Source organism: Amblyomma maculatum, chromosome 11 (genome assembly GCF_055883805.1).
Source record: "Amblyomma maculatum isolate TAMU_Amacu chromosome 11, ASM5588380v1, whole genome shotgun sequence".
Classification (NCBI taxonomy): domain Eukaryota; kingdom Metazoa; phylum Arthropoda; class Arachnida; order Ixodida; family Ixodidae; genus Amblyomma; species Amblyomma maculatum.
In genome coordinates, this window is record NC_139354.1 from 110,664,883 (window position 1) to 110,809,061 (window position 144,179).

The window sequence follows — 144,179 nt, forward strand, 5'->3', positions numbered from 1 at the left end:
GCTGGAAGATATATATAGTGGTTGCACAGTAACCATAGTTCTGCATAAAGAAAGTAACAAAATTCCCATAAAGAAGGTGTTTAGCAAGGAGACACAATCTCCCCAGTACTATTCACAGCTTGCTTAGAGGAGGTATTCAGAGACTTGGAATAGGAGCAGTTAGGGATAAGGGTAGATGGAGAATACCTCAGTAATCTGCGATTTGCTGATGACATTGCCTTGCTAAGCAATTCGGAGGATGAACTGCAAATAATGATTGATGACCTAGACAGGAAAAGTAGAAAGGTAGTCCTGAAAATCAATATGCAGAAGACTAAGGTAATGTTCAACAGCCTCGGGACGAAGCAGCAGTTTACATTAGGTAGCGAAGTACTGGAAGTAGTAGGCGATTATGTCTACTTAGGACAGGTAGTAACCGCAGATCCGGACCATGAAAAGGAAATAACAAGGAGAATAAGATTGGGATGGGGCGCATTGGCAAGCATTCGCACATTATGACTAGCAGCTTACCGGTATCGCTCAAGAGGAAAGTATACAACAGTTGCATCTTACCTGTAATCACCTATGGGGCTGAAACGCAGAGACTAACCAAGAGAGTTCTACTTCAGTTGAGGACAACCCAGAGGGCTATGGAACGAAAAATGGTAGGGGTAACATTAAGCGATAAAAAGAGTGCAGAGTCGGTAAGAGAAATAACTCAAGTTACCGACATTATAGTGGAAATTAAGAAGAAGAAATGAGCATGGGCAGGACATGTAGTGCGAAGAGAGGATAACCGATGGTCGCTTTGGGTAACAAACTGGATTCCAAGAGAAGGAAAGCGTAGCAGGGGGCGGCAGAAAGTTAGGTGGGTGGATGAGGTTAAGAAGTTCGCGGGGGTCAAGTGGATGGAGCTAGCACAGAACCGGGTTAAGTGGAGAAATATGGGAGAGGCCTTCGCCCTGCAGTGGGTATAGTCAGGCTGATGATGATGATGATAACTTAAATCACAATACATTGCTTTTCTAAAAGATGTTCGATAAATTCATTTGGCTCGCTTGGCAGTTCAAGCGGCAGCGATTTTATTTTGTCAAAGTCATCTTCATTGGCGGCATTCGGCCCAGAGCTTTCTATACTGTTATCCAGATGATAGTAAAATGAGCCGAATATAACCAGCACTCGTGTGTAGCCTTTAGAGATATGAAGAAAGCATCTGACTATTTACAAATATCAGCAATCATATGTGCACTGCGTAATTATTTGTTAGAAGTGCAGGACATGAACGTACTGGAAGTGAGAATAGAGGCGTTGCAGCAACCATGTTGTCCGTGAAAATCAGTGCAATCGATGAGAAATAGCTTGAGCCAGGAAGAGACAAAATCACTACCACTTTTTAATGTTAGCTTGCAGGGTGCCTTGGGACACCTGAATTGGGGGAAAATAAAAATTGCAGCCACTGAAACACCTTTGTAACATGTGATTCGCTGATGAAAGTGATTTGCTTAGAAATACCCAGTATACGTAACTGATTGCATTTACTTAGATGTTGCTAAAGGATTTGATAAAGTTAACTATATTTTACTCTTACATAAGCTTAGCATGTATAATAGTGGCCTGAACGTACTTAATTAGATTTGTTCCTTCCTTACTTCACGTTTTCTTAAGTAGCTAATATTGGTACCAATTCGCCGTCAACACCGATAAACTCCGGAGTACCTCAAGGGTCAGTGCTTTTTCCATTACTATTTCTCATTGATATCAATATTCTCTCAAGTCAAGTCTCTTCTCAAATTTGTTTACTTGGAAGTTGTTGCATCATTTTTGGTAAACTAACCAACGCATCCCTTAAAGGTGACCTAAATTCCGCATCTGATTGGTGCAACACATCGAGCAAGCAACTAAACATAAACAAATGCAAGGCTCTGAGAATTTCTCGTGCTAACACAAAGTGTCCTAAATATTATCCCAACCCTCCTTTAGAACCCGTCACATCATGCCGCTATCTTGGTGTCACCATAACAAGTAATATGTCCCTGAAAAAAACACATTGAAAACTTGTATACGTAACCTAACCTTACATTAGGATATCTAAGAAAAAAAAACTCTTGCCCACCATCATCCTCAAAGCTACTTTTATAAAAACATTTGTCCGTTCGCAGTTGGGACATGTGTCATCAGTTTGGGATCCTTACCAAACCACACTAGTCGATAAACTAGCAGCTGTGCAAAATCCTTCAGCTTTATTTTCAACAACTACCACAGAATAGCCAGTGCAACTCAAATGAAAACAGCTTTAAACTTATGACTACTATTAAAGGGAAAATATCTCGCTTATGATTACTTCATAAAACTGACTATAATGACCTTGTCCTTTGCGTTACCTGGATCGAGCTAGCTCTGTTTATTTCCTCTCGCTGCGATCACACGCATCAAGTCAGCATGCCACACTGTAAAACATCCAACACGACTACACTCATTCTTTATTTAGATAGCTCGATGACTGCAATAACCTACCTTCAACCTGCACGTCCACAAAAGACAGATTTCAAAAACGCGAAAATTATCGTATTACTTTAGTGTCTATCATTATTCTTATTTTTGTTTCTGCAGTGTCTGATTTTTTTCTTCGCTTGATTTCGCTATTGTAGCCTATTGCGCCTCATTGCTTGCGTTTATTAGTTGTGGGATGTTTCAGTTTATTTGATTTGTTCTTTGCAGCCTAAATGATATTTTTCTTAGTGTTCTCATTGTTAATCTTACTGTTAAAGGGCAACTCCGGGGATTTTTCGAGGTCAACCAATTTGAATAAAATTTTTACACCATGTTTGGCTCTCTCCTATGAACTTTCACACCAAGTTTTACAGCTGCGCGGTTTGTAGACTTTATGCAAATCAATTTTATTGTTACGGGCATGCCTGATCAAATCGTGACCTCAAGAGGAGCGATTTCAATGGGCAACACTGTGCTTGCCTCTTTGCGACGTCACACTCAGTACCCGCTCGCTCGCAGCCCGCCGTAGCGGTAGTTTTTGCGCGTATGTTGACTGTTGACAGCGGCGAGTGGTGATCAGTGCATTTTGTGAGCGATTTCTTTATTATTCCCGCGATGGGCGGGGGTGGGTGCTTCTGTTGTGCTGTGGGATGCGCAAACACTTCAAAGAAAAGGCTGGAGGTCTCTTTTCACGCCTTCCCGTCCGAGCCGAAGTTGTGGGCGCAATGGATTCATTCTGTTCGGCGTGCCAACTGGTCTCCAAATCCAAGGAGCTTGATCTGCTCGGCGCATTTCACTCCTGAATGTTTCAAAGACAGTGAGCATCTGAAGGAAATGTTCGGGCTGGTGAGGCCAGGCTACAGGAGGCGCCTGAAGGCTGATGCCGTGCCTACTGTGTTTGCCTACAATGCGTCTGCTAAACCTCCCATGTACCGAGGAGCTGCATTAAAAAGGAAACGCAAAGAGGTAAGTCGTCATATTAATTTCAGTTCTGACCTAATTGGGGGCGCAAAGAAGAGGTTTCTTCTTTTAAACACGCAAATTTGTACCGAATGCAAGGCGATCGCTGCTCAGGCGGCAAAACCGACGTAGCACGAGCTACGGTTTTGGCGCCTGAGCAGCGCGCAAAACAAATTACCATTTTGCCTCCGGTCTGCAGATGCGCGCCAAGTATTTCAGTCCTCTCAACTTTAGAGAGTTGAGCTATCGACAACTGTTGTGAAGCGCTCTTCCTGTGTCGTCCTTTATTTGGCCCCCGTATTTTATCGCGCTTTCCGTTGCAATTGATCGCTACCAACTCGCCCAAATCGCTCCCCTTCTACAACACATTTCTTATACAATGGGCTGTATTCCACGTTTTAACAGTTTCTGTATTAAAAAAAATGCGCTCATTCTGTGTCAACCTTTCTTCAGTCCCCGTCGCGCTGTTCGTTGCAATGAATCGCTACCAACTCGCTCAGATCGCTCCACTTCAACTATGAACTTGACAACCTAGGACTTAAAGCTTTTACGAGGCGCTCATATCCGCTTTCGCTGTCTATTTTTGTTTTGACAGTTTTGTGAAAGCGGATATAAGACCTTCGATGTGCACATGCCAAATATGGTATTTTTTGCGTCACGCGAGCAAGTTACATGACTTCTACGTACAGGTGTATACTTATATATACTTACACGCTCTCGTCATGCAATAAAATACGATTTGGCAGCGGTACACTTACTGACTCGAGCGACGGGAGATCTAAAATCACTCTTTCTGGTTGTCTGAAACTTCTGAAATTTAAGTCAAGCCGTTTCCCGAGAGAAAGGCAGTTATAGAAGACTGTGCACCTCCCCTACACCTTGCTTCTTATCACATTGATGGCGTCCTTGTGATAGTGCTGCTCACTACATTAATAGGTGTTTGTTGTGCTATTTTAATGCACTCGCAATTAATAGTAGCCCCATTGTGAACAAAAGCCAGTACCCGGCAAAGATTGTGTACACACAAAAAAAGTCAACATAAACTGACTTAAAATAAAGTTGCATTAAAGTAAGACTAAATTGAAAATGACTAAGAATGACTCAGCAAAATGAAATTGTTTGAGTGACTTGTTGAGACTGAGAGATGTAATATGTTGTCATAACATAATGATAATTAAGTGCCCCCAGAATTTTTCATTCTAAATATTTTTCTCGTATATTTAACAGCTTGTCAAGAATGCCTGCGGTGAGTGGGAGCTTGTGGAGGGCACCGATGAACCTACATGCCCTGTTGGTGAAAGCAGCACAGAGGAAGAGCCAGCAAAGACCACAAATGGAAACTGTCCTGATGATGAAGCTGTCACCTCTGAAGCACAGGCAGTGCAGAACACAGAGCAGTATGTGTGCTCTACTGATTCGGCCATCGCAGACGAAGAGCGAGCAGAGAATTTGGACCTAATCGGCCAACAACATTCAACGTTCTACAGTAGTGAGCCAGGCACTTCTGGGGCATCTGTGCCACGTACAAAAAATTATTCAGTGCAAACATCTGTCCAGAAATATTCAAAGACAGTGCAGGCATTGGTCCAAATGACATCTATTGTTGAGCACATGTTTACTTAGTAATAAACCACTGTATGACTGTACTATTCTAATTTACAGGCACGCAAGTTCATTTAGGCTCAACAGAGGACAGTGCCACCCAGACAGATACATTCCATGTGCAAGGACACTTAGAACAGCCTGATCCCAGATGCTCGAGTCCAGCACCTGGTGTTAGTGCTCCCCCCTTTGATGAATACAGGTATGCAAGATTTCAAAAATTTTGATTTGGATGATAAGGATTCAGTTCATGATTGCACTTTTAGTCTGTGCTCTTTTTGAGACTTGCTTTTCTGAAATATATTTTGGTCAAACTTGCCTAGGCATTGCATCTACGAATGACAGTACTGCTTTCTTGAAATCTTTGCAGTCGAAAAAGTTCATCTTAATCAATGATTCTAGTATAGTTAGACCCAGTTGCTGTTTCATCAGCTGGAATGATTTTAAGAAATCGACAAAGCCTTCCTTTGTAGTTGCATGACAGTGCATGGGTGGATGCTTTTGCGGCTGAAGCATACACCAGCTAAGATTTCACTCAGTACCATGAATTAACATTACTACTTTTATGATGATCACACTGGCCACACCTTGAAATCTGTTTGCCATTTTGTTTGGCTACGTCTGTAAAGTCAGACGTCTTGGTGCACACTGGTCCTGGCTTTTAATCTAGGCATCACGAAGTTACCAACAAGAAATTTGAAGAAAAGTTTAACTTTTTCTTATCCTCATGACTTTACTGACGGAAATGGGATAATGCGTAGTTGTCTTCATAATGCGTTATTCTTTCAGCAAAAATTGCCTCTGGACAGACAACGCAGATTCCAGTGATTCAGACAGTGGTGATGATGATGATGATCTGTAAGTAACATTTATTGTGTAGAGTCATTCTTGAAAATCTTCCAAGTTCATTGCTGTGTACTGGTGTCACGAAATCGGCGCCCATTTTCATCAAGCCGGCACGGCGCGAGGCCCGCGCGGCGTCGCGTGGAAAGCATGTAGAGAAAGCCCCCTTCCCCGCGCGGGAGAGCGCGTAGCTTTGTACGCGTTGCCGTCACCCTCTTTCCCATTGCCCGGGGAGGACGGTGATTCATTGGACTGGAATCAGCCAGAAAATTCTAGCATCCTCTATGGGACCTAGCCAATGACGACGCGCGGCTCGACGGGAGGAGAAGAGGGAGCTATAACCAGCGAAGCTATGTGTGTGTGCGCACTAGCTTTGGCGCGTGTTAACAAACAGACGCGGCGCGCCCTATTTAAAGCGACCGCGCCGCTTGTTGAGGCAGTCAGTTAGTCAGCCAGTCAGTCAGTTCGTGCGTGTTTTGCGACGTGTTCGGCTGGACTCCCGGGGATCACCCGCTGCTGGCAAGCCCACGGACTTTCAAGGGAGCGGCGCTCGTCTCGTATGGCGGCCACATCGTGACTCTTGAGGCGTCGGACTACAACAATGCCCGGTGAACAATTTGGTGTTTGTTTATGTACTCTCTCGAGTTTCATCTGTTGTAAAGCCTCTATGTTATTGGATACCTGTGTAATTGCATGCTTAGCGTTTGTATTCTGTGAACCTCTCGTCTGTTGTATTTCAAGTGATCTTGTGTATTCCTTTGTATCGTCTCTTGCTGTGCATAAATTGTGTTTTGTTTGTTACTTCTGACTCCGATCCTTTCTCTGGTTTGAACCGGCGACCGCTGGGCACCAAACGACCACCCCCTTCTGTCACCACAAGGTAGTTGAATTCCGGCTGAGCTTGCCACGCAGGTCGAGGGCATCTCCTTTGCGACCGGAACAGCTACCCCCACTCACTCAAAGGGTGTCTGGGAGTGTGCGCACCGTTAAGGGCGCATCGTTAATAATACCCCCTAATTATTAACGGGTGACAATTATTCTGGCGTCCGCGACAGGACATTTGGTGCATTCAAGCTCAGAGGACGGAGAACGAGTTAGAAGAGCTTACGAAGAGCTCGTAAACTGTGTAGCAGCAGAGCGATAGCGAGAGGTTGTGCCGCACGGAAGCGTTTAGGCGAAGTTCGCTAAGCAGTGTTTAGGCTACACCCAAACGGTTTGCGCTTCAGATATGAATCTGAAAGAGTTGATTGAGGCTGGCACCCAGCTGGGGTTGTCCGGTGCCGAACTGCGCAAATGGGTTAGCCAGAGAGAAAAAGAAGAAAGAGAGAGAAGAGGAGGAACGAGAGAGGGCTCGAAAGGAGCGGGAAGAGGAATTTCAGCGAGAAAAGGAATTACTGACTATGAAACTTCAGCTCCAAAACTTCGGAAACAGCAACGGTTTAACTGGAGTGCCTAGCTCCAGTGAAGGACATAGCAGCTTGCGGATAGACGCAAGTAAATTGATTCCGAAATACGACGAGAGAAGAGACGATCTGGACGCGTTCCTCTTGCGTTTCGAAAGGATCGCCATAAGTGCAAATTGGACAGACAGTGAATGTGCTACCATCTTGAGCACTTGGCTTAGCGGCGAAGCATTAAGTGTGTTTGGAAGACTTCCTCCTGAGGATGCAGGCAGCTATAACAAAGTGAAAGCTGCATTACTTAAAAGGTTTAGATTTACGACGGATGGGTTTCGTGAGAAGTTCAGGACTGGAAAACCTATGGACGGTGAAACAGCAACACAGTATGTTGCGCGACTGAGTCATTATTTCGACCGCTGGACTGAACTCTCAAAAATTAAACTTGAGTATGGCGCACTTCGCGAACTCCTAATTAAGGAACAATTTCTGGGTAGCTGTCACCCTGGTTTGTCGCTTTATTTAAAAGAAAGAAAGGCACATACATTGCATGAAATGATGGAGCTCGCAGACCAGTATTTGGAAGCCCAGGGAGGCGAGAATTTGAGCAAAATTGTAAATTTGAAAACCCCTCGAAAGCCCGAATTCCGACAGACACAACCTATTGTAAAGTCACCCCCGAGGTGCTATCTCTGCGGACAACTAGGCCACATCGCACCTAACTGCCGTAAACTCGTAACCAACAATCCATCCTCGTGTTGGAAATGCGGACAGAAGGGCCACAAAGCAATGTCGTGTCCCGACGTTGACAAGGCAGCTCCGCAGGCGGCATGCGCGAGGACTCCGTCAGAGTCGGAATATCGCCTGGAGGAAGAAGATGCCGATGGCTTTGTTGAGCTGAAGAACGGCAGGAAAGTCCGCGTGGTGCACGGCCTAGAGGAGGAGGAAGCAGAGAAAGTGGTTAATCGGAAGGACAAGAAAATCCGGGTGGTGAACGCCGTAGTACATGCACAACCTGGATCTGCGGTGAATCGGATGCCGGTTTCGAGGGGAAAGATAGGAAGAAAGTCAGTGTCTGTGCTACGAGATACAGGTAGTAGTGCCGTAATCGTGAAACGAAGCTTGATTCATGAGAGTGATCTGACTGGCGAGAAATGCCCTGTGAGGCTAATTGACGGCTCAATTCAATTACTCCCTGAGGCAAAATTGGAAGTGCAGACGCAATACTATTCTGGAAAACTGACAGCCCTGTGCATGGAACGCCCTATATACGATTTAGTGTTGGGAAATATCAAAGGCGCGACATTTCCCGAGGATCCTAATCAAAGTCCCGCGCCTGTGCGCTGCAAGGAATCTAAACGGAAAAAGGCAAGGCGAGGAAAGCAAGGCCATGAGAAGCCGGAAGAAAAGCCTCGAGACATGAAGAAACAAAAGGAAGCCTCTCGGGAGGAAACCGAAAAGAAAGAGACGGCTCAGAAAATTAAGTCAGCAATGCCTAGGCCGTCGTTGATGCAGGCAGCCCAAGCGTTCGTCCTACTTATGGGGGCGTTACTTGGGATATGTCACCGTCAGCGGAAGGAATACCGGTGCCTAGGAAAGAACACTATTACTGTGATTCTTTTTGTTGGTCTGTGCGCGTTGGCACAGGTTCCCGTGTATCCGTCGGCGCTACTGATTGTAGGGGCAATTATCGGCACACATTGGCTGTGTGATTTGCAAGTGGATAAGTCCTGCCTCAGGGAATTTTCAGTAGCCCGATCGGAGAACATAGAAGCGTCTCAAATGCGAGAGCCTAGACCGAAGGCAGAATTCCAGGCGGACAGAAGCGTGTCACGCACTGATCGCGGGTTAGAATTACGCTCGGAAATTTAGGTTTGTGCGCTTCGCATTTGAAGAGCTGTGTGTTGTTGATTCCTATGTGTATCTGACGACCGTGTGGTGCTATGTTTGTGAACATCATGGCATTGATGTATGAATTTTGTAATGTGTTATTGCAGTTTGTGAAATTTGCGCAATGTGTGTGATGTGGACCTTTGCCCCGTATATTTGTGAGCGCATGCATGTGCGCGCGATGTTCGTGGTTGTTGTGAATATTGTGGGACAATATTCTTTAAGGGAGGGGCAGTGTCACGAAATCGGCGCCCATTTTCATCAAGCCGGCACGGCGCGAGGCCCGCGCGGCGTCGCGTGGAAAGCATGTAGAGAAAGCCCCCTTCCCCGCGCGGGAGAGCGCGTAGCTTTGTACGCGTTGCCGTCACCCTCTTTCCCATTGCCCAGGGAGGACGGTGATTCATCGGACTGGAATCAGCCAGAAAATTCTAGCATCCTCTATGGGACCTAGCCAATGACGACGCGCGGCTCGACGGGAGGAGAAGAGGGAGCTATAACCAGCGAAGCTATGTGTGTGTGCGCACTAGCTTTGGCGCGTGTTAACAAACAGACGCGGCGCGCCCTATTTAAAGCGACCGCGCCGCTTGTTGAGGCAGTCAGTTAGTCAGCCAGTCAGTCAGTTCGTGCGTGTTTTGCGACGTATTCGGCTGGACTCCCGGGGATCACCCGCTGCTGGCAAGCCCACGGACTTTCAAGGGAGCGGCGCTCGTCTCGTATGGCGGCCACATCGTGACTCTTGAGGCGTCGGACTGCAACAGTGCCCGGTGAACAATTTGGTGTTTGTTTATGTACTCTCTCGAGTTTCATCTGTTGTAAAGCCTCTATGTTATTGGATACCTGTGTAATTGCATGCTTAGCGTTTGTATTCTGTGAACCTCTCGTCTGTTGTATTTCAAGTGATCTTGTGTATTCCTTTGTATCGTCTCTTGCTGTGCATAAATTGTGTTTTGTTTGTTACTTCTGACTCCGATCCTTTCTCTGGTTTGAACCGGCGACCGCTGGGCACCAAACGACCACCCCCTTCTGTCACCACAAGGTAGTTGAATTCCGGCTGAGCTTGCCACGCAGGTCGAGGGCATCTCCTTTGCGACCGGAACAGCTACCCCCACTCACTCAAAGGGTGTCTGGGAGTGTGCGCACCGTTAAGGGCGCATCGTTAATAATACCCCCTAATTATTAACGGGTGACAATTATTCTGGCGTCCGCGACAGAACATTTGGTGCATTCAAGCTCAGAGGACGGAGAACGAGTTAGAAGAGCTTACGAAGAGCTCGTAAACTGTGTAGCAGCAGAGCGATAGCGAGAGGTTGTGCCGCACGGAAGCGTTTAGGCGAAGTTCGCTAAGCAGTGTTTAGGCTACACCCAAACGGTTTGCGCTTCAGATATGAATCTGAAAGAGTTGATTGAGGCTGGCACCCAGCTGGGGTTGTCCGGTGCCGAACTGCGCAAATGGGTTAGCCAGAGAGAAAAAGAAGAAAGAGAGAGAGAAGAGGAGGAACGAGAGAGGGCTCGAAAGGAGCGGGAAGAGGAATTTCAGCGAGAAAAGGAATTACTGACTATGAAACTTCAGCTCCAAAACTCCGGAAACAGCAACGGTTTAACTGGAGTGCCTAGCTCCAGTGAAGGACATACCAGCTTGCGGATAGACGCAAGTAAATTGATTCCGAAATACGAAGAGAGAAGAGACGATCTGGACGCGTTCCTCTTGCGTTTCGAAAGGATCGCCATAAGTGCAAATTGGACAGACAGTGAATGTGCTACCATCTTGAGCACTTGGCTTAGCGGCGAAGCATTAAGTGTGTTTGGAAGACTTCCTCCTGAGGATGCAGGCAGCTATAACAAAGTGAAAGCTGCATTACTTAAAAGGTTTAGATTTACGACGGATTGGTTTCGTGAGAAGTTCAGGACTGGAAAACCTATGGACGGTGAAACAGCAACACAGTATGTTGCGCGACTGAGTCATTATTTCGACCGCTGGACTGAACTCTCAAAAATTAAACTTGAGTATGGCGCACTTCGCGAACTCCTAATTAAGGAACAATTTCTGGGTAGCTGTCACCCTGGTTTGTCGCTTTATTTAAAAGAAAGGCACATACATTGCATGAAATGATGGAGCTCGCAGACCAGTATTTGGAAGCCCAGGGAGGCGAGAATTTGAGCAAAATTGTAAATTTGGAAACCCCTCGAAAGCCCGAATTCCGACAGACACAACCTATTGTAAAGTCACCCCCGAGGTGCTATCTCTGCGGACAACTAGGCCACATCGCACCTAACTGCCGTAAACTCGTAACCAACAATCCATCCTCGTGTTGGAAATGCGGACAGAAGGGCCACAAAGCAATGTCGTGTCCCGACGTTGACAAGGCAGCTCCGCAGGCGGCATGCGCGAGGACTCCGTCAGAGTCGGAATATCGCCTGGAGGAAGAAGATGCCGATGGCTTTGTTGAGCTGAAGAACGGCAGGAAAGTCCGCGTGGTGCACGGCCTAGAGGAGGAGGAAGCAGAGAAAGTGGTTAATCGGAAGGACAAGAAAATCCGGGTGGTGAACGCCGTAGTACATGCACAACCTGGATCTGCGGTGAATCGGATGCCGGTTTCGAGGGGAAAGATAGGAAGAAAGTCAGTGTCTGTGCTACGAGATACAGGTAGTAGTGCCGTAATCGTGAAACGAAGCTTGATTCATGAGAGTGATCTGACTGGCGAGAAATGCCCTGTGAGGCTAATTGACGGCTCAATTCAATTACTCCTTGAGGCAAAATTGGAAGTGCAGACGCAATACTATTCTGGAAAACTGACAGCCCTGTGCATGGAACGCCCTATATACGATTTAGTGTTGGGAAATATCAAAGGCGCGACATTTCCCGAGGATCCTAATCAAAGTCCCGCGCCTGTGCGCTGCAAGGAATCTAAACGGAAAAAGGCAAGGCGAGGAAAGCAAGGCCATGAGAAGCCGGAAGAAAAGCCTCGAGACATGAAGAAACAAAAGGAAGCCTCTCGGGAGGAAACCGAAAAGAAAGAGACGGCTCAGAAAATTAAGTCAGCAATGCCTAGGCCGTCGTTGATGCAGGCAGCCCAAGCGTTCGTCCTACTTATGGGGGCGTTACTTGGGATATGTCACCGTCAGCGGAAGGAATACCGGTGCCTAGGAAAGAACACTATTACTGTGATTCTTTTTGTTGGTCTGTGCGCGTTGGCACAGGTTCCCGTGTATCCGTCGGCGCTACTGATTGTAGGGGCAATTATCGGCACACATTGGCTGTGTGATTTGCAAGTGGATAAGTCCTGCCTCAGGGAATTTTCAGTAGCCCGATCGGAGAACATAGAAGCGTCTCAAATGCGAGAGCCTAGACCGAAGGCAGAATTCCAGGCGGACAGAAGCGTGTCACGCACTGATCGCGGGTTAGAATTACGCTCGGAAATTTAGGTTTGTGCGCTTCGCATTTGAAGAGCTGTGTGTTGTTGATTCCTATGTGTATCTGACGACCGTGTGGTGCTATGTTTGTGAACATCATGGCATTGATGTATGAATTTTGTAATGTGTTATTGCAGTTTGTGAAATTTGCGCAATGTGTGTGATGTGGACCTTTGCCCCGTATATTTGTGAGCGCATGCATGTGCGCGCGATGTTCGTGGTTGTTGTGAATATTGTGGGACAATATTCTTTAAGGGAGGGGCAGTGTCACGAAATCGGCGCCCATTTTCATCAAGCCGGCACGGCGCGAGGCCCGCGCGGCGTCGCGTGGAAAGCATGTAGAGAAAGCCCCCTTCCCCGCGCGGGAGAGCGCGTAGCTTTGTACGCGTTGCCGTCACCCTCTTTCCCATTGCCCAGGGAGGACGGTGATTCATCGGACTGGAATCAGCCAGAAAATTCTAGCATCCTCTATGGGACCTAGCCAATGACGACGCGCGGCTCGACGGGAGGAGAAGAGGGAGCTATAACCAGCGAAGCTATGTGTGTGTGCGCACTAGCTTTGGCGCGTGTTAACAAACAGACGCGGCGCGCCCTATTTAAAGCGACCGCGCCGCTTGTTGAGGCAGTCAGTTAGTCAGCCAGTCAGTCAGTTCGTGCGTGTTTTGCGACGTATTCGGCTGGACTCCCGGGGATCACCCGCTGCTGGCAAGCCCACGGACTTTCAAGGGAGCGGCGCTCGTCTCGTATGGCGGCCACATCGTGACTCTTGAGGCGTCGGACTGCAACAGTGCCCGGTGAACAATTTGGTGTTTGTTTATGTACTCTCTCGAGTTTCATCTGTTGTAAAGCCTCTATGTTATTGGATACCTGTGTAATTGCATGCTTAGCGTTTGTATTCTGTGAACCTCTCGTCTGTTGTATTTCAAGTGATCTTGTGTATTCCTTTGTATCGTCTCTTGCTGTGCATAAATTGTGTTTTGTTTGTTACTTCTGACTCCGATCCTTTCTCTGGTTTGAACCGGCGACCGCTGGGCACCAAACGACCACCCCCTTCTGTCACCACAAGGTAGTTGAATTCCGGCTGAGCTTGCCACGCAGGTCGAGGGCATCTCCTTTGCGACCGGAACAGCTACCCCCACTCACTCAAAGGGTGTCTGGGAGTGTGCGCACCGTTAAGGGCGCATCGTTAATAATACCCCCTAATTATTAACGGGTGACAATTATTCTGGCGTCCGCGACAGAACATTTGGTGCATTCAAGCTCAGAGGACGGAGAACGAGTTAGAAGAGCTTACGAAGAGCTCGTAAACTGTGTAGCAGCAGAGCGATAGCGAGAGGTTGTGCCGCACGGAAGCGTTTAGGCGAAGTTCGCTAAGCAGTGTTTAGGCTACACCCAAACGGTTTGCGCTTCAGATATGAATCTGAAAGAGTTGATTGAGGCTGGCACCCAGCTGGGGTTGTCCGGTGCCGAACTGCGCAAATGGGTTAGCCAGAGAGAAAAAGAAGAAAGAGAGAGAGAAGAGGAGGAACGAGAGAGGGCTCGAAAGGAGCGGGAAGAGGAATTTCAGCGAGAAAAGGAATTACTGACTATGAAACTTCAGCTCCAAAACTCCGGAAACAGCAACGGTTTAACTGGAGTGCCTAGCTCCAGTGAAGGACATACCAGCTTGCGGATAGACGCAAGTAAATTGATTCCGAAATACGAAGAGAGAAGAGACGATCTGGACGCGTTCCTCTTGCGTTTCGAAAGGATCGCCATAAGTGCAAATTGGACAGACAGTGAATGTGCTACCATCTTGAGCACTTGGCTTAGCGGCGAAGCATTAAGTGTGTTTGGAAGACTTCCTCCTGAGGATGCAGGCAGCTATAACAAAGTGAAAGCTGCATTACTTAAAAGGTTTAGATTTACGACGGATTGGTTTCGTGAGAAGTTCAGGACTGGAAAACCTATGGACGGTGAAACAGCAACACAGTATGTTGCGCGACTGAGTCATTATTTCGACCGCTGGACTGAACTCTCAAAAATTAAACTTGAGTATGGCGCACTTCGCGAACTCCTAATTAAGGAACAATTTCTGGGTAGCTGTCACCCTGGTTTGTCGCTTTATTTAAAAGAAAGAAAGGCACATACATTGCATGAAATGATGGAGCTCGCAGACCAGTATTTGGAAGCCCAGGGAGGCGAGAATTTGAGCAAAATTGTAAATTTGGAAACCCCTCGAAAGCCCGAATTCCGACAGACACAACCTATTGTAAAGTCACCCCCGAGGTGCTATCTCTGCGGACAACTAGGCCACATCGCACCTAACTGCCGTAAACTCGTAACCAACAATCCATCCTCGTGTTGGAAATGCGGACAGAAGGGCCACAAAGCAATGTCGTGTCCCGACGTTGACAAGGCAGCTCCGCAGGCGGCATGCGCGAGGACTCCGTCAGAGTCGGAATATCGCCTGGAGGAAGAAGATGCCGATGGCTTTGTTGAGCTGAAGAACGGCAGGAAAGTCCGCGTGGTGCACGGCCTAGAGGAGGAGGAAGCAGAGAAAGTGGTTAATCGGAAGGACAAGAAAATCCGGGTGGTGAACGCCGTAGTACATGCACAACCTGGATCTGCGGTGAATCGGATGCCGGTTTCGAGGGGAAAGATAGGAAGAAAGTCAGTGTCTGTGCTACGAGATACAGGTAGTAGTGCCGTAATCGTGAAACGAAGCTTGATTCATGAGAGTGATCTGACTGGCGAGAAATGCCCTGTGAGGCTAATTGACGGCTCAATTCAATTACTCCTTGAGGCAAAATTGGAAGTGCAGACGCAATACTATTCTGGAAAACTGACAGCCCTGTGCATGGAACGCCCTATATACGATTTAGTGTTGGGAAATATCAAAGGCGCGACATTTCCCGAGGATCCTAATCAAAGTCCCGCGCCTGTGCGCTGCAAGGAATCTAAACGGAAAAAGGCAAGGCGAGGAAAGCAAGGCCATGAGAAGCCGGAAGAAAAGCCTCGAGACATGAAGAAACAAAAGGAAGCCTCTCGGGAGGAAACCGAAAAGAAAGAGACGGCTCAGAAAATTAGGTCAGCAATGCCTAGGCCGTCGTTGATGCAGGCAGCCCAAGCGTTCGTCCTACTTATGGGGGCGTTACTTGGGATATGTCACCGTCAGCGGAAGGAATACCGGTGCCTAGGAAAGAACACTATTACTGTGATTCTTTTTGTTGGTCTGTGCGCGTTGGCACAGGTTCCCGTGTATCCGTCGGCGCTACTGATTGTAGGGGCAATTATCGGCACACATTGGCTGTGTGATTTGCAAGTGGATAAGTCCTGCCTCAGGGAATTTTCAGTAGCCCGATCGGAGAACATAGAAGCGTCTCAAATGCGAGAGCCTAGACCGAAGGCAGAATTCCAGGCGGACAGAAGCGTGTCACGCACTGATCGCGGGTTAGAATTACGCTCGGAAATTTAGGTTTGTGCGCTTCGCATTTGAAGAGCTGTGTGTTGTTGATTCCTATGTGTATCTGACGACCGTGTGGTGCTATGTTTGTGAACATCATGGCATTGATGTATGAATTTTGTAATGTGTTATTGCAGTTTGTGAAATTTGCGCAATGTGTGTGATGTGGACCTTTGCCCCGTATATTTGTGAGCGCATGCATGTGCGCGCGATGTTCGTGGTTGTTGTGAATATTGTGGGACAATATTCTTTAAGGGAGGGGCAGTGTCACGAAATCGGCGCCCATTTTCATCAAGCCGGCACGGCGCGAGGCCCGCGCGGCGTCGCGTGGAAAGCATGTAGAGAAAGCCCCCTTCCCCGCGCGGGAGAGCGCGTAGCTTTGTACGCGTTGCCGTCACCCTCTTTCCCATTGCCCGGGGAGGACGGTGATTCATCGGACTGGAATCAGCCAGAAAATTCTAGCATCCTCTATGGGACCTAGCCAATGACGACGCGCGGCTCGACGGGAGGAGAAGAGGGAGCTATAACCAGCGAAGCTATGTGTGTGTGCGCACTAGCTTTGGCGCGTGTTAACAAACAGACGCGGCGCGCCCTATTTAAAGCGACCGCGCCGCTTGTTGAGGCAGTCAGTTAGTCAGCCAGTCAGTCAGTTCGTGCGTGTTTTGCGACGTATTCGGCTGGACTCCCGGGGATCACCCGCTGCTGGCAAGCCCACGGACTTTCAAGGGAGCGGCGCTCGTCTCGTATGGCGGCCACATCGTGACTCTTGAGGCGTCGGACTGCAACAGTGCCCGGTGAACAATTTGGTGTTTGTTTATGTACTCTTTCGAGTTTCATCTGTTGTAAAGCCTCTATGTTATTGGATACCCGTGTAATTGCATGCTTAGCGTTTGTATTCTGTGAACCTCTCGTCTGTTGTATTTCAAGTGATCTTGTGTATTCCTTTGTATCGTCTCTTGCTGTGCATAAATTGTGTTTTGTTTGTTACTTCTGACTCCGATCCTTTCTCTGGTTTGAACCGGCGACCGCTGGGCACCAAACGACCACCCCCTTCTGTCACCACAAGGTAGTTGAATTCCGGCTGAGCTTGCCACGCAGGTCGAGGGCATCTCCTTTGCGACCGGAACAGCTACCCCCACTCACTCAAAGGGTGTCTGGGAGTGTGCGCACCGTTAAGGGCGCATCGTTAATAATACCCCCTAATTATTAACGGGTGACAACTGGTTACCTTCCTGCTATCAAAGGACAGCTTATTTGCAGTGCTGTGCAGGAGAACAGGAGGAACAGTACACAATAAGTGATGTGAAGTTTGTTCACACCACTTAGTTACACCAACTGGCACAAAATGTCACCTCAGATTGCATGTTTATCTGCATATGTATCATGATATGTTGCACGTTTCCAAAGGAATAGAATGTAGCAGAACTGAGCATTGAGGAAGGTCATAAAAATGTACTTTCGGTCTTATGGATGCAAATTCTCTTGTGTGCTGTTAGGAACATTGAGATTATATACATATCTTTCAATTATGCTGACATGTGCTTAGGTCTGAAGAAGGCATATAACAGCAGCAAGGCTAGTGTATCGCTCTGATGTTTTTTTTTTTTTTGCACAGCATTACAACCAATGTGCTGCAATACTACAGCGCAATACAAGTAAAGGTGCATTTTAAAATTGTAGGTGTGCCTCTGAGCTTTGCAGTTTTTGTTATAACTGGATATGCTACTATATAATGCCTGCTTGTAAATAAGCATAAGCAATTAACAGGTGCAATTTGTTTTGTTATTGTGTCCCTGAAACTTTTTTCTGTTGCACAGAAAAATTAGCTTTTTAATTATATATATGTTAGTAAATAGTGCATATAGGGTCATTTATGAAGCCTGGTCTTTGTGTTCATGATACTCTACATGCAGTTGCTCTGATGCAACTTCAAGATTTACGTTGTTTTATGCATCACCAAGGTTTACTCTAAAACAAGCATTTCCATGTTGTTGAGAGCAAACTGTGGACACATCGTACATTTGTGAACAGGACAGTGAATCAGAGTAAGTAGTTGATATATTTGTGAGGCATCCATGAGCAGGGATGTATTGGCTTAACCTAAACAGTGTCCTTACCACGCAGTGTGCATTCGATATTGTGCAGGTTACATCCACTGGATTCTCGTCAAGAGGGAGGCACGGATGACGAAAAATACATTGTGTTTCACACAAATCTGATGGACTTGCTAAGCTTTTGCCAGGTCTGTGGGGCCAAGGGCTATGATGTCAAGATTGTGGCATCTGGGACTATGATTGCTGCTACCATAACCTGTCCCATAGCTCCTGCTCACACGAAGAGATGGTATAGCCAGCCAGCAATTGGCGACAAGCCGGTGGGGAATATCCCTGCTTTTTTGGGAGGAATTTGATTTGATGTAAGCAGCATGTGAAACTGTGAGTGACCACATGTTCACAGCCTGTCATACTTTGGGCAATCGGAAACTGGAGTTCACCACATGTTGGGAAATTTCGCTTTTTCATGATCCGAGTTTGCTTGGTTGCAGTCTCTGGCTGTTTTACAAGCTTTCTCTATGTGGACGGATTTTGATGAAGAGCTGTTTTGATGAACGCTACTGGCTCACTTAGTGCAATGTAAGAAACTGTATGCATATTTATCAAAGTAGTGTCGTTATGTTTTGAATGCTTTGGTGGTGGGAAGGATTGCCCCTAGTGGTTCTGTGAGCAGTAGTAGAGCAGTGCATATTTTCGGAAAGGAACTCTGAAGTGAAAGGTGATAGTGATGACTGAGTGGTCAGAGCTGGCTAGAATGAAGACTATTCAGTATAGAGGAGGACGGAAGATAGGTGGAGCATGCAAAATGAACCTTGATACAATTTTCAGAATAAACTTCACCGAAAGACAATATGTAACTGAACAGAAAGATGACTGAAGAGTCTCAAAAAGCAAAAATGAAATGGTATAAGGGCAGAATGTTCATCTTATGGGGTGCAAAGTAGTAAGCAGGCACTATCACCTGCGTAATTCTACGCGATTCAGCAAGACCGCTGGCAACCAAAGAATAGGGAGGCTCCAGGGCGCAATAGCCCGTAAATGCTGGAATGTAACTATGAAGGATGAAACATTGACAACAAATATGACCACAAAAGATGCTTAAGCAGTAATTCAGTGTTGCACTTTTCTCAACCAGTGACACCTGTGAAGACCAGCGATAAGAACAGTGGAAGCAACATTTGCACTACAATGTAAAAGTGGCCGCCATTTTTGATGAGAAATACGAAAGGATACAGCTGGCATACTTTGCTGCACTAGAAGTGCAAGACTAAACATGCAGAGTATACCACAAGTGCTCATTCATGTGTCTCCTGTACTGTAGTTAATGCTTTGCAGTTACTTTTTACTCATTAGGTTTGATGCAATATAAGAACATTTTGTTAAAGGCCAAGAAAAATGCCTAGCAGATCAGTCCCAAAGCGCACCTAGGATGTGGATGAAGACGCCCTCTTTGAAAGCGGTTCCACACCTACCACACAAATAACATGTATGCTATATACGTAACTTCCCTCGACCATAAGAAGGCAACTTCATTGGAAGAGACATACCAACAGTTACCAACAACAAGGAAAGCATGGGGGTTTTGAGGCTGGGGGCTCGGATCCCACCAGCGGCATATATCGTCTTCATTTATTCAACTTTCTAATCATATATCTTCATGATTACATTATCATTTGAATCTACAATATTCCCTATGCCTTCCTATGTACCATTGGTTGTTGGCACCCTTGAATCTACCTCATAACAAGTCTTTCGTCTTACATTGTTCGTTCATGGAAGGTATGAACAGAAATGAAACCTGAAACTTTCTGGCATCATAACTAATGTGCAATTATCAACAGTTCGCACTTAAATATGCTTCGTGCTTATGCAAGGATCAGCACTACGGCATATTTTATGAATAAAATGAGTCTGGCTTTCTGGTAGGTTGGTGTTTCTTGGCCAGGAAAAAAATTTTCCAGCTTTGCACTTTCTTACCTGAAAAGTAGGTGTGCTTTGTGATGTGTTCCTTGTTTATCTGGTTTTATTACTAAGCGTCTGATTTTTCATTCTAATTTACCCATTGTGTGATTGTGCTATGCAGTATTGCTACTCCTTGTACTGTGATTTGAACCAGATCTAAGCTGTAGACTGGGCTTAAATTCAGATTGTACACAGATAAATGCACAAAATCAAAAAAATAAACTGTGAAGCCATGTCAAGTGTGGACCTGACAAGCTTGCAGATACGTACTAAACGCGGTGCCTGGCCTCGCTGTCCCTTTTACTCTCGCGTGACCACCTAGAATTACACTTATAACATATTTGAAATTTGTGAGTTAATCGTAAGACACTGGTAAGATCGTAAGATCAACGCCCGGGCGGCGAAATGGATAGTTATCCATTTCGCCGCCCGGGCGTTGATTTTAGGACAGTGTCCCCAAGTATGATCGTAATAAAAGAGTGTACAACGCTTTAACAACGTAACAAGTGGGCTTATAAATGGACGGTAAAAAAAGAGTCTCCCATGATACAATCACAGAATGCCTCAGCGGGTTCTTCTTAGCGTGCATGTGTAAGCGAGATAAGAAGTGCGAATTGCGGAGGGCGCAATCCTCGCAATCCTCGCACTGCTCGTATTTCTTTTTTCCCCTTTTAGCGTGAATAGTTTGCTCCTAGAAGGTCGCATGCTAAAAAACAATTTCGAGCAGCTCGCCATACAAGCGAGGTAACCAAAAATTGCATTTCCTTTCGTGTAATGAGCTGGCACATCGCGGACGCATTGGAAGGCAGGTGAAGCACACAGAACGAACCTTGAGAGAATTTTCAGAATATTCACCCAAAGACAAGGTATAACTTAACAGAAAGATGACTGAAGAGTCTTAAAAAAAGATGAAATAGGCAGAATGTTCATCCCACGGAGTGCAAACTTGGTGCAAAGTAGTAAGCGGGCACTATCACCTGCGTATTCACTATTCAATAAGCACCTGCACGAGCACCTGCAAACAGTCGAGCTATGTTAATAGTACTTGAAAAATGCGAACAAGCCGCTCAATAGCGTGAACACTCACCTTTCTGAATCGGCGCTTTAGCAACTTGTCCGTTTCATCCGTTCATCGATAGCGGTGGCCGCCGGCCGACTCCAGTGGCGGCCCAGTTAAAAAAAAATCAATGGGTTCAATTGGGAAGACCAGTCAGATTGAATTGGTTCTGCCAATCCCAAATGGTTTGTCCAATGGGTACTGTCCAACCCAACAGGTTTCTTCACTCCCAATTGGGAACTCAAGTTGGTTTCTTCACTCCCAATTGTGACACCCAGTTGGTTTCGCGACTCCCAATTGCGAATGAAGAAACCAATTGGGCGTCCCAATTGGGACTGAAGAAACCAACGGGGCATCCCAATTGGGATTGAATAAACCCATTGAGCTAATAGGAAACCCAATGGGTTACTTCAGTCCCAATTGGAATTCTTTCGCTCCCAATTGGGACGCCCATTTGAAACGAATTGGGCTTCCAACTGGGCTTCCCACTGGTTTTAATTGGTCCTAAGCAAACATTCCCAATTGGGAAAGTCAAGTCAGTGATATGATTGACTGAGATGTGCACAGATATACATACCTCTATAAAGAGACAACAGTGAAAAATTTAAATCCTTATAAAAAGTATATGCTGCCTAATCTTATTAATTGATTATATCATGTTCACTGTAAGTGCAGGCATAATTAAATAAGTTAACTCTGAATAACAAAGATGTGTCACTGGTCCCAGCAGCATTGTTCAAAGAATGGAGTATATAAGCCTTCAACCTGGTAATATATAGATTGAATCTGTGTTAGTTCCGTGTGTGTAATTCTTGCTTGTCTCTCATTCTTTATGTAAAAAGTTTAATTTTATTCCACTTGTATAAAAGTCGGCTCCCCTATAACTTCTGGACAAAACCTTGAAATTGCATCTTTATTCTTTTCTTTTTGAACTATGTGAGTTCAAACCATTTGGGCTCAATGGGTATGCCATTTGAGTTCAATTGGTGAGCCATTTTGTCTGGGTAACCAATTATTCCCAATTGGGAGCACCAACTCATCTCAAATGATCAGGCCCAATGGGTGGCGAAAACACAATTGGTTTTTGACCAATTCATTTCAATTGGGAAAGTCCCAATTGGACCCATTGAATTTTTTTGACTGGGGGCAGGCAGGCAGTGCGCTAGCAGCGAATCATTCTCGCTACAGTCGTACAAGAGAGCCCCTAACAGTTCTAATAAGGATTCACTGCTGTCTATGTCAATTATTTCGCGTGCATCGAGTCACCTAGCTCATAGACTCGCTTCAATCGCATACTAATGGCATGGTCAGCACAGGCGAGGCTGGCGAGGCACCGGAGATACTGAGTGTGACGTCACCAAAACGTCATGACGGCATGCGAGCTTTGCAGGAGTTTCAGTTTCGGTTTCGCTGCTTTGTTTTATTGCCGTTTAAAAATTATTTCACTATTTCAACCAATGACTTAGTGTAACGAAGAGAGGGGTTCCCTACTAATACAATGCAATCATTATCTCAAAATATGTGAAAACCCCCCTGAGTTGCCCTTTAATGTTTGGCCGTCCCCCTGAAATCTATATGTGCAAATATCCTGAGGGTAAATTAAATAAAAAATAAACGCAGGACACCAATCGCGATCATGGCTAAAACACTGGAGAACTACCGTGACACACACTGGAGAACGATATATCAAACTGCTAATATGTGAAATAGCCGGAAAAAAGTGACAGTTTACAATATGAAGCAAGGCACTAATTCAGGCTATGAGTACCTTCACGGTAGGCACGTAGTGACAGCCAATCCAACTAGTAGAAACAAATGTGGCGCAGTGCATTTTGAAGGTACCTTTACGGCAGGAATACAGTTCACTGGTCGGTCGGTCGGTCGGTCGGTTTGAACGCCCCAAAGCGACTCATGCTGTGAAAGACACTTTAGTTGACGGTTCCGCAAATTTCCACCACATGAGGACCTTCACCGTACAGCCCACAGGGGCCTTGCTTTGGCCTTCATTGAAAAGTGGCCCCAGTGACAAGGAATCATTGCACCATCCATGGGGACAGCCATTGAGTGCCCTAATCGCTGCACAACCGCGCTAGGGAACTAGTATCCCTCAAAGAATAACAGCTGAATCTTACCTATAGAGGTCAAACGCGGATGATCACGAAAATTGATCAAGTTAAAATTTTAGCCCCGCTTTGGTGCAGTGGTTAAGATGCCCTACTCTGGTGGAGTTTCAGGGTTCGTTCTCGACCGCCGGCGGCTGCGTTTCGATGTAGGCACAACGGAGCTGTGGGCTGTAAGATCTGAGCACACGCTAAAGGTCAGGCAGAGGAAGCAGCTATCGCACTGGCCATCGCGGATCCCTGTACCAAAACTATTCTAAGCGACTCAAAAAGCGCTGTTCACAATTTCGCCAAAAGATTTTTAAGCGCGCTCGCGACGCGAATTTTGCGCAACCGATCTCTTAAACACAACATCAATCTTGTATGAGCTCCGGCTCACGCGGGTAACCTCAGAAATGAAGGGGTCGACCGTCTAGCCCGAGGCTTAACCAACCGGGACGACGGGAGATCTATCGGTAATGGACGCGCCCGTCGAGGCGCCGCACAGATACGCGGAGATAAACTTTTTTCGCGAGCTAAGATGCACGTATCCCGCTCATCACATCATCTGGGTCGGGCGCAAGCCTCGGCACTCAGATGTCTACAAACAAAGGCCATTCTTAGCCCCTACCGTTTATCTTTAATTAAGAATGGTGTATAGAACCCTGCATGCCGGCACTGCGGTGAAGGGTTGAAGCCACTCAAGATCAAAGACTATGGGAATGCGCCAGTAATCCCTCTACAAAAACACTCTTGTCAGCTCCCTGAGCGGAGGAATGGGACAAGCTGTTGGCCAGCCCACGGAAAACTACGCAACTGGCTCGAGTCACGCGAGCTCAAGAGAACGCCCCCGACTGGATGAGGCCACGCTGGACTCGCCTCAGCCCGAAATAATTATTTGCATTTTGTGGCAGTAAAAGTTGTTACCACCACCATCAGGGGGTCGAATTACTCCGTAGCCCGCCACTACGGCACCTCTTTCTCCCCCTCCGCTTTCACCCCCACCTTAATCTCTTCCTTTAAGGCGCTGTACAGGTGTCCACAAAACAGTTGTGGCGGACACTGCGCATTTCCTCAGGTGCTAAATAATTATTTATAATTTATTTAACATTTAAGGCAACGTAGCGAACTACGCAAAAATAACAGGATGAGGGAACTGTAAGTTGAAGGAAAGAGCATAGTCGATTAGGGAATCAATGCTGGTGATCAAGTTCCAGGAGATGTAAAGGAGATTATAAAAATGTGGAAGGCGTTTAATGTGCAGGAGGATAACCGATGGCCAGTAACTCTGACTGGCTGCCAGAAGGCGTGTTACAAGGGTCAACAGAAAGTCAGGCGAGGGATGAAATTAGAAAGTTTGAAGGGATTATATGGCCGCGGATGACACAGGCTTGCTTGAAGTTTCGATATATGGGAACATTTTTTGCACTAATATGTGTGTAGTAATGCTTTTGATAATGGTGTAATTACTCATACATTATGATTTGGTTTGGTATGTAGGGTTTAACGTCCCAAAGCGACTTAGGCTATGAGAAACGCCGTAGTGGAGAACTCCGGAAATTTTGACCGGCTAGGGTTCTTAACGTGGACTGACATCGCACTGCACACGACGCCACTCCATTTCGCCTCTACAGAAACTGAGCCTGCAGGAAGCAGCACATTTTTTGGCCCCAATTCTAATTGCGGGATGCATTTACCCATTCTTGGTTCATTTGGTATGGTGCATTTTAAACATTTTGGATGAAGGTGACGGAGGACTTCATTGGCATATGAATGCATGGTTGCTAAGCAATAAATAAATTATATTAGAAGAAAAAAATCTATATTATGTGCGGTTTCAAAAAGATGTGTTACATATCGTTTGCAATGAGTAGTTCCAGTTGCGAAAATAAGTAAAGTAGTTGGCCTTTCTTGGCCTCAGTATGCCAACATTTATCGTGCTTATCAAGCATATTTATTGCAATACTAGGAAGACAACTCATGCATCATTGTCAAGCGATCTTTTTTGATGAAAGCGCCAATCCAAGGTGTGAACAGATAACGTCGCTGAAAAATTATTGCAGAGCCTAATTTCAATACGCGCTTGTTGCGTCTATTACAGCCAATGAAGTATCATCGGAACAACCATCAAGCTCACGAGGAAGTTTACAAGGGAAACTTGAAGCTCGAGTTGACGGAGTAATCAAGCAGGTGGATGCCGTGATAGAAGAAGTACACCCTAACCAAGCGGAGGTTATTGAGCTACGGAGAACAGCGAACGCACTGGAGGTGGAGCTCAAGCGCAGCTTTATAGAAGAGAACATTCGTAATCAGGGTTATATCCCGGATGGCTATCAATGACCAAATCTGCCACTTCTAAAAAACACAGTGACGTCCTGGATGTGAAGAAAATGAGCTGTACTTAAGAAGTCGGGCTTCCTTTGCGCCCTTAAGCCCATGCGACGCCGCGACGCTTGAGTATTTGTGTATTCAACACAAATTTTACATAATTGTCGGAGGAACCTTCAACAGGCAGGGCTAGCTCGAACAGCTTTAGGCAAATAAAAACAATTGGACACTGGAACAGAACGGAAGGAATTTCTTTTTCGGAAAAAACTTTCCAAAAGAAACAAAAAATACATTTTTGTGAAGCCGAACATAGGTGAAATTTAATTTAAGCACAACCTTTGAATAGCGCACGGACTTCTCCATGATGAACGGCGCACGACTTTCGGTTATCTTGTATAGCTCTTTTGCCTCCATACCTTAGTATTGCTTTTATTCGATTGTTGGTCTGCATGCCAGCCGCTTATCAGAAGTGGTTACGTTGAGTTAAATCCAGGCCCAGGCTTGACCACTGATGAAAAGCTTGAACAGATATTGCAAACTCTAAAGGAAAACACGAAGGCGCGAAGCGAAATTAAGCTCGGTCCCAGAGCATTTGAAAAGGAGGCAAGAGAAAACTGTGCTGGCAATAAAGGTTGGTTGGTTGGCTTGTGGGGTTTAACGTCCCAAAGCAACTCAGGCTATGAGAGACGCCGTAGTGGAGGACTCCGGTAATTTCGACCACCTGGGGTTCTTTAACGTGCACTGGCATCGCACAGCACACGGGCGCCTTGCTTTTCGCCTCCATCGAAAAGCGGCCGACGAGGCCGGGATTCGATCCCGCGTCCTTGGGAACAGCAGTCGAGCGCCGTAACCACTGCGCCACCCCGGCGGGGTACTGGCAATGAAGGTTTTGAAGACCGATTAGAACAGCTTCAGTCAACTTTTTCTGTGTTCGATGACACCCAACGAACAGTGACTGCCTTGAAAGAAAAAACAGTTAATGAGCCATACCAAAAGGTTGAGGGTATGGAAGACTACCAACGCCGCAATAACTTGTCATCTACGGCCTGCCCGAAGAAGATATCGAAATATACGAAGATTTGGCAAAAGCAGTGCAGGACGTGTGTTTTCGGCGATCGGTGTCTTTCCCAGTAGTACTGAGCGTATGCTTTGCTTTGTGAAAAAACAAGTGAAGGTATTACCAATCATAATTTGGCTCTATGATTTAAAGGAAAAGCAGTCTGTCATGAGCAAGTTCTCCAAGTTTAAAGGCTCGGGTGTTTCGATTAGCAATGATTCTTGAAAGCGCATAATAACACTTCAGAAAATGCCTTTTTAGTAGTGCTTCAAGGGAGAAACTGAATAGAAAGAGAGTGCGAATTATTTATGGCAAATTTTACGTTGGTGATAAGAACGTGGTGGAGGATATATGTAGTGGCTGCACCAGCAACCATAGTTCTGCATAAAGAAAGTAACAAAATTCTATGAGGTTTTCGTAACTTCTTGCAACAACACCGGCTTCTGTGTTGACGAGTCATATCTGGCTTAGCTCCTAATAAGGGATAAACGCCGCCTACGGAGAAATTAATATGCTTTAGGAAACGTCCTCCTTCATTTTCATATCCTCTGTCCTGCGTCCCTCTTTTGTCCTTGTCTGTCTCGCGCTAAGGTTCCCTGTAAATTATGACCTACCAACAGACCCAGAAATCCCCTTTGGTCAAGTGCATTTTCATAAACTCTTACAAGAACTGCTCTAAGGCAAACGTTTTTATATAATGTGTTTTTGAAATGAAATCATTTTTTATCATTGTGTAATAGCAATTATGCTTCGCTGATCTGCCTCAAAACCGCGACCGTCTGACAAAAACGTTTCACGGAATCAAGTAACGTTTTGTTTTAAACATATCATGTCCACCTAAATATATTACTGATTAGCCACAAGACTGCATATTAAATTCTAGATTTGTCATTCAGGCTACTCTGTGAATGCACGGCGCGATCATGAGTGTTCGGGGTTTTGATGCAAATAATTAAGCAGGAAGATGAACAGTCTCGAAGCCGTCCAAATACGGTGCGCCACTGTATTGCGTCCAAGCGAAGATTTATATATATGTAGTTCCTGACTGTTTAGTTGGCTACAAAACATATTACTCACGCAATGTAGATTGCGTAGATTGTAGATAAATGTAGATTGATATATAGGAAAGCAAGGGCCCAGGATATGTCTCATGTCTGTGTGGACATCTTAAGTGCGCCGTAATTTTTGACCACTTTCTTATGGCAGGTCTACATTTACTCCTACAGGTCGCGTGCTTCGTAGCCTAGATTAGCACGAGCAGGACTGTCTGATAGTGCTCGTGTTCACTATTTCTTGCACAGTATTAGCCTCAAGGTTGGTGTATAAACCAAAGCAAAGAAACAAAAATGAGGAGGATGATTAGGATAGGATAGGATAGGAAATACGTTAGCTTCTCTAGGAGGGTCTTGTGCTAGTAGCAGAAGAGGTCCATCGTCCGTCTTCTCACAGGGTCGGTGCCCCTATTCCAGGGCTCCGCTGAGCTTCGCTGCTCGCTGGGCGTGCTGGATTAGACCTAGTTGGCAATCCAAATCGCCGCTGGAGAGACGGCTCTCCCACTGTTCCGCACTCGGGTCTTGACGAAAGCTATCGTTATTTCTACATTGCCACGTGATGTGGTATAACGAAGGTTTGCTACCACACCATGGGCAGGTGTCCCGATATTGTGACGGGCAAATTTTGCTTAGGATATGCAGGTTAGGGAATGTTCCTGTCTGCAGTCTTCGCCAGTACACTGCCTCATTGATTTAGATCACGATGAGGCGGCAGGTAGCGGATCCGTACCCCCTATAGTAGTTCAGAATGTCTGAGTACGTAGGGCCGACTTGCTCGGGTAGATCGTCCGATTGGGAGGAAGCTCGGCTCGTGTGCCCTCGAGCTACCTCGAGGATGATTAACCTCGCTCGACAGTTAGGGCTATACCGCCTTTAAAGCACCCTTTTCATTCCTCAAATTTCCGGAATTGGGTGACTGCAGAGAGTTTCGCAAAGTCTTAAACGTCTTTTATTAGGTTGGGTTTTGAGTGAAACAAAAATAAACTTTTCGCCACATGCATACAAATGATTGCCCAAAATCAATAACTGCTCGTACTGTTTGCTCTATGAAAATACATGAAATCTATTTTCTAAAGTAGGACAATGAAATCTAACAACTTAGTCTAATTGCTATTGGAGGACGAATTTATCTCTTTTACACTCTAGATAACTCTGTTCTTTCCAAGAACCACTGAGGACACATGGTAAAGCATGGTCAAGAAAATAGCTACACAGTACCATAGACCGAACAGTGGTTGGGAGGGAGCCTCCGACCTTAAGCCAATATTTCGGCAAAAGCACTTGTCTCTGGGCAGTGCGGTCATTACAGGTAGGTTTTACACGTGTTTGTGCTTCTCAAGGGGAAAACGAGGGAAAGAAAGGCGAGTAGGGCAAGCAACATGAAACAATGTTTACTTAACTTTCGCTGAACTGGGAACTGCTCGTGCCGTGTCCTGAAAAAACAAAACAAATGAACGATGAAAGCTGCAGGGAAAGGGGCAAAATCAAAGCATATAATGAATCAACATCATAAATAGGCTCAATTTAATGTTGCTGTTGGCTTTTAGGTAGGGGTAGCGATTCAGATTTTATCAGAAATAGAGGAGCAGCAGAATACCTGCAAAGGTAGTGCTAGAAGTGCTGAAACAAGAGCAGAGGTTGAGTAGGTATATTTGTAGATAAAAAACAAAGGGGGCGGGGGCGGATAAAGCACAGTAGGTGGTTCAGTTACATGGTAAGAAACGCATTTGCAGTGGAATTTTAGGGAGGCAATGATGGTTTTTTAGAAGAGGTGAAATTTAAGGAGGAGGAAGGGAGACAAAGAGAGCCAAAATAAACAAGTGGAAGAAAATGGAAACAATTGGCACGCCCCGAACGCCAAGGAGAAAATTATCGAATTAAAATGAATCAAGAGGAAAAACACTTTACTAGGTAGTGAAGAAAAAAGAATAAAATATCGGGTGAGCATGCGGAAGTCATGTATAGAGGGTCAAGGAATGCTGCAGAAGAAATCTGCGATTCTTGCTCTAATTGCCTTTCAGGATGAGTGTGCGGTAAGGTAAAACAGAACACAATTCAAACATTTTGAAGTTGCTTTTGAAGCGTTTATTCCTACGGGTTTGAGTCTCTTAAATCCTTTAATTAGCAATTTATTCCTGTATTCTCTATCCCTCAAATATCTGAAGCGTGACAAAAGAATAATAAACACAATTTCGTTAAATTCGTGGTCATACTAATTGAAATAATGGCACACTGCTTTCAGAAGCTTTTTTTCTTGTAGATTCATGAAATTTATTCAAACTGATGCTCACTCATATTCTCACATATGATGCTCACTCTCCAAATATTTTTTCTGCCATAAGGAACATCATAACACTTAAATAACACGTGAAGCGTAAATAATGCACTTACAGCATTTCTTCCGCCACTACAGCATTACCTCACATGTTTATCCACAACTTTCTTTCACAATATTTTTGTTTTTCAAAATAATGCTTCCTTACTCATGTGTTTCTCGCATTTGATAATTTTCCCCTTGGGCAATGTGGAGGAAGATTTCAGTAAGCGTTTTTAGTTTTCAGTTTAGTAGGCGTACGGTTGTATATATTTCGCCATTCCTGGAACGCTTCTCGCAAGCATTCTACTGCGTCTGTGCTTCTATCATGTCCTTGTGGAGTCACTAGCGACACCGTAGAAACACATGGCAATTTTCTGTTATTCATCATGCGCCTTTTCCTGCTGCTGCATTTTTATTTCTTTGTCAAAGGTCAGATGATCATGGGTTCTCAATTCTGCGAAATCTGTCTCTAAGGACACATTCTTTCAACATCGTTCCTTAGCAGTCTGGACGTGTTGGTAATGTATGACGCAAAAGTACAGAACAAAGAACAAGGACAAAATGAAGACACATGGTGTGTCCCATGTGCCTTTATTTTTCATTGTTTTTCTTCGTGGTGTACTTTTCTATTCTTTCATCCTTTGCAATATTAACCATTATTCATTCCATTTTCTTTTCGCAAGAAAAATCGTATATAAACTTCACCAGTGATGACTGCGCTGCAAAGACGAAGTCAAGGCCATTTATTCAAACGTTGGATCTAGACTTAAGCACCCTCTCTACGCTTAGTCGGATTTGTTTGAGACACTGAGTATAGATACAGAGAACGTAACAGAAGCATCATCATTTTTTATTTTGAAATAAAAGTGAAAGTTTATTAGCTTGAACATATTTACGAAATACATATATCAACAGACGAGGGTCCCATAGTAAGAAGACTTCTCTTTATTGTTACGTCAAATGCCCCGGCATGGGTGTTACATGACGCGTGGGTCGTTACAGCATATCGATAGTTATGTCAATGAATGCGTTGAAGTGAACTGAATTAGCGTGCTCAACTGCGTCGGCTGGAAGACGATTACAGTCCTTGGTTGTTTCGGAGAAGAAAGCATCAAAATGCGCAGTAGTGTGTGCGAATGGTGGGTGGATGGCTTCGTCCTGATTAACGCGGTCAGAAACGCTGTGAGCTGGTGTGATAAGCAAGTTTTCAAGTTTTAAGAATTCAAATTCATTCAGAGAACACAGCCTGGCAAATTTACAGCGTGAAACTAGGCATGCAAGCTTCCAACTCCATGCCTGCCCATTTGAACTACCGGTTGCTACATAGCGACTCGGAAATATGCAATTACACATCACGCGGTAAGCAATCGCGTCTCAATTTTATTCCGATTTCACTCTGTACCATGCAAAAGAAATTGCTGAGGTTTAACATTTAAAATATGCGTTTGCTTATATCACAGAAAGTTGATGGGCTGCCTGCGTGGAATATAGGTTTCTTTTAGCATAAGCTCTCTTTTTCACACTCAGTGTAGAAAAACGAAGCTTCGTATTTCTTAACGTACCATTTTATGAACTTTCCAGTGGTAGTTAATTGTTTTTTCCAGAGCAGGTATTCATGAAATGCTGCTCAGACTATTTAAGATTATATTTCGTTTCACTTGTATTAATTTGAATTTACATTTTACTAAAGTTAGTCATTTGAAAGTTGTGTCATATTAACGGCTATGGCTGTCTTGCGCCTACACAAGATTGGACAATGTCTTGTGTTAGGTGTTAATGTTTCGATAGCTAGGATGACTTAAAACATTAAAACATTAAAGATGTGTGAGAAATTAACGAGCGCTTGCCGCCTAAACGCAACCTTGGGTGAAATCGGATGTGATGAGTGTAAAATACAATAAATCACGCTTTTTCAGTTCTTCGAGTTTTGCGCGGTCGAATAAAGTCTGATACTGTTCATCACCACACGTGTCGCGAACAGGTGTTGTGTTTCGTATTTCGTTTTTAAGAAATTATGTGTCACGTGTGTGGGTCTTATCCGCCTATGATATAAAAACTACTTGAGAGATACGTTTCCTGAAATCGACATGATTACCATTCCTCTAATATGCGCTTTAAATAATGAACTTTGCTTCAATTTACCAAGAAGCTTGCCACTTGGCTCACTCTTTGGAGGGTAATAACATAATGCAATGTGTATGGAGCATGTTTACATGTTTTATTTACACCTTTATGCCTCATGCAGCGCATGCGCCATTATTCCCACTTAAACATTAAACATTAAAGATTAGAAATCTCGACAACAAAAATTATTTCGCCTTCACAGGATGTAAACAGAATATAGCGCCCTTTGAAACTTTTCTGAATCAACGAAACCAACGGGGCACCTATGTTTAGTGTAGTACTGGTAACGTGTGACCAGTTATCTTGCATTACGGAGCAGAAATAATATGTGTGCTTAAACTGCTTTTAGACAGAGTCCAGCTGAAACGTTGCTCCGTTTACTCACCAATCGAGGAAAACGATTCACTTTGGAAATTTGGTAAAAGCAAGAAAATGATACAAAACGTAGTGTAATCGCTAACGCTAACCGATTCTGTAGCTGTTCTTGCAGCATAAGCGGCTGGTTAGGCACATGCGCTTATAATACTACCCGTCCTACACACAGCTGCCGCCGGTATCGAACCAGAGGGCGGCTTCAGCAGAAAATGGAAACTAGAAACATACAAGTACGCTGAACCATCCGCCAATACATTTGGCGTCTGGTTTCTTGTCGCCCATGTCTCCTTGCCTTCACTCTTATAGGTTCCCGCAGGAGACGCCTCCACCGAGTGTTTCGGTAGTAACACAGGTTAGCTGCCTTTCTTTCTTGACTGATACGTCTTTACAGGAGGCTAGCCATCGATTTCCCGGCTGAGGGACTCATTTGTGATCCTCGACCTTTCTTGGCATCTTTCCTGATTCCGCCCAAGGCCATAGCTGGGCTACTGGATACTAATCATTTTTCCTCTTCCGGAAAGCGAAGTCGGGAGAGGAAACGGGCGTGCGGCGAAATTATGTTGCTCGAAAGAGTGTCTGTCGGCTTGGCTCTTCTTCTCCGTCGGAAGCAAATCCTGAAATCAGGTTTAACGTCCCAGTTCTGATAGGGCTTGTTCTATAAGGTTCAACAAGGTTGACAACTGGGCAAGTTGGTAAAGGTTCATACTTAACCAGCTAAAGGACGAGACACAGGAAAGAAGAGGACAGGACAAGGCTAGACTAGCAACTGAATGTTTATTGATCAGAAGAAAACAACGAAGACTCCTTCCGAAAAGCACGCGCACAACCCAACCGGTGGAATGGAAAATGGGGGCTTGTGGCTTTTACCGGTGCAGACTTGTAGCGCCCCTAGTAATACATTAGTTTTTGGTTCTATTTGCTGGTACCGTCTTCAGGTTCCATTGAAATTAATTAATTATCTGCCGATGTGTAATATCCCCGATAAAATTTGTTCAATAATACCAATTGCAAATAATTACTAGGAATGCTGGCCTGTTTATTGCAAATGTATTTTCTTTAAGATATTAGTCCCGCTATATGCGGAGAATAAAAAAAAAACAGCGGCCGCTTCTTGGAGCGCCGATGTACGCCAGCCGCTTTTGCGCAATATTGCTTCTAACTAGTAACAACAGTCTAGGAAACGAGGCTCATTGCAGCAGCAGTAATTACGGGCGTGCACGGCCTCGGTTTTCTGGTCTTTTCCAACGTCTTCCGGCGGCCGACAGTTACGCGGTACTGTTGAAGAATTGGCCGAGTGTACGTACGGCATCGGCTGTAATCCCTATCGGAAAGTAGCCTCCAACTTACATCCTGGGTGATGGCAATATGAATGCTAAGCGAGAAGCCAAATGATATATCATCGCCAGCTTCGTCCATCTCCACACGTTTTATCTGAACACGCGGCTTATATTTCCGTCTTTATTTGACGAGACTCCATGGACGACATTCTAAACGCTAGTCCTGCGGCTACCGGCGTTGCGCCATCCGGCCTTTGGTCAGACCTCCTAGTCCACGACCTACACGCCACAGCCTCAGGCTCTGCACGTTTGGCTCGACCTCCCTCCACGTAACGTTGAGCTCGACCCTAGCATTCACGTTGCTCCTTAGGCTGCACGCAGGAACGCTCATGCTACTAGGTTTATATTTGGGCTGTTAGCATATGCTATCGCCTCATACCCTTAAAGGCGGAGCTTAAGAGTTCCCCATAATGGTTTTACTCACAAGGCCGATGCCGGAATTTACAGAGAACTGCAGCACTTCCGATATCAGAAATGCAGTAGAAAAGAGACTACCCAAGAAGCACAAGGCAATGGTCATATATCGGAAACACATCGATAAACAGAGGGCTTACAATGTTTCAGCTCTGCCGGCGGTTCCTGAACACAGCTTTTTCCAGTACATAAGGCATTCAACGATGGACCACGTTTCACGTGTTTCCTCAATGATGATCCCGCCGTTCTAAAATGCTAGCAAAATTGGACCTGTCTGTGTATTCACCCGATATTGGACAGCCATATTTCAAAACTGGCAACATGTTTATTCTGTCTTGTGTTTTCTCGATATTGAACAAACCATTTTTAGAAACTGGCAGCACTGGTGCAGTTTGTCCAGTGCCCTCCTGATACTGTACGAGCCATTTTTAGAAATTGGTTACATTTCAACCAACTTGTCTAGTGTCCTCCAAATCGCGACTGGATCATTTCCAAAAACTGCCTACATTGAGCAGTTTGTCTCATTTTCTTCTGATACCGGCCATGCCGTCTTAAGAAACCGCCAACAATCGACCAAGCTGTCGCCTAGTCTCCCGATATTTTAAGTGACACGTGAAAGAAATGTTCATACTAGTTAAAAAATAAATCTCATTGACTAATTATTCAAAAAACATCAAACAGGGTTCGACATTTCTGTATTTTAAAAGCCATCTAGTAATCATTTCAAGGCATTTCTGACAATGGTATTTCAGTCGTATGGTATTCAAATGCCTTAAAGCTCCTTTGCAGCCGCGAAGCTTTGGTTCTGCCGTCCTCTAATTTGCTGTTCAGCCCGTAGTCACGTGATTCCTTAGTATATTGCAATCTGGTTCCTGAGCAAAGGGGACCAGTTGTTTGTATACCAAATCGCGAAGAAATAATTTTAGAACATCTTGTGGTGTGTTTTTGCATATCGGTGGCCAGTGAAATTGATATTACAATTTTTATATCTACAAGACTATTAACCTTGACTGAAATACAGAACGGTCTGCACCTTTCGCTCTCAGGCTCTACATACCTTAATTGCGTAAACGTTGCGCCATGCGCAACCGAGAAGTTCAACGCAGTGGGGAAACAGTTTGGACCTTGTGTTATAGAGACCTGCCGTAGAAGATTGACATGTGATTAACCAAATTGAGACCACGTCTCACTACTTTACTGAAAACCGTAGTGTGTTTATTGGGATTATTAAAGACAAAGAAGGCTAGTCGTTCCTTTGTGTGCCATGTCTTTACTCATAGCTAAACACCTCAAGCTACACCATAAGGTACACTACATGCATGACCATAAGCGCAGTACTGAAGGTGTTGCTAACAAAATTCAACCCGGTTTAACCAGAACTAAGCCACAGTCAAATCTTTTTGTTTTTTGTTTCACAGATGCCACACCTTAAAGCAGAAATAAGTTTTTTGACTCCCAGCCTTTCATCCGCAAATTGTATCTCGTTCCGTTACATCGAGAGGGTGGCAGGAATAAGCTGTTCGCTGAGCCAGTTCAACCTCTGAAACTAAGCGCTATTCCCATCCCAGCACCACCACTGAGCCCCCGGGTTCCTCATATCAGCGTAGCTTCAATTACGTGGACAACCTGATCCACCTCCCTAAAGCTTGAGTTCATACGTAATCAAGTGTACCTTATCAGTATTAGGCTGCTTTAAAAGGCAGGAAGCTGCATAACTGATAAAAGATGGGTATAGTTTTTGAATAAATAGGGTTTGAACATTGAAAGGCTGTTTCCTTCTGACGAAATAGTCATGTTAAACCCTCTATTCCTCTGGGTTCTGTCAGCATGTACTGAAGGCATGTATTTCAGAGTTAAATAAATATTTTTCTCTCTGTCTTTTCGCTGTGTCATTTAATGAATACGTTCCCGTTGCTTACAAGTAAAAATGGTGATTGAACTGTTTTATACAAGACTTTAATTGGTCATCGCTCTTTACAGCCTAACAAAATAATATCAAATCCCATAACCATGCAGGATAAGCTACTGCAAGGCTAGAGAATGCCTTTTGAATGTGCAGGTCTATAACGGTACATGAATGGAAAAGCCTGCGATAATCCCATTTAGGGAAAGCCAGTGTCCCATATGTCTTCATTTTTCATTGTTTTTCTTAGCAGTGTACTTTTCTATTCTTTCATTCTTTGCAATATTAACCCTTCTTCATCCCATTTTCTTTTCGCAAGAAAAATCGTATATAAACTTCACCAGTGATGACTGCGCTGCAAAGACGAAGTCAAGGCAATTTATTTAAACGTTGGATGTAGACCGAAGCACCCTCTCAACGCTTAGTCAGATTTGTTTGAGACACTGAGTATAGATACAGAAAACTTAGCAGAAGCATCATCATTTTTTATTTTGAAATAAAAGTGAAAGTTTATTAGCTTGAACATATTTACGAAATACATATATCAACAAACGACGGTCCCATAGTGAGAAGACGTCTTTTTATTGTTACGTCAAATGCCCCGACCTGGGTGTTACATGACGCGTGTGTCGTTACAGCATGTCGATGGTTATGTCAATGAATGCGTTGAAGTGAATTGAATTAGCGTGGTCAACTGCGTCGGCTGGATGACGATTCCAGTCCTTGGGTGTTTTGGAGAAGAAAGCATCAAAATGCGCAGTAGTGTGTGCGAATGGTGGGCGGATGGCTTCGTCCTGATTAACGCGGTCAGAAATGCTGTGAGCTTTTTTGATAAGCAAGTTTCAAGTTTTAAGAATTCAAATTCATTCAAGGAACACAGCCTGGCAAGTTTACAGCGTGAAACTGGGCATGCAAGCTTCCAACTTGCATGCCTGCCCATTTGAACTACCGGTTGCTACATAGCGACTCGGAAGTATGCAATTACACATCACGCGGTAAGCAATCGCGTCTCAATGTTATTCCGATTTCACTCTGTGCCATGCAAAAAAAATTGCTGAGCTTTAACATTTAAAATATGCGTTTGCTTATTTCACAGAAAGTTGATGGGCTGCCTGCGTTGAATATAGGTTTCTTCTAGCATAAGCTCTCTTTTTCACACTCAGTGTAGAAAAACGAAGCTTTGTATTTCTTAACGTACCATTTTATGAACTTTCCAGCTAGTTAATTGTTTTTCCCATAGCAGGTATTCATGAAATTCTGCTCAGACTATTTAAGATGATATTTCGTTTTACTTGTATTAATTTGACTTGACATTTTACTAGAGTTAGTCATTTGAACGTTGTGTCACATTAACGGCTATGACTATCTTGCGCCTACAGAAGATTAGACAGTGTCTTGTTTTAGGTGTTATTGTTTCAATAGCTACGATGACTTAAATCATTAAAACATTAAAGATGTGTGAGAAATTAACGAGCGCTTGCCGCCTAAACGCTACCGTGGGTGAAATCGGATGTGATGAGTGTAAAATACAATAAATCACGTATTTTCAGTTCTTCGAGGTTTGCGCGGGCGAATAAAATACTGTTAGTTCATCACCACACGTGTCGCGAACAGGTGTTTCGTATTTCGTTTTTAAGAAATTATGCGTCATGTGTGTAGGTCCTGTCCGCCTATGATATAAAAACTACTTGAAAGAAACATTTCCTGAAATCGACATGATTACCATTCCTCTAATATGTGCTTTAGAGAATGAACTTTGCTTCAATTTCCCAATAAGCTTGCCACTTGGCTCTCTCTTTGGAGGGTAATAACCTAATGCAATGTGTATGGAGCATGTTTACATGTTTGATTTACACCTTTATGGCTCATGAATCGCATGCGCCAGTATTCTCTCTGCCCTTGGTCCCAACGCATCTAGGGACACAGCAGAACTAATCTTGTGTTCATTTGTTGTGACCTTTACTATGTTATATATTATATTCCGTGTTTACGGCTTGACAGTATTTTTAGAGTTTAAGGCGGCGAGAACACTGAGAGAGTCGCTATAAAGGATGCTGTATGTGATGTTCTCATTTAATATTTCTACAACAACATAGATGGCATAAAAGTCTGCAATGAAAACTTTTGCATACTGAGACAGTAGTATTGCCCTTTCAGTGTTGTCTCGTAGTATTCTACTTCCAACTGGGCTTCTGCTTTTCGCCCATCTTTATAAAATGCAGTTTAAGTTTTGTTTTTGGAGCGTAAAACAGTCCCATAATATACTTAAATTTGTTTTATAGGTCTTCGGAATCAGCATTACATAGGTCGCGAACTGTGGCGAGCGTGTACCACGAACAGTTACAGTGGTTCATGTCTATCTGGACACTGCTTTGCATTTCATTCATTACGCCACGTTTTCGCATTTCTGTCAGAAGCGGAAGGTCAATGCTTTACTCGCCAGATACTTGCAGCTTAATAGTATTCTGGGTGGGCTCTTTGTGACGACGGGATAGCAGAGATGCTTTGGCGGAGAACGTATTTTAGGAACATATGTGTGTGTTAGGTGCAGTTCTTGAACCTTGCATAGTATGCTCAATTTTTCCATGCAAATACTCATTATCTGACTGAAAACATTGGCTTTCGTCAGAAACTCAAAACCACGCGAGAAATCTACAAGTGCTTGTTCTTCTAACAGCAAAGTTGGTTGAAAGAGGATGTGGTGACGATAAACTTTTTCCTGAGCACATGTGAATAATATTGCCATACCGCTGTCTATCTTCTGGCGCCGCCAAGTGGCCGAATGCCTTGGCATGTTGTCTCTCTGGAGCTTCGCTTCAATAAAAAAGCCAGCTCGGTTGTTCTGCTGCTTGCTGCGTGTGTTGGTGACATTTGGTGGATTGTGCAGGTTACAATCCCATGTACGTTTCCCCCGAAGACGTCAGTGACGCTGCTCATCGACGCGCGGACGCCACTCAAGTCCATAAAGCAAGCCGTCGCCTCCGTGCCCTACAACCCGAGTTCGAACCACTGACCACACCGCTGCGAGCCACGACATCACGAATGGGCAGCCAGACAAGTCAGCATTCCAGCAACGGCCCACCGTTCGTCCTTCTCGCACCTCGATCACAGCTATCATTCCGCGGTGACCGGTTCGAGGATGTGGAAGAATGTTCGGCCAGTTTTGACCGCATGGCCGCATTCAACCAATGGTACGACGAGCGGAAGGTAATGAATGTGTACGTCGCGCTACAAGACTCTGCTAAGCCGTGGTTTGCGAACCACGAGGTGTCCTTTGTCAACTGGGCAGCCTTTCGCTGTGAGCTGTTTACAACATTCAGCTCGAGTGAGCGCAGAGAAAACGCAGAGATAGCAATTCGTTCGAGGTCTCAGCAGTTATATGAGAGCGTGGCCATGTTTGTCGAGGACATGACGCGACTTTTCAATCGGGCCGACCCCATCTTGCCCGAGGCAATGAAAGTACGACACCTCATGCGTGGGGTGAAGGAACAGTTGTTCGCTGGCCTTTTTAATGAAGCGAAGCTCGAGAGAGACGAGGACGACGCTCAGCCACGGGCCAAGACCTACAGCCACTTGGTTGCGCCAGAAGATGGGCAGCGGTGTCCGGTACCGAAGTTGAATATTGAACTACGGAAAAGGAGGGCCTCGTTGTTGCGTGGGCAGTCACGAAATTTTGTCCGTACTTGTAGGACGTCCGTTTCGCATTGTGAGCGACCATCACCCGCTGTGTTGGCTGGCAAACCGGAAAGATCCATCGGGTCGGCTTACTCGATGGAGCTTTCGATTGCAGGAATTTAACGTTACTATTTTGCACAAATCCGGCAAGAAAAATAGCGATGCTGACTGTCTGTCCAGCGCCCCTGCATCCTGCCACACCCGTGGCTCCGACGACGATTCCGCTTTCCTCGGTAATGTCACGACGTCCAACTTAGCCTGAAAGCCGTAGGTCGAGTATGAACTTTTGTCTCTCATCGAATACCTCGAAGGAACCGTGTCATCTCCTCCTCTGTTCTTCAGGCGCGGACTGTCGTCATTTTGCTTGCGCGAAGGTGTGCTCTACAAGAACTATGGTCCAGCAAAAACAGCTTATATTCTTGTAGTACCCACAATGCTTCAATACGAAGTTCTTCTTGCGTGCCATGACGACCATTCTTCCGGCCATCTCGGTTTGTGTCGCACATTGGCACGGATACACCGAAAGTACTACTGGCCTAGGATAGTTGCCGTTGTGCACCGCTACGTCCCTACCTGTCGTGAGTGCTAGCGGCGGAATACACCGCCATTTAAACCAGCTGGGCTCCCGCAGCCTATCGATCCCCCGAAATTCCCATTTCAACAGGTCGGCATCTACAGTGGGGATTAAAAGTTCCCAGGCCACAGGGTCTGCTTCTGAGCAGTATAGTCAGGCAGCTACGACGGCCCCAAATCTCAAAATACATGTGGAGGGTAGAAGAAGCATTATTCTAACCTCTGAGATTATTTATAGCTTTAATGGGGTCTCACGTGTGAGAATATGCTGCCCAAGAGCAAAACCTGCTGCCTGGGAACTTCTGACCCCCCCCCCCCCCTGTACTTACTGGGCCTATTCCCGAAGTCCTCCAAGGGTAACAGGTATTTATTGGTTGCCACTGCCTACCTCAGCCTCCTCAGCCTCGGGAAGGAACAGCAGTTTATATTAGGTAGCGAAGTAGTGGAAGTAGTAGGCGAATATGTCTACTGAGGACAGGTAGTAACCACAAATCCGGACCATGAAAAGGAAATAACCAGAAGAATAAGATCGGGATGGAGCGCATTTGGCAAGAACTCGCAGATAATGACTAGCAGCTTACCGGTATCGCTCAAGAGGAAAGTATACAACAGTTGCATCTTACCTGTACTCACCTATGGGGCTGAAACGTGGAGGCTAACCACGAGAGTTATACTTAATTTGAGGACAACCCAGAGGGCTATGGAACGAAATTTGGTAGGGGTAACAGCAAGAGATAGGAAGCGTGCAGAGTGGGTCAAAGAAATACTCACGCTACCGACATTCTAGTGGAAATTAAGAAGAAAAGGACATTTTTTTTTTCTTTTTGTACGCAAACTTGCCATAAGGCATATTATATAAACTCATGTAAATGGTTTTCCGTGAGGAACCGGAGCAGGCTCCCGCTCTTAGCGTTGTCGGTGAGCCATTTAGAAAAGTCATCTTCCCTTGTTGTGGTTAGACCCACTTCGCGCAGAATCTTTGTCCTTGATTCCCTTGTCTCTGCACAAGTCCATAGCAGGTGGCGAACATCCACTTCTGCAGCTGGTGTGGAACACTTTGGGCATGTGGTTGGTCCGATTTCAGCTTGCGATTCCCATCGGCATTTTACCGAAGGGGTAAGGGCCGCCCCAGCTCTTATCCTTCTAAGGGAAACCTCCTCCAATCTCGTTAAGTTACGAGGGAGTGGGAATGTACACGGGGGAATGAGGGCACGTGTACTTTTCCTTAAAGAGGATGCTAAAATGGAAACAGCGGAACGGGCATCGAAAGGGAGCCTGGTGGGGGGCGCATTAGTGTGTGGAACTTCGTGTGTGAGGTGGTCAACTTTTCTCTGCTCAGCGTTCTCAGCATTGTCTTCTGTCCAATGTATCTGGATGCTTATCTTTGTTTTTTTATTGAGTGCGTGGATTTCCTGGGCAACAAATAGCGTCTTCGTCACTTTCTTTAGTTGTTTTATGGCGGCTAAGGAGTCTGTATAGATGTGGGCTTCTGTTATCGAATCTATTTTATTTATGGCCTCCATAGCATCGCGGATTGCATAGAGTTCCATCACAAGCGGGTCCGGGTATTCTAAAAGATATTCTTTATGTACCTTTAGTTCGCTGTGTGTTGGACTAGTAGCTGCTGTTCTACCGCCATTTTCTATAATTGATGCGTCCGTATATGCAATTAAGGTACCTGGAAGTGCATCAACCAGAGGTCGAGATGCCAGCTTTTCTTTGCGACGAAGCCGAGTGGTCTTGTTTGTCGTGATAGTAGTGAATTCCCAAGGAGGGGGGTCAGCCATTGGTGGTGTTCGAACTGCCACTTCGTTGTACAAGGATGCTATGGGCGTAACGTACTTTCGCTTCATATCCCTTGTTGCCTCTCGTTGTTCAATTAATTCTGTCAACGTATTTATCTGTGCAAACTCTTGGAGAATAGGGATAGGGGTAAGTTTTGGTAAGGCCGTGATAGTGCGCATTGCGTTTCTATTTATTGTTTCCAATTTTGCCCATTGCCGCCTCGTGAGTCTTTGGAATTGGGCCTGGTATAGTATCCTCGGCTGTAACACTGATTGTACAAGACGTCTTGCCATGTCCGCTCGAGCTCCTCCTCCCCTAGACGAAATGCGTTTTATCAAGTTTAAGGAAGTCGCAGCTACTTTTTTCACCTTATGAAGCCATTGTGTTCCTTTTCCGGATTTGTGAATTTCTAGGCCAAGAACTCTCAACTCGTCCACCTCTTCCAGTGCCTGATTTCCAATCTTTAGGGAGACTCTTTGCGTTGCCAATTGTTTTCTTCCATTCTTGTTAGCAACATGAATGTAACTGGACTTTTGAGGTGATAATTCCAGGCCTGCACTTTGCACGTACTCATCTATGGTATTTAAAGCCTCTTGCAGATGCCGATTCTGTCTGTCAATTTGTTTATGAACAGACCAAATCGTGACATCATCTGCGTATATCATGAACCCCACTTCTGGTATTTTAGCTAATTTCCACGCCAATAGGATCAGTGCGATATTAAATAATAAAGGTGCTAACACTGACCCTTGTGGCACGCCTCTGTTCGAGGTGTAATTGCCAATTTGTTTTCCGTTTATCCGGATAGAAAACGTCCTGTCCTTAAGCAGATTATGTACTGCTTTTATGACCTGCAAGGGAATGCCCATACATTCCATGTTGCTAAGAATCTTGGCATGTAACACGTTGTCGTATGCCTTCGCCATGTCGGTAGCCACTACAGTGCGCACTAGGTGGCTATAAGGCGACACGTGTATGACCTCTTCAGCGAGCACAGCCAGTCCATTTTCTGTCCCAAGGTTTGTTCGGAACCCAATTTGTCGAGCATGGTATTTTTTATTACTTTCCAACCACCATGACAGGCGGGTGGCTATCATCTTTTCATAGATTTTGCAAATTGTGGGTGTTAGCGAGATAGGCCGCAAAGATTCTAGACTTGTGGGAGGTTTCCCAGCCTTTGGTATTGTTACCACCACCGAGTGTTTCCAGCCGAGTGGAATGTCTCCTCCTTGCCATACCTCATTTACCACATCCAACAAGCCGTCAACTGCGGCTCCTTCTAAATTCTTTCTATTTTCTTGAAGAAAAGGACATGGGCAGGACATGTAGTGCGAAGAGAGGATAATCGATGGTCGCTTAGGGCAACAAACAGCGTTCCAATTGAAGGAAAGCGTAGCAGGGGGCGGCAGAAGGTTAGGTGGGCGGATGAGATTAAGAAGTTTGCAGGGGTCAAGAAGATGCAGCTAGCACAGAACCGAGTTAAGTGGAGAAATATGGGAGAGGCCTTCGCCCTGCAGTGGGTATATTCAGGTTGATGATGATGATGACGATAATGATGACCTCAGCCGCTACTGTGAAACCAAGGCTATTCCCCGTGGTACCGCAGAGGAAGTTGCGCAATTCTTGATTCACAACATTGTACTCCGTCAAGGTTCCCCAACAGTCTTCTTAACTGATAGGGGAACCTTGCATACGTCGGCACTAACGAGCGAAGTCCTTGGACTCAGTGGCACCACCCATCGCATGACAGCAGCCTATCACCCTCAAACTAATGGACTAACTAAGTGGCTCAACAAGACAATTGCCGATATGGTTTCTATGTATGTAGACGACGATTATGGGAACTGGGAACGAATTCTGCAGTATATCACGTTCGCATACAACACTGCGTTCCAAGAAACTATACGCTTCACTCAATTTCATTTGGTCTATGGACGCGAAACCTTGACTATGCTGGATCCATATTTCTTCCGGATTCTGCTCCCTCCACTGTCGTGGTGGCTGACGAATTTATGCTTGACGCAGAAGTCGCACGCCAACCTGCCCGACAGCGAATTCGGCACCAACAAGTACACGACACCCAGCGATACAACCTGCGACACCGAGAGGTGACGTACACGCCCGGCGACCAAGTCCGGGTATGGAGCCCAGTACGGTTGAGAGGGCGCTCTGGATAGCTTCTATGGCGTTACCTTGTACCCTGCGAGGTGCTCCGTTGCCTCAGCGCGGTATACTACGAGGTACTACTACAAGGCACTGCCAGTTCCTCTCGGCTGCCAAAGTCTGAAATAGGTCACGTCGCAAGAATGAAGCCATAATACAATCGTTAAACCGTTTTAGGGTCCAAACCAGAGCCAGAAACTTTCCAGTATAACTTTCCCCGCTTTTCCCCAACATTTGAGGCATCGGGTCGATACCTTTTGGAAGTGGGGCAATGCCACACCTCTGAAAATCTTCTGGCGCCACCAAGTGGCCGAATGGCTTGGTACGTGGCTGAGCGTCGTCCTCGTCTCTCACGGGCTTCGCTTCATTCAAAGGTCCAGCTCGGTTGTTATGCTGCTTGGTAAGTGTGTTAGTGACAATATATTATTTACTCTGATTACTGTGAACTCATCACCACACATTACGCATAAAGCTTTATTTTTTTTTGTTAAGAACTTGCGTGTTGTGGAATTCGGGATTGCCGCGGCTACTATTTGCGCGGCCATTGCCCGCTCACCTGTTGTTATCCTCTTTCACCTTCTCCCGCCTTAGGCGGCGGAGAAATGTCCGGACAACTTGTCACTGTCGTTGAGCCACAGCTCCGCCCCTGCTGTTCTCATTGGCGCCTTTTGGCGAGAACACGGCAGCGCTTCGACGGCCATTCTCGCGCGACCAACCGAGCGAGGCCCAGGGGTGGCCGCTCCAAGGCATCGCATGATGCGTACGCTACTATTCTTCTCTGCCGGCCTTTGTCCACGCAGACCAGTGTGTACTCGAGTTCGCCCGCTCCGGGTCGTACCTGAGAGCGCAGCTCAAGCCTGTCGATCGTGATCTAACGATCCGCGACAGGCGTACCTTGCGGTGGTTGCCCACTATCTCTCAAAAGAACCCTTTGGTCACTGCGAGAGAGAGAGATCACAGCACGCCCTTGCGTGCTTACTGTGCGAATTCTTTGTCTCTGCGTACGCACAGGGGAGCCTTGGGGACGCGGTGACTGAGTGTTTGTGTAACGCTGGAGGACAGCGTTGAATAAACGTCTCCTGTGCAAGCTAGGAGGCTTGTGTCTTTGCACCGAAGCGCTCTCCTCTCTGCGGAGGTTGAGTGCACGCTGCGGTGTTTCAGTGTGCGCGCGGTGACGGCTGATTAGGACTTCGGCTCACTGTAAAGTGTAAATATTGACAGTGATTTAATAATAGCTAAGCTCAGATGTAAAGTGCGGAATCTAGCTATTTAATCCCAAATTTGCTTAGATATGCCAATTAGGCTTAGCGAAGCCTAACAAAGCTTGATTAGGTTTCGCAAGGTGTAGCAGCGGTTATTGCGTGCTTAGACCGCAGAGGACTAGTGTACCGTAATATTGAAAACCTCTAGGCATAACTACGCATAATAGCTTTTATCATCCAACTCCGCTCAAAGCTCTTAGGGAAACGTAATTGAGGTAATATGTGTTCAGACGCATTCACACCCCATTTCTTATCGGGTGTTTCACGTTTAATGGACATTAAATAGGCCTGATAAGCTTTCCCTTCGCCCTTGGTATTGACCTTGCTTATAGCTTTGGTACTCATGGTCAGTCATAGTCACTCATGGTATCACTACGTATAGATAGCACATATAGGTTTGCTTGCTTCCACATAAAGAGGCCGGTTAGGGAAACGAAATCCAAAAGTAGGCGAAATATCGTTTTACCCTCGGAGTACTTCTGTACTAAAATGTTAGGAAAGATTCCATTCCTGACGGCCGCATAAAGTATCACCGAGAAGCAAAACCGGTCATCTGCGCCAGTTGCGTGCTTGTTGGAAGAGAACAGTTGTTATAGCGTAAGCCGGACCGCTCTACACACGGCGTTTTTACCTTCCTGTTTTTCGCCCCAATCCTACGTTGTGAAAGTGCCTGCCGTTAGCGGGAAATTCAGGGCGCCATTTTGCTTCACACCCTGTTAAAATTTTCGTTTGCACATTTACAAGTGGTAGACTACACCATATATCTCTTCGCCGTTGCACCCGTTCGTAACTTCATTCTTTCACTCGCTTGACGTCATTACCTTGACAGCGTGGTTGGAGCGTGTGCAGAAACGTCCGACTGACACAGGCACTGCACTTTTTCCCTTCTTGAAACCTACTTCCTTCTTTTTGGCTTGAGAAACAGGTTTCACTGACACTATCCTGGCACCTTATTTGCTTCGGTACTTCGTACTGTAGGGGCCGTAATGCAGAAACCTAAACCTTTCCTATCGTGATGCGTGCATGCCCGCAGTAATCAGTGCAGTATAATATGAATTCTTGAAGAATTTTGATTACGTTTTAAATATACTAAACGCTCAAACATGTGTGCTGAACGGAAATTGACAGTGCGCTTTCTGCAAACGTGTCAAGTTACTAGTGTCATGAAGAGTTTTTCTGTGCTAGTTCTTATAGAATTTTTCTATATTGTCGATGGATGTACAGAGTTTTGTTGACGGATATTTTAGTGAAACTTGAAGGTGTCAATTTTATAAATTTAATCAACGGTGCTGCTGTTTTCATATTTGGGAGAGTTTGATGCGTTGTGTAAAAACCCCTGGAGGTGTCGAACTCAACTTTTTCCATGAATTCAAGAACATAACGCGCATAATCAAGAGAAAGAGTTTTAGTGGCAACTACATGGAGCATCATGCCAGAATTCAAGTTTGCAAATGGACATTTTTAAATCTCGCTGCTCCTGGAGCAAGCTTGCGAATTTTTTACTAAAACAAAGGCAAAAACAAAACCGTATTTAATGGCTCTTATAAAAGTAAAATTTGCGTGTCTCACTCAGTGACAAATAATGTACGATAAAATTTCAGAGTCCGAGCAGCAGAGCTCCAAACTTGCAACTTTTTGAGATTGAAAACAGCGTTTAACCTGTTTAGGGATTTACGGATTTTTACGAGAAACCTATGGCGTATCTTGAACAAGTAAGGTTTATTCCCTTGTGCCGAGACATTTGCCCGTGACACGTAAAGAGTTCATTGAAAACAAAAACTTTTCATGGGAGCTTTATTACCGCCCTTATCAGAAGACATATATATATTATTTCCTTATCTGAACACACACACATATATACTGGCTGTCCCAGATAAATGTAACCAAGGTTTTAAATATACTGTGAGCGCGAGCCCAGTGCAACCAATCCAGAGCTATTGTGAGTCGCCTATGATAATCTGAAGAAGGGTTTAGTCCAGCGAGGTTAATAATTATAAAAAGACTAATTCGCTAATTGTTAATTATCGTTTGAGAAAACGTGTTATACAAAAGTTGAAGGTATTTTCGTAATACGGCTATCTACGTTGTTTCCAGCACGCTATGGCTCCATCCGTCCAATTTATAGGCCTTAAAAAAGGTGTCATAGGGCCGGCTGCTATTTTAAATCATTCGCAGAGTGCTTACAACCAGCTTCCTCGTAAAGATGACGGCACAGAAAAGTAAATTTCGTTATTTCGGAAGCGTCTCAGGTCCTTAAAGTGGCGGCGCAGTCGTTAGGAAGTTTTTTTTTTATTGCACCAAGTGTCGTTTCCAGCCGGTAAAAAAATCAGTTTACGTAGAGAATAGTTTAATGGAAACACCGTAGCTATTTTTCGAGAAGTGTGTGGGATTTCGGCTTGCTGCGGCTGCCCTTTGCGCGGCCGCCGCCCGCTTCCCTGTTGTTCTCTTTCCCTTCCTCCCGCCTGAGGCGGCGGAGAGGTGTCCGGACCACTTGTCACTGTCGCTCGGCCACAGCTCTGCCCTGGCGTCCCAGTGGGCTGTTCTCATCGGCGCCTTTTGGCGGGAACACGGCACCGCTTCGACGGCCGTGCTCGCGCGACCGTCCGAGCGGGGCCCAGGGAGAGCCCCTCCGAGACATCTCAAGGTGCGTACGCTACTGTTCTTGTCTGGCGGCCTTTGTCCGCGCAGACCAGCGTGTATTTTTTAACCAAAAGGACAAAGCGCTAACGACACATTCACAAGAAAGAGGACACGGACAAGCGCTCACTGACAACTGTGCGAATTCTTTGTCTCTGCGTACGCACAGGGGAGCCTTGCTCCTCGCGCGCTCCCTGGACGCGGTGACTGAGTGTTTGTGTAACGCGTGTACTCGAGTTCGTCTGCTCCAGGTCGTACCTGAGAGCACAGCTCGAGCCTGTCGATTGTGATCCAACGATCCGCGACAGGCGTACCTTGCGGTGGTTGCCCACTCGCTCCCAAAGAAACCCTCCGGTCACTACGAGAGAGAGATCGCAGCACGCCCTTGCGTGCTGGCCGCGCGCATTCATTGTCACTGCGTGCGCGCAGCGGAGCCTTGCTCCTCGCGCGCTCCTGGGACGCGGTGACTGAGTGTTTGTGTGCCGCTGGTAGACGGCGTTCAATAAACATCTTCTGTGTCAGGCGTGTGTTTTGCAGCGAAGCGCTCTCCTCCCTGCGGAGGTTGAGTGCACGCTGTGGTGTTTCAGTGTGCGCGTGGTAACGGCTGATCGGGGCTTCAGCTCGAGCGACGCTCGAACCCGCTGTTGTTGGTGGCCTATGTCCACGTAGAAAACCACAAGTGCTACAACTTTTGCATTGACAGATTTTCTCAAGGCAATAAATAAAAATATATCTTCTGCCCGAGTCAGTAACCACTAGCCATGACAGGCAAGGGAAAAGCGGGCCAGCCGACACAGGCGGGCATCGCTTCCTAGAATTTTGCAATGCTACGCACGGACATATCCCAAAAATATATTTTCCTGATATATTTCACTTCAGCCCTATACAATACTCCATGTATAATTACCTTGCATGTAACTTAATTTTTTGTAGTTCTCATCAGTTCAATTTTGATGTAATGTTTCGAACATTACATCGTAATGTGCGAAGGCTTTCTGTATTGACCACTTAAGTTGATGTTGAATCCTTATTATATATTTAGTTTTACAATATATACGAAAGACGAAACACAAATTTATTTTGTTGATTGCTTAAAGAAAAACTGCGAGGAAAGCTGTACTGTATTTCCAGAAACCTGCTTCTACCGATTTCAACAAGCATCTGAAAAATTAAAAAAGTCGCTGAGCAAAGATGTTTCAGTTTAATGATGTAGATCAGAATGCATATATTCAATATTATCATCTATATCAGCTGTATAAAGCATCACAAGGTAATTATTATCACACACATTTATCCAAAAAGGCGATGTGAGTGTTAGCACAAGGACTGAATGCATAAAATGAGGAAATACGACACACATAATTATGGAAGTCGTTTATTTATATTCTACGAAGATATGTCCTGGCAATATAGGCTGTCCTTCAGCTAAAGCTTTTGTGATCTTCGAAGTACAGCAAATTGGTGCAATTCGGAAGCTATGAGGGCTGCTCTGCTTCGATTTGTGTTAATCCCTGCAGTCATATTTCTGTAAGTAGACGCCAGCCTCATATATAGAAGTGCTGTATGCTAATCTAGAAACTCGGCGCTAAATTCATGCTTCACTTAGCTTTCAGCTAACTCAGTAGAAATGGGCGAAAGAGAATTATTGAAAAACACCAAAGCAATTTTTACCAAGCAGGTTCGGCTCGGTTGGCTTCGTTTGTGGGGTCTTACGTACAAAAGTGACTGAGGCCTGAGAGACAATGTAGTGGAAAGCTGCAGGAATGTCCCCCAGCTGGGACTCTTTAGCGTGCATTGACATCGCACAGCATGCGAGCGCCTTGCTTTTCACCTGAATCGAAAAGTGCCTACTGCGGCTGCGAGCCGATCTCGTATCCTTGTGGACAGCTGGCGAGCGCCCTAACAACTGCTCCACCACGATGGTCTTGAACCACGTTCGGGACGGACGAGAGAATATAAGCTATCCTCCATTAAGATGTGGCTGCCATTTGTGAGCTACTCTGTTCTTAGCCTCTACCAATAATGGCACGTCGAGACCGCGGTAATGCCTCCTTTTCGCTGGCTCCTCTGTAGATTCTGGTTCGCGTCCTCATGACCTCATGTGAGCGAGGCCGATGCGGTCGCAGACGGCTCTATTTTGACAGAGGTTGAATGAAAAGCACCTTCGTGCTACGCAATGTAAGCGCGTCCTTAAAAGCCTGTAATGTCCTTAGAGAAAATCGAAGTAGCCATACAGCACACTTCTCCGCCTACACGACTCTTCAGAATGAAGTCTAGAAATGTTCAGCTTATAATTCGTTACATTCCTCAGCACATCCTTGACGCCCGACAAATGTTTTTCAAGTTTGCTATCATGTACTTGCAGATTCACGGTTAGTGTAGCCGCACCCAGGATATAAATATTTACAATGCATTAGACGATTAAGCAGAACAATATTTTTTTGTTTTTTGCTGAAATGAATTCGTTACATCCCCATGAGAGGCAGGCAGCGATGTCTTATGGGCATTCTGAACAAGGGTGCTGAACCGAATGTCGAGAAATCGTTCCGGAGATACGAGTAATATTAGTAATTACTCCTTTTATAGACGAAGAAAAGAAGCCAACAGTCGGCGAGGCCTAGGAAAGCGTTGGGGATTGTATTTTATGTCTTTTTTTAAATTTTTACTTGGATAATCACAGAAATTAGTAATGTATTCTACTTAGGGGAAATAGAGTTAAACACAAAGTAGAAGAAAGAACAACGTGCCGACGGTGGGGACCAAACCCACGACGTCCGAATATCGCGTCCGGTGCTCTTCCAACTGAGCTGCATCGGCTGCGGTCCCCCCTGCTACTTTCTTGGGTATTAATGTTTGTCTGTATACGAACCTTGAGAGTGTTCACAAGCGCCACCCTCAGCCATAGCGGCAGACGTGGAACGTCCTGTGTACCGCCAGCGTCACGTAGAACGTGATCAAGAGCGAGGGCGAAAGCTGCGCTAGAACCCTCTTACGCTACCTATGGCTTCAAGACTGCCAGAACCGAGACCCCCGTAAGCTACAAGCAGAGAAATGAAGGGGAAATGAGGGTGCTCGTTATAATACATGAAGAAAAGAAGCCAACAGTCGGCGAGGCCAAGGAAAGCGTTGGGGATTGTATTTTATGTCTTTTTTTTAATTTTTACTTGGATAATCACAGAAATTAGTAATGTATTCTACTTAGGGGAAAGATAATTAAACACAAAGTAGAAGAAAAAACAACGTGCCGACGGTGGGGACCGAACCCACGACCTCCGAATATCGCGTCCGGTGCTCTTCCAACTGAGCTACATCGGCCGCTGTCTCCCCTGCTACTTTCTTGGGTATTAATGTTTGTCTGTATACGAACCTTGAGAGTGTTCACCAGCGCCACCCTCAGCAATAGCGGCAGACGTGGAACGTCCTGTGTACCGCCAGCGTCACGTAGAACGTGATCAAGAGCGAGGGCGAAAGCTGCGATAGAACCCTCTTACGCTACCTATGGCTTCAAGACTGCCAGAACCGAGACCCCCGTAAGCTACAAGCAGATAAATGAAGGGGAAATGAGGGTGCTCGTTATAATACATGAAGAAAAGAAGCCAAGAGTCGGCGAGGCCAAGGAAAACGTTAGGGATTGTATTTTATGCCTTTTTTTATTTTTACTTGGATATTCACAGAAATTAGTAATGCATTCTACTTAGGGGAAAGATAATTAAACACAAAGTAGGAGAAAAACAACGTGCCGACGGTGGGAACCGAACCCACGACCTTGCTTCATGTATCCGCCGTCCCTTTCCTACTGTAAGAGCCATCGCTTGCATGCTGTTGTCGCCTTCACTCAATAGGACATTACTCAGGGGCACGCTGTTCCTCCTCAAGCATCCTAGAAACTATACGAAAGAAAGAAAAAACTTTCATTCTGTATAAGAATTATGATTTTCTAGCCCGTTAAATGTGATAAAAGGTTGTCACTCGGGCAATTATAAGGATATTCGGTGTGAGCAGTGGTGATGTTAGGTGTTGTATTCATCGGATATTGAAATACAGGGGTGCGCCATTTTTACACGTATACTGCTCTACTGCGTGTCCCAGCTAATTTGACCCAAGGGCTAAAAAAAGACATTTCAGAGACAGACGAAGGAAGTCCAGGCAGCACAAATCTTGGACCGCGCGTTGGTACGGTGTTGGCAACGGCTGGGCCAATGTAAGACCGGTCGTTGCCGACATAGTAACAGCACTGGATTCAAGACTGCCGGTAGCAATTGAGCGCCAGAAAAATGGTTGATTGGTTGGTTTGTGGGGTTTAACGTCCCAAAGCGTCTCAGGCTATGAGAGACGCCGTAGTGGAGGCCTCCGGAAATTTCGACCACCTGGGGTTCTTTAACGTTGTTGTGCCTGGCCAAAGCCGCCTAGAAATTCAGCCGGACGCCAAACTTCTTCGGCGAACGCCTCCTTCACAAACTTGGATACTTCTCTGCAAAGCACCAATGCACTGGAGGCGAGCCGTACCAAAGGGACAGAAGCGACGTGTTTTAACATGCGCTGAACGTCCAGACAGCACGGCGCGCCGTGGCCCTGACGGTGAACCCCTTCTCGCCCCGCGGCATATTTGAAGCGAGAGCGCAGCAAGCTCTCCCATTGGCCCTGCGAAAGTGCTGCCGTCGGATTGGACCATTTTGAGCGTCAACGGTTCTCGGCGACGGAGTCTCAAGTGCTTCCGTTCGAGACTCCGAGTGTGTGAGTTCGTCACGAGCGTCCATCGGGAGCAGTTCGCCCCCTGACAGTGCGGACGCGGCGGAATCTCCCCGGCCGTCGCTGCGCGAGAACAGTCGCGTATGGCTATGTTAGCTTTCGGCCCCAGAGCCGATCTTGTTGTGTAAATACATGTAAATAGTGTATAAAGCCTTTTCTTCATCTCACCAACGCCGACTCGGATTCATCGCTACCGCCCAGGGAGCTGACAGCCCTCGTTCACGAAACGGGTGACGAGCGCTGCATTACCAACTCCTTGGCACAACCCTGTTGACGGTGGGCTACTGTGTGATAACCCCACCGGCACAACATTGGTGGCAGTTGCAGGATCCACTGGCACAACCCTGTTGACGGTGGGCTACTGTGTGATAACCCCACCGGCACAACATTGGATGGCAGCTGCGGGATTGACCGGCGTCAGGCACCTCGGCGCGGTGAGTACCTGAAGTTTCCCTCAAACGCCAGACTTCTCTAACACACAGGGTAGCTTAGAGAAAGGCTGAGCGTAGCATTGCGTTAACCTTGCGTGTTTCAAGCCTACAGGAAGTGTTTTGAAAACCAGGGGATGCTGAGAAGGGAATCAGTGTGAGAAAGGCTTGCGCATCTCTTGCTAGGAGCGAGATAGCGAACGTATAGTACACTATTCTAAAAAGGCAAACAACAAGAGGCCGGTAAAAGATGGAGAGTTACAAGGTCAAAGAACTTCTCCAAATTTGTGATGAGTTGGGCATCGATTTGGGCTCAACAAAAACAAAAAAGGAAATCCTTGAGATCATGCAGGCAGAGGACGTGACGGTTGAGGAAGCCGCAGAGGCCTGGGATGATATTCAAGAGAGAAACGAGAAAGAGGAACGTGAACGTCACGAGAAAGAGGATCGTGAACGTCACGAGAAAGAGGACGCCCGCGTATGGCAACTGATGCAGCTGGAGGTTTCAACATATAGAATGAGCGTGGAAAAGATTAAAGCTTTTAATGCCATTCATTGTAACGGTTCAATACCGCGAGACTGTCCACCACCGTTCCTCATCGCCGAGGATATGGTAGTGTATTTGGCAGACTTCGAGAATGTCTGCAGAAGTAAACGTTTCGAGCGAGATAGTTGGGCGCAGAAGTTGGTAGCTCTTCTCTCCGCTGAAGCGTCGGAAGAAATCAAGCGATTGGTTGGCGACCGCTTGAAAAATTACGATGAACTAAAAGAGTCATTGCTGATACGATATCAGATAACGCCTCAGGATCTTCGGAAGAGATATGAGAGCGAGAAACATTGTAACAAGGCATACTTTGATTTGGCCTATCAGTTGAAAGCCGCTGTAAGCGAATGGCTAGAAAGTCAGGAAGTCTCGGAGCAAATTGTGCTTGCACCAGAGAATGAGACACAAGTTGGGGAAGCGGCCGAGCAAAGCGATAGCAGCAGCGAGCTGATCGAGCCTCGAACAGAAGTGGTTATCTTGGTCGAGCCACTGGCAGCTGAGACGGTTGGAGCCAACTCCATCGGCGAGAAATCCGCAGTGACACCGTCCTGCACGCCGCCTCACGTAGCTGTAAGCAATCCGATTCCACCAATCGAGAGCGGGGAATTGGCAGTAAATCAACCGCCTGACAACTCAGAAGCAGCAGTTGTCAAGCATGGCGGAGATGTAGTCAGGCTAATAGACGACAAATTGGCAATTTCCGAAGTCAGAGTCGACGTAGTTCAGGACACACAGAAAAACGAAGTTGCGCTCATGGAAATTGCGCAGCTCACAACTGTTGAACAGCTAAGGCAGGCCCATGACGCGGACGCTGTCGAGAGCCACACCTGTGAAGTCGACAGCGAGCGACTAGACAGGAGCCATGTTTCGTGTCCTGACGCGCTCAGTTGTATTGGCGAAAACAATCCTAGTGCAAACATGGACCTCATGCGATCCGAAGCGCCGCAGCTGTCGGACGAACGTGATCGCGCGCCGGTTAGCGCTGAGCGATGCTGCACACCGGCGGATCAGTGTAACTTGAGTGGCGAGCCTGTAGAGGATATGCCTAGCTTGGGGGCTGGCGTAAGCGATCCTTGTCCTTGTTCGGACGCGACTGGCAGTGAGTCATGCGCTGCTGGCCGCGATGTAGGCGCGGCACCGCACTTCGACGATGCCGTCGCCATACCCGCTCCGGTTACCGGCAGCTTGAAAGAGTTGGCACAAAAAGAAAGAAAGCAAAAACTCAAGTGCCGCCGCCGAAAAGAGCGGAAAGGCAGGTGCATGAAAGAATGCTCTCATCGAAAGATGAGAAAACGCAAACGATCGCGAAAGGAAAAGAAGCGGCGATCTCAGCGGCACAAATGCACCCGTGCCGAGAAAATGCGCGATTGGTGCGCAAAGCGTAAGGAACGAGACAGATCGTTCAACAAAGCGAGTAACTTGTGCTCGTCAGTTCTTCTACACACAAAGTGGAAAGAAAGGTCTCGTAGAGAAATGGATAGCCGAGGCTGTGTCGGAGGGAGGAGAGCCAAACCACCCAAATACTGCTGCGCATTCTGCCGCTTGCGGAAGAGAGCAGCACAATGCGAACTCGGATGCTTTGAGTTATGCATTCAAAATATAGCTACCTTCGACGAGCGTTTCGTCGCTAACGGTAATGCTCTAGGCAGATCGGGGCAAAATTGAATGACCTCCTTACTTCCTCAGTTGTGGTTTATGGTCTAAGTGATTTCAAGGAGACTTTTTTCCATTACTGATTATTAATCATCTTTGCTATTTAATGTATCCTTAATGCGCAAAATTGTTGTTTGAACCTTGTACACTGCATCCTATACACTTGTCTCTTGTTGTAGTGGGAGCAAAAAGGGGACAACAATTTAGCTAATTGAATTTGAAATTTTGCCTCTGTCTGGTGTTTGACGGGTGACCGAGGGTACTTGCTTGTGTTGGGTGTTGCCTGTTGTCGGTCGGTTTCGCAAGCCGCAGAACAGTCTACCGTTACCAGTGGCGAGTGGCAAGGGCATCGGAGCGACCCGAGCGAAGTTGGTCGACGTGCCCCAGCAACAAGGCTGTCGGCAGAGATCCTGACCTGGCGAGTGGAACCCGAGGCACGTGAGGCTACCTGGCGCCCGGACACTGTACGTGAGCTTGGAGGAACCTGGCGAACGAGCGCGCCCGGCATCCGAGCCACATGCGAGCAGCTCGTCTTCCCGGCGCATTGTCTGATGGCGGGGGTGCTGTTGTGCCTGGCCAAAGCCGCCTAGAAATTCAGCCGGACGCCAAACTTCTTCGGCGAACGCCTCCTTCACAAACTTGGATACTTCTCTGCAAAGCACCAATGCACTGGAGGCGAGCCGTACCAAAGGGACAGAAGCGACGTGTTTTAACATGCGCTGAACGTCCAGACAGCACGGCGCGCCGTGGCCCTGACGGTGAACCCCTTCTCGCCCCGCGGCATATTTGAAGCGAGAGCGCAGCAAGCTCTCCCATTGGCCCTGCGAAAGTGCTGCCGTCGGATTGGACCATTTTGAGCGTCAACGGTTCTCGGCGACGGAGTCTCAAGTGCTTCCGTTCGAGACTCCGAGTGTGTGAGTTCGTCACGAGCGTCCATCGGGAGCAGTTCGCCCCCTGACAGTGCGGACGCGGCGGAATCTCCCCGGCCGTCGCTGCGCGAGAACAGTCGCGTATGGCTATGTTAGCTTTCGGCCCCAGAGCCGATCTTGTTGTGTAAATACATGTAAATAGTGTATAAAGCCTTTTCTTCATCTCACCAACGCCGACTCGGATTCATCGCTACCGCCCAGGGAGCTGACAGCCCTCGTTCACGAAACGGGTGACGAGCGCTGCATTACCAACTCCTTGGCACAACCCTGTTGACGGTGGGCTACTGTGTGATAACCCCACCGGCACAACATTGGTGGCAGTTGCAGGATCCACTGGCACAACCCTGTTGACGGTGGGCTACTGTGTGATAACCCCACCGGCACAACAACGTGCACTTACATCGCACAGCACACGAGCGCTTTGTTTTTCGCCTCCATCGAAAAGTGGCCGCCGAGGCCGGGATTCGACCCCGCATCCTTGGGAACAGTAGTCGAGCGCCGTAACCACTGCGCCACCCCGGCGGGGTGCCAGGAAATTGATTCTGTTCGCCATTTTCATCGACATTATTTATCTAAATTATTACGTTTTATTTCACACAATAAATAATAATTGCTACGCTGGAATACACCTACACAAAGCACACTTCAATATTTGGGAAAAAGAACCCTCACATGTAGCCATAAGATCACCCTTACTCCACATGGGGGCCACCCATCATGCCTACAGGTTGTCTCGATCACTGAAATCATGGATGAGAGCGGCACAATTGCAGTGCGCAAAGAGGCTGGTAACAGGTTCTTTTACTTACATTTCGCAGACTTCTGGAGATGGGAAAAAAAGGTACAGGTGAGATTTCCTTAACGTGAATAACAAAACTGGAAGGTATTTACAGACTCTCTACATTAAGCAATTGTCTAAAGTGAACATTTGGGGCTTAAGGCAAATAACTCTAATTCGTTACTTACAAAAAAACAAAAACAAAATCGACTGTGCTGCGCAAGGTGGCTGCCAGCATTACGCAATCGGGTTCCATCGTCTGTTTCTAATGGTTTATTTTAGCCCTTGGCTTAAGCAAGCGGGCACGGCGTGTATAATGCGACCTAAATAATCGCTTCGTGATATATTATGAGGATATTTGTAAAACCTACTGAGTTCACTTACAAATACTATGATAATCACCTGAGTGCGGTCATTCTGAAAAATGGACATTACATGCGTAACAGAGATATATTCGTACTAGAGTAAAGCAATCAACTTGTTAAGTTTAGCGAGTACAACTATAAAAAAATGAGGGCTGGCAACGCCCAAGAGCTTTAAAATTTTTTTATATGACAATGCCGTTCGAAATATTAAAAGTCAAAGATATGCCTCTTATATCACGCTAATTTATTAGCCCATCGCATATTTATAAAAAAGCGTCCTTTGCGCTTTTTGTGCCCCTCATATGCGGGTAAATTTGCTTATTGGACGATGAAGAATAAAAGTGAATTTAGGCGATAATACGATGCTCACAGCCAATTATTTTTGCAGAAAATTCAAATCAGCCTTGCACTGGGTATTACTGATGTTTTTGATATTTCGAATATATATGATTAAAAAAATCTAACTTCGCCTGAACGTCAGTTATGACCGCTTTCTTTTTGGTCCATATTCATTCCCCTAAAATCACAAAGAATTCGCATTTATATTTATAACTAACAGGATTCTTTTACGAACTTTGTTACATATTTAATATGTCTGCCCTGCGGTAGAATCCACCTATACTGAAAGCATGCAAACGTTCTTTGCAGTTTTAGTCCGACAGTTTTCATTCCCTGCTTGCTCTGGTTTAAGCGTAAGCCGCTACAGTGAATGTGAGGCCAAAGCGCGCTGTCAAAAGCCGCACACGATTATCTCGCTACCGCAGCCAAGCAAAGCTCTGTCATTAGCCGCGTAGGAAGAGAGCACCTGGCAGCGTCTCATCAAGCAGCAAATGCGTGGAAAGAGATGCATATATTGAGCCCACACTAAAAGTATACATCCCTTAGACTGGTAACAATGTGCCTCTTCGTTACGATCGGGCCATGCCTGAGCAGCCGCTGGCAGGCGGCACCACATAGCAGACGCGAATAAAATAATGCAATTAAGTAACCATCATAAAGCAAAGTGACTGACAACTGAACGGATATATATGCACAAAATTCAGAATACTCAGAATACAAAAGTAAATGTTCAGAACATGATATTGGAAAGTTGTGGCACATGAACTTTTCAAGGCGGTCGAGATCAGATTCAACATGAATCTCGCTGTCGAACTCGGCTGCCTGGAGCGGGTCATGGCTAGCTAGGCTCCACACGCGCGCACAATGGAGCAGCACGTCCCCTGAATTCCTCTACAATCCTGCAGCACAGGACGGAAAACAAGCAGGGTCCGTTGTGCAGTGACAAGAGGCACACAACGGAGATATTGAGGTACAGGACGCCGGATGAGAGATGTGTGCGAAAACCGTTGCTGCAGCGGCTTCGCGGAGGCGAGTTCGCTGAAAAAAAGCACAGAGGACCAAGGTGGCCGTCGAGTAGCTAGGAAGCTGGGCGGATCACTACATCCATGGAGCAGGCCATGACGGTTTTTGCCGCTCAGCCTAAGCTTCTTGACAAAGGAGCGGTACATCGAACGATGATAAGTCAGACAATAGCTTAATCCACAGCATTCAAGACATGCCAATGAAAACGAAGAACGCGAGTCCTGTACCGCTCGACAGTAGCAATGTCGTTCTATCATACATGGCTAGAATTGGCGCTTGACAGCACTGGCGGTAGAAAAAATGCGCAGGAACAGGGCTGATGGCTGGCTCTGCCACTGAATGTTATGCGATGCCGTTCAAAGGCCCGCGCGCCTAGCCACGTCTCTCTTCCTCTCTTTTGCTCGTGTTTTCTTTTTATCACGCTGCTACGCGCAGTCCGATACTGCCTGTATTGCTGTCCCGAGCAAGGTCCGCGCGGACGCATGGTTCCTGACGCTTTCACGCCGTCTGTGCCCTCTTTCATCACTGTTTCTCCTGCTGTTGCCCAAAGGCCGCATTTTTAAACAGCTGCTAGCATCTGAAGTTTTCGCCTATATCGTTTTCGAACCTCTGAATATCCACATTAGAACACATTGAAGAGAATATAAATTATAAAACGTATATAACAAATTTGTGTCACAGCGACTGTTCGCCGATCACAACCTATTTGTAATGTGTATGCTCTAGAAGATTTGTGCACGCGACGCTGCCTGGTGCCGAAGGGTCTTCGCTTAAAGAAGTCTATCAGCAATGAAGCATTAACAATAACGTTGGTGTGCTATATTTAAGGCGCGTTTTGTCTCTCCTATGCGCCTCAACCAGTTTTATTTACTGACGTCACAGCTTTAAAAATCGGCCATAGATCGGCAGTCGGCGAACGCCACCTGGCAGATGCCAGCGTAACGGATCGGCAAAAACAGAGAATAGGGTGGAAGTAGGCGTCAGAGATCTGTAAAGTCAAGTGCTGCCGGATCCTTAGTGAGGATGTCCTTTGGGTAGTCTCAAAATTTTGCCTAGGCAGCAAAATGGTTATACGGCACTGAAGGAACAGGTGGTGCAACATGGCCTGGCTTCAAAACTACTTGGTAACGCGTATGGTGGCAGATTGTACCACGTCGGTTATGAGCCCAGTGGTGCTGCCTGGTTACACTCGTCACCAAGGGGCGAGGGAGGGTTGGGGCAAGGAGGGGGAGAGACAGGCGGAAATGTTTATGAGACGAACGTTACTGAGCGCCAGGTGCCGAGGGCGATTCCTGGAACCACGGAAGCAGTGTATAACATGCTTGGGGGTTTCCAACGGTGAAGAAGGCTCCGAGCCAGCAAGACACTCGGTTCGACACTTGTAACTGCTTTGACCGCAATGAAAGTGGAGAGTCTTCGAACATGTATCTGTTATCTTGTCTTTTTTACCGTTGTTGTGTCTTAGTAATAGCGTTTACTATGGAAAGAGGAGGGCAATAGCTCTTTGTGACGGAATTGGGCGGGGAAACAAAAGAATGTGTGCGTCACACTGTATCCGTTTTTGTTGTGTTTACGTAGCTTACGTAGTTTTGTGTGGAAGAAGACGAGAAATTAATTTAAACGTAATTGAATACCCTGCAGTAATATTTGAAATGCAATGTCAATGCTTTTTGGGAGCAGTGATAAGTAATGCAATATGAATAGACATTTGCGATCTTCAGGAAAGCAATCACTTAAGTAATTTAATTCCTTTTCAAAAGCAATTTTGCCATGTATGTACGCGTGCTACCTCTTCAGTCCTCATCTCCAAGGCAGCTGACATTCGGCGTGGCGACGTGACTAGCAACACCTGCAGCTCTTTGGAGGTCGAATCACGGCGCGACATTACCTGCAGGATTGCACCCGGGAGGGGTAGTGCTACGCTGTAGAAAAAATAAGATACGTTTTCGGTATCAGCATGTATAAAGTATGTGGTGGCGGTAACAGATGAACGTCGTTGGCCGCTGCATCACATCATATACGCCTTTACTGCAGCTTTTTTTCTCTTTCCCGAAATAAAGATTCAAAAACCGGGCTTTTAATGAAGCCTAACTTTGAATTAATCTTGAGAGCCTAGAGGTGCAACACAGTGTTTTAAACCAAAGGTAGCGAGGTCTCCCAATCATTCGGTCGGTATGTTCTAACCATGTAATTTCATAAATGCCATAGCAATGACGTTTTAATGGTTACATATTCGACAACCGATGATGATTTCTTTAGCATAAAGTACTGGCTTGAAACTGAACCAAACTAAACAGCTCTCACTTAATCATTCGGTTTACCCGGGTTAAAATCTCAATCTTTATTTTATTGAATTGCAATCACGTGAGAAACGAAATTCGCAAACGTACCTGTATCTCAAGCATACCGACTCTGTCCATTGATTGCCACCGTTTCTCCTTCTTCTATTACTACTAAATGTGGAGCGAGGGTTTGCATATCTCCACTCCACCGGCTATTTGCCATCGCAGATAACATTTTTCTCTGCTGATACCTACTACAGCTGGCTGATGGCGTGTTAAGCCGGCGACCACACCCCGCAAACCAGATAATGCGTCTAACTGCTTCGCTCTAAAGACCAACTTTGTGCAACCAAGATATGCGCCAGAAGTAGCACACAGCATAACAGGTTTAGTTTTCTCAAATATAATTCAAAGAAAAGAACACCTAGGAACATATACCATAACACGAAGTAAATATAAAAGTGTCTGGTGTAATCGACAGGCTAAAGAGCAAACAGCGCATTGTTCACTGGGCACTGGGAAAATGTACAGGTCATATCGAGGACTCTCATCGATGCATAATTTTCCGTCAGCGAGCTTCCAAGGGAAGGCGCATGAAGCGATTCTTCGAAGTTAACTACGGCCAAAGCTGAACGACAAATTTAATCGTCTTTCATTTACAAGCGATGTCACGTCCATTCTTCATAGTACGCACTGCAACCCACGTAATACTTGCAGTCCTAGTAGAGTGGGGTTTTTAATTTAAAATTATTGATCAAAGGGGATAAAAACGATGCTTTCTAACCCCTGTTATCTGCTCTCTCAATAGCTGCGGCACCTGAAGTGAGGCGGCGAAAATAAGGAGATAGCACGGAAGCAGAGAAGGGAAATCACAGAAGTGAGCGGCAGGGAGAAAGGACATAAAAAACTACTGTTATACAATATGACATACAATATACCCAGTCCCCAACAAGAATATTGGACGGCCATTTGCGATTTGCTTAGCTTTTGAGCAGGATACGTTTTTTTACCCTCAGTCAGAGATGTCCGTTGTTATTGGTCAGGCGCGGTGTGTTCTATAGCTCCTAGCATTTACTCAACAGATCGATCAGCCCAATTTCCGCACGAAAAGAATATCTTTTTAAGCTCTGAAATCGTATGGCTTTTACAAGTGATATGTTTTTTGTATTGTGCAGGCTTCCCAAATGTGCATCAAATTTTATGAGGATTATTGTCTATACCTACGGGAGAATAAACCATTTTAATATAGTCAGACGTGAACATTCTGCACATTATATTTATTCAGACGTAGATGATAAAGCAAACGTGAACTCTACGTGCACAGCAGAGTGGGAATGATTGGGACTATTTCAGATATTTTCATGCTTTGCATAAGTGGCTAAATTAAAAACTGTAGAATGGAAAGTTCACAAATCTCAGAAATACCAGTACTTAATAAATGACGCTGTGTTCCCGCCTTGGCACACAATATTTCACGTATCTCTTCTTTGAGAATAAGTTAGTGTAGGCTGCTTTCTGGTTATTTATACGCGCAGAACATCGCGCGTAATAGGGAACTTAGGTTCAGTATTGCACGACTAATGTGATTTTCCTAGAGTGTTACAAAGCGGAGAACATTAACGGTTCAGAGCTTAACCTACCCAAGTAGCACACATTGCGTAGCCCACCTGGGGCCCGTTTGGGCAAGTTGGACTTGGTCAAACCCAGTAACACCCATGAGAGCCCTCTTTAGGGATCAAGCCGACAAGCCCGAATTGGGTTTGCCCCTGCATTTTCCATCTCGCCGTCATATAGGCGTGGAAAAGGCTTACTGAGCACATATTCCCATATCTTGTCATGAAGGGTCCCGCTTGGGGAATATTAGGGCCAATGAAAAGAAAATTTAGGCTTTGTGTAGAAAAAGCCAGGGCTAACCTAACTAGGGCTCTACGATCAAAAGTCCAATGGGCAGCGGCAGCGGCGGGGCTAAATAAGGCTATGCCCGCACAGTGCCTACATGGGACCCTTGAGGGGTATTCGAGGGACGGTCAGACGGAAATGTGGGCTTCATGCAGAATCACCTTATTATGACTCGGCAGGCACGGAAAAAACTCGTAGATTTGGTATCGCTCAAAAGTCTAAATTCAAACTGCGCTATAATAAGCTTTACATATACGGCAAGTGTTACTGTTACGACCAGCTTAATGACAGCGTTTCTGAAGTTCGCAGTACTACAAGCTTTTCACCGGAAACTACTGTACAATAACGATGCGTGAGGGGCAGTGGGCACTCCTCGCTGTCTGAGCGTTCATTATCGTTCCTTTACACAAATATTAGAAGCGTCGTGCCTAAACGTGATGAGCTATGCGCGACTATCGACGCATGCGATGCTGATATTGTTTGCCTTACTGAAACGTGGCTTTCAGCAAAAGTTGATAGCTCTGAAATCTTTCATTTCAATAAGCATTTTACCACTTATCGGTGTGATAGGGGTGACAGAAATGGTGGTGGCGTTTTGATAGCTGTTGCCGACACAATTTTCTCTTCTCCTGTTCACGTCGTCGCCAATTTAGAACTTATCTGGGTTGAACTGCGCACGCGCTTTAAAAAACTGATCTTGGGAGTTTGCTATCGCCCTCCCTCGTACAGTGCCACGTTTGTTGAAGAACTTCATGATGCTACTTGCGCCATTACCGTTCGTTTTCCAAACGTTCCTACTGTTTTGGTAGGTGACTTCAATTTTCCAACTATATTTTGGTCCAATGAACGTTCTTATGTTGATCCTTTTTCTACAGAGTGCGATGGTTTTTTGCGCATGTATGCCGACTTTAATTTCTCCCAACTTGTTACCCAGCCTACCAGTGTTACATCTTCTTCGTCAAACTTGTTAGACCTTGTTCTCACCACGTCGCCTGATATCGTCGCTCCAATATCTTGTTTGCCAGGTTTAAGTGATCATTGCATGCTCCATTTTTCAGTAAATGTCGCGATACCACACCGATATAACATTTCTAAATATATCCGTGACTTCCAAAAGGCAAACTTTGATGCAATTAATCGTGAACTCGCTGCTTTTATCGATGAATATTTGCCCTCTTTTCATGACCGCCCAATTGAAATTAACTGGACCCTTTATAAGGATAAAATATCCTCCCTGACTAATTCTTACGTTCCGCTGCGAAAAATATTAACTAACAACTGTTCGCCCTGGTATAATTCTTCACTAAAACGGCTATCAAACAAAAAGAAACGTCTGTTTCGCCCCGCCAAAGTGTCTAATTGTATGCCCCGGTGGGACGCTTACTATTCTGCTGCGTCTGCATATAAATAGGCACTAAAACAAGCTAAGGAGTCATTTTTTAGTCATACTCTTCCATCGATGCTAATAAATAACCCAAAACAATTTTGGAACGTGGTTAAGAAAACTGACCCATCTACAATCAATCTGAAAACTGCAGATGAACAATTAATTCCTAGTGAAATGTGTGCTGATGTTCTTAATGATGTTTACTGATTCTTTTACTAACAATTTAATTACCGAAATTCCTCATTACCCACCGCGTGACTTCCTTGTTATGGACCCCGTTATAATGGATCCTGTGGGCGTAGAAAAAATAATTGAACAACTGAAGATGTAATCATCATGCGGAGTGGACAACATTAACTCAAAATTTTTGAAAAATACTAAAGTGTATAGTGCCATTATTTTTGCTGAACTGTTTAAACAATCTTTTGAGTGTAGCTGTGTTCCTAGCGACTGGAAGGTGGGCAAGGTGGTTCCCCTGCACAAGTCTGGGACAAACATTCTCCTAATAACTACCGACCCATTTCACTTACTAGCATCCCATGTAAGATCATGGAACATGTCATCTGCTCTCATCCCGCAAATTTTCTTGAATCAAATTCTTTCTTCAGCCATTCCCAACACGGGTTTCGGAAAACATTCTCATACGAGACTCAGTTTCTATGCTTTTCACAAGACCTTCATTTCATTCTTGACCGGGGTTCCATAGCAGACTGTATATTTCTCGATTTCTCCAAAGCTTTCGATAAAGTTTCTCACCAATTACTACTTTTCAAATTAAGTAACCTCAAACTCGACCCTAACATCGTTTCGTGGCTTCAGTCTTTTCTCACTAACCGTTCTCAATACATGACAGCAAATAAATCGAACTCTCGTTCCTCTCCAGTGGGCTCAGGCGTTCCCCAGGGCTCCGTACTAGGGCCCCTACTTTTTCTAATTTATATTAATGATTTGCCTAACACCATTGCTTCTTCTGTGTGTCTCTTTGCTGACGATTGTGTTATTTACCGTGAAATTAACAGTGACTCTGACATTTCTGTTCTCCAGTCTGATATTAACCAAGTTTCAGAGTGGTGTAAATTATGGCAAATGGAGCTTAACATTAACAAGTGCAAACATATGCGTATTTCTCGTCGTAACAATGAAGTAGCTAATTATAACCTCAATAATACTCCTCTTGAAACTGTGTCTTCATATAAATACCTTGGTGTGCACATAACTTCTAATCTTTCTTGGAATCTGCATGTGGAATCTATTACTAACAATGCTAACCGCATGTTGGGGTACCTGCGCCGAAACTTTAACCTTTCTTCTAGTTCTATAAAATTGCTTCTTTATAAAACCTTTGTTCGTCCTAAACTGGAATATGCAGCCTCAGTCTGGGACCCTGGCCTTGCATCTCTAGAATCTCAAATCGAATGTGTTCAAAACCGCGTGTCACGTTTTTTACTTTCCAACTATCACCGTAACTCCAGTGTTACCGTTATGAAAACAACATTATTATTGCCACCGCTTTCACTACGCAGAAAAATTTCTCGCTTATGCCTATTTCACAAAATTTATTACCACAATCCTGTCCTTAAGAGCCTTCTACTAACTACCCCCACATATGTTTCAGGTCGCATTGATCATCTTCACAAAGTAGGTGTTCCGTCATGTCGTACTAAACACGCCTCTTATTCTTTTGTTCCAAACACTTCTGTCAGTTTGAACCACCTTCCTAGGCACATTGCTGATATTACGGACCCAAATTCTTTTAAGACTGCCGTATGTAATCTATATTTATAGATGGTAGTCAATTGTTTTTGTTCGTTTTCGGTGACATTGTTGACTGTCGGAAATGTTTTTTTTTTGTCTCAAGTGCCTTTCCGCTTTTTTTTTTTGCGCCAATCCTCCTTTTTTTTATTTTGATCACTTTTTGCCGTGTTATTGTTTCTCCTATGTTGTTTTATGCTGCCCTGTACCCTGTACAAATGTATCTTTCCCACTCCCCTCTTTAATGCCTTCGGGCCCTGAGGGTATATGAATAAATAAATAAATAAATAAATAAATAAATAAATAAATAAATAAATAAATAAATAAATAAATAAATAAATAAATAAATAAATAAATAAATAAATAAATAAATAAATAAATAAATAAATAAATAAATAAATTTTCCCGGGCTGCCCCAAATGAGGCTGCCCACCAAAAACCTAGATAATTTCCGCATGGCCTGTAGCGGGGCAGGAAATGGGCTCCTTACCGCTTCTGTCCGCATCGGTTTCTTGCGGGGCATTAGTGCAGATCCGATGCAAATGTGGGCCTAAAGCAAATACAAGACGGGCTAGCCCGAATGGGGCTGCCCACTAAAAAGCCCAATAGGTCTTGCATGGTTTGCGGCTGGGCTGAAAAGCGGGAAAGTCTCCACACTGCCCACACGGGTATTTCGTGTGGTACTTGCAGGCAAATGTAACATATGTTCGTATTCTCTGCGGTAAAAATAAAATCAGCCCGATTCGGGCTGCCCATTAAAGGCCGCAGTGGGCCTCAAATTGGCCGTAGGCGAGCTCACCGCTCTGAACCGCCTTCACCTTATTATCATTAAGGTACCATTTTATATATGTAATTCATGTTATTCCGCGTGCTAATTGCCTCTTCTGTAGGTTTCACATAACTGTCCTAAGCATGCCCATGCCATTAATAAAGACTATTTATTTTTACTCTAAACACTACAGTAATTATGCAGTGTTGGCAGAAAATATGCAGCAGTAACTGTTCCGCATTACAAGTATGTACTAAGCTACCTTCAAATTTTTCCTCCACCATTATTATTCTACACACACTACCGAAATAAATATTCAGACCAACATTATTGTAGTGTTGAAAATAAATTTCTCACGTTACTGAGTGTCGATTACAAGGTAAAGATATAGTGTTCAATGTTTCACATTTGATGATTAATAAACTTGGGCAGCCCCGCAAATGCCAGATTCAACCCATGAGGGCAGCACATGGGCCTGCCTCCGCAAAGCGCGCGAAGGTACAGTTCAGGTATTTGAGGGATTAATCCACCCAAAAATTAAACTTTTGTTCATTGGGGCGACAGTGCCTGCAGAAACGTAGGACCCATTAGGGATTCTGGTATGCTGCCCACATTCGGCTATCTGGGCTAAAAGCGGGAAGCCCTGTTTGGGCTGTCCACACGGATACAGATTGGGACCGATCGCAGCAAAATCAGGCAGCCCCAGCGGGGCCCCTCTGGGTACGGGTTGCAAATCCCTCATGGTGCCCGTATGGGCTGCCCCCACGAGACCAACGCGGGCCCCCATTTAATAGCTCACTTTGTGCTACTTGAGTAAAGTTGTGTTTCCTGGCTGTGGTGTTCGGTGCAAAGTTAACAACTGACAGTGGTTTATTATTAGCTAAGCGCAGATTCACATGCGGAATCTGGTTGTTTCATAAGATAGGCTTAGTTGAACCTATTAGGGATAGCTAAGCCTGAACAAACTAAATTGGGTTTCTGAAGGTGAAACTGCAGCAATTGCGTGTTCAGAAAGTACCGTACTACTCTACTGTAGCAATAAAAACTTTTAGCCTTACTTAGGCATGATAGCTTTCATCGTCTGGCACGCTCAGAACTTTAGAAAACGTAATTGCGCCAATGTGTGTTGAGACACCTTCACAACTGATTTACTAATCTCCATTTAACGTTTAACAGGTCTAATTTTCTTTCCCTTTTACCTTGCTCATGGCTATGGTACTCATGGTCACTCTAGTCTGCCATAGTATAACCACTCATAGCAAATATAGGTCTATTCGTTGGCATGTAAAAAAAAAAAATACGATTTAGAAACAGGATACAGAAGTGGGATAAATATGTCGTTTTGCAATAGAAGTACATTATGCCGAATTTCCTCCTTGACGGCCGCATTTAAGTATCAGTGAAAAGCAAAAAATATTCATCTCTGCCAGACTGCCAGTTTCATTAATGCTGAAACACAGCCGTTGCTATAACGTAAGTCGGATCGCTCCACTACGGCGTCTCTCTCCTACAGCGTTTTGCTGAGCCCTTACGCTGTGAAGGCGTCTACCGTTAGCGGGAAAATCAGAGCACCATTTGTTGCTTCACACAGTTAAAATATCAATCTCGTATCTACAGGTGATAGCATTCACTACTGATCACTTTCCCTTTGCACCTGTACGTACCTTTATTTGAATTATTCCGGCCAACCTGTCTGCCTTTTCCTTTCAATAAATCCATCTATCTATCTATTTACGATCTCACTAATCTGGCGCCATTTTCTTGACAGCTTGGTTGAAGTGTACGCCGAGACGTTAGATGAGGCAGGAACTGCACTCTTTTCACTTCTTAAAACCTACTTCCTTCACTCCAGCTTTGCAAATGGCGTTCACTGGCGCTACTCTCCCACTCTACTTGCTGCTGTACTTTCTACAGTAAGGGCCTCAATGTCGACGGTCTAACCTTCCTTACCGTGATTCGAGCATCTCTCAGTAACTAATACCACCAACAGCAATAGTAACATCAATATTAAGCAATACACCGCCATGAAACTTAAAAAAATAGTGAAGTGTTATGTTTTAAAATGACTATAGGCTCAATCATGTATGGTGAACGCAAACAGGCCCTTTCAGGAAACGTGTCATATTTGTTTTCTGTCACGAAGATTGGCTCTGTACCGGCTTTTATTAACCTTCAAAACAAAAGCGCGCAACACGTCATTTTGAGCACCTTTTTCATGCGGCCTCTCTGGTCGCTGAAGCAATTTAACGCTTGTTTTTATCGCATTCTTAAATGTTCCTGTACCATATTTTTGTCTTTGAATATACAGAAATTTATCGAGAGACGCCAGTTGTACTGGATGGGAACCATCGTCCAAGAAAGGTGAATTTTCATACATAGAATTTTTAATATTGTTGAAGATGGACCTTTTGCTGTGTGTGATTTCAGAACTCCCCGAAGCCCGCTCACAGATTTCAAGCTGTGTATCGGTCTGAAATAAGCAAATGAAGCGCGCTATATTCTTCAATTTTTTTTCACGTGCTGCATAATTGAAACTGGCAGTCGTGGTATGTGCGAATCGGTATTAGACGCCAGTGGCCTTTCACTTGAACGAATGATATGTTCTTATCTCACGCGCAGAAGGTGTGACCGTAATTTGAACTGAAAAGCGTGCTCCGTTTACTTATGCTCATATCCGTACGTGTAGAGGCAACAAATGTCTCTTCTCTGCAAAAACGTTTGACAGTATCAGTACGATTAAAAAAAAGTAGATGTTTTTTAGAAAGCTGGGGCAGAGGAGCTTCGCAGGAAATTAATATACAGTCCATAGAATTCGTGCAGTAGCTCGCACACACACAAACACACACGCGCGTATCTATGCATGCATGCATAGATACGCACATACATACATACATACATACATACATACATACATACATACATACATACATACATACATACATACATACATACATACATACATACATACATACATACATACATACATACATACATACATACATACATACATACATACATACATACATACATACATACATACATACATACATACATACATACATACATACATACATACATACATACATACATACATACATCTGTTCAGTTCATTCGTTAAGTCGTGTCCGACTCTTCGTGACCCTATGGACTATATCACGCCACGCTTTCCGGTCTCTCACTATCTTCCTAACACCACATAACTTCATCTGCAACGCCTCGAGGATGCCATCTAACCATCGCGTTCGCTGCCTACCCCTTCTCCGGTGACCTTCAACCTTTCCCAACATCAAATCTTTCTCCAGCGACTCCTCTCTTCTCATAAGATGACATACATACATACATACATACATACATACATACATACATACATACATACATACATACATACATACATACATACATACATACATACATACATACATACATACATACATACATACATACATACATACATACATACATACATACATACATACATACATACATACATACATACATACATACATACATACATACATACATATAAAACCCAACACAACACACAACACACAACACATACATACATACATACATACATACATACATACATACATACATACATACATACATACATACATACATACATACATACATACATACATACATACATACATACATACATACATACATACATACATACATACTATCTGTCTTCAGTATATATTCACTTACTAGTTCCAGTGCTTCGTTACATAGCGTAAACTGCTGTTCCTTCCCGAGGCTGTTGAACATTAGCTTAATCTTCTGCATATTGATTTTCCATCCTACCTTTCTACTTTTCCTGTCTAGGTGTCTAGATCACCCATCATTCTTTGCAGTTCATCTCCTGAGTTATTTTAGCGAGGCAATGTCATCAGCAAATTTCAGATTACTGAGGCATTCTCCATCTACCCTTATCCCTAACTGCTCCCACTCCAAGTCTCTGAATACTTTCTCTACGCAAGCTATGAATAGTGCTGTGGAGATCATGTTTCCTTGCCTAACACCTTTCTTTATGGGAATTTTGTTGCTTTCTTTATGCAGAACAATGGTTGCTGTGCAGCCACTATATATATATTTCAGCACTTTCAAGTACGGCTAGTCTACACCCTGATTTCACAATGCCTGCATCACCGCCGAGGATTGTACTGAGTCAAATGCTTTTTCGTAATGAATGAATGCTATGTATAAGGGTTGGTTATATTCCTAGCATTTTTATATTACCTAGTTGACGGTATGGATATGATCGATAGTAGAGTACCGTTTCCGAATCCCTGCTTGATCCTTTACTATATTAGCGATTACCTTAGTAAATACCTTATACGTAACAGACAGTAAGCTTATTGCTGGGTAATTTTTAAGGTCCTTAGCGTCCCCTTTCTTATGAATGAGGATAATGTTTGTGTCATTCCATGGTTCTGGTGCCGTCGATCGCACCAGGCACTGCGTATACAGGGTGGGCAGTTTTCCTAGCACGATATCCCCCCGTCCTTCAACAAATTTAGTTATCTGATCCTCTGCAGCTGCTTTCCCCGTTTTCAAAGTTTCTATTGCTTTCTTAATCTAGTCCTTTGTCACTGGTCGAATGTCTGACTCTTTTTCCCTACCGCCTGACTACTTTGGCTACTTAGAGATCAGTATAGAACTCCTCGGCTACTTTGACCATCTTGTGCGCATTCGTGATGACGTTGCCTGCCTTGGCGCTTAGCGCACACATCTGATTTTTGCCTATGCCCAATTACTTCTTCACCGTTTTAAGGCTTCACCCGTTCTTCACAGCATCTCTGCTAATTCTATCTGGTCTGTTGAATTGAAAGCTTTCACACTCTGCGGTTTCTTAATCGAAATTTCCGTCTCCTTAGACAGCTTACCGGTATCCGGTATCTACCGCTACGCCACCGCTGCTAATCCTGTAGGCGCTGTAGTAAGAAAATATGTCTACTCAGGAGTCAGGACAGATAGTAACCGCAGATCCGGACAATGAAAAAGAAATAACAAGAAGAATAAGATTGGGATGGAGCGCATTAGGCGCGCACTCGCAGATTGTGACTAGCAGCTTACCGGTATCGCTCAATAGGAAAGTATACAACAGTTGCATCTTACCTGTACTCACCTATGGGGCTTGAACTTGGAGGCTAACCAAGAGGGTTCTACTTAAGTTGAGAACAAAGCAGAGGGCTATGGAACGAAAATTGGTAGGGGTAACATTAAGAGATAGAAAGCGTGCAGAGTGGGTGAGAGAAATAATTCAAGTTGACATTCCAGTGGAAATCGAGAAGAAATGGGCATGGGCAGGACACATAGTGCGGAGACAGGATAACCGATGGTCGATTAGGGTAACAAACTGGATTCCAAGGGAAGGAAAGCGTAGCAGGGGGCGGCATAAAGTTATGTGGGCGGATGAGGTTAAAAAGGTCGGAGGGGTCAAGTCGGTGCAGCTAGCACAGAACCGGGTTAATTGGAGGAATATGGGAGAGGCCTTCGCTTTGCAGTGGGTATAGTCAGGCTGCTGCTGCTGCTGCTGTTGATGATGACATACATACATACATACATACATACATACATACATACATACATACATACATACATACATACATACATACATACATACATACATACATACATACATACATACATACATACATACATGCATGCATGCATGCATGCATGCATGCATGCATGCATACATACATACATACATACATACATACATACATACATACATACATACATACATACATACATACATACATACATACATACATACATACATACATACATACATACATACATACATACATACATACATACATACATACATACATACATACATACATACATACATACATACATACATACATACATACATACATACATACATACATACATACATACATACATACATACATACATACATACATGCATGCATACATACATAGAGAGAGAGAGGAGAAACGTAACGTTCTAGCTAGGGTTTCGCTAGTGAATGCTGGCCAACAAGTTTGCGAAAGATAGCATTATTCAATCTATTAGCTGAGCCTATAAAAAAGGAGCTGCAGGCCCGCTGACCCTTATAGGTGTTCAGTATATGCCAGTAGTAGCATACAAATACTTCTGTATTACTTAAAAGGCACAAAATATATGGTTATACAATTATATGGTTATAATAATAATGGTTATATCTCTGTAATTGCTCGAGTAGAAGAGGAACATGTCGATAATACACGAAGGGTGTATACGTTTAGAGTGGGAAAGAAACAGCTCAGTAGGAATTTTCTGTTGAATGCAGGGGAAAAATCACAAATTCTTCAAATTCTGAGTAATTCCGTGCAAGCATTTTTGCATAATACTGTGTTGAATATCGTTGAATAAGGCTTAAGTCATTTACCACGACCTAAACAAGAATAATATATTTTGTACTAGCGGCAGAGTGCAAGGAGCATGACCAGGCGGAATTTTAGTATAGCTCGCGCTCTTTCAAAACACTTTTCCGATCGTACGTAATACCAAATCTTAGCGAAAGATGCAAAACTTTGCAGTCGGAGGCATCTGCTAATACTGATATCTAATTAGAGAGGAAAGAAGACACAACCTTTCTGCAGCTGACCACTTCCAGACACGCGGGAAGTGCCATTAGTTGTGTGTGGTCGTGTTCAAACCGATGATTAACTAAAAAAAAGCAGAATCGACTGCGTCTGAAGCAAGTATAAGATGACGGTGTTTCTCAGTTGCTGATGAGGGCTCCTAGATTCTAAGAAAGTGAAATTTTCTATATTGTTTGGATGAAGTTTTCAGGGTGTACTGGCGGTATGTACCGAAAACGATACCCACTGAAACCCGTAGTTACCATGTTTCCGTAACGTTTCTGTATACGCCTTCACGTATATTTGTCCAAAGTACTTTGGGACTATCCTAATTGCTCAGCGCTGTTTTAACATTGGTCGAAATATTTGGGGGTGGTTGAGCTGTCCATGGTAATATTTCGCATTTTCGTTCTAATGCATATGCTCTGGCTTTGAGAACCGGAAGAAGCAGTGGAGAGGTAAAGAGTAAGGGGAGCAATTTTCCGGTATACATGGACTCTTGCCTCCATAGCGCTGACAAGAAAGTATTTTCCATACTTTTAATAGTACCTAGTGTACTTTTTGGTGACATAGAGCTCATTTTGTTGCGCGTCTTTTTTTCGACGCCATGCTTCAGACCACGTCCACAAACTATACTTCTTATGATCATTTAACGCATGTCTGATCAACGTGTAAAACATTGTTTTCACGACGAGGTAATTGTCTTCGCGGTGTCGTGATTTTGGCTAGTGGCCAGCCTCCGCTCGTCCAAATTTACAATCTTTTTTGTGTTATTACATATTAGCGTAAGTACACACATTTTCATCTCCTAGATCTCTCCAAATAAATATGCGGTGGTCTAGGTGGGGACACTCCATACACAAATGTTTACCTACTTCATGTAGCGGATACTACACCTTAGAATGATACAGTTTGTTGTATAACAGTCTTTTGATCGCTGCCCCCAAGACAAACTCGCAATCAACTAATATGCCGATGTGACATATAATGCTTGAGCGTAGCTAGGCTCCACTGCCCAGCCACTCATGAATTCCGCTCCTATTGGTTAATAAGCCTACATGCATGATTTTTTGCAAAAGCAAAGCGATAACAAGAATTTTGAAAAGTGTAATATAAAAATTAGCTGCAAGGTTACTGGAACCCAATCAAAAACTTTTGCAAACAAGTGTAAAAAAGGGAAAAAGTATTTTATAGTTTTTTATTAGCCATATACTTCTGAACTTCCAAAAGGATTTTTAAGTCTTGTAGCTCTCCGGTAATCTGTAGCTCTCCCTTGGCCTTTTCTGTAGCAAGAACACAAAATTCGGATGCTTCTGCGGAAAGTTCTGTTCTCACGACAGGTTCAAGGCATAAACCGCACATAAATGATGTGCTGAGATAAAGAGTGAGTCAATCTTATATGAAGAGCAGGCATGAAATATTCGCCTAGGTGGGCAGCCTATACAGTCAAGGAACCCTTGGACCCGTGTCATTCCCTTAGTCTGATCGACGATACTACGCTGGTCATTCAGGCTGGGGCTTCACAGCTGAGTCTTCCACTGATCTTTCGCTAGTTTCCCTGTGGATATGTACCCTCTGATACCTTGTATACCCATAGCGTGTGTAGAAGTGCGATTGGCCCGGCGCTGATTGTTAATTCATATTTGTACATGGTGGGCGATATGCCGTGCAGTACGGTGCCGTAGACGCGACAGTGTGCGTATTTTTCGGAGTGTTAGTTTAGGGTGAAGTGGGAGTGTTTTTTTTGTCAGATCTGTAATGCAGGAGGATGTCAGTATACTTCTCGGGTACACACTGAGTTTTTCGAAATCCACCTGGAAGTGGTGCTCGGTTAGGGTATCCGCGGCTGAGGCGCGGCAGCCTCGTTTCTTTCCAGGTGAGTGTGTTCCCGAGTTCAAATGATGTACACTTCTCGGATGTTGCATGCTGTTGTGCGACAAACAATGTCAAGTGCTACGCTGGAAATTCTTTCCTTTCGACAATTCCTGCATGCAGACTGCGATTCAATGAGTATTATGGTATGTGGTTACACATTGATATGGCTAAGAGAATTGCACTCTGTTCGGCTGCGTCAGTGATATTTTTTAAAAGTTGCAGAGATCTTTTCATGACGCTAATGCAGTCGGCTTGACTCCCGAATATCTTGCTGTGTCATCATATCTGGTTTCCGGATTTCTTCAGTGCGCTTTGCTAAGTGCCCGAACACCTATCTGACGATGATCTGTGTGATATGTAGGATGCACGATGTATATATTTCGCGGAAGGGTAGGCTACGGTGATATATGAGCTAATCTGATCGGAGATGCTCTGCTTGGTGCAGTTTGGTTCAGCGCCGTTACTGTATTTGAGTTTCTTGAAGGTTGCCCTACCTGTCTCAGTTACCATTAACCATTCCAATTGGTTGACTTTTGGACCTCGGTGAGCCCTACCACGTGTTGTGAAGGCCAAGCTGAAGGAGGCGTTGTGCATAGGTGCATTCAGACATGCCAATGAAAATTTTGATGGCTTTGATATAAGAGAGTTGAGATTTTAAGCCGCTTCGTTTTATCCAAAAACAATTTTCTGTATGTTACGCGGCCAATGATGACAACCTGAATGATGCGCACGGTATCTTGCTCTTTCATACTATGGCTTCTGTTGACCACGTGGTGCACCAGGTGCGGCACCTAAGCTACAGTAACGTGAAGTGCGCAGAGCGTAGCGGACCTTGACCCATGTTTTGAGATGTTAAGGCTAAGAATGTGGAGAGATCCTACTCGAGGGATACGGGTTCCCTCAAGAAATATTTCCGGACAAGTAGTTTCACTTTTTGGAGGTCTCCTTCTCGTTTGGGCTTAAATAATCAGGATTGCAGAATTCTCTAGTGCGCAAGTGTGCTCACAGTCTTCCAACTAGTTGTTGGTGCAGTCAACGGCGCTTCCTAGAGGGAGTTGTTGCTGTCCTGGTCAGCCGCCTTGGACCAATTCTAATATCACCGGCATATGGGGCGTGCCATATTCCATTGATTTTATCAAGGACCTTCGGGAATTTTGGCATAGCGATAATAAACAAGAAGGATGATAGAACTAAAGGTTGCCTTTGTCCGCTACCTGGAGTTTGTACGGCTTGAGGTTAACCAGTATAATGGTTGCCGTATGATCAGTCGATAATGTTTGAACGTAGTTGTATATTCACTCTCCGCTATTTTTCCCGTGCAGGTTGCGAGGAATTGCATCTGAGATGTCAAATCCCCCGCTAAGGCCGCTCTGGCCAAGCTTGAAATGTTTCCACGCGCAGGCCGAAGAAAGCGGCGCAGATGGAAATGGCCGAAGTGTCGAGAGGAAAGTGCAGCCGATTGCGCAATCTCTGCCACCGGGCGCGAATTTCTCACCCTCGTCGACATGGGCGAGAAAACAAGCTGGTCCACGCATGCGCCCCACCTCATGGGCCCGATCTTCCTCACTTCATGTTCTTGAGTAAGCCACGCTGCAGCCTGTGGCTTCCAGAGAATTCCAGATTTCTCTTACGAGTCGAAGCAGAGGAGCATAGCTTTGCGAGCGCAGCGCTGTTTAAGCTCCTTCTCCGCGTCTCGAACTTTCGGCGGCGGTTACTTGACAGCGCGCCGCACGGCGATCGCGTGTTCTCGACGAATTTAGGGTAGCGGTAGCAGGCCCAGGCTTAGGCGAAGTCATAAAAGGAGAGCTCTAAACTCATGTTTCAGTTTACGAGCCTACTCGGGGAGCAGTGTGTAGCGTCAGTCAGTCTCTTTCGTTAAGTGGGGTTGCCTCTCTGTCGTTTGTAAATACGTTTCCGTGCTTGATTGTTGTTAGTGTTATATAGAGTTATTTCGTCCGTTAGTGCAAGTTCCTCGAGCTTGGTCTTTCTGTGCGTGAGCTACACGGCGCCCGCCAAACCGCCGAGGACTTCAAAGAGGTAGAAAAGAACTGGAAGACTAGAACGAACTTGATTTTACTCCCCTTAAATATCCATTCCAAGAATGACGCTCTGTCTGGTTTTGACGAGGTTGTCAATAAGATTCGTTTTAAGCCTAAATAGGACGTCGTGGGCTAATACTTGGTGCCAGAAGGCATAGAATGTATCGGGGATGTGTCCTTGATTTTCCAAGTGGTCTGTGAAATGGTTCTGGACCCTGTGCTCGTAAAGCTTCCCTGTGCATGAAGTAAGGGATATAGGTCGCATGTTCCTGAGTCCTGCTGCTTTATTGAACTTAGAAATTATGATCATCTCAGCGAGTTTGCATGCTTATAGTATATCGCTTGTCTCCCAGCTGTTGTTAATTTGCTCAAGGAGGTATATCGTTGCTTCTTGGTTAGGGCTACGTAAGATTGTGTTGATTACCCTGTCCTTTCGAGGTGTGGTATTCGGGGTGAGCTTTGCCAGTGACGCCAGTAGTTTCGTCAGAGTAAACGGCCGGTTGAGAGCGTCATCATGGCTCTCTCAATATTTTGGGTGCATGATGTGGTGCTGAGGGAAAGAACTGTCATTCGCGAATAGCTTCTTTATCTCACTCGGGATATTTGCCCCATGCCATAGTGGGCGTGAAAGTTGGTAGCCAAGTTTTTGCTAGATTTTTATATGAAGTCTGAGGTGCTGATGAGAATTTTCAGAATGTTCCGAGCATTACCCGTACTCAGAGTTACCTGTGAACGTTCGCAAAACTGGTTCCAAGTGTTCCTTCCTAGGTGCTCGTAATAGTCTTCAGCCTGTTTGGTGACTTTGGTGATCCGCTTTTTTAGTGCCTAATTTCTTTTCTTCCTTCTCCATCTTCGAAAGAGTCCTCGCCGGGTGTCCCAGAGATGGAGGAGATGAGTATCCATAGCCGGTATTTCTGTTGTGAAGCCGATCAGTTTAGTATGAGGTTTCATTTTTTTCCATTCAAGAGTTAGTCCTGGCTTCAAGATTGGCCATCGATGGGAGGTGCGCTGTCTGTGGGCGAGACGTCTTAATTCGTATGGCAAGCGTTGCCGATGAAAAGCGGTTTGCTAAGTTTAATTTCATTTTGTATTAGGTAGTGATCACTGCCAAGACCTCCTTCGAGCCTTGTCATTTTTGACATTCCACTGGTGAACGTCAAATCATAATTTGACTTTGGAAACAATATTTTCAATTCTAGTGGGCCTCTCCAGGCCATTACAAAGGATTGGTTGGTGCTGTTGTAAAGTGTCCGCACCCGAGCAGCAGTTTTCCTGGTTATAATATATTCCCAGGCAGTGCGGTGGGCGTTGAAATCTCCAACTACAGTAAGCTTGTGTGCTTGTGGGTATCGGTCCATTTGCTGCACAACGACATCAAAGCAAGCCAGAGATAATTGCGGGCGGGCGGTGGGGGGGGGGGGGGGGGAGGGCTGCACATAATAAACGCAGGATAAGCTCAGTCTTCCTATTAAGGATTACTTCAACGAAAGTGTGCTCGATGAGACTGCTCACTGAAAGCCTTCTGTTCCAGAATGGCTGTGCTATTTGTATTATTATGAGGCAATGATTCATATCCTCGTATACCGGGTGGTGGTGGTGGTAGTGGCGAAAACGTATATTGTATATTTGGAGATTTGTTTGACGCGGAGCTTTGAGGGCCTCGGCCTTACATACTGGGTGGAGACCCTAGTTAGGAATCCCATTGGCAGTTGCCGCCGCCTGCGCACGCCGCGTTAAGGCCCTATGGGCCTGTAGGTCGCAGCAGCCGAGCAGGGTCGCCTCCCAGTCCTCGCGGGAAAGGTTAGGGATGGGGGGAAGGAATGGGTTTCGTTGGCGGGCCCATACCATGTGGTAGGTGTCAGCCACCTCCCCACAGTACTGGCACTGGCCAGTGAACTGGGAGTCAAAATGTTGAAGTACTGCCGGGCACAGCATCATGCTAGTGAAGAGGCGCAGGAGCATCCTCTCGTTCGCTTTTCCTAGCCCTTTGAAGGGATTATGGTATTTGAGATGCGAGTTTTGATAAAAAATTACAACATTTTTGAATGTGTAGGCCGGAATGGAATCGACATCTTCCGCCGATTCAAGTCCCGAGGAAACTGCCCGGAGAGAAAGCGCGCGGGCGGCTGCGTCAGCTGGCTCGTTCTCTGCAAGCCCCTGGTGGCTACTAGCCCTGACGAGATATCGGCACGTGTGCTCCGTGTCCCGACTGCAATTTTGATATATTCTATAGGCTAAGGGTGTGGTCCACCCTTGAGCGACGTTTGACAAGCCCCTCGTGAGTTGATGATGATATATTTAGAAGTGTGGTCTGAGGCGGCGAGTGCAATGGCTACCTCTTCAGCGTGTTTTATAGATTTGGCCTTGAATATAAGGCCATCGACTGTGTTCCCGTTGTGAACGACTGCGGCCGTATACCAACCCCCCTGATGGGGGCCCGAGGCATCCACGTAGAACACACCTGATTTGTTGCCATGATGGCGTGCCAAGGCTTCCGCCCACGCCAGACGCCGCCCATTATGGTTTTCTCGTGACATGTTGGCCGGAAGAGGCCGCACTCTGAGGGCGTGTCTCCTGAGTTCTGGGATACGGAGCCTCTCCTCTGTAAACTCTTTATGTTTGTTTAGCCGGGCAATATCACTCACGGCGGGGCGGCCTAACCAGCAGTCTTTCTCCCCCAAATCATGTCAATCACTACTGGTAACGCAATGTAACTGTAGGGGCTTCAGGAACCGCCAAAAACGCGCGAATCTGCGCCTCTACTTAGAAACATGCGAATGTTCCCGGCGTGGTCACCCTCCAGGAGCCAGGAGCGGCGGCCAAATTAATAAAATACACGATTTTCCAGCGAGATCTCTCGTCCTGTCTGCTCGTACACAAATCATACACGGCCGCAGAAGTGGATCTAGACCTAACACTCCCCTATTCGTATGCCATGGTGACGATCTTATCCCTCCGCCGCTGAGATCCTCCCATGCATATACTGAGCATATAGTGCTCCCCCAAACTAAAGCGAGTGACGTTGGCAGACGTCTTTAGCCGCGCACTGAAGACAGCGGGTCGAGACCCCCTCTTGATGTTGGGTGACTTCAATGCCCACAGTCAGCTGTGGGGGTACCGTAAAGAGGATGTGCGGTGACGCAAACTGGCGGAGCTTGTCCACAATGGGCCTCACGCTCCACACCGACCCTGTTTACCCAAAACGCGTAGGTAACTCCGTGACGCGGGACACGTGTCTGGATCTTACCTTCACTCGCAACATACGACACGCAGACTGGGTTAACACCGAGGAAACCCTCGGCAGCCACCACTGCCTTCTTATTATCACGATCTACACACGCCCCCTTAAGCGTCCTACCACACAAGCCCACATCCCTAACTGGGCTACATTCCGAGAACATTTTCCCGCCACTACCAACACGGCCATAACAGAGCAAGGGTACACCAACTGGTCCCGGTTACTGATGTCACACTTTCGCACACATGAAACGCAGATCCAGCTCACAGAGGCAATAACGGACGTGAATAACCACCTCATTCACCTCTGGCAAGCTTGCTGCAGCCTTACACGTCGCTGGCGTCAAACGCAAACTTAAAAAACGTATCGCCGATATTACCCACCGAGCCGCCGAGTACGCGGCCCAGCTCGCTCACTCGAACTGGCTGAATCGTTGCAATGCAGGGGCCCGAAAAATGTCTAGCCGTAATACATGAAGGCTCTTCCGAGTTCTCATCGATCCATTGCAGACCCGCACCGAAACCCCAAAACATTTACACCGAGCAATCCACTCCTTTGAAGGCAACACTATGCAGCTGGCACAATCGCTCCGGGACCGCCACTTGTGCACAGCTCAAGACCCCCGAGGATCAGTCTGCTCCTACGCAGGCAAGGAGAACTCGTAGCTGGACAAACCTTTCCAGTTTCACGATCTTCGGGCCAAAATGAAGAGAGGCACCGCGCCTGTTCAGGACAACGTCACCGTCAGGCTTTTGGCGTACCTGCCCGACTCGAAGTACCAGTGCCTATTCGAATGCATTAACGCAATCTGGACATGGGAAACCCCCTTACGCATCGATTGGAAAACGGCATTTTGACCTTCATTCCAAAAGCTGGCAAACCAATAGGCACGGATTACCAACCGGGGTGGTGCAGTCTAATCTCGGGTTCGAACCCGACCACGGCGGCGCGTTTCGATGGAGGCGAAACGAAGTGGCGTACATGTGCTGTGCGATGTAAGCGGACGAAAAGATCCCCACATGGTCGAAATCGCTCTGTAGTACTCCACTACGGCTCCCCTTTTTCTCTTTCCACTTTCACTCCCATCTTTCTCTCTTCCCTTACGGCGCGGTTCAGGTGTCCACAGAGGAAGTGTGACAGATACTGCGCCTTTCCCTTCCTGTGAATTAATTATTATTATTGTTATTATCGACACGCATTACCTCCGCCCCATCTCTGTCACCTCCTGTGTGGGCAAACTAATGGAGACTATGTTGCGCGATTGGCTATCCCAATATCTTGAACACAGACACACTTTCGCGGACAGCTTGTTCAGATTTCGCCCACACAGATCCGCACGGGATGTCCTTCTCCAACATAACAGAGAAATTATCAACCCATGCGAACGCCCCTACAATTACCGGGTTGTAGTCGCCCTAGACTTGAAAGGCACTTTCGATAACTTCACACACGAAGTCATACTGACCCATCTGAGTGAAACACACTGTGGCAGCAATACGTTCAATTTTATAAGACAATTCCTTACAGACCGACAATCCTACATAAAAATACAAGACAAGGTGCACGGACCATTCATTTTCGGCACGCGCGGCACACCACAGGGCGCAGTTCTCTCCCTGCTGCTTTTTAATATTGCCATGATGCGTCTGCCGGCCCAGCTGGCTGAGGTCGAAGGCGTGCAGCACGCTCTCTACGCCGACGACATCACGCTATGGTCAACGCAGGGCAGTGTGGGCGACATTCAAACCTGCCTGCAAACAGCGGTGAGCATAGTGGACCGCTATGCCCGGCGCTGTGGTCTTCAATGTTCCCTCCAGAAATCACAGTTTGTGCATCTCCGCCCCTCCGAGATGCACTACACAATTATCGTTCTCGCTTGTGAGTGGTCTCATTCATGAATCAAAAGAGATCAGAGTACTCGGTCTCTTCGTCCCTCACCAAAGACGCCCAGACAAAACACTAGCCAAGCTCCGCCAGGTTGGGGACCAGGTAGGCCGTATAGTCCGCCGGATGTCTAACAAACACGGGAGTTGCGAAGTAAGGATGCCTTGCGGCTGGAAAATGCCTTCGTAACCAGTCGAATCCTATATTCGACTCCTTACCTCCACTTGCGGAAGCACGAGGAGGATACCCTCGGGGTAATCCTCCGAAAAATCATGAAACGTGCCCTCGACCTCCCAATCTCTACTTCTAACAGTCGGCTCATGACCCTAGGGGTGGTGAACATTTTCAGGGAGCTTCGGGAAGCACATTTGATGAACTAATAACCCGCCTCACAAAGACAGTGTCGGATACCGGGTGACTTGGTGTGGGTTCCTGAATGGCTGTTATGTCTGGATTGTCTTGCGCTACGAGTTGGAAATTTCAAATTTTCGGTCAGAAAGATTCACAGTTACACTCATATATTTTCAATTTTGGTGGCGGTGTTACATTCGGAGGTCGCTTCTACCGGGTTTGCATATGTTTTAGGTTTATTACGGGCCTCCTTCCGGTTACCGAAAAGCTGTTAAAGGTGAACGTGAGTAATGAAGTATTCTTGTACATGCGTGCAGAAGTCTTGCTGGGTTGCATGAATTTTCTGCGTTTCCTCACTTACCTACTGGATCATGTGCAGCAACAGGTGCTGCGCAACCTGCGGCGTATTTTGCTTTGCTAGAGGCATAATAGCTTTCTGCATACCTTCATTGACAAGTTCCTTCATGTATCGGCTGCAAGCGGCTGTGGCTTGGCCGCTTCGGATTTTGCTCTGGAACCATTTTTAATTGGTCTTGCTTCTTGCGTTTTTTCAGTAGCCTATCAATAAGGGCTTGCTGTTGTTGTAATTTAACTTATAATTTAATTGGTCTCTTCAGGATCGTATAGCCCATCAGTAGCATTGTATGCCTAGCTGAGTTTCTTCAGGGCCAGGTTGCGTTAGCGTAAGCGAGATCCTGAGCTGTGTGCGTGGCTTGAAGGTGCTTCTTCATTTTTCGGTGGAAGGTTTGCTTATCGTCAGAGGGTTTGCGATACTCTTTCTTACTGTGAATTCGGAAAAATCACTGTCGTAGTCCGAATTGTACCGGCATTTATAATCGTAATTTTTGGCCTCCCATTGCAGCCTGACGTGGAGAGGAAGATGATTGGCCTTGAGACAGAGTAAAAATAGGAAAAGTAAAAATAAAGAGGGTTTCCTCTCACTGCATCTAAGCAGTCATAAGTGCCTTCAACAATTTTTTTACCATAATACTCGCATTTCAGTTTTGAGGGCAGTAAGCTTCTTTTTATTTTATTGAGTACGCTCCAAATGAAAAAACGAAGATATTGCGCACTTGTTAGCAGTTTCGATGTCGTGTTATGATTGATTCTCACAACGCTAATTCCTGTAGCGGTTGAAACAAAGGAAAATATCGGTAGCTTTAATATATTAAGATATTGTTAAGGTTTATTTACAGAGCGATTCTCCCCCTTCGCCTGATGCGCTAACCAAAAGATGGTGAGCTTCCTCTTCCTCAACCCCTATCCTGGAGAACCCCTTTTCACACTTCCTTGTCCTCTTCTGCGCGAGTGCCTGACATTTCCCCCTTCGCAGACGAAGCACCAGGGCTGTCAGAGTCCCGAGAGTGGCAGCGCTTCATTCTTGTGACATGGACTACTTGTGTTCTCCGAGAGGGGCGGCCTTGAGAACATTGACGAGACACAACGTAATTCAACTCATTGATGCGTGTGAGCACAATAAATGGGCCTGTGTAGTGCGACAACAGCTTTTGGGACAAACCACGCTTGAGGAGAGGTGTCCAGAGCCAAACTAAATCGCCGGGAAAGTAGGAGACACCCTGATGCTGATGCTTGTAGCACTGCTTAGAGCGGTCCTGTGAGGCCAGAGTGCGTAATCGGGCGACCCGACGAGCCTCTCGGCAGAGGGTGCTCGAAACAGAAGGCCCGGTGTCGAGAGAGAACGGCAAAATAGTATCGAGAGAATGACGAGGTGGACGGGCTATAGGAGGAAATATGGACTCTAAGCAGTTGTCTCATGCTTCGAAGTGTTATATGCATATGTAATGAATGGGAGCACGTCACCTTAGCTATTGTGCTGCTAGTCAGCATACATCGCAAGCATGTTCGTCAATGTCCAGTTTCTACCTTCAACGAGGCCATTTGTCTGGGGGTGGTATGGTGTAAAGTGACGCAACTGGCAAGAACAATAGCGCAGCAGCTGTTCCACAGCATCAGCCGTATCTAGCGGCCTCGGTCACTGATAATGACACGAGGAGGCCCATGACGGAGGACGACAGCGCGAAGAAGAAAGAAGGAGACGTCAGCGGCGGTGGCGGAAGGGATGGCGGCAGTTTCACACTAACGCGTGAGATGATCAATGCACACGATGACCCAACGATTTCCTTTGGACGAGCGGGGGAAACGAGCCTATGAGATCAACACTCACTTGTTCATATGGTGTTGTCGGTGGTGTCGCCGGCTATAAGTGGCGCGGCTTGAACCGCTGGCACTGCACACAGGGGTGCACGTAATGCTGAGTCGTTCCACGCATATTTGGCCAGTAGATGCGTTCCTTAATGCGGGTAAGAGTCCTGGGAAACCCGAAGTGCCCAGCTGTAACGTCATCGTGCATAGCGTGTAGAAAAGAGGAATAGAGGCTAGCCGGAACGACTAGCATAAAGCGCGCACCACCGGACGAGTAATTTTTCCGGTAGTGCAAACCATCGCGAATGTAGAAAGGGTTTCAGATGCCGGATCACGAGCTTTTTAAAAAGTGCTACCAACTCTTGATCTTTTCATTGTCCTCGCTGGATGTGACAAGATCCCTAAATTGAACGGATACAGCGGCAAGATAATCGCCAAAGTTGTCATCGCCAAGGCGGTAGCGAGAGGTAGCCGTGAGAGGCAGTCAGCGTCGGCGTGTTGGCGACCACTTTTGTTCGACACTGTAATGTTGAACTCCTGAAGGCGTAATGCCCAGCGGGCCAACCGACCGCAGGGGTCGCATAGGTTCACCAGCCAGCAAAGCGAATTATGATGAGTGATGACTGTAAAAGCGCGTCCATAAAGGTACGAGCGAAATCGTTGTACATCGAAAACGACGGCAAGGCACTCTTGCTCCATCACGGTATAATCCCATTCAGACTTGCAGAGGGTGCGACTAGCATAAGTGACAACGTGTTGATTCCCTCCATGCCGTTGTATGAGCATAGCACCTACGCCTATGCCATTGATGTCAGTGTGGAGTTCAGTGGGAGCTGTCGAGCTGAAATTACTTATTATGGGCCGCGAGGTAAGAAGGGGGTTGAGGAATCACATTCTGCAAGAGGCATGTGAGCGGATAGGCTACGTCAGAAAACTTGGGGAGGAAGCGCCGAAAGTAAGAACAAAGTCTCAAGAAGGTCCTAAGCTCTTTCACAGACTTCGGCTGTTTGACGCAGGTGACAGCTTCAATCTTTCGTGGGTCGGGCCTACCACCGTCTCTGTAAACCTGGTGCCCAAGCACAACGATCTGGCGTTCACCGAAGCGGCACTTAGAGTTCAGCACGAGACCTGCTTTCTCCATGCAGTTAAGAACAACAGCTAAACTGCTGTTATGCTCGGCGAATGTCCTTCCAAAAATCACCACGTCATCTAGGTAACACGTGCTAATTTGCCACTTCAGTCCACGCAAAAGGGTGTCCATAAATCTTTCAAAGGTAGCCGGAGCGTTGCATAGCCCGAAAGGCATCACATTAAATTTATATAACCCATCTGGAGTCACGAACGCAGACTTCTCTTCGACTTTCGGATGCATCGGTGTCTGCCAGTACCCGGACCATAAATCAACAGAGGAAAAGTAGGAAGCTTAATGGAGACAGTCAATGGCATCATCAACGCGCGGGAGCGGATAAAGATCCTTCTTAGTGACGGTGTTGAGGCGGCGATAGTCGACACAAAATCTCCATGCGCCATCTTTCTTTTTCACGAGACCCACAGGGGCGACCCACGGGCTAGATGATTGCTGAATAATTCCCCGCTGCATCATATCACGGACCTGTTCATCAAAAATCTTGCGTTCTGAAGGTGAGGCACGGTATGGCGTCTGTCAAATCGGATGTGCAGAAGCAGTGTCGATCTTGTGATGAGTGCGGGAAGGTGGAATCGGTTGTGACTGATCTCGACCAAAGTCGAACACGTCCACACGTTTCTTAAGAACGTCCATCAATATATGGCGGTCGCTCGTGGGTGGCGATTCGTTTATCATGGACTGGAACTGGGAATCAGTAAGGTCAGCCTGTCCAGTTGATCGAGCAACGCCGTCACTGAACGCGGCGATGTACATAGAGGGTTGTTCTGCTTCAAAGTCGGCGAGTTTCAAACCATGCTCCATTACGGTAGGTTCGTTGGAATTGTCAACAATTAAAACCGTGGCACGGCCCCCGTTCACTTGAACAACGTTGCGGGGAAGCAACACATCCTTTTTCGCGTCAACAAGAAGAGCGGGTTCCACCAGAGCGTCGAAGGCATTGGGAACCGCTCCCGAGGATACAACTGGGATGAAGATGGCGGACATTGCCGGAACGATGGTATCTTCAAAGACAGAAAATGCTTGGGCAGTCGGCGGCGATTCTTCTATGAACGCCGATCGAAGACTAGGGCTTATTGATATTCCGCCACGGTTAAAGTCGAGAGTTGCGCTACAGTGTTGTAAAACGTCAACACCTAAAATAACGTCATGCGTAAAGCGAGGAAGCACCGTAAATCAGTTTTAAACACGTCACCAGCAATCGTTACAGTTACATAAAAAATACCAAGTTGAATCAACGATTCTTCACCTATGCCACGAAATATGACAGTTTTGTCTCAACGAAACATAATTTTACGACCGAGGCGACTCTTAAAATCTAAGCTCAACACAGAAACTGTAGGACCCGTATCCACTAAGGCCGTAACACGAACACCATCCACTAACACTTCAAGGTAGTTCTTTAGCATAACGACAGGTAGAGGAATTGGCAGCATCGATGACCTGGCGACCGCACCTCCATCGGCCGCACACGCTAGTTTCCCGGTGGCGGCGAGAGGCAGCGGAGAGATGGCGAGCGTCGGGAGCGGCGAGCAGGTGGAGTCAGGCTGCGGTCAGAAGCTGGAGAGTAATTGCCTGGTGGTGCATAGCGGTAGGAGCCCGAAAAGGGTAGAAAGGTCTGGTCACGGACTTCTGTACTAACATTATATCGACGGTTCGACCATTGGCGCTGGTAACGTGGAACCTGGTTCCGTCGGCGGCAGAATCTGGATATGCGGCCGAGCATACCACAGCGACAACATAATGGTGGTTCGCGAGCACGGTCCAAATAATAGTCTTCGGAGGCAGGATCGAAGCGATCAGCAAAGTCCGGCCGCTGGTGTTGTTGCGGAGGTAGTGGCGCGCTCTGGTTGGAACGAGGGAGTACAGCAGGGCCGTATAAGTCGATCCGGGGTCCACGGACAGGATTATTTTGAGTGGTAGTAGCCCAAGAAGTGGAGCGCTGGATTTTAGCTGTCTGCAGGGAACAGCTGTCACATGAAACTGCATTGCGGCTCCCAACATCGTGATGGCGAGATAGTTCATCACGGACGATGTTGCGAATCATGTCGGCTAAATTCGGAGGCTCCTGAGAATTCTCGTGACAATCCACGCTTGCAACAATGGTCACGTTAGGCAAACGGCCGAATTTCGGGGTTAGCGACGCAGGTTTAGAGCCTTGAATGTGCGACAGTGCTTGATGACGGCCGTGGGTGAATCCAAGTTATCGTTTGTGATAAAGAAATTATACACGACCACAGCGATGCCCTTTAAGAGGTGACCAACCCTGCCTTCGTCAGACATGCAGGGATCCACCGCTTTGCAAAGCTTTAATAACTCTTCTATGTATGTTGTGCACGTTTCCCCAGCCACTTGCGCGCGCTGGAATAAAGTCTGCTCAGCGCATTCTCGTTTTGCCGTAACATCCCCTGAACAACTGCGAATATCTTCTTCGAAGTGTCCCAGCTAGTTAAAGATGCTTCATGATTCTCTCAAACCATGTCAGTGCTGTCGAGTCCAAGAAAACAACATTAGCCAGGTTGAATGTGGCACCCCAACGATTGTACTTGCTCAGCCGCTGGTAATTGGTGAGTCACTCCCCACCTTCACTAGCCTTGCCAGAAAAGGTGCGCGGCTCACGGTAATACTGCCAAGCGGGCGCCGCTGGGCCTGGCTGCCGTGCGTCGCCGTCTTGGATCATTGTCACGGTCAAAGGGGGGAGTCCAGGGAGTCGTGTCGGCTCGATCGAGGTAGAGACGAATCCGTGGTGATTGTTGCAGCACCTTCCACCACACTGTTAAGGTTTATTTAGAGAGCGATTCTTCACCTTCGCCTGGTGCGCTAACCAAAAGATGGCGAGCATCCTCTTGTTGTTGTTGTTGTCCAAATAACTTATGGCACATACCCACAGAGGGGGATCGGCCAAGAATTGGGTAGCAAAGAATTTTTTTTAAATATACTTGCAAAAAAAAATTGATTTGAGGGGTAAAGGAAAGGAAACAAAACGGGAAAAAATGAAATATAAAATGAAAAGTGGTAACACTCACGGGAGATTGACACTATAATTGTAGAACAAGTGATGTTTAAATATTTAGCAAGGCAAACGATTTGCATCCAGTAAAAAATTTTGCATGGCGGTAAAAACAGACCTGTGACTGTGCCCAAGGATGGTGGCGCCAAATGATAACAATATCGGGCTACTCAAACTGAGGCCAAGCTGTTGCAATGGCCTTTCCATCAACTGTTTTCTCAACGTAGTAAAGCGGCGGCAAAACAATAAAAAGTGATCTAATGTTTCTTGTTCACCGAAAAATGTGCAGACGGGAGACAGTGCCAAACCAGACCTGTAAAGATAGAAATTTAATGGTGGGATACGGCATCGCAGCCTTGTTAGTGAAATCTCAAGTTGCTGTAAATCACATAATTTTCTATTCCAAGAATAATTTAGATGCAGGTAGTCATCAGATCTTAAAAGATGTCCATTTTTCATATTTAATAGAACCTTTCTTCGAAACTCCGCTGCGGTGATGTACGCGGTCGCCGGAAGGATAGATAATACGGGGCCATTAAGGGACTCTTTTGCCAAATTGTCAGCATATTCATTTAAATTCACATTGCTGTGGCCTGGTACCCATACCATGTGTACAATTTTCAAATGTCTGATCAGGGAGACAAAGGTTTTTACTATTGCAGAATCCACCGATGAAGAGAGAGATGAACACAAGGATAGAGAGTCGGAAATTACAGCCACTTTAGAAAAAGAGGAGTCTAATTTCCTTAAAGGGAGTACCACCGCCAGAAACTCCACCTCAAAAATTGGGGTGAAGTCCGGAAGCCGAACAGAAAAATACCAGTCTAAATTTGGACAATATATACCCACACCCGCCTTTTCATTACTTTGAGATGCGTCAGTAGCTACAACTAAACTAGCAGAAAGGCTTCTTAAATGATCTTCTAATAATCCGTTTAGAATAACGGATGATAAGCTTTTAGCATTATTCGGGAATATGTCGTCAAATATAATTTCAATAGATGAACCGATGGTTTGTATGGGTAGAATACTAGGAGTGGAAACATTTAAAGGGTCCAGCAAATTTTTGACCATAACAACCTGCGGGGTGTGAAATTTAGACCAATGGACACCGAAAAAGGAGGTCGGTTGAGAGCAAAAAATAGACATAGATCGGTGAAACTCTGATTCATATATCCTTAAGTACGTCTGAACGGTTAGAATTTGTAATCTATATATCAAGGGTGGAATCCGGGCAAGGTAGAGCACATTGTTGGCAACAAATGTTGGAAGTCCAAGACACAACTGAAGCGCTTCTCGCTCCAAGAGAACAAGCGGTCGAATTTTATAAGCTGCTGATCCAGAAAACAAGACTGAGCCGAACTCTAAAATTGGACGCCCATACATAACATAAATCATTAAAAGGACATCTCTCCGCATTCCAGACCTGGGACGACTAATTCGGCGCAACATGCCCACGGCTCGAGCCCCTTTCGTAGCAATATGGTTAATGTGGGGCTGCCATGAAAGATTATCTTCATAAGTGACCCCTAAATACCTTAATGATTTAACCTGTGGTATTATTTGCTGCTGATACATTACAGACAAACTTACAGAATCTTTTATATTGAATACGAGGACTGCGCTTTTGTTCACATTTAATGTGAGACGCAAGTCACACAACCAATTCTCAATAGAGTTTAGGTACGTTTGTTAGTAGAGATAAAGGGATTGAATGTCCGATGCAGTTGCAAAAAACGCAATATCATCCGCATATACGTAAGTACGAACATCATGATTAACTGGTATTGAGCTGAGTAGTATGTTGAAAAGAACTGGTGAAAGGACTGCTCCTTGCGGCACTCCCCTGGCTTGCTTATATCTGCCAGAATGAAAGCCATTTAATGCACAGTAAAACTCTCGGTTTTGGAGGAATTCAGATATCCAGGCTACTAAATAATGTGGAAACTGAAGAGATTTTAATTTTTGCAGTAGAATGCTATGCTCAACGCTATCATAGGCCTTGGCTATATCAAGCGTTATCAAGGCATCGTGCATTTTTTGTCGCCGCGCTAAAAGAACTCGACTCTCGAGATCAGCATGCGCATTCCAGATGGAACACCTTCGACGGAAACCAATTTGGCAAGGGCTGAGGATATTTTCTTTATTCATGAATTCCGAAACACGTATAAGTATGACTCTTTCAATTAATCTTACAATGTTTGATGTTAATGCAATTGGTCTAATATTATCAATGGACAAGGCACCGCCTTTATTCTTAAGTAAAGGAATTATTTTGGCAAGTTTCCATTCTGGGTGTATCCAAGCATGTTTGATGGAATAATTTACTAGCTCTAATAACGTCTCAGGTGACTCCTCGAAAAGAATTTTTAACATTTTCGAAGTTACTTTATCAGGACCGGGAGCAGCGGCTGGTAATCTCAACTATAGGAGAAAGGTCAGAAACGGAAACTTGAGGATCATAATTAACTGGTTCCATTGGCATTACAGATATCGACCATGAAAGAAGTGTAAATGAGAGACGCTTCTCCAGTCCTTTGGCAATTGTTTCAATTGTGTATATTGCTTCATGGGGAGTCAAAATAAAGGAATGTAGATTTTGTGCTTGCGGAATCTTTTCCCTTGAGCGTAAAAAACCAAAAAGAGCAGTTCGATTGCCAGATTTAAAGAGAAAATCAAAATGCTTAGCATCATACTCGTCCTTTGCTTTTGCAACTGTACGTTTAAAAGTAGCTGCAATGAACTTGTAGTCCTGCCAGTTTTTCGGGCACTGGTTGTGGAGAAGCTTATTCCATGCCGCCTTTCTACGTCTGTAATCTCGGGAACAGTCAGCATTCCACCAAACAGCTGAAGTATTCCCCTTTAAGCTCCGTACCAAGATCTCAGACTTCTTACGGCAATCCTCAATCACCGAGCATAAGCGTTTTGATTTTTGTTCTTCATCTGTGTTAGTCAATGACTCATGATTAGAGCGTAACGTTAACTGAAAGTTATTATAGTTGATAAATGACTTCAACTGAGAAGTCGCTGGAGTTACAGGGCGATTAACCTCAAACGCAATCGGTATGTGGTCACTAGAGGTGCCGCAATCAAGTGTCGACCAATTATTAACGAAGAGACTGGGAGAGGTAAAAGTTAAATCTAACACAGATTGACTGTGTTTCTTATTAAAGTGGCCGAACCTGAATTTCTACATTAAAAGTTATTTTTTGTTATCCAATCCCAAAGACGCTTTCCACAACTATCTGTCTTGTAGCCCCATGACACATGATGCGAATTAAAATCACCAGCCAGAAGAACTGAGTTTCGACAATTAACTAATAGCAGATCTAGAGGTTTTGTATCTTGTACACCGCTAGGGAAATAAGCATTCACTAAGGAAAACGAACACTGCCCTGGAATTTCAAAGTCTAGGGCCAATAACTCACAATGTATAGAAGATAGCTGGAAAGAAATCTTAGCCCTGTGACAGAATTTTTTTACAGACAAATATAATTAAACCTCCTCTTTTTGATTGGCGATCTTGTCGGAATGAATGATAATTTTGTAAATAGAAAGGCTTTTCGGCTGTTAGCCAAGTTTCTTGCAAAATAATTATGTGTGGATTATATTGAGAAGAAATGTAAACTAAATCTGTTGAAGCTGTTAGAATTGAACGACAGTTCCACTGGATAACTCTTAGTGCCCCTATGATTGCGAAATCTGGGCAGCCGCAACTGCCTGTCCCAAAATATTATCCTTTAGCTTTGATGTATGCTGATGTTTCTTTGATTTTGGTTGGGACCGCGGAGAAGAATGGTTGGACATGGGAGACCCACACCGTTTTAGAATTCTTACATCTGATTCCACCATCTCTGCGTCATTATTGTTTACATTGTCATCTGGAGGAGCCTGTGAGGCGAAGCAACAGTAGTGCTTTCAAGCAGTTGAGAGCTATCAGAGGGCATGTTTGCTATGAAAGGGGCTGTTCCTGATTGCAGGGCTTGCGTTAGCTGAACTGCCAGAACGTTAGAAAAACACTCTGTGACAGTAGCAACTATTCGGTCGACCATTTTAGTCATTGATGCTTCCACTGCAGTCATTATCGTCTTGGAGATTGATGCATCCAGAGGCACTCCTGATCGGGCTTACACACCTGCATAACCGTTTAATCGCTCCTTAACTTCTGTTACAGCGTCACGACGCGAACAGCGTTTTCTATCTATTACTTCTAGAATTTGCAGCTCCTGTTTTCGAGATGGACACTCCAAGAATTTTGCAGCGTGGGCTCCACCGCAAAGGCAGCATTTGTCGTTTTGTTGTGAACATGATAACGAATGATGACCATCGCCACATTTGGAACACCGCACGGCGGACTTACAACCACGAGCACTGTGACTATATCGCCAGCAATTAGTGCACTGCAGTGGCTTAGATTCAAGAGGATCGACACGGAAGATCAATGGCCATGCTTTTATCTCTGACGGGCATGAAGTTCCCGCAAATGTGGCAATCACCGACTCTGTTGGTTCCCGTGTATTATTAACCTCCCGGCTGCAACGATACACCGCTACCACACCAGCCGCCGAAAGAAGGTCGAGGGTCTCAGCTGGAGTTAAAGAAGAGTCTACTACTCGGAGTAGACTCTTATTTTTTTTTTCTTTTTTTTTTCCAAGATGGCGCCCAGTAAGGACGCATGTGCGCTGTGCTCCCGCCCGTTTTTTGGCAAGCAGCAGTTTTTACGATGTGCCGACTGTGCGAAACGTGTTCACACGAAGTGCGTCACCTGGGCGGATGACGAGCTGCAACTTCTGAAGTCCGGCTCTCGGCCATTCTTGTGTAATTTGTGTGCGTCGTCGTCGTCTGACGGTGTTAGGCTTAGCGACGGTGGTGCTAGAGTCCCTGGTGCCCCGCTCCTGCCCAGCCACCCGACCGGTTTTCCCCCTTCAGCCGCGACCGACGAACATGGCGGTGAGTTTGCCTCGCTACGGGCTCTCCTCCTCGACGCGCTTGAGGGAATCTCTTTTCTGAGCGATGAGGTTGCCCAGCTACGGGAAGAGAACGAGCGCCTTCGTGTAGAGAACTCGCGGGCTTTCGTACAACAAGCCGAGGTTATCGCCTCTCTACGTGCCGATGTTCACGGCCTACGCCAGGAGCTTGTGCGGTGCGCTGCTTCGCAGTGTGAGCGTCCTCTCGTCGAGCGTCCTCTCGTTGTCTCCGTGGGCAATCCTACCCGTGAGGAGCAGCCATCGGTGGACTACTCCGCCGCTCTTCATCGAGGGATGACTCCTGGAGATATTACCTGTTCATCTTCTGCCTCTGCTCCTCGCCGTGCGGTTGACTTACCCAGTGCGATGAAGAAGCACCGAAGTCGAGCCATTACTGGCGCATCGAGCTCATCTGTCCTGAACGTTGCCATTTGCCAAAAGAAGCGTCCGAAGACTATTTTCGTCTCTAAACTCAGTCCCGATACTACATCGGTAGACCTTACCAACCATCTAAAATCAGTGAATATTACTCCCATTTCCTGCCGGCAGCTGAAAACAAGGTACGACTCCTACTCGTCCTTCCATATTGAAATTGATGAAGAATCCTACAGTAAGCTTGTTGAGCCTTCGATGTGGCCGATGGGCTGCATATACAAGGACTTTCGTGGGAAGCTTTACGATGATATGCTTCATCCCTCTGAACTGACGCAAAATTGCAGTGGCCCCTAATTTGGATATCTATTATCAAAACGCCCGAGGTCTTCGGACTAAGGGATCAGAATTTTTTTCTAGCGTCTTGTCCTCTTGTTATACCGCTGTTGTGGTTACCGAAACCTGGCTGTCAAGTGATATTCCTTCCAATGATTTCTTTCCAAATAATTACTCTGTTTTTCGTAGCGACCGCCCTGAAACAGGTCCCAAATCAAGAGGAGGTGGAGTGCTCATTGCTATTGACAGTTTTGTGAAGTGTGTTCGACGTTCCGATCTGGAAACTGTTGAAGAATGTGTGTGGCTCGAGCTCACTTTAAATCGATATGAAAAACTTTTACTTGCAGCTTTCTACATTCCTCCGAATCTACCTCCTTCAGCCTATGATGATGTTCTGCTCTCAATCGAACATGTTATAACCCGTCATAGCAAACACAAACTTCTTATTTTAGGTGATTTTAATACTCCTGGTATCAACTGGAACTCACTTATTTCTTCTCACAACAATCATTACATATTAAGTAAGTGTAATGCTCTACTTGATTTTATAGCCTTTAACTCTTTGCAGCAACACAATTTCATTGCAAACTGTTGCGGTAATATTCTTGACATCTGTCTATCGAATTTTGAAAGTGTTCGAGTCTCGAGTTCAGACATACCGCTGACTCGCTGTGACAAATTTCACCCTCCGCTTCTAGTTACTACTGCTCTCTCTGCCTCACCTTCTACTAATTCAGATCGGGTGGGGAATTCGCCCCGTTTCGCGTATGCACGTGGTGATTATGTCGGTCTTTTCAATTTCTTCTCTTCCGTCGACTGGTCCCTTTTAAATGACATTAATGATTCAGATGGACAAGTCAGTCGCTTTACAGAAATAGTTCTTGATGGTATGCGTCGGTACATACCTTTGCATACTCCTACGCGTAGGAAGTTCCCTTCCTGGTTTTCAAGGGAACTAATAACGGCGTTAAAGCTCAAGGAACGGGCCCATCGTAAAGCGAAACGCCCTGGGTTTCACAATTGGGCAGATGAGTTTCGCCGTGTGCGTTCTCTTTGCAAACGCTTATACAAGCGGGACTACGACTCCTATCTTGAGTCTTTAGAGAGGAATGCCTCAAATCGTCCTAGTCAGTTCTGGCGTTACGTTCGCAAGCGTTCCATTAAATCAGATTTAAGTATCAGCTTAGTTGACTCTCAGGGTTCGGAAATTCGGGATGTTGCCGACAGTTTTGCACAACATTTTTCCTCCGTTTACAAACATCCACATTGTGATTCCGTTTGCCTCCCTTCTGGTGCACTATCTAATTCCATTCTCTTTGACGAGGAGTTGATAACTGAGAGTCTTAAGCGTCTGAGACCATCTTTGTCTCCTGGACCTGATGGCATTCCAGCTGCCATAATAAAAGCCTTCAGTTATATCTTCGTACCAGTACTGACTGCCATATATAATAACTGTTTAAAAAATGCTGCCTTTCCTCGCGTGTGGAAAATGGCACGCGTGTTTCCTGTCTTCAAGTCTGGAAACAAATCTGATGTTTCCAATTATCGTCCGATTTCTCTTCTATGTGCAACCTCTAAGCTTTTCGAATTAGCTTTGCACAGTGTACTTTCCTTCCATCTCAAACATATCATAGTACCGAATCAACATGGCTTCATGTCGGGCCGCTCTACTTCTACCAACCTAGTCACGTTTATGACGTATGCCTCTGCAGCAGTCCTTCAGAGGGGTCAGGTTGACACTGTGTACTGTGATATGAGCAAAGCTTTCGACGTTGTTACTCACTCACTACTTCTTGAAAAACTTCTACTCTCTGGCGTTGAAGTCTCACTCGTAGCCCTCCTACGCAACTATCTCCTTGATCGCTTCTGCTTTGTCAGTGTCAATGGACAGACTTCTTTCGTTTACCCTGCAACGAGTGGAGTTCCTCAAGGTTCAGTACTAGGCCCGCTTCTCTTCTCCGTTTTTATTAATGATGTTTCCTCGGCGATAAAGAACTCCTCGTTTCTTCTTTATGCTGATGACATAAAAATATTCAAGGTAATACATTCTTTTCAAGATTGCGTGTTGTTGCAATCGGACATATCTGCTTTTTCTGATTGGTGTGCGATGAATCGACTTACCCTCAATTCTTCCAAAACTAGGGTTGTGTCCTTTACTCGTAAAACACATAGCTTTCTCTACCATTATTCTGTGAATTCTGTGCTGTTGGATAGGGTTGATGAAATTAATGACCTTGGTGTACTTTTTGACCGCACCCTCAGCTTCTCCTCTCACACTAACCGCATTGCTCAGCGGGCTATGCGCACACTCGGATTCGTTTGCAGACTTTCGAGAGAGTTCCACACTCCACTTCCGTTCCTAAAACTGTACCTGTCCATATGCCTGCCGGTCTTGGAGTATGCGTCGGTTGTTTGGAATGGCACTTGCAAATCGAACTTGGACAAGGTTGACAGAGTACAAAAAAAATTTTTACGAATATTTCATTATCGCTTTTCTTGCGCAACTTCCCCCTCTCGCTCCACCAGGAGCGCCCAACTGAATCTTCCTTCCCTTCACTGCCGTCGTATCAGACTTGATATCATATTTCTGTACAAACTCCTTCATGGCCACATTATGTGCACTCAGCTCTTAGAGTACATCCTACTGCGCGTTCCGCGAAAGAGCATGAGGGAATTCAGACCATTTCAGGTTTCTCCTCTTCATTCCCACTCCCCTCTAGACAGGATGCAGTGGTTGTTTAACACTTTTTGTCCTCACCTTGACATCTTCCAAAACTCGCTCTGTTCATTTACATTGGATGTTCGTAGCGTTGTATTCTAAATAGTACTTTATCACTTAAAACTCCCACTTTCTAGCCTTAAATTGTACTTACTTCACTTTTTGCTTTTTCTCCTGTTCAATGCTGTCTGTATCGTGAACTACTTTTTATCCGTTTCTTACTTATATTTCAACTTTAAACTTTATATTCGAATCTTACTGCCCCTTGTTCAATTTTACTTCTTTATTGTATTATTCTGTATTTCTAGCCTGTGTTTTAAGTACCATGCACTTGTTGCGCCTTGAAGGGTTGTTTATTTTATGTATATTTCTATATTACTATAATCAATGTCAGTTATTTGTTGTTGTTTTTTTTTTTCTCTTCTATCTACCGTTCTTTTTTTTTTCTTTATTTCCTGGTGTGCTAAAAAATTCTCTCACTGTGTATATAAGTGATGCTACTCATTGTTTGCTTACTTTCCGTGATACTTTTCGTCTGTTTCATTTCATGTATTATTTATTTTTTTTTTGTGTTCTCTCTGTGTGTGTAAACATGTTTGTGCTTTTTCTTTTTTGTTTCTTTTTTTTTTATTTGTGCTGCAGCACAAAGACCACATGGTTGTTCCTGCGCACATTAAATAAAGATTGATTGATTGATTGATTGATTATTATTATTATTATTATTATTATTATTATTATTATTATTATTATTATTATTATTATTATTATTATTATTATTATTATTATTATTATTATTATTATTATTATTTTCGATGGACCGCTAGGCTGTCTCAAGCTGGTGCCGCGGCCAACATGGCACCCATTGAAACAGCCTGTGCCGCGAATCGTTAGGCCGCTCGGCTCCCTCAAGCTTGCGCCGCCTTTTGGGGCGATAGATGCTACTCGGAACAGCCCGCTTTCTTCGTCTCTGCTGTCGTTTTCTCTCTTGCGGAGCCACCGTACCGAGCAAACCCAAATACGCGTCCCGGCTGCGGAGTTGGTTACTACGGACAACGCCGACGGCGACGGTCCACGCGAAACGCAGGAACGGGCGCCAAAGAGCTGCACTCTAAACTACAACTGCTTGAGCAACAAAGGTGTCACAGAGCACTGATGCGAGCTAGGGCTGAAAACATATCAAAAGGCGAAATGCCATCGAAACGCGCGCTTGCACTTCGAAAAGCCTATGCTCGGCGGATACAGGTTGATTGGGGCGGCTTGTTTCTACAGAGAATGATCCCAATCAGAAAGCCCTCTTTGAATACTACGGATACTATTCGCTGCACACGAAGTCGGTCTAATTAAGGAGAGGTTTCTGGCCGTTTTACCAAGAGTTGAGGAGGAAGAGAAGCTATGACTAGAGGTACCATTAGCTAAAAATGAAGTCGAAAGTGCTATTGATAATTTAAATTTAGATAAATCGCCAGGACGTGAAGGCTTAAGGGCTGCTTTTTATAAAGCATTCAAAGAAGCAATCATCCCACTCTTAACAGTCATCTTTAATAAAGGCTATGAATAAAAGGAGTTGTAGCCATCTTTTGTATTAATGCACGATACTTATTCATGTGGCTAAGGATGAAGAAAAGATGCAACAAGTTACAGCATACCGACCAATTTCACTTAAAAATATATACTGTTATGTATTTATGAAGGTGTTAGCGCGAAGATTTCAATCCGTAATACAGAAAATAGTAGGGTCACATCAAACTTGTGGGATCAAAGGACGCACTATTACCTCAAACATATCGCAAGGACGGTGCTAGAGTGTTGTGACCATCTTACAATTTGACCTCGAAACGGCGTTCGAGTGTGTACCCCACAAAATCGTTTCGCATTTTATAACACGCTAATTTAGGTTCTATTATACGAGAGGGAGTAGGCTTGGCGCATAAATAACGCATTAACAAGTTAATAGTAAGCAAAAGTTTGGGGACCCCATCAGCATGCACCAATCTGCGCGCCAGGGCTGCCCCCTCAGCGCTCTGTTATCTTGTATGTATAAAGTAGCGCTACGCCAAAACATAATAAAGAACGAGTCTGTGAAAGGATTTAAGCTACAGGTGACGGAGGTAAAGTTGCTCGCATATGCAGACGACTTGGTCGTTGTCATAAGAAACCGCAAAAGTATAGTCGAAGCTGTGCGTTGGGCCAGAAAATTCAGTGAAACCACCTGCGGTAAATTGGACTCGACAATGTGTATTGGTTTATGGTATGGAAGATGGCCTTCTAATTTATTATTTCCCTAATTGTACTTGGGTAACGACTCCGGTGAACTAACTAGGGGGGGGGGGGCGTTAGATTGTCATTGTGATAGTGACGCATATTAGAATGTGCAAGCACAAGAAATGCGCGAAAAGACCGGAAGATGGAAAGCGGCATACTTTTCTGTATTCGCTGGCGCAACAGTTTGCAACTAGTACATAATAAGTAAGCTATGGAATGTGATGCAAGTGCTGTAGTGTTCGAAAGTGAATGCGCAAAAGTTTCACCGCATCTTTGCTGTGTTTGTGTGGTCATCGAATTGGGAGCGGTGTAGCCGCAAGAATTTATTGAGGTCTCTCATCGATGGTGGTCTTGGTTTAGGGCACCTGTTTCTACGTCAGCTATTAGTAGGTTTTTCTTGTTTCGTGAGACGAGATATCCTTTTTTGCGGACCATATACCATTTAAAGTTGTATCGCATGCTCGTTGTGGGAACGGAGAGCATACCCAGAAGATTCTGCGGTCTTTGGAAAGAGGTTGCCGACAGTGTAAAATTTTATTCGTATGGTTCTCGAGGAAATACTTGTATGAAGTGAAGAAAAAAATGATAACTATTGGTGTGATGTGCCGTCCTATCCTCTTGTAGAGGTCCTTGTCGGGTGGAGGCCCTCGAGATCATTGTCTAAAAAGGATTAAAAAAAATGAAAGTACAGCCTGCAGCAAAGACCTCATTTAAGCTGCACACATGAGCTTTGTCGGCTGAAACATGTTTGGAGGAAAATGAATTTCTAGACCCATGGGGTCTAGTCTGCATTCCGCCGCGCAGTTTGCATTCATCATGTTCCTTACTGTCTGGAACATGTACTAAGCAGCAGCTAGCGATTTCCACTGCCCATACACTGCGTTGTACAAAGAACTTGCATACGCTTTGCAGTTCACCACATATCTCTTTACACTGTATCACGTAGCGGTTTATTATGGCAACGATGTGCCTGTGTTGAGAACCTTAAGACAACACTGACTTTTTAAATCTGGAATAGACAGCGCGTTCACTACAGTGCTGTCATCAGTTCTAAGAAAAGCTTCTGATTCAATGTCTACATTCTTCGTTCTTACAGGAATACCGCTTAGAATTGAGCCTCGTGTCCTCCCACAAGGTACATCGGCATCCAATCAACCACGGACTAGGAGACCAAGACCTAGCATTTTTCCAGCATCAATTGGCCAAGACGGGGCCACATCTGGAGTTCTTTCGCCGCCACCTCCGTATAGGGAAACAGAATCTCCGGAATCGCCATCAAGACATCGGCAACGTCGTCAGAGAAGCAAGCTTATTTCGCCTCCACCCCCATACCCAGATAGTTCACCAGAGGTCTTACCCCCTGCCTACCCGGGTCCAGCTTCTGCCGCACCGCCTCCATACCCGGGGGCTCCTATCCCCTCAGCCAGCCCTACAAGTCCTAGCCAGCAAGGGCAGAGGGCTCACCATCGCTCGCGTCCAGGTACCCCTAACGGAGGTCAGTCGACTGCGCCGGGACGTAGACGTAACTGACTAACTCAACGAAATCAAACCAAGGTTATTGGACACCAGGGCATCACATAATAATACCCGCTGTGCAGCCAAACAAGTAAAAAGTATGTACACTGTCAGCAAAGACAAACGAGAAGCATCTCTTTTTATAAACCCGAACATGCTTGAAATTACAAAGAGACTGGTAGAAGAGTCAAATAAACATATCTTATGACTGCACAAATCTCTTTCGCAGTTATATTTTTTTCAGCGGGAGAATTGCACGTCATTCCCTCAATATTTAAGCGCTAACTCTCGCCTGTAGTGAAACCATACCTGCAAGATCAGATCAGTCAGCCAACCTGTAAGGTTACTACGAAGAGTGGAATCGACGCATGAGGATATCAATGCAGAATGCACAATAAGAAAACGTTCTCCTTATATTTACTTAGAATATGTGCGCACATAATGATGTACAGCATTCCTAAGTGGTAACTGAGGGCATATATATATATATATATATATATATATATATATATATATATATATATATATATATATATATATATATATTCTCAATTCTACCTTGAAGAAGGACGGTCCACCGTCCGAAGCTGTTGGAATAAAATAGATAATCGGGAAAGCTGTGTGACATCCTGTTTGAATAATTATTTATTTATATATATATATATATATATATATATATATATATATTGTTACTTTTCGCCACCGACAAGTGTGACAGCTGACACGGCCACCGCGTTGCAACGGGCAAAGCAGCGAGCGTTTCGGCTATTTCGGCGCCGTCCAGTCAGCCGTCCAACGCTTCCTCCCGTGGGCAAGTTTCGGCGTGTTCGTGCCACGCGCCAAAATGTGTGTGCCTGCGTGTGTGTGCATACGCTGGCCAAGCCCAGCGCTCAAGGGAGCGTGCAAACGCCCTCGCCCGTCTGCAGGAGGTGGAGGAGATGCGGTCGCGCCACCTACGATTGAGTCATCTTGTCTTGTCCGAAATTGTAGGGCTCTCCCTTTCCCTCTGAACTGGCAAGCCTATAAACCCTGAAGAATGCCATCACTTCGGACCCTGTTCTCGTTCACTTCGACGACATTGTGGCATCCATTCTCCACACCGATGCTAGCCGCCTTGGTATCGTGGTCGTACTTTTGTAGCGTGATACCGCTCCCCGAGAGAAGGTAATTGCGTTTGCCAGTCGAACTCTAACACCAGCGAAATGCAACTACACCATCAATGACCAAGAGTGCCTCGCCGTCGTTTTTGCAGTTCAGAAATTCCGCCTCTACCTCTACAGCCACCGTTTCAGTATCGTTACCGATAACCACGCTCTGTGCTAGTTATCCATCCTCAAAGATTTCACTGGACGCCTGGGCCGTTGCATTCTGCGTTTGCAGGAATATACTTTGATGCCATATACAAATCGGGTCGCAAACATCGAGATGCCGATGCTCTTTCCCATTGAATGCTTCCAGAATCACCACCTAGTGCTTCTTCGCGCCTTCCTGTGTGCACCCTCAAAATCCCAATGTCGTCCATGGCTCCAAACATCACCAGTGCTCCTCCAGCCGTTCCCTTACGGGAATCCCATATCTGCTCCAGATATGGAACATATGCTGCCAGATATAAATATATAAGGCAGCAAATAATACCTTATCTGGGCCAGATAAGGTCATATATGCGCAATATGTTGCCCTTATATGGCTCAGAACCCTTATATGCTAGAACCCTTGCTAGTGAAGCTAGTTTATCAGTGCTGTTAGAGGAACTAGAGGGCATGAAATGGGATGTCATAGGGCTTAGTGAGGTTAGGAGGCCGAAAGAGGCATATACTGTACTGACGAATGGGCATGTACTGTGTTATCGAGGTTTACCAGAGAGGCGACAACTAGGAGTAGGTTTCCTTGTCAATAAGTATATAGCGGGTAATATAGATGAATTCTATAGTATTAATGAGAGTGTTGCAGGCATCGCAATTAGGCTTAATAAGCAGTATAAACTGAAGGTTGTACAGGCCTATGCACCTACATGTAGTTATGATGACCAGGCAGTTGAAAGCTTCTATGAAGATGTAGAATCGGCCATGTGAAAAGTAAAGACGCAGTATACTGTACTAATGGGCGACTTCAATGCCAAGGTAGGGAAAAAACAGGCAGGAGACAAGGCAGTTGGTGACTATGGCATTGGTTCTAGGAATAGCAGGGGGGAGTTACTAGTAGAGTTTGCAGAGCGCAATAACTTAGGAATCATGAATACCTTCTTCAGCAAACGGAAGAACCGAAAATGGACATGGAAAAGTCCTAAAAATCGACTTCATAATGTGTTCAACCTCCGCCATTGTGCAGGATGTAGAGGTAATCGGGACAGTTTGATGTAGTGACCACAGGATGGTGAGGTCCCGAATTAGCCTAAATCTGAAGAAGGAACGCAATAGATTAGTAAAAAAGAAACCCATCAACGAATTAGCGGTGAGGGGGAGGGCAGAAGAGTTCAGGATCTCGCTACAGAATAGGTATTCAGCTCTAACTGAGGATGGCGACATTACCCCAGAGGCAAGAAACAATAATTTCAGAGATATCATTACTGAGTGCGCGGTAGAAGTAGGCGGTAGGGTAGTTAGAGAGGATACCGGTAAGCTGTCTGAGGAGACGAAAGATTTGATTAAGAAACGGCAGAGTATGAAAGCTTCCAATCCAACAGACCAGATCGAATTGGCCGAGATATCAAAGCTAATCAATAAGCGCAAGGTGGCCGATATAAGGAAGTATAACATAGAGAAAATTTAGCATGCTGTAAAGAACGGGGGAAGCCTTAAAGCGGTAAAGAAGAAATTGGGCATAGGCAAAAACCAGATGTATGCGATAAGGGACAAGGCGGGCAACGTCATCACTGATATGGAAAAGATAATCAAAGTAGCCGAGGAGTTCTATACAGATCTCTACAGTAGCCAAAGTAGTCAGGGCCGTAATGAGATTGGCGGTAGGGAAAAACAGTCAGACTTTCCACCAGTGACGAAGGACGAGGTCAAGAAAGCACTAGAAACTATGAAAAGGGGGAAATCAGCTGGAGAGTATCAGATAACTACAGATTTGCTGAAGGACGGGGGGGATATCGCGCTAGAAAAACTGGCCACCCTGTATACGCAGTGCCTGGTGTCATCGCCGGTACCGGAAGCATGGAAGAATGCAAACATTATCCTCATTCACAAGAAAGGGGACCTTCAAGACCTTAAAAATTACAGACCAATCAGCTTGCTGTCTGTTACGTATAAGGTATTTACTAAGGTAATCGCTAATAGAATGAGGACAACCTTAGACTGAAATCAAGCAAAGGATCAAGCGGGGTTTCGGAAACGGCACTCTACTATCGATCATATCCATACCATCAATCAGGTGACAGAAAAATGCTCGGAATATAACCAGCCCTTATACATGGCATTCATTGATTACGAAAAAGCATTTGACTCGGTTGAAACCTCGGCGGTGATGCAGGCATTGCGAAACCAGGGGGTAGACGAGCCGTACGTGAAAGTGCTGGAAGATATATATAGTGGCTGCACAGCAACCATAGCTCTACATAAAGAAAGCAACAAAATTCCCATAAAGAAAGGTGTTAGGCAAGGAGACACAATCTCCCCAGTACTATTCACAGCTTGTTTAGAGGAAGTGTTCAGACTTGGAATGGGAGCAGTTAGGGATAAGGGTAGATGGAGAATACCCCAGTAATTTGCGATTTGCTGATGACATTGCCTTGCTAAGCAACTCGGGAGATGAACTGCAAATAATGATTGATGACATAGACAGGAAAAGTAGAAAGGTAGGCTTGAAAATCAATATGCAGAAGACTAAGGTAATGTTCAACAGCCTCGGGAAGGAACAGGAGTTTACATTAGGTAGCGAAATACTGGAAGTAGTAGGCGAATATATCTACTTAGGACAGGTAGTAACCGCAGATCCGGACCATGAAAAGGAAATAACAAGAAGAATAAGATTGGGATGAAGCGCATTTGGCAAGCACTCGCAGATTATGACTAGCAGCTTACCGGTATCGCTCAAGAGGAGAGTATACAACAGTTGCATCTTGCCTGTACTCATCTATGGGGCTGAAACGTGGAGGCTAACCAAGAGAGTTCTACTTAAGTTGAGGACAACCCAGAGAGCTATGGAACGAAAAATGGTAGGGGTAACATTAAGAGATAGAAAGCGTGCAGAGTGGGTCAGAGAAATAACTCAAGTTAATGACATTCTAGTGGAAATTAAGAAGAAGAAATGGACATGGGCAGGACATGTAGTGCGAAGGGAGGATAACCGATGGTCGCTGAGGGTAACAAACTGGATTCCAAGGGAAGGAAAGCGTAGCAGGGGGCGGCATAAATTTAGGTGGGCGGATGAGATTAAGAAGTTCGCAGGGGTCAAATGGATGCGGCTAGCACAGAACCGGATTAAGTGGAGAAATATGGGAGAGGCCTTCGCCCTGCAGTGGGTATAATCAGGTTGATGATGATGATGATGATTACGATATGGTTTAGATTTGGCCATATCATGCAACATATAATCCATATCTGAACGGGTAACGGGACCTTATATTGCTTTATCAGGGGCATATATGGTATCCTCACGACCTTACGTGGCCTGATAAAGGGCATATATGGCATCGTCATGACCTTATATAGACATATCAGGGCGATATGCCTGGCATTAACAGGACTTTATATAAGCTCATCGGGGCCTTAATTATGTAGGCGTCATAGTGATTGTATATTAGCAATATATGGCTTTCGTCTATCTTCTGCAAATATTCAATATTGGCATCATGTGGTCGACCTTCAATTTTTCTACACTCAACATGGCCTGCATGCTTAGTGTTATTTGTATCCAATTTAGAAAATAACTACGACTCCTAATATTTCAAATATGCAGATTTCGCTGCACTGTAATTATTTACCATGTGTTCCTTAATGCAGGCGGGCGCTGGGTTATGGCTACATGCTCCTCTTTCAGTCTACTAACTCGCATTTTCATTTAAAATGCGGTGGCAGTCCGGTGCACAAACGCATGGTCGGTTAAGTTGAGTGATTCAAAATATCAAGAAAATGATGGCAGTTCAGTATACGGCCCCCTCCGAGCTGTTTAGACTGTGACTCACCCTCAGAGACAGCTGGCGGTGGCTGCGTGGAGGGCCGTACTGGCTGGACAGTGACTCCTCCTCTCCCGCGCTCCCCTCTTCCCTCTTAAACAGCAGCGGCCGCTGCGTCGCTGGCTCGCATTTCATCTCTCCTCCTCGCTGCCACGCTCTATACCGCGTAGGCCGCGAGCTCTCCGTTTTGTGTGTGCTTGCTTCTTTCCCCTACCCCTTTCAACTCCGTGCGCCTAAGCACTTGTCTCGTTCCTTTCGCGGTTGCAGACATCGGAGTTTGGTGCGGCTGGCGGACGTGCTGCATGTTGTGTATGCTGGTGTGTGTGTGCCAGAGCCTGTTCGCTATTAGCTGTGTGCATGTAACAAAAATTCGACAGCAAACCTACAAGAGCTTCAGTCTGACTGTCGGCGCGGAGGAAATTACTGTGTCTCACTGCGGGTGGAAGCTGCCTCCCCAGCCTTGGCAGCGAACCTGATGGCCGATTGAGCTTTTCGAGGCTTCTGCCCTGGGTGGCCCGGCCATTGCGTCGGATCGCACCCTCATCGTGCCGCCTCATCTTCACGCCCGATCACCAAAACCGTGAGCGTGAAACTTCTTGTCGGGAACTAGCACTTGCCAGCCTCAGGATATTGTTCGCTTTAATATTTTTATGGAAAAATTTTCCAATCAGTAAATTGGATGGTAATTGTCAGTATGTGATATTTTCCCGTACATTTCGTGGCTAATTTGTCTTTCGCTCCAGCAATTTTAACAAATTTCAGTGGGTGGATAGGGTCCTCCGTTGTTTATAAATAGCATTATTTGCACTACCTAAGTGGCTTCATGCTTGATTTGGTTTAGCGGCAGAGCTGTCGCTGTCATGACAAATTTCATCTGGCATGCTTTTTCTTTTTTTTTTCTCTCTTAATTTCAAAAGCAACCACGAGTTAGGCGCGTTCGCTCATTTTGCACTGAAGTCTCTGCTTAAGGTAACACCGGTACTTTCTGACAGCCTATATATAATTTGCTAAGGTTTAGGTATTATCAGCAGTCCCAGCAGCCTGTGTTTTATCGCCCTGCGGTTTAGCGGTACCTTTTCCGGGCATCGACAAACCTTTAAATTCCTTTTCAATAGTCTAGTTCGATTATTACCGGTTTATTTTATTTACCTTCGCAAGTAAACCAGATAAAACTAAAAGCATTCACTGGTTAAAGCTCTGTGTGTAAAAGAGTAGAATAAAAATGTAATATCTAATTTAATAGGTTAATGTCTCACTTTAGCTTCTCGTGTAACATTATTCTGTTCAGATATCCCATTAGTTTGTAATAGTATCGCGCCTAAATAAGTAGAACCTCAAAATTAACTAACAGATTAGCATGTCTTTGACCCTCGGTATACACACGTAATTCAGGCCCGTCTTTGAGCGATTCCATATAAGCAGGGAAAAAAGAAAACCTGTGGTTTCAAAGCTATTTTCCTGTAAGGTTTGAAATAAAATGGGAAATTGAGGTTTCCCCTGGCAAACTTGATTGAGCGTGCGTTTAGCTAGAATACTGAAATTGTCTTGCGTGTGTTGTAATTAAGTGTTATGTTGATATGCAGATATATATAGATCTATAGTTCAAAATCTACATGCCATGCGGGCTAGACCTTTAAATCAGTAATTGGGTAGATAAGGTACTCGAAATCAGAATACGCAGATCAGGCATATGCAACCAGATATGCCTTATCTGGTACCTGAAATCAGGAATTGGGCAGATATGCCTTATCTGGCCTAGATCTGTCCTAATATACCATATCTGCCCAATTCCTGATATACCTGATCTGGATTTTTTGTTATAAGTCCAGATATGGCATTTCCGTAAGGGTTGCTCCAGATCGCTACGCCATTATTTTACACCAGATGCCTACTGCCGTTTTCTAATCGATCTTCTTACCGGTTCTTCTCACCCTCCTACCGCTAGGATGCGCAGGCCACTTCAAAAGTTCGAACTTCACAACGGCATGCTCTGCCCTTAAATTTATTGCTCTGAAGGCACTCTTTGGGTCCCCATTATCTCGAGAGCGCTTTACACCCATATCCTGGCGGCTCTCCACGATGTTGCTACAGCCGATCACTTAGGCTTTTACAAAACTTTCCACCGTGTGAATACCCGTATCCTCTCGCCTCAAGCGTGGCTAAATACGTCGCCTCTTAGTTGTCATGCCAGCGCCGCAAACCGCCGACTTCATCTCCTGCTGGCCTACTACAGCCTCAACCTTGCCCTGCTAATCCTCTCGCCGTCGTTGGCATAGACTTATACGGACCTCTTCCATTGCCCGCGCGAGGTAATAGCTGGATCGTCACCGCCGTCGGCCATCTAACATGCTATGCTGAGACCGCTGCCCTGCCTAATGGCTCAGCACCTGAGGTCGCAACCTTCGTTTTGGAATTCCTCGTACTGTGCCATTGGGTCCCTGAAGTGCATCTCAGTGACCATGGTCGGACATTTCTGTCGACGACTGTAGCCGAAGTTTTCGCGGCCTCAAGCACACATAACAAATTGATCTCTAGCTATCACCCGTAGACCAATGGGTTGACTGAGAGGTTCCACCGCACGCTTTCTGGCATGCTGTCTATGCACGTCGACCACACCACCGAACCTGGGACGTAATTCTTCATTTTGTTACGTTCGCCTACAATACGGCTGTACAGCGGACCACAGATTACACTCCGTTTTTCCTCGTTTACGGCCGTTCTCCCGCTACCCTTCTTGATGCCTCTTTCTTCTCTACACATGCAAGTTCCTCATCATCTCTTCCTGACCAGTTCATTTCCCAAGTGGTCAGATCTCGCGGGCTTGCTCGCTTCAACACTGAAGCCAGCCATGAAGACCGCAAGTGCCGCTATGATGCGACCCACCACCAAATTTAGTTCGGTCCCTGCGACGAGGCGTTACTTTGGACACCATTACGCACTCCTGGTCTTTGTGACAAGTTCAGAAGTCGTTACATTGGTCCTTACTCAGTTCTTGCAAAAACATCCCCGATCAACTATCGCTTCACTCCTATTTGCCCTCCTCCGGAAATTCTTTACCATGCCACTGAAGTTGTTTACGTTTCACGCATGAAGCCTTTTCTTCGGCGCAATGCTGCGGACTAATTCCGCTTCAACTGCGCGGGCGAAATAGTTTGATCACTGTATGGCGCTTCATCTTTCACATAGGTGAATGTGCTGCTTCATCTTCATCATCTCCTCTCTTGTGGATACCCATCGTCATCGCGGAGTTTGGTTCGCTACAGCATGCGATCAGGGATTCAGGTCTGCAATACAACCTGATCCGCCAAGCCGAACTGTACAATATATATATATATATATATATATATATATATATATATATATATATATATATATATATATATATATAGTCACGTAGCCGTTTAGGCCCGTAACCAGAAGGTTAGGTTTTAACGGGGGGGTTGAGGTAGCAGGCGCAGAAGAGCAGGTTCGGAGCACCGTGAGACGGCAGCTAACTTCAGCTTCTTCTCGAACGCCACGGGGCACTTCTTCGAGTCCGTGCACGAGACTTTCGATGCGCAGCCGCCTAGCGGCTGCTGTTGCGCACGCTACATTACCCCCCTCTCTAAAAAAAAATAAATGTCAACTTGATGAATTCCAAAGCAGAGATAAAAAAAATAAAGCAAGAAATATGCGGTAAGCGGTGCGCTAATTTCCTCGCGAAAAGTACGGCTTCATGCGCACCACATGGAAAACCTCGGATTTCTGCCGGCGACGAGTAGACGAAAAGCCGTCCGGAAACACTTCGTACGTGACGTCGCTCAGCTGACGGAGCACTTTGTATGGGCCAAAGTACTGCTTCAGAAGTTTTTCGGATAGTCCCCGACGTCGAATCGGAGTCCAAAGCCGCACTCTATCGCCCGGTTCGAAAGTCACTACACGGTGGCGGTGATCGTAACGCTGGGCGTCTCGACCTTTCTGGTTCCGGATGCGTGCCCTCTCCAGCTGTCGCGCTTCTTCTGCGCGTTGAGTGAACTCCTCGGCGCCACCTTCGAGGTTACGGCCGTCGTGGGGCAACATGGCTTCGAGCATTGTCGAAACATCGCGGCCATACAATAAGGAGAACGGCGTCATTTGCGTTGTTTCCTACTGCGCCGTGTTGTACGCAAACGTGACGTGCGGCAGGACGTCATATCAAGACCGATGTTCAACATCCACGCACACGGACATTATGTCGGCGAGAGTTTTGTTCAGACGTTCTGTCAAGCCATCAGTTTGTGGATGGTAGGCGGTTGACCTGCGTCGGCTAGGGCCGCTTAGTTGCATGACAGATTCCAGTAGCTTCGCAGTGAAAGCAGTGCCTCAGTCCGTTATAACTGTCGGGGCGCCGTGACTCAGGACGATGCGTTCGATGAAAAATTTCGCTGCCTCGATTGCTGTACCGCGCTGGAGAGCCTTCGTTTCAGCGTAACGCGTGAGATAATCTGTAGCGACAATTATCCACCTGTTTCCCGAATCAGAAATTGGAAAATGACCCAACAGATTCATGCAAACTTGTTCGAATGGGTATCTTGGCACTTGAACAGGATGCAAAACCGGCCGGTTTCACAGGCGGTGTTTTCCGTCGCTGGCAATCAAGGCATGTCCTCACGTAATGTCGTACTGAGGCCACAAGGTTTGGCCAGTAATAACTCTTTTTAATTCGGGCCAGAGTTCGAGCATACCCCAGGTGACCCGCGGTGGGCTCGTCATGACATGCCTGTAAGATTTCTTCGCGAAGAGACTCTGGTACGACGAGGAGGTAATCTCTTCCCGTCGGAGCGAAGTTGATCTTGTATAAAACATTGTTTCGCATGGAAAACGATGAATGCGTTCTGGCGAAGAGACGGGGAACTTCTGTAGAGCGCGCTTCCAGAAAATTGATAAGTGATGCGAAAGCCGAGTCGTCACGTTGCTGCTGCGAAACAGTAAGCGCGTCGACGGCTGCGATAAGGCGGAAGTCTGGTTCTTCGTCTTCCCGCGCAGCCTCGACAGGTGAACGGGACAAGCAGTCGGCGTCGTTGTGCTGACGTCCAGACTTATACACGATGGTCATGTCGAACTCCTGTAGCCGTAAACTCCATCGTGCAAGGCGTCCGGAGGGGTCTCGCAAGTACTTTAACCAGCACAAAGAATGATGGTCACTCACAACCCGAAAGTGCCGGCCATAATGATAGGGTCGAAATTTCATCACTGCCCATACAACAGCCAGACATTCTTTTTCGGTGGTGGAATAGTTCGATTCGGCACGGAACAAAGTCCGGCTGGCGTATGCGGTAACTCGCTCGGCACCGTCTTGCCACTGGACGAGTACAGCGCCTAGACCCACGTTGCTGGCATCTGTGTGGACCAGAGTCTTGGCATTCGCATCGAAATGGGCAAGCACAGGTGTTGTCTGCAAGCGGTGCCGTAACTCCTCGAATGCCTTTTGCTCTTCGTCCGTCCAGGTGAAGATGACATCATCCCAGGTGAGACGTGTCAACAGAGCGGCAATGCGCGAAAAGTTTTCAATAAACCTGCTGTAATAGGCGCAGAGGCCCAAGAAATGCCGAACTGTCTTCTTGTTACGTGGAGTAAAGAATTTGGTGACGGCTTTTGTTTTAGCGGGATCGGGACGAACTCCTCGATGGCTGACGACGCGGCCCAAGAACAGGCGTTCTTCATAGCCAAAGTGACACTTTTGTGGTTTTAACGTGAGGCCGGCAGACCTGATAGCCCGTAGCACAGCGGAGAGACGTTGGAGGTGTTCCTCGAACGTTGGTGAAAACACAGCAACGTCGTCCAGGTAGACTAGACACATCTGCCATTTAAGAACAGATAGAACTGCGTCCATCATTCGCTGGAATGTCGCTGGAGCGGAGCACAATCCGAAAGGTAGGACTTTGAATTCATAAAGTCCGTCGGGCGTGACAAACGCTGTCTTCTCGCGATCACGTTCATCGACTTCGATCTGCCAGTAACCGCTCTTAAGATCAAGCGATGAAAAGTAGCGCGCGTGGCGCAACCGGTCTAATGAGTGATCAATGCGTGGCAGCGGGTAGACGTCTTTTTTTGTGACCTGATTGAGCTTACGGTAGTCCACACAGAACCTTAAACTTCCGTCGTTTTTCTTAACCAGGACAACAGGCGAAGCCCAGGGACTCCACGATAGTTGTATGACACCGTCATTCACCATCTCGTCTACCTGTTGAGCAATGACTGCGCGCTCCCGCGGTGACATTCAGTAGGGGTTCTGTCGGACTGGTCCGGTGCGGTCGTCGGTTATTATGCGGTGCTTGGTCAAGGGCGTCTGTTTAACCGCGGAGGCGGATGATAAGCAGTCTTGAAACTGAAAGAGTAGTCCGATGAGTCTGTCCTTCTCTGCCGGTGATAGAGCGGGATTCACATCAGGGTTGAAGTTTGGCGTTTGGCTGGCAGACGTGTTGGTCTCAAGAACAAAGCAGTCGTGGGCTGCTTCTGCGACACCTTCAAAGTAGGCTACCAAGGTGCCTTTAGCGATGCGTTGCCGTTCGTTCCCGAAGTTCGTAATCATCACGTGAACTAGAGCATTAGTCAGATGAATTATACCGCGTGCAACACAGACTCCATGATGTAACAGAAGCTCTATGTTCTGTTCGGCAACGCCGGCAGCACAGGACTGGTCGTCGCACCTGACTGTGACGAGAGCAGACGAACGTGGCGGCATAGATACATCCGCGTCAACGATGCGTAAAGGTGCGTGGTGTCGTTCGGAGTCAGCGGTCGTCGTTGCAGGCGTCAAAAACGTGGCGGTACGGCGAGTAATAATGGCCTCATGTTCACGTAAAAAGTACATGCCGAGTATGAGGTGCTTGCAGCAGTGCGGCAGGATAACAAAAACGACTACAAAGGCTGAATCGGCGATGGTTACTCGGGCAGTGCATCGTCCGATCGGCGTCATAAGGTGACCGCCAGCAGTACGAATTTGCGGCACCAGCCGTTCAGTTTTAACCTTGGAGAACCGATCAGTGAAATTCTTGTTTATTATTGAAAAGTCTGCTCCGGTGTCTAACAAAGCGGTTACTGGGTGTCTGTCGACGAGAACGGAAAGGTCAGCGCCGACAACGTGATCGGCTTGAGGTTGATTTGGAGTTTCGGGTTCATGCGGCGGCGGAGGCATCGTAGTTACAGCATCGGGCTGAGTATTCACGGGAGGGTCTTCGGGAAATTGATTCCGTTCGTCAGCAACCTGCCCCCCTGAGGTCGCCGCCTTCAGTGTCCCCGGTGTGGGCTTGGCGACCGGCGCCTCTGCACATGATTAAACACACGGCGGCCGGGTGACGAGTAGCGCACGGGTGAAGACTGTGTACTGTCGCTCGAAGAGGTTGCACGGGTTGCCAGATATTCTTCGATTGCTGGAGGGCGTTCGCCGACCCGGGGACGTGGAGAATCACGAGCAAAACCCCGACGACCGAGTTCGCGGTATGGAAAACGACGGTACAAGTGGCCGGGTTCTCCGCAGTGGTAGCACAGCGGCCGTTGGCGAGGAGTGCGCCAGACGTCTGCCTTCCGAACCGGTTGCTGCATGACGGGGCTCTGATGGGATGGCGGCTGGTAGAACAGTGGCTGAGGAGCGGACGGCTGCACGACGAGGCTCTGCTGGGATGGCGGCTGGTAGGACGGTTGGTAGAACGGTGGCTGCAAAGTGGGTGGCGGCTGTGCTTCGAAACGAAGCTGTTGCGCAGGAGGCACTGCAGGCCGACGAAGAGCCGCTGCGTAGTTCATAGAACGTGGCTCCGACAGTTACTCAGGCGGTGACAATGTTTGACGTATTTCTTCCCGCTCGGCTTCGGTGACAGCCACGGCAGTCGGGTTAGGCGATCCAAGATTGACCTTGAGGAGCTCCTCGCGAACTACCTCGCGGATCAGCTCACGCAGAGAGTGATCGTCAGTGGACCCGTTCAATGTGGCCACACTGCTGAAGGGCTGAGCACAGGCAGACTCCATGCGCCGGTATCTTGGCTGCAGGGCCAGCTCAATGAGGTTAGCTTCATTGATGAAGTCCACGACGGTTTGAGGTGGACTCCGAACCAGAGCAGCGAAGAGGGGTTCTTTTATGCCCTGCATCAGGTGGCGCAACTTCGCTGATTCCTTCATGTCGGGATCAGCTCGTTGGCAAAGACGCGTCACGTCCTCGGCGAACATGGCCACACTTTCGTTCGGTAGTTGCACACGAGCTTCTAGGAGGCGGCGTGCGCTATCACGGCAGTCGTGGTTGGCAAAGGTTTCCCGCAGCTGCTGGCGAAAGGAATCCCAGTTTTGAAGACTGGCCTCCCTATTCTCATACCACGTTTTAGCACAGTCTCACAAGCGCGAAATATACATTGCGTAGCTTCTGAGCCGGGTTCCACTGAAAAAATTGCGCCACTCGCTCGAACTGGTCGATCCAGTCGTCGACATCTTCCCCAGTACCGCCATGGAAACTGGGGGGTGTACGAGGCTGCTGAATGAAGCAGCAACTGATGCTGACTTGCTTGGGCCGTCGCAGAAGTCTCTAACTGCTGGTCAGCTGGTGTCGGTTCTGGTAGAGGAGCGAATCCCGGCGCCAGACCCCGGAGGCGACGGCTGCAGCGATGAACGGGTGTAGATACGAGCGGAAGCCGGTTGGGACTCGATGAGCGGCTGTGAGAGGTCCGAGACATGTAGATCAAGGCCTCACCTCCACCAGTGTCACGTAGCCGTTTAGGCCCGTAACCAGAAGGTTGGGTTTTAACGGGGGGTTGAGCTAGCAGGCGCAGAAGAGCAGGTTCGGAGCACCGAGAGACGGCAGCTAACTTCAGCTTCTTCTCGAACGCCACGGGGCACTTCTTCAAGTCCGCGCACGAGACTCTTGATGAGCAGCCGCCTAGCGGCTGCTGTTGCACACGCTACAATATATACTTGCGAAAAAGAAGTTCTTGGCTGCAGAAGAAGTAAATAGCGAAGTTCATTAACACTTCATTTATTCTTCATCGACGTTTCGACCGGGGTCCGGTCTTTTTCAAGGCTGTGGTTACATTGCTTGTGTTTCAGTTTTAAAGGTTTGAAAATTGTACAGACGTGACATTAAAGAAAACCTTAACTGCGACTCGGGCAACGTTGTATACCTACTGGAATGTGGCCACTGCCAGATGCAATACATAGGTCAAACCCACACTCCCTTCAGAATAAGATTCAATAACCACCGCGCACGCACCAAATCACTACCTAACCTTCCCTGATCCAAGCGCACTAATCAAACAGGTCATGAATTCAATAAACTAAAAGTTACTCTATTACAAAACAACTTCACAACTAATCGTGTGTGTGAGCAACGTGAGTCTTATTTTATTCATAAAAATAATAAAGTGGATTGCGGCATAAATGAACATCTGGGAATCCTCTCGGCCCTTCGGGGTCACTAACCTATCGAAGAATTCTAACAGATTCACTGTGAAGATAACCCTAGCTCTGTGCACCTGCATTAAGTTAACTGCCTTCTCGAAGAGACACAGCCGGCGCCGTCGTCTGAGACCATACCGAAAGTGTTCTGTTCATTTCCTCCCCATACCACCCCCTCCCCCTCTTGCTTTTCTTCTCCCCTGACATCTCCATTTTCGCTAATCTGCTTGCCCCCTCTTTTCGGGACTTCAGAATCTTCACGCTCCCCGCATTTTCTTGGTTTGGCCCCCCGTCCGTACTCATGTTTTGTCCTCTCTTTTCTAGCATTCAACAGATCCCGCATGGCCGTCTTTCTTCTCCTCCACTTTTTTTATCGTTTTTTTAGTGGTCCTTCTTTCCTGCGTCTGTACAATTTTCATACATTTAAAACTGAAACGCAAGCAAAGTAACCACAGTCTTGAAAAAGACCGGACCCCGGTCGAAACGTCGCCGAAGAATAAATGAAGTGGTATTGATTTTCGCTATATATATATATATATATATATATATATATATATATATATATATATATATATATATATATATATATATATATATATATATATATATATATATATATATATATATATATATTGTTACGCCGCGTAGCGGCGCAGAAAAGCAGCAGAAAAAGAAGAAGAAGGAGAGGAAGCGAGCCGCGCGCAGACTGATGTGGATTTTTCTGAGCCGTGTGCGTCCGTCCTATACAACATTCACCTGTATTAAAACCATTTCGTCCGCTACATTTGGTGCTAGGCGCTGGGTAAAAACGTTCTGTATCCGCCAGCACCTCGTCTCAGCCGTCGTTTAGCAGATTTGCCACCTTTATCTCCTCAAGAGTACCTTTCAATGGCTCAACACAGCGAAGCGCTCAAAATCACGAAGGACGAGGAGGGGACAGGACAATAGCGCACTTTCAACAAATGTTTATTGCGGTTGCGGAGCGTATATATATACACTTCAGAATCACGAAAGGAAGAAGGAAAAACATCTACACGGGCCGCCTAAGCTAAGAAATCCAGCTCAGTTTTTGATAGAGCCACCGACGGTTTGCTGACGCATTCATCCCTGATCGTGCTATCTGCGATGCTTCCACAACATCCCTAGTTAGGCTGGTGCGATGACGATAGAAAGCAATAGTTCTGTAGAACAAAGGCTGGCAAGGTGTCCCGCTGTCACACGTTTTGCAATGCGCAGCTAACTGTCCGTCGATGGCAATATTGCTGACCTTTTTAGAGTGCTCTTGCAGCCGAACGTTCAGACATCTTCCAGTTTGGCCGATGTAGTGTCTACCACACGAAAGCGGGATCTTGTACACAACATCCTTCTGGCAGGATACCAAGGGATCTCTATGTTTGATATTGCATGCTGGTTTTTGCGTACGTGTAGGACAACTTAACCTACAAAGGCTCATCAGCTTCTTTGGTGCCGAAAACAAAACTTTTACTCCGGATCGCTGCCCAACTTTCTTCAGATTTTGCGAGAAACCATGCACGTACGGATTGACCAGCTTTGAATGCGACGAACTATACGGTAGGGGAGGCTTGTTGGCCCTTGGCTCATATACCCAACACGCGTGATCTTTAAAATACAATCTCAAATCCAAAAACCTGATGCTGTTCTTCTCGGGCAATTCGGTGGTGAATGTGAGTGGTTTTAAACATGCATGGAAAGATGCTAAAATCCGCGAGACAATAGGGTCTCCGAGAGCAATAAACTCTTCCGAATGACTGCTGTCAAACGGGTCAATAAAAACAGAAGTATCCAGCAAAATCAAAAATTATCAGCATAACGAAACACTTTTAAAATCTTAAGATCATCAGGTCGCTCAAAAAGAGCCTTATTACAACGAGCAAAAATAATTAACTTAAAATCGGTGCGATACAAGAACCAATGCAAACACCCTGCGTTTGCAGGTAAGTGCTTTTGTCAAAGGTAACAAAAGTAGACGTCAAGTAACAAGATAAAAGCTCTAAAAAACCACTCACACTTACACCGTAGTCGTTCTGAAAGTCTACCGCGCCGTACTCGTCAATTACTGCCTTGACGCAGGACAACAGACCATCGTGTGGCATTGAATAAAACAAATCTTTTATAACCCCTGAAAAAAGCGGTTAGAGCGTTGTTGTCGCATGACCTAAGGTAATCTATTAATACAGCAGAGTCCCTAGTCGCAAACTGGTCGTCCACGTCAAGCCTTTTAAGACTCAATTGCAAGAAGTCAGCAACGCACTTCTGCCACGTACCCGATTCGGACACGATCACGCGAAAAGGGCATTCCACTTTATGAGTCTTAGCTGAGAAAAACATTTGAAGAGAGTCATAATCGCTGCTCTCAATCTTCTTAACGACGCTGAACAGTGGATATGAAAGATTTGTTTTATTCATTGCCGCATGATGGTCTGTTGTCCGCGTCGAGGCAGTAATTGACGAGTACGGCGCGGTAGACTTTCAGAATGACTGTGGTGTAAGTGTGAGTGGTTTTTTAGAGCTTTTATCTTGTTACCTGACGTTTACTTTTGTTACCTTTGAAAGAAGCATTTACCTGCAAAAGGAGGGTGTTTGCATTGGTTATTGTATTGCACCGATTTTGAGTGCATTATTTTTGGCTCGTTGTGACAAGGCTCTTTTTGAGCGGCTTGATGATCTTAATATTTTCAGTGTTTCGTTATGTTGATGATTTTTTATTTTTTTGGATACTTCTGTTTTTATTGACCCGTTTGACAGCAGTCATTCGGAAGAGTTTATTGCTCTCGGAGACCCTATTGTCTCGTGGATTTTAGCATCTTTCCATGCATGTTTTAAACCACTCACATTCACCACCGAATTGCCCGGGCAGAACAGCATTAGGTTTTTGGATTTGCGATTGTATTTTAAAGGTCACGCGTGTTGGGTGTATGAGCCAAGGGCCAACAAGCCTCCCCTGCGGTATAGTTCGTCGCATTCAAAGCTGGTCAATCCGTACGTGCATCGTTTCTGGCACAATCTGAACAAAGTTGGGCAGCGATCCGGAGTGAAAGTTTTGTTTTCGGCACCAAAGAAGCTGATGAGCCTTTGTAGGTTAAGTTGTCCCACACGTACGCAAAAACCAGCATGCAATATCAAACATAGGGATCCCTTGGTATCTTGCCAGAAGGATGTTGTGTACAAGATCCCGCTTTCGTGTGGTAGACACTACATCGGCCAAACTGGAAGATGTCTGAACGTTCGGCTGCAAGAGCACTCTAAAAAGGTCGGCAATATTACCATAGACGGACAGTTAGCTGCGCATTGCAAAAAGTATGACAGCGGGACACCTTGCAGCCTTTGTTCGACAGAACTATTGCTTTGTATCGTCATCGTACCAGCCTAACTAGGGAGATTGTGGAAGCATCGCAGATAGCACGATCAGGGGATGAATGCGTCAGCAAACCGTCGGTTGCTCTATCAAAAACTGAGCTGGATTTCTTAGCTTTGGCGGCACGTGTAGATGTTTTTCCTTCTTCCTTTTGTGATTCTGAAGTGTATATATATATGCTCCGCAACCGCAATAAACATTTGTTGAAAGTGCGCAATTGTCCTGTCCCCTGCTCGTCCTTTGTGATTTTTAGCGCTTCGCTGTGTTGACGATGAACCAACACGCCCAAACATTTTCCCCTTTTCAATGGCTACCACCCGCAGACTCATGAACAGCGACCTGTAGAGATGACGACCTTTCCCCCCCAGTGAGAGCCGCGTGCGTTCCACGGTAAGCCAGAAGATGACGTTGAGGAATGGCTCCGACATTATGAAAGATGCAGCAAGTACAACCGCTGGAATTCGATCGCACGTCTGTACAATGTTGTTTTCTTCTTCGCTGCCACTGCTTTGACGTGGTTTGATAACAACGAAGAAATCCTGACGACCTGGGACCGATTCGTTGAAGAAATTACAAGTCCTTTGGGGATACCCTTGCGAAGAAGGAACGCGCTGAGCATCAACTTTCCCAGAGAGCCCAGCTGCCCGGTGAGACATGCACACGTTACATCGAGGAAATATTGACTTTGTCGCATTGTAAACCGGCAGATGTCAGAAGAAGACAATGTAGGGCACCTTCTCAAGGGAGTTGCTGAGGATGTGTACAACTTCCTTATTTCGCGGGACACCCTTGCCACAGTAGCAGATGTCATCAAGCTGTGACGGGCATTTGAGGTGTTAAAGGCACGTGGGATAGCACCCAAATTTGGCCGTCTTTCTAATGTCACAACTGTAGCCGGTATCGACATTCCGGAGGCTGAAGACATCGCTTCTATGGTCAGGAGGATTATACGCGAGCAGCTGGATATTCAGCGGCAACGTGTAAATTTCGATGTACCTTATCACGCGACATCGATGTCCGTATCATCATGGGAACAGCGCACGCCATGGGCTGCGCAAAATAACTGCGAACCAGCTTACAACAACGGCGTGGAGCGGACCCTGCAACCAACATCGCACCATCATTTCCAGCAGTGTCCAGCCCATCCGGATGAAGTGCCTCGTGGTGTTCCTCGTCGCGCTTCTGTCGCCCCATCTCGGCCTCCAAGGGATCCTGAAGTGAACTACCAGAGCCGCCAGCCACCTGTATGCTATAGCTGTGGGGGCAGCGGACATATCTTCCGCTTTTGCCCGCGTCGTCAAATTATCCGACCCCCTGTCCAACGAGCACCATGCTTCACGAATGGTGCTCAGTGGGAGCAGCAGGCACCCGCTACCTTCTATCAGCCCTCTTCGCCTCAACGCCACGCACGGAATGACTCTCCTGTGTCCTATCGCAGCATCACTCCCCCGCCGCAGCGACAACCCCGTTCGGCATTCCCAAGTCGCCGCTTTGTTTATCCCCCGCTGGGAAACAAGGTGGTGCGACCGATGGAGGTAAGGTCGCCGAACGGTCAATTTCACGCATACCTGTGCCTATCGTCATGCTAAAGAACAAAGTGTCAGTGTGTGTAGACAATGTTAAAATGGATGCTTTGGTTGACACTGGTGCCGCTGCGTCGGTTATGAGCCTTTCATTTAAGAACCGCCTTCGACAGAAAGTTATGTTTGTGTGGGACAAAAACACTACGTTTTGTGGAGTTGAGGGTGAAACGTTAGTTCTGGTTGGCCGGTGTACTGTTTCAGTTGTCATTGGTGACGAGTGCTATAGGACAGAATTCGTTGTATTGAGACGTGCCACGCATGACGTTATCTGGGCTGTTGACTTTTTGCGCGAGTGTGGTGTGACGTTAGACTTAAGTGCCGGTGAAATTTATTTGCAGCTGAACATTATCCCCGCATTAGTAGATAACACGTCTCAGAGTCATCAAGGAGTTCTCGCCCTGAAGGAAGATGTGCTGCTGCCTGCGATGACGGCGACGTTTCTCCCCATGAAGTCATCTGAATCCTCCAGGGATAAACATACAATAGTCGTCGAGCCACATGTCGCGAATGGAGCGAAAAAAATATTTTGGTGCCATGCTCCGCCGTGGAGGCGGAGGATGGTCGTGCATACCTCTGGGCTGTGAACGTGTCAGAAGAGCCTGTCCGTCTTCCTTCTGGTTTGACACTGGCGAGATTTGAGAATTATGTGACTCATACCGTTGGAATTATTTCCGATTGCACAGGAGCCGCAAAGGACAAGACTGAATATTGTGCTGAGTTTGAGGGCATGGTCAACAAATCGCTCCCATCTAGTGAACGTCGCATGTTGCAAGACATTTTGACAGCGCATGCCCAAGTGTTCGACTTTGCCTCAAACGGATTGGGTAGCCATTTTCCACTTTCTCGGCTACAGCACAAAATTAGCACAGGAAACGCACCTCCTATTCGCCAAAAATCTTAGTCTCCCCGGCAGAGCGCAAGATAATTCAAGAACAGGTGAACGTAATGCTGCAGAAAGGAATCATCCGAGAATCTTCCAGTCCATGGGCCGCACCAGCGATCCTAGTGCGAAAAAAAGACAATTCTTGGCGATTTTGTGTAGGCTACCGTCGTTTGAATGCGGTAACAAAGAAAGACGTATACCCATTACCTCGCATTGATGACGCTGTCGATTGTCTGCATTCGGCGTCATATTTCTCCTCCGTTGATTTGCGATCTGGCTATTGGCAAATTCCTCTACATCCATCCGACTGTGAGAAGACTGCTTTTTTAACACCAAATGGTTTATACGAATTTAATCTAATGCCCTTTGGATTATGCAACGCTTCCGCGACGTTCGAGCGATTTATGGACACTATCCTTCGTGGCCTCAAATGGGAAATATGCATGTGTCACCTTGATGATGTTATCATTTTTGGAAAGACCTTCCAAGAGCACAATGAGAGGCTCCATAATGTTCTTGAATGCATTGGCAAAGCGGGCCTCATTTTGAATTCGAAGAAGTGCAATTTTGGAGAGCGACAAATTTTAGTTCTTGGGTTCCTCGTCAACGAGTATTTTATCAGACCGGATCCACAAAAGATTGCTGCAGTATGCGACTTCTAAACTCCGCGCACCCTGAAAAGTCTTCGGAGCTTTCTTGGCCTCTCCTTATTTTCGTCGCTTCATTGCTGGTTTTGCGCAACTTGCCCACCCCCTTACTTCTCTACTGCACAAGGCTTCGCAGTTTGTGTGGACCCTAGAGTGCGAATTCTCTTTCAATCTGCTCAAGTCTTCCGTAACTTCAGCACCACTGCTGCGCCACTTCGACCCTTCTGCTGTGACGGAGGTTCACGCTAACGCCAGTGGCATCGGTCTTGGGGCGGTGCTTGTGCAGCTGCATAGTAGGGCTGAGCACGTTGTTGCATATGCCAGCCGCACGTTGACAAAATGTGAACGGAACTACACAGTTACCGAATTGGACTGCCTTGCAGTTGTGTTCGCTGTGCACAAGTTCCGACCATACCTATATGGATGCTACTTCATCATAGTTACTGACCACCATTCGCTATGCTGGCTCATCGGACTTCGCTATCCATCTGGTCGTCTGGCGCGCTGGGCATTGCGCCTACAAGAATACAACTTTGGTGTCGCGTACAAGAGTGGACGACATCACAGTGCTGCCGACTGCTTGTCACGGCACCCATTGCCGACTTCTGTTAACGATGAAGACGGCTTCGGCGGGTGTTTAGCCTCTATCGCGTCGACGTTTTCTAGTATGGCGACCTTCAAGCGAGAACAACGCAACGACCGGTCACTACAGCCTCATATGCAAGAGGTAGAAGGAAAAGCAGTGTCAACGCAATTTACTATTGAAGACGGTGTTTTGCTCAAGAAGAACTACTCAGTTGACGGTGCTGCTTTCCTTTTGGCCGTCCTAAAAAATCTCCGTGCACACGTTTTGCATGCATGCACGATGACATTACCTCTGGACATCTAGGCTTCTGTAATACCCTGCACCGAATTCGCCAGCGTTGTTATTGGCCACAAATTTATAAGACAACCAAGCAATACGTTGCGACATGTCAACAATGCCAGCGACTTAAGGCACGCACCACCACGCTGGCCGGACCTTTACAACCCGTCAAGCCATCAGCTTCACCTTTTGAAAAGATTGGAATTAACCTGCTCGGTCCATTCCCAAAGACTGTAAAGGGCTGCCGCTGGGTTATGGTCTGCGTTGACTACCTCACTAGATATGCGGAGACCGCTCCTCTCGCTACCGCAAAGGCTGCTGATGTTTCATCGTTTCTTTTGCATTCCGTATTTCTTCGCCATGGCGCACCCCGTGTTATTATAAGTGATCGTGGCCGGCAATTCACTGCTGATGTCGTGGAAGAACTGCTCTGACAGTGGTTCGCACTACTGACACTCGACACCGTACCATCCACAGACCAAGAGTCTCACTAAACGCACCAACCACACCTTGACAACCATGCAGTCCATCTGCGTATTGTCTGACCATCGCACCTGGGATGCAGTGCTACCGTATGTGACGTACGCTTATAACACTGCAAATCATGAGGTTACCGGCTATTCTCCTTTCTATTTACCCTATGCAAGAACTCCCCACGTTTCCCTTGACACCATCTTCCCATTTTCCCCCAACGACAATGCGTTTCTTTCCCAGATATTATGCCGAGCCGAAGAAGCCCGTCATATAGCCCGTTTACGCACACTGGCTTCTCAAAGCCGCTCGAAAGAATACTACAATCTGCATCATCGTGCAGTTTCTTACTCCCCTGGAGACTACGTCGCGCTTTGGACGCCTATTCGCAAGCGAGGACAATATGAGAAGTTTCTCTGCAAGTACGATGGCCCCTTCGTCGTGTTGGACTAACTGAATGGCGTGAATTACATTATCGCCAAAGTCACGACGGATAACCGCCGATCCCACAAGACACAAGTTCTTCACGTGGCTCGCCTGAAGCGCTGCCATCTTCGATCTGCCTAATTTTCTCGAGGACGAGAATCGTTTGCCCGGGGGGAATTATTACGCCGCGTAGCGGCGCATGAGAAGCAGCAGAAAGAGAAGAAGGAGGGGAAGCGAACCGCGCGCAGACTGATCTAGGTTTTTCTGAGCCGTGTGCGTCCGTCTTCATACAACGTTCACCTGTATTAAAACCATTTCATTCGTTACAATATATATATATATATATATATATATATATATATATATATATATGAAGGAAAGAAGCCAACAGTCGGCGAGGCCAAGGCGATTATCCAAGTAAACATAAAAAAAAAAAGACATAAAGTACTATCCCCAACGTTTTCCTTGGCCTCGCCGACTGTTGGCTTCTTTCCTTCATGCATTATAACGAGCACCCTCATTTCCCTTTAATTGATCTGCTTATATATATATATATATATATATATATATATATATATATATATATATATATATATTGAAAGAAGGCTAGGTTGAGACGGCAAGGTCGTGACGGCAAGGCCAGCGATGCCTTGTCTAGCGTTTTAATCCGGTGACAAAACCCAGGCGCGTGCCGGAGCCAGCGCCGCGGGACGATGATGATAGTATGTACCAATGAAAGAGGAAGATCATGGCATATACAAATTAAAGAACATCCACGGAAGGCTCACACAATCTTCCCGGGGAGTCGGAAGCGGCCAGCCTGGCCGCTCCTACCTAACCAATGCATCGCGGCGCACAAACGGTTTCAGGCGAGACACATGAACAATTTCAGTTCCACGGTGGCGACGATCAGCTGGGGAATCAACAGGCGTCACTTTGTAGTTCACTGGAGAAGTTTGGCTTATGACCTCATAGGGACCTACGTAGCGGTGGTGGAATTTGTCACTAAGGCCCGGGCTGCGCAATGGTGTGTAAAGCAGTACTTTCTTTCACAAGTGGTGGAGGTCGAATTCGATCCCCTTGCTGCCCCTCGCTGGAGCTACGTTCCGGTCGCCGTTTGGCAACTACCACCATAACCATGTCCACCGAGAACAATCCCGACCCGGCCGGACCGTCTACCTCAGCTGCACCGATGCCTCCGACTCTGCCCACACGTCAACGCGACCCACCGCTGTTCGCTGGTCGTCGTGACGAAGACGTGGATGACTGGCTTGACACATATGAATGCTGCAGTGCCTATAACCGGTGGGACGATGCTTTAAAATTCCTCAGCGTTTCGTTCTATCTAATTGAGGTCGCCAGAAACTGGTTCATTAATCGCGAACCCCACACTACTAACTGGACCACTTTCAAACAGCAATTCCGCCAATACTTCGCCGACCCGGCAGTTCGGACTGAGATCGCGAGAAACAAGCTCGCTTCCCGCCTTCAAGGTCCCGATGAATCATATGCGTCTTACATAGAGGCTGTTCTTGCACTTTGTCAGCGCATTAGCCCCACCATGACGGAACCTGAACGTGTGCACCACGTCTTAAAAGGGATCAATGCTATGGCATATCACACCTTATTTGCCCAGAATCCTCCAAGTGTTGATTCAATTATTGCGACCTGCCAACGCCTCGACCAGCTGCAGTCCTCTCGATTACAGCCCGGCTTCGCAACTGATCCGACCTCTGCTGACATTGATCTGCGGGTAATGATTCGAGCAATCATCCGCGAGGAGCTTCAAGCCCTCAATCCTTTCTGTCGACATGGCTGCGATCATTCTTCTGCACCTCCTAATGACGCCGTTCTCCGTAACATGATTAAAGAAGAGTTAGCTACCATCAGCCGCCCTATGACAACCGAACCTTCTGCAAACCGCCCAGCGCCGACCTACGCGCACGTCGCTGCATCCTCCCCTTCTTTGGTTCCCCCGCCCCAACCAGCACCAACATACAATCACGTCAATGCAATGGCGATGGCTCAACCTGCACAACCCAATTACGCACCTTGGCGTCCCCCCCGACCAGTCTGCTATTATTGTGGTATAAGAGGACATATATCCCGCTACTGTCGTCGCCGCCTTCAGAACGAGCGCCGTGGTTACGACACCTTCGTATGCGACATGCCTTCAACCTCATATTATCAACGCCGGTCTATTCCAAGCCCACCTCGACGATCCTCCCCACCTCCAGTATCTTCCTCTGAGCCTCGTGGGAACCATGTATCCCGACGCCGGTCCACATCCCCATACCGCCGCTCAGTTTTCCCTCTCCGCCCCGCAACCGTTCTCCCTGTCCGCCATCCGGAAAACTAAGTGTTCCAGTTTCCGGAGATCAAACTGCACTCTGCGAACTTACTAAAAGTCCTCCTCATCGCCCGTATAACGTGATTGCTGTTATCGCTGAAGGTTTACCGGTGGAAGCTTTGATTGATACAGGGGCTGCAATTTCTGTCATTCACGCTGATTTGTGCTACCGTTTGCGAAAAGTGACAACCCCATATGATGGGCCTGAACTCCGTGGAGCCAATGACGTCCCTTTGCGCCCCTAAGCGAAGTGCACCGTACGAGTTGTTATCGACGGCATCCGCCATCATGTGCAGTTTGCTGTGCTCTCACCTTAGCGCATCTCATGATTTTCGGATGGGATTTTTTGTCAACCGCTTCAGCGTTAATTTCTTGTGGTGACCGTATTATCCATATGACAGACAGCGATTTTTCATCTGACTGTTCTGAACGACATCATCCTCTCGTTGCCGCCGCTGATACTGTTTTGCCTCCTCAGTGCGAAAAACTGCTTACTGTTGTTTCTGACCACATCACTGACGGGGACGTACTCATTGCACCATCATATAGTCATCTTCCACGCGGCATCACCTTCCCGTCAAGTCTTGTCCGGTTCCACAACGGCTCAGCGACAGTAGTGGCCACTAACACTTCACGTGAATCCCTCGTGCTCCCAAAAGGAGCTTCTCTGAATTGTATGGTGGATGCTCAACCTTTTTCCCTGATGGTGCTCACCGCCCCTCCGCCTCAGCAACGTGTTTCGACAGACGTCTCTCTTTCTGTTCTCGCAAAGACTATTAATCCTAAACTCCCGCCGAACCAACGCCAAGAACTGCTGACATTGCTTCGACAACACCAAGCCATTTTTGATGCCACTTCCACACCTCTGGGACGGACTAGTGTTGCGCACCATCGCATCATTACTGAAGATAACTCTATCATTCGCCGACGCCCTTATCGCGTTTCCCTCTCTGAACGAAAAGTAATTGAAGAAAATGTAAATTGACATGCCCCATCGCAATATAATTCGTCCTTCAACAAGCCCATGGTCCTCCCCAGTAGTGCTAGTTAAAAAAAAGGACGGCTCGGTACGCTTTTGTGTTGATTACCGCGCACTCAACAAAATTACCCGCAAAGATGTTTATCCGATGCCGCGAATTGATGATGCCCTTGACTGCCTCCAAGGCTCCGAATATTTTTCGACCTTGGACCTCCGTTCAGGTTATTGGCAAATACCTATGCACGAGGACGACAAAGAAAAAACCGCTTTCGCAACACCCGATGGCCTTTATGAATTTAACGTTATGCCTTTCGGACTTTGTAACGCACCAGCGACATTTGAAAGAATGATCGACACTGTACTTCGTGGCCTAAAATGGAGAACCTGTTTGTGTTACTTGGACGACATTGTTATCTTTTCGGCAACCTTTAATGACGATCTCACGCGCCTGAATGAAGTCCTCACCTGTCTCGCTTCGGCAGGCGTTCAGCTCAACACCAAGAAGTGCTACTTTGCACAGAAGGAAATTAGAATATTGGGACATCTGGTCAGCCATGACGGCATTCGCCCTGATCCTGAAAAAATAATCGCGGTCTTGAACTTTGCTCGTCCACAACGGACTACAGATTTGCGCAGTTTCCTAGGCCTCGCGTCCTATTTCCGGCGTTTTATAAGGCATTTTGCAACTATTGCTGCACCACTTCATGAGCTACTAAAAGCACGCAGCCCTTTCGTGTGGACTGAGCAGTGCGAAACTGCTTTTAATGACCTCAAGCACGCCCTCACATCAGATCCTGTTCTTGGCCACTTCAGTGACAGCGCTCCAACTATCCTGCACACCGATGCCAGTGGTCACGGTCTTGGCGCTGTACTTCTGCAGCGTGATGCGACATCGCGTGAGAAAGTGATTGCCTTTGCCAGTCAGACTCTCACTCCAGCTGAGAAAAACTACACCATCACCGAGCAGGAGTGTCTTGCTGTCGTCTGGGCTGTCCAAAAATTTCGCCCTTACCTATACGGTCGGCACTTCACAGTTGTGACCGACCACCATGCTCTTTGCTGGTTGTCTTCACTCAAAAATTTGACAGGCCGACTTGGCCGCTGGATTCTACGCCTGCAAGAATACCATTTCGACGTCACTTATAAATCTGGTCGCCAACACCAAGACGCCGACGCTCTCTCTCGCTGTCCCCTTTCGGAATCCACTTGCTGCTTTTCTTCCCAATTCATTTCCACCTCTGACCAGAGCCGACCATCTCGTTGCCCGACTTATATCACAACCGTTTGTTTTGACGACTCTGAGAACAAGCACGCTCTCCGCTCACAGCAATTAGCCGATGCCTACTGCCGTCCTATCATCGACCGCCTTATCGGCGCTTCGGACCCTCCCAATGCTAGGCTTCGCCGACAGCTTCGCAATTTCAAGCTCGAAGATGGCATCTTACTCCGCTACGTGTATTGCCCTGATGGAACTCGCTGGATCCCAGTTGCGCCGCGTGTGCTTCGCCCACGTATACTGGCGGCTCTCCACGATGACGCTACTGCAGGTCACCTTGGTTTTGACAAAACCTACGACCGCGTGAGAAAACGATTCTTTTAGCCTGGCTTATCTTCCACCGTTGCCAAATACGTCGCATCCTGCCCTCTGTGCCAACGTCGCAAACGACTGACTTCTTCGCCCGCTGGCCTTCTACAACCTCTTCCTTGTCCAACCACGCCATTCGACGTAGTCGGCATCGACTTATATGGTCCCCTACCTCTCTTTTATGGGGGTAACCATTGGATTATAACAGCTGTCGACCACCTCACACGCTACGCTGAGACAGCACCTGTACCGACTGGTTCCACTGAAGAAGTAGCAAATTTCTTTTTGCGATCAATTGTATTGCGTCATGGCGCTCCTCGCGTGCTCCTAAGTGACCGCGGTACAGCCTTCTTATCGAAAGTCGTTGCCGAAGTTATTCACGCCTCAACCACCCATCATAAGACAACCTCAAGCTACCATCCCCAGACTAACGGTCTGACTGAGCGATTTCATCGCACCTTGTCGGACATGATATCAATGTACATCACACCAGATCATCGAAATTGGGACACTATTCTACCATTCGTCACATTCGCCTATAATACAGCAGTACCGCGAACTACCGGTTACTCTCCATTTTTCCTTGTTTACGGCCGTCCTCCCACTACAATTCTCGACGCTTGCTTCTTCTCTACGCCCGACTACTCCACATCAGTACCTACCCATTTTTCATCTCGTGTGGTCAGATGCCGTCATCTTGCCCGCGTCAACACGGCAGCGTGCCAGGAAGTCCGCAAAACTCGCTATGATTCTACACATCGGGTGGTCTCTTTTCGTCCTGGTGAAGAAGTGCTGCTTTACACACCATTGCGCAGCCCGGGCCTTAGTGACAAATTCCACCACCGCTACGTAGGTCCCTATGAGGTCATAAGCCAAACTTCTCCAGTGAACTACAAAGTGACGCCTGTTGATTCCCCAGCTGATCGTCGCCACCGTGGAACTGAAATTGTTCATGTGTCTCGCCTGAAACCGTTTGTGCGCCGCGATGCATCGGTTAGGTAGGAGCGGCCAGGCTGGCCTCTTCCGACCCCCCGGGAAGATTGTGTGAGCCTTCCGTGGATGTTCTTTAATTTGTATATGCCATGATCTCCCTCTTTCATTTGTACATACCATCATCATCGTCCCGCGGCGCTGGCTCCGGCACGCGCCTGGGTTTTGTCACCGGATTAAAACGCTAGACAAGGCATCGCTGGCCTTGCCGTCACGACCTTGCCGTCTCAACCTAGCCTTCTTTCACAATATATATATATATATATATATATATATATATTGTAAGGCAACGCGAAGGTCCGACTTGGGGGATCAGGCTTTATTTCAGACCTGAAGCCTTGGTCGCGCAATGCAGCCAACCACACTCCGCGATGACGATGGGTATTATAAGAGGGAGCAGGATGAAGATGAAGCAGCACGTTCAGCCGTGTGGAAGATGAAGCGCCACACAGTGCTTACACTATTTCACCCGCGCAGTTGAAGCGGCCAGCCTGGCCGCAATTAGTCCGCAGGATTGCGCCGAATAAAAGGTTTCATACGTGAAACGTGGACAACTTCTGTGCCACGGTAACGACAGTCCGGAGGAGGGTAAGCAGGGGAGACGCGATAGTTGACCGGGGAGGTTTTTGCAAGAACTGTGTAAGGACCAATGTAACGGTGCTGTAACTCGTCAGAAAGGGCAGGAGTGCGTAATGGGTACAAAGTAACACCTTGTCGCTGGGACGGAACGAAACTTGGCGATGGGTTGCATAATAGCGGCACTTGCGGTCTTCCTGGCTAGCTTCCGTGTTGACGCGAGAAAGCCGGCGAGATTTGGCTACTCGGGAAAGGAACTGGTCAGGAAGAGATGATGACGAACTGGCATGTGTAGAAAGGAAAGAGGCGTCAAATAAGGGTAGCGGGAGAACGGCAGTAAACGAGAAAAAACGGGGTGTAACTTGTGGTCCGCTGTACAGCCGTATTGTAGGCGAACGTAACAAAAGGAAGTATTACGTCCCAGTTTCGGTGGTCTTTGTCGATGTACATAGACAAAATGTCAGAAAGTGTGCGGTGGAACCGCTCAGTCAACCCATTCGTCTACGGGTGATAGCTGGAGGTCAATTTGTGATGTGTGGTTGAGGCCTCAATAACCTCGGCTACAATCGTCGACAGAAATGTCCGACCACGATTGCTGAGAAGCACTTGAGGGGCCCCATGGCGCAGTACGAGCGATTCCAAAAAGAAGGTCGCGACCTCATGTGCTGAGCCATTAGGCAGGGCAGCGGTCTCAGCATAGCGTGTTAGGTGGTCGACGGCAGTGACGATCCAGCGATTACCTCGTGCGGACAATGGGAGTGGCCCGTATAAGTATATGCCAACAACGGCGAAAGGAGTAGCAGGGTAAGGTAGCGGCTGTAGTAGGCCAGCAGGAGGAGAAGTGGGCCGTTTGCGGCGCTGACATGGCAGACAAGAGGCGACGTATTTTGCCACACTTGAGGCGAGGCCTGGCCAGACGAAACGGGTTTTCATGCGGTGGTACGTTTTATGAAAGCCTAAGTGACCGGCTGTGGCATCATCGTGGAAAGCCGCCAGGATACGGGTTCGAAGCGCTCTCGGAATAACGGGGACCCAACGGGTGCCCTCCGAGCAATAAATATAACGGGAGAGCACGCCGTTGTCAAGTTTGAACTTTTGGAGTTGCCTGCGCATCCTAGCAGTAGGAGGGTGAGAAGCACCGGTGAGAAGGTTGATTAGGGAAAGACAGTAGGGATCTGCTCGCTGGTGTGAAATAATGGCGTAGCGATCTGGAGCAGCGGCAGGAGTAGCACAGGTGGTATTTGGAGCTCTGGACGACATTGGGACGTCGAGGGTGCGCGCAGGAAGGCGCGAAGAAGCACTAGGTGGTGAATCTGGGAGCGGGCAGCGGGAAAGAGCATCGGCATCTCGATGTTTGCGACCCGATTTGAATATGACATCGAAGTGGTATTCCTGCAAACGCAGAATCCAACGACCCAGGCGTCCAGTCAAATTTTTTAGGGTTGATAACCTGCACAGAGCATGGTGATCGGTAACGATCGTGAAATGACGGCCGTAGAGGTAGGAGCGGAATTTCTTAACTGCCCAAACGACGGCGAGGCACTCTTGCTCAGTGATGGTGTAGTTGCGTTCCGCTGGTGTTAGAGTTCGACAGGCAAACGCAATTAACTTTTCCCGAGAAGTGGTATCACGTTGCAGAAGTACGGCGCCGATACCGAGGCTGCTGACATCGGTGTGGAGAATGGTGGCAGCAGTGTCGTCGAAGTGAGCGAGAACAGGGTCCGAAGTGAGGGCATTCTTTAGGGTTTGGAAAGCTTTTTCGCATTCTTCGGACCAATTGAAAGTAGCACGGTCGGTAAGGAGGCGGTGGAGCGGTGCAGCAATGGTAGCGAAATTGCGAATGAAGCGGCGAAAGTACGAAGACAGACCAAGGAAACTGCGTAGTTCCTTAGTCCGCTGAGGTCGTGCAAAGTTCAAAACTGCAGCAAGCTTGTCAGGGTCGAATGCCATCGCGGCTGACGAGGTGGCCCAGGATCTTGATTTCTTTTTTGGCGAAATTACACTTTTTTGTGTTCAGCTGGAGACCGGCGGATGCCAGGCGCGTTAATACTTGATCAAGGCGGCATAAATGATCATAAAACGTCGCAGAGAAAATAACTATGTCGTCCAGGTAGCACAAGCATGTTTTCCACTTAAGTCCTCTAAGAACAGTGTCAATCATGCACTCAAACGTAGCGGGGGCATTACAAAGTCCAAACGGCATGACATTGAATTCGTAAAGCCCATCGGGAGTAGCGAATGCTGTTTTTTCTTTGTCAGCTTCGTGCATAGGTATCTGCCATGAACCGGAAGGCATATCCAAAGTGGAGAAATATTCGGCGCCCTGAAGACAGTCGAGGGAGTCGTCAATTCGTGGCATAGGGTAAACATCTTTTCGAGTGACTTTGTTATGTGCGCGCTAATCAACGCAAAAACGCACGGATCCATCATTTTTTTTTTGACCAAGACGACTGGAGATGACCAGGGGCTAGCTGAGGGCCGAATAATGTCTAGCCGGAGCATATCATTCACATTCATGATTTAGGAACCATGTTTTGGCCACATCCGTCAAATAAAAGGACATATTAATTAGTTTAAGAGAATCGCCCCACCGGTTGAAAGCACTGACCCGGTCGTAGCTGTCGAGCCAGTCATCAGCGTCGTCGCCGCGGAAACCGGCGAACATCTGCGGGTCGCGCTTACGGCTACTGACACTCCAAGTGGCAAGGGGAGCTGGAGTCGAGTTGGTAGAAGCCGAAGTAGCGGAGTGGCCCTCTTGAGTCATGACGATGGTGGTCGGGGTCAAACGGCGGCCAGAGCGAAGCTCCAGGTGGATGCAGGTGACGAAGCAGCGGGGAAATCAAGGCGCACCTCCACCACGTGTAAGGCAACGCGAAGGTCGGACTTGGGGGATCAGGCTTTATTGCAGACCTGAAGCCTTGGTCGCGCACTGCAGCCAAACACACTCCGCGATGACGATAGGTATCTAGAAGAGGGAGCCAGTTTAATATGAAGCAGCACGTTTAGCCGTGTGGAAGATGAAGCGCCACACAGTGCTCACAATATATATATATATATATATATATATATATATATATATATATATATATATATATATATATATATATATATATATATATATATATATATATATATATATATATATATATATTCATACATACATACATAGACATAGAGAGAGAGAGAGTTTGCTTTGATGGCACCAATGTATCACCTAACTGCATATTTGAACAGCGTCACTTGACAATTCACAAATTTGAAATAGATTATGACCATATTGGTCATAATCTTGCTTAGCAACAAGGGGGAAGAACTGCAAATAATGATTGATGACCTAGACAGGAAAAGTAGAAAGGTAGGCTGGAAAATCAATATGCAGAAGACTAAGGTAATGTGCAACAGCCTCGGGAAGGAACAGCAGTTTACATTAGGTAGCGAAGTACTGGAAGTAGTAGGCGAATACGTCTACTTAGGACAGGTAGTATCCGCAGATCCGGACCATGAAAAGGAAATAACAAGAAGAATAAGATTGGGATGGAGCGCATTTGGCAAGCACTCGCAGATTATGACTACCAGCTTACCGGTATCGCTCAAGAGGAAAGTATACAAAAGTTGCATCGTACCTGTACTCACCTATGGGGCTGAAACGTGGAGGCTAACCAAGAGAGTTCTACTTAAGTTGAGGATAACCCAGAGAGCTATGGAACGAAAAATGGTAGGGGTAACATTGAGAGATAGAAAGCGTGCAGAGTGGGTCAGAGAAATAACTCAAGTTAACGACATTCTAGTGGAAATTAAAAAGAATAAATGGGCATGGGCAGGGCATGTAGTTCGAAGAGAGGATAACCGATGGTCGCTTAGGGTAACAAACTGGATTCCAAGGGAAGGAAAGCGTAGCAGGGGGCGGCAGAAAGTTAGGTGGGCGGATGAGGTTAAGTTCGCAGGGGTCAAGTGGATGCAGCTAGCACAGAACCGGGTTAAGTAGAGAAATATGGGAGAGGCCTTCGCGCTGCAGTGGGTACAGTCAGGCTGATGATGATGATGATGATGACCATATTTCCTAGGGTATGTTCCCCTTAGGTTGTAATGCGATATTTTGTACTCGTAATATCAGCAAAACCAGCCGCGAAAGCAGCCATGATGTGAGGTTATGGCAACGGTTACCCCATATAATTACCTTCATCGTAATCAATTCCTGCCTTCACTGAGTGTATGTTACCTTTATGTTGCATTGAGAGACACCTCTCAGCAACAATCGCCGTTTAACACGCTTTAAACTCTTTTCACGGATTTGCGCCGTTCATTCATTCACTCATAAATCTTTATTCATGAGGATAACCTGAGGCCTAGAGGGGAAGGGTTAGGTGAGGTTGAGGGCGCCTGACTCCGACATGAAGTCTAGCAGGGCACTAAGTTTGCGCTTGGCGTCGGTGTTGGGAGCTTTCCAGTCTTCGTAAGTCTGAATACGGTGAGCAGATGTGTAGCGGGTGCGGAGGGTAGCTGCGCCAGGACAGACCCAGATCAAGTGCTGCAGGTTAACGGAGTCAGCAGGGCAGTTGGGGCAGCCGATTCTGTTTCGGCGCTATTGACTCAGGATCCCCGGTGTGTACGCTGCACTGGCTCGCGCCTTGTTATTCAGAACTTGGGCAGGGCGAGAAAGGCCGGAAGGAATCAGATGAGTAATGTCGGGGACAAAGTCCCGCAACAAACCCCTCCGCTCATATTTAAGCCGCGTGATGACAGATTCCGGTATGATGAGGGAGTCTGGAGAACATTAAGGATGGTCCGCGTTGGATGGGTCCACATTAAAGCTATGCCGGCGGTCTTCTTCTAGTTGCGCGCCAGCGGCTTCTTGGGCAGTCCTGTTCCCGGTTCCTTGTGCGTGATGTTCAGGTGTCCAATGAATCCGGACAGAGATTGTGAGGTCTCTGGCAGGTAGCGGCAGTGCTGTTTGATACGATGTTGCACTGAGGTCTTGTAAGAACGAGTTTTCAGAGCTTTTATAGCCCCTTGACTGTCGGTGTAGATGTCGATGAAACGATCTGTTTCTTTGGTGCAGTGTTGAAGGGCCTCGTCGATGGCCGTTAACTAGAGTTAAGATGCGGACTAGTATCTGCGACCATTGTGGCTAGTAGTGTGCAGCTGTGAACCCTCCTGCTAGTAGGCGGTGGTGGCGAACGTGATACCGGTGTCATCGAACGTGATACCGGTGTCATCGTCATGGTATAGGGCGGCGTCGGTATAAATGCGGAACCCGATGTGCTGGTCCTGTATATCAATTATCTGGCGTTGCCGTTGATCTCTTCCTCGCCCTTGGTGTTGGTTGGAAGGGGTTTTGGATCCGTTACGAATTTTTCTGTCCATGGTGCTGTGAGGTGGTTCAGTATGGGTACATGATTGTTTGCTTCGTCAAAGATTCGATTAATGAGGCTGTGTTCGTTGGGTGTGTGTCGAAGGGGTTTCATGATTGGCTTGATGCGCAGCAATATCTGCAGCCACTTGTGGGAACTAAGCGAATGTGGGAAGCTCCATGATGCGCGTGTGTTCGGGTAGAGTGGTTACAAAGTAAGCCAAGTGTCTTGTAATCGGCTGCGATCAGGTCAAAGTAAGGGGCACAGTAGCGGAGCCTGGCTAACAGAATAGCGACGATGAGGCGATGCGCTACCTCCGTCCCTGGGCCCTCACTCTTGCTACTGAGCCGTTTGATCAAATGAAGTGATGGCTTCCATTGAGATTTAGTTGTTGGATCAAATACTTAGCAGTACCATGTTGATTGATGGGAACGCCAAGTATCCAGAGATCACCTTCCGGGCGTTGTTCGATGCTCTGACCGCCGAAGTGAAAGTTGACGTTCACGCCGCCAGGCGTTGGATGTATGACGAGAAATTTTGTTTTAAGATTATTTACGCATACCTGTAGAATTGAGCTCATTTTCGATTTTATCTAGTGTCAGTTGCAGCGTCTCCGTTTATTCTCGAGCCGTATTAAGGTACGTGGTCCAATACGTGATGTCGTCCGCGTATATTGCCAACCATAAGCCATCGCTATTATCTAGTTGCCATGCGATTGTCGCCATCTCGATGTTAAATAAGGGGGGGGGGGGGTTGAATTACTAGGCTTGAGGCCCACCGCGGCGATTTTCAAGTCAACTTATTCAGCGTAGCAAAGATGGTGCGAAGAGCGCCACCGATGTATTATGCTCTTTACAGTATTGAAAGGGGCCAATAGTCTACGAGTCGAAGGCAAACGTTGGGTATATTTTGTTTTGTTGTTGTTGCTGTCATTGACAAGAATTGGTCAATGGCAATTAGAATTACAACTAGGAATAGCGGAAAGAAAAATAACGCGCGTTGTTTTTTCTTCAGCTTTGTATTTATTATTACTTATCCCTGATAATCTTAAAACACTAATTCTCAATGACAGCAACAACAGCAAAAACAAAATATCCCCAACGTTTTTCTCTGACTCGTAGACTGTTGGCCCCCTTTCAATTCTATAAATTTGAGCCTCTCATTTCCCTCAATTGTCTGCGTAATAGCTTTTTAAAGTATGCCATTTTAATCCAGAAATCTATTTTATTTATGGTCATCGCAATTTACATACTGCGCTTTAAGCTAGAACAAAACCTACAGTTGTGTTTTATATTTTAGTTACGCAATCGGCACTTCCGTTACTGCAGTTTTCGGGGAACGGCAATACGCTGCGCAGACAGCTTAAAGGGCCCGTGAAAAGCTTGAAGCCGTGCTTAAGAAAGGCGCACGAGCGGTCGGCGTGCCTTCGCTAGTCAGCAAAGCGCAAAAAAATTTTAGGCTAACGTCTTTAATAGCGCAGATATTCCATATTAAAAATGACGCTCCTCCTCTCCCGTCACTGTAGCCCTCAACTCATACACGCCGATGCGCCGGCCAAAAAAAAAGAAAATGTCCGGGCCGACGCCCTGCCCAAATGCGTCACGAAGTGACGCCACCGACTCTCGGTTTGTTTACTTCCGGTAGTGCTCCGATTTCTTCCCCTTCGTGTTTGCGGCGGTTCGCGTGTCGGTCGCCATGGATCGCATGGATCCCGAGCTCGAAGCGAGGCTGCGTGAAGCCGCTGCCGAGTTGGACTTTGATCCATATGATTATACTCCGTTTCGTGATCCGCTAGACAGCGATGACATCGACTGGCCCTTCTGAACCACCCGCTGGCAACGGAGACGACGGCCTACCATGGTGCGTTCCGTGGCGCACGCGCCACTCCACATAAGTTATTACAACTTATATGCACAACGAAATGCCGTTTCGTGTTTGCTTCGCGGCCTTTTCACATTTTACTTATGCGCAGGTGCCGCTGCGGCCGCTGCGAAAGCATGCCCACACCTGAAGATGTGTGCTGCCGCAGCATGCCGGAGGTGCTGGTGGTGTGCCAGCAGGACGGCGGCTGTATTACGATCCACCCAGCGTTCCAAAGCGTGTGCCTAACGCCCGAAGTCCTTCGGGCTGTGCACATTGCGCTAGAGGAGGAGGGAGCGAACATCGATGGAGACGGAGATGTAAACAAGTAGGTAGTGCGGAAGCGTCAGGTGACAGATTCGCATTATTTTTTTTCTGTGTGTATGATCCGTTTACTGTAAAGCGTGGTATTTTCAGGCAGCACCGCTTCATAGCCTACCGCCTGTTTACCAAGTGGATTTGGGGCAGGCTGGGCGAAGGCAACAGGGTGGTCCTGCCAGCCTGCGTCGTTTGCCGGGTTCGGCGTGAATTTCCGTCGGCGAGCTACGTGGGATTCAGGCACCCTCCCCTTTAATCTCAGGTGATTGTCGCTTCACTGCATGCTGTATTCTAAACTTTATCACGTGTGCCAGGCGCACTGCTTCGAGTGGTGCATGGAAGTGCGTTTATTTTTAAGGTGGAAAAATAGAGAATGCTATTTTATGAACGCCAAGTTATGCACTGCGTCAAGTGTCTCTTTTGTGGCACTGTTTAAGAACAGACATCTCATTCCTCTAAAGTGCCAGAACTTGTAGATATCTAAGCAAGAAAGGTGTAGAACTGTTAGTGAAAAATAAAGCCTGGAAAGAAAATTCAGATCCTAGTAAAAAAAAAAAATACACATCCAAAAACAATCCAGAATTGAGGACAATGCTGAGCATCGCCAAGTCTGCTTGAGCACATGCTTCCAAGCATCTACCATAAACATTCATTTATTTGGAATGGAATTTTATAGAAAAAAAAAACTAAAATCGAAACACAGAATGCTTGTGCCGAGGCAGCACAAGCATTCTGTGTTTTGATTGATACCGAGTGTGTGAGTGCTCAATACTGACACAATGAAATGAGTGCTTGAAGGTTTGTTTATTGATACTCCTAGCCGTGAATACATGACAACAAATCGCAGAATACATCCATTCCAGCAGTGGAGTAATACAGGTGAAGCACAGATCAAACCACAACTCTTGTTCCTGTATTTGCTGACCTGAATTATTAATTTGAATTTATTTGCAGTCTAATACGCTTGCAGAGTGTTACATTTCTTATCTCCAAGCTGCAGTAATAGCTGGTCCCTTTCAGGTGTGTTTGCCAAAGTGTAGGGGCAGCACTGCATATTTTCAAAACGTTGTGCAGGTTCAACCGTCCTTGAACCAAATTTCATTAGCGTTAGCCATTGGCCGCAGTCACAGTTGCTGCTGCCACTTCGATCTTTGCTCGCTTGCACTCTTGCTCAGCTTTTTGGCAATGGGCTAGTCTGGCTTCTCTTTGTTCAGTGGTCTCGGCAGGCTGTCTGGCACGGTTGCAACCTCCGTCTATAGTGAGGTGGCGTATGTGCATGGTGTATTTCCGTAAGTTTAATGAAGGAGAAGGAGTAGATGAAACATTAAGACGATGATCATTGTAGCACACGAAAATGTCTTGCAATTAGAAATTGATGGAGGCGATGTTTACTGTACAGAGGAGAGAGTGTTGTAGTTTTACTACGAGGTGTGATAGGTTGTGGCAATAGCATAGTGCTCTCATGTCTAAGCTATAAAGATGACATTGTTTGCTGCACAGCGTGAGAGTTCAAAGTCAACATTGCATTCACTTTGAGGTTTGTGCACGGGAGAAGTAGAGCGAATGCTCTAAAAGCCTTATTTTAGCTGTCTCGGCTATCACCAGCTGTCATGCCTGGACATAATCCCCTATTTCTTGATTATCAGCTGTATCTAACTGTGCATTACATCGCTCTCCTTTCACAGTGAATATATGTACACAAATTCTGCCAGCTAAGGTAGCCACTGCTTCTCATTTTGTGGCCTGTATTGCAGGAATCACTTAGTTGGGCTGGGAGACCTTGTCATTGCCTGTTCTAATATTTATCCCTCTGGCATTTTATAGAGCGAGGAGCTTCTTTCATAATTCATTCATTTGGCACTGTTGATAAGGATGTTTTTAACTTGTTCTCTTGCAATTTCTGGGGCCTGAACTTTGTCGACAGCTTGGCTTGTTATCTTGCTTCCTTGAGATCTGTGAATATGTTTCTAGTTTTTACTGTTGCTTTTCTATCCGCATATCTCTTCTTCTGTGGCTTCTTTTCATGGTCGCTTTTTCCAGTGTTGGTGTTTACATTTTATTCATCTGTGCAGGATAGTCAAAGTAAAACGAAAGGCAGTATAGAACAGAGCACCAGATAGAAGGAGCAGAACTGAAGAATTTACAGCTTTGCAGAAAAAGACCACGATGAAATTTGCAAGGAGAGAAGAAGGGAGCACTTATCCAAAGGGAAGAGGTCACCTGCCTTGGGGCAGAGCATTCCGACCAGTTACGTGGGTGTGTGATGGTGGGCTGTCGGCTTTGACGGTTCCAAGCGGCCTCCACTGGCTTCTGCTTTAATTATGTGGGCTGAGGCATTCCCCGTCTACGGTACGAGCAATGCACTTTGGAACACACTCTCATGCTGTGCAGTAAGCATCATTCTCTTCATCAAGTTCAAACTACAACATACTCTTCAGCTGTGCGGCAAACATTGTGATCTTCATGAAGTACCATCTGCACCACTCCTTCATTTAACCTGGGTAAATATGGCATACACGTACGCCATCTGGACGAGTGCGGCCGAGGTTTGCTAGCGTAATGTCGGACCAATTTAAGCAGTGTGACATAATTCGCAGTGCTTTCACATTACTGCACCTAAGCAGAATTGAGTGCACTCGTGCAATTTCTTTTGGAGGGGGGGGGGGAGGGAGCAGTTCTTTTCACTGCACTAGAGTATGCAGGTTGTGCCACAAATATTTCTCAAAGTTGGCAAATCCCATGAGTCCTTGCAGCTCATTAACCTATTTGTAATTTTTTAGCATATGCAATACCTTTCCTGCAGTTTTGGTCTGTTTTATATTGTCACAAACCCTGCCTTAACGATTAACAGAGGCGCGGGATCCACTTTATGGTTACCCGTCGTCCCTCTATGAGGTTTGAGAACACAGTTAAAAGTTAGGCCGGTCAACCAGTGAAGTGCGTGTGTTGGTGTGTGATCAAGGAATAAATTTATGCGTCACTTTTTTAACACACAATGGGAACATATATAGGTAGTAGTCCAAATTACACTGCATAAAAAAAATTAATAAAACACCAGGACATGATAGTAATAAAAAACGACTCAATAAATGACAAGAGAAAAAACCGACAATGAACAAACGCTGCGATAAAGAAGACTATAAAATAACAAAGCAAGTATTCCAGAGATAGTAAGTAAGGGCGAGAGTTACACAAAAACACAGCGTAAAATACTAAGCCAGGTCAAGGTTTAAACAAAGGCAAAAAGAATATTCAATTAACCGACAGTCTGTAGCAAAACGGATTCTCACAGCCTTAACTAATGAGGTATCGTAATCGCAGAGTTGGCCGGTAGCGGCGGCCATACAGTGAGTGGGGACGACAAGTTGGTCGTGGGCTCGGTGAAAAAAACAAGACACTTTCCTGGAGCAAGCAGCCACGAGAGTAAACGTTTTTGTATAGCAGGCCATCACATAGGCATAGGCAAAACTGGCTGTTCGAGGTTGGGTCTTGAGCAGCAGCTAAGAACGACTCCAGATGCTGATCGGTGTGTTCCTCGGTTCAAAAGGTATGAGTATTTGGAAATCTCTGAGATAAAGCAGTGACGTAATGATCAAAGTTGTCCGCGTCGCATTCCGTCGTGGCAGGTGGCAACCAGGAGAGGCAGTCTCCATCTGCGTGCCGTCAGCCACTTTTGTATGAAATGCTGTAGTCGTATTCTTGCAAGCGAAGTGCCCAGCGGGCTAGGCGACTAGACGGATCACAGAGATTGAGTAGCCAGCATAGGGAATGGTGATCGGTTATTACTACGAAAGGCTCTCCGTACAGGTAGCAGCGAAACCGCTGCGCGGCGAAAACAACCGTGAGACATTCCTGCTCGGTGATGGTGTTGTGCTCAGTCTTGCTTACAGTCCGACTGGCGTAAGCAATCACATGTTCACAGTCGTCATAGCGCTAAACGAGGACAGCACTGAGGCCTATGCCACTTGCGTCCGTGTGCACTGAAGTTGGAGCAGAAGGGTTGAAGTGCCGTAAGATAGGATGTGATGTTAGGAGGAACCTCAGTTGTCGGAAAGGATGAGTCGCATTACCTCAACGACTTGAACTTGTGCAGTGTGCAAAATGGCTCCATTCTGCACAGCTAGTACACTGCAAGTCATGTACTTTGCGCTGTAGCCTGGCGAGTCACAGCGACCATCCCCTGCCAGGTCTGTTGTCCCTACAAGCTCACTAGCAAGTTGTGCTTGCCTTTGCTGAAAAAGCTGCAAAGAAGGAGATGTTCAGTTTAGAGGCTACAAACTTGCAGTCATGTGCTTGCCTTAATGCATATTAGGATGAGGGGGGCAGGTTTCAAATGCTGCATTGCTTTTCATTTTTCTCACAGCACATTTACTAAAAAAAATATTGCAAAAATTATGCCTTCAGTACTAGAGCATGCAGCTGGTCTATTAAACATGTAGCCAAAGGCAACAGAGAAGTGCAGTAGCAGGTGCATTGCACTGCAATGCCTCCGCTGTTGCATATATGCTGCATTTTATATGTTTTATATGTTGCATTGTAGCTTGAAGTTGTTGTCATGAAAGGATGCGACATATAGTTATCGAGTTAATGACATATACTTTGACTTGAATGTTGTATGAGAGATATCCTTATTGTCAAACCTCATTTCTGGCAGGTAGCAAGTATGCCCGTTGGTAGTTGTAGTAGGTCCTCTCTGTGATGCCTTGCACCCCAATGGATTGCAGGAACCGAAGAACCGAAGCTATACCGCAGCCAGAGAACAAGATGCCTGCAGCCAGAAGGACATTTCTTGCTGCTTTTCCTTCAACCAGTGGTTGGCTTTTCCAGAGGAAAGAATGTTGCAGTGAGCATGTCCCCTTCACAGTCACAAGGGTTCCCGCTATGCTAAAGTAAAGGGTTCTTGTTTGCCCGTACATTGTTCATGTCTCAAGAAGCTGCCGCAGGCAACCCTTGAACACAAGGAATTTTTGCTCTTTGTAGAGGGGTTCCTCAATCGCTGACTGGGCCGTTTCATCCTGATGGTCGCTGAAAAAGAAGTGCAGTGATGTCAGCGATTGGTGCCATGTGATTGTTAATATTATGAACTAAACGTACCAGCCGTGGATGTTCATCTCGGAATGTCATGGCTGTAAAATGTGCTAAATAAAGCTGCTGTCAAAGTTTATAGTAGGTATGCATTTTTTTTCATTCTATCAACAGGGAACAGAAAAATGCCATGGCAAATTAGGTACACTTTAGGGCTACGCAACATATATTTTTTTCACAACAGAACCAAATATCCTTGTGCATCTTAGTGACTTGTTCAAATTTTTGTGCAAAATTAAACTTCAAAGTGCATGTGATGGCTCCGTAGTAGCTATAAAGACAGCACTAATGTACACTAGGCAGACATAGCATGACCATATTATGTAAGGAAAAATTGCCTTTTTGCTACCTGACGCAACTGTGAATATCCTAACACCACGTCCGAGATTAGTGGTGTACAAGGTATGTATGAGGCATGGTCTCTATAGACTCATCAAGGCAATATTTGTTGACCCATTGTGAGTATTACCACATCCTTAATCATGTCAAGCCATGCATGAGAGTTATGAACGCTATCATTCGAATGGACTGTGTCACAGGGAGGGTATATTTGCAGGTTTGAATGAGTGAATATGTGACACATAGGTGACGTTTTTCGTCAAGTTTTCTTTTTTTTGCCTAAATAACAGTGCTTAAATGACATTTTCTTGCCTGCCATAGCCAGCAATTGCACAAAAGTGGATGAAAGAAGTTCTGTTCTAACGAGCGGCCAGTGATAGCGGTAACTGGCCAGTGATAGCAGCCTGCCACCGAC

The 144,179-nt window shown here is 46.2% G+C and overlaps 1 long non-coding RNA gene across 1 annotated transcript; it reads left to right on the forward strand.

The window, feature by feature from the left end:
• Positions 1-49,523: 49,523 nt before the first annotated feature.
• Positions 49,524-102,068, forward strand: LOC146174669 (uncharacterized). Its single transcript, XR_014702314.1, has 3 exons — positions 49,524-49,718; positions 69,397-69,449; positions 101,147-102,068. It is a non-coding gene; the product is annotated as an uncharacterized LOC146174669 (long non-coding RNA).
• The last annotated feature ends 42,111 nt before the right edge of the window (positions 102,069-144,179 follow it).